The 135,000-nt window shown below is 42.5% G+C and overlaps 2 protein-coding genes across 8 annotated transcripts in view; one reads left to right on the forward strand and one right to left on the reverse strand.

Moving 5' to 3' along the window:
* Positions 1-13,789: 13,789 nt before the first annotated feature.
* pgr (progesterone receptor) lies at positions 13,790-84,143 on the forward strand. The gene is given in 9 exon segments (NM_001252363.1): positions 13,790-14,775; positions 15,040-15,149; positions 39,839-39,955; positions 45,219-45,451; positions 45,679-45,799; positions 65,986-66,130; positions 66,274-66,404; positions 68,243-68,400; positions 83,988-84,143. Coding segments are annotated over 9 exon segments (2,157 nt in total).
* Positions 84,144-92,452: 8,309 nt separating this feature from the next.
* arhgap42b (Rho GTPase activating protein 42b) overlaps positions 92,453-135,000 on the reverse strand; it is a 237,147-nt gene continuing 194,599 nt past the window's right edge. For 4 of the 7 annotated variants that reach the window (XM_045704172.1, XM_045704169.1, XM_045704170.1 and 1 more), the window contains 10 exons: positions 129,241-129,325; positions 128,711-128,769; positions 126,740-126,845; positions 126,008-126,167; positions 125,228-125,378; positions 123,001-123,648; positions 116,502-116,700; positions 101,133-101,198; positions 100,361-100,440; positions 92,453-95,592 (listed from right to left, as the gene is read on the reverse strand). In XM_045704172.1, the coding sequence (XP_045560128.1) occupies positions 95,504-95,592; positions 100,361-100,440; positions 101,133-101,198; positions 116,502-116,700; positions 123,001-123,648; positions 125,228-125,378; positions 126,008-126,167; positions 126,740-126,845; positions 128,711-128,769; positions 129,241-129,325 (1,643 nt within the window). In that variant the 3' untranslated portion in view covers positions 92,453-95,503. The remainder of the gene's footprint in view (positions 95,593-100,360; positions 100,441-101,132; positions 101,199-116,501; positions 116,701-123,000; positions 123,649-125,227; positions 125,379-126,007; positions 126,168-126,739; positions 126,846-128,710; positions 128,770-129,240; positions 129,326-135,000) is intronic. The other 3 variants (XM_045704171.1, XM_045704175.1, XM_045704173.1) reach the window with 1 other exon arrangement.

The following is a 135,000-nucleotide window of genomic DNA, read 5'->3' on the forward strand; positions in this document are numbered from 1 at the left end:
CACACACACACACCAGGGCTGGGCAGTCAATTCAGGAAGTAAACTTAAATTACTTAAAAAATATATACATTTTAAATGGCATCTATTTTCAATGACTTCTCAATAAACTAAGAAGTAGAAGCTATTTATTTCAAAAGTTGTAACTTTTTTTTCCCAATTTTAAATTAAAATCACTTCCGGAATTGACAACTGTCAATTCAAATTGACCCTGAAATACAACCAGCCAGCGGTGACTAGAGCGGTGACTATTTCCTCAGCTCTGTCAGGCAGCAGCAGAGACCGTTATCCTACAGTAAAGCCCTGGTCTAAAGTAGTGCTCTGAATAGAGTGCCATTTGGTATGCAACCAGTGTGGCTGGCTGACAGACAGACAGACTGACAGATCCATGGATGGGATGACTTTGACCTATGTCTGTCCGGGATGACCTTTAACCCCATGTCTGTCCGATGACTAGAGGCCACCCACTGGCGCCATTTCCTCAGCTTAGCATCTAAGCAAGCCGCCATTTCCTCAGCTTGGCATCTAAGCAAGCCGCCATTTCCTCAGCTTGGCATCTAAGCAAGCCGCCATTTCCTCAGCTTGGCATCTAAGCAAGCCGCCATTTCCTCAGCTTAGCATCTAAGCAAGCCGCCATTTCCTCAGCTTGGCATCTAAGCAAGCCGCCATTTCCTCAGCTTAGCATCTAAGCAAGCCGCCATTTCCTCAGCTTGGCATCTAAGCAAGCCGCCATTTCCTCAGCTTGGCATCTAAGCAAGCCGCCATTTCCTCAGCTTAGCATCTAAGCAAGCCGCCATTTCCTCAGCTTAGCATCTAAGCAAGCCGCCATTTCCTCAGCTTGGCATCTAAGCAAGCCGCCATTTCCTCAGCTTAGCATCTAAGCAAGCCGCCATTTCCTCAGCTTAGCATCTAAGCAAGCCGCCATTTCCTCAGCTTAGCATCTAAGCAAGCCGCCATTTCCTCAGCTTGGCATCTAAGCAAGCCGCCATTTCCTCAGCTTGGCATCTAAGCAAGCCGCCATTTCCTCAGCTTAGCATCTAAGCAAGCCGCCATTTCCTCAGCTTAGCATCTAAGCAAGCCGCCATTTCCTCAGCTTAGCATCTAAGCAAGCCGCCATTTCCTCAGCTTAGCATCTAAGCAAGCCGCCATTTCCTCAGCTTGGCATCTAAGCCTTGTCTGAGCCAGAACATTCCATGAGGCAGTAGCCTACCTCCTGTTTCTGTAGCATGAGGCAGTAGCCTACCTCCTGTTTCTGTAGCATGAGGCAGTAGCCTACCTCCTGTTTCTGTAGCATGAGGCAGTAGCCTACCTCCTGTTTCTGTAGCATGAGGCAGTAGCCTACCTCCTGTTTCTGTAGCATGAGGCAGTAGCCTACCTCCTGTTTCTGTAGCATGAGGCAGTAGCCTACCTCCTGTTTCTGTAGCATGAGGCAGTAGCCTACCTCCTGTTTCTGTAGCATGAGGCAGTAGCCTACCTCCTGTTTCTGTAGCATGAGGCAGTAGCCTACCTCCTGTTTCTGTAGCATGAGGCAGTAGCCTACCTCCTGTTTCTGTAGCATGAGGCAGTAGCCTATCTCCTGTTTCTGTAGCATGAGGCAGTAGCCTATCTCCTGTTTCTGTAGCATGAGGCAGTAGCCTACCTCCTGTTTCTGTAGCATGAGGCAGTAGCCTACCTCCTGTTTCTGTAGCATGAGGCAGTAGCCTATCTCCTGTTTCTGTAGCATGAGGCAGTAGCCTACCTCCTGTTTCTGTAGCATGAGGCAGTAGCCTATCTCCTGTTTCTGTAGCATGAGGCAGTAGCCTACCTCCTGTTTCTGTAGCATGAGGCAGTAGCCTATCTCCTGTTTCTGTAGCATGAGGCAGTAGCCTACCTCCTGTTTCTGTAGCATGAGGCAGTAGCCTATCTCCTGTTTCTGTAGCATGAGGCAGTAGCCTACCTCCTGTTTCTGTAGCATGAGGCAGTAGCCTATCTCCTGTTTCTGTAGCATGAGGCAGTAGCCTACCTCCTGTTTCTGTAGCATGAGGCAGTAGCCTATCTCCTGTTTCTGTAGCATGAGGCAGTAGCCTACCTCCTGTTTCTGTAGCATGAGGCAGTAGCCTATCTCCTGTTTCTGTAGCATGAGGCAGTAGCCTACCTCCTGTTTCTGTAGCATGAGGCAGTAGCCTACCTCCTGTTTCTGTAGCATGAGGCAGTAGCCTACCTCCTGTTTCTGTAGCATGAGGCAGTAGCCTATCTCCTGTTTCTGTAGCATGAGGCAGTAGCCTACCTCCTGTTTCTGTAGCATGAGGCAGTAGCCTACCTCCTGTTTCTGTAGCATGAGGCAGTAGCCTACCTCCTGTTTCTGTAGCATGAGGCAGTAGCCTACCTCCTGTTTCTGTAGCATGAGGCAGTAGCCTACCTCCTGTTTCTGTAGCATGAGGCAGTAGCCTACCTCCTGTTTCTGTAGCATGAGGCAGTAGCCTACCTCCTGTTTCTGTAGCATGAGGCAGTAGCCTACCTCCTGTTTCTGTAGCATGAGGCAGTAGCCTACCTCCTGTTTCTGTAGCATGAGGCAGTAGCCTACCTCCTGTTTCTGTAGCATGAGGCAGTAGCCTACCTCCTGTTTCTGTAGCATGAGGCAGTAGCCTACCTCCTGTTTCTGTAGCATGAGGCAGTAGCCTACCTCCTGTTTCTGTAGCATGAGGCAGTAGCCTATCTCCTGTTTCTGTAGCATGAGGCAGTAGCCTATCTCCTGTTTCTGTAGCATGAGGCAGTAGCCTATCTCCTGTTTCTGTAGCATGAGGCAGTAGCCTACCTCCTGTTTCTGTAGCATGAGGCAGTAGCCTACCTCCTGTTTCTGTAGCATGAGGCAGTAGCCTATCTCCTGTTTCTGTAGCATGAGGCAGTAGCCTACCTCCTGTTTCTGTAGCATGAGGCAGTAGTCTACCTCCTGTTTCTGTAGCATGAGGCAGTAGCCTATCTCCTGTTTCTGTAGCATGAGGCAGTAGCCTACCTCCTGTTTCTGTAGCATGAGGCAGTAGCCTACCTCCTGTTTCTGTAGCATGAGGCAGTAGCCTACCTCCTGTTTCTGTAGCATGAGGCAGTAGCCTATCTCCTGTTTCTGTAGCATGAGGCAGTAGCCTACCTCCTGTTTCTGTAGCATGAGGCAGTAGCCTACCTCCTGTTTCTGTAGCATGAGGCAGTAGCCTACCTCCTGTTTCTGTAGCATGAGGCAGTAGCCTACCTCCTGTTTCTGTAGCATGAGGCAGTAGCCTACCTCCTGTTTCTGTAGCATGAGGCAGTAGCCTACCTCCTGTTTCTGTAGCATGAGGCAGTAGCCTACCTCCTGTTTCTGTAGCATGAGGCAGTAGCCTACCTCCTGTTTCTGTAGCATGAGGCAGTAGCCTACCTCCTGTTTCTGTAGCATGAGGCAGTAGCCTACCTCCTGTTTCTGTAGCATGAGGCAGTAGCCTACCTCCTGTTTCTGTAGCATGAGGCAGTAGCCTACCTCCTGTTTCTGTAGCATGAGGCAGTAGCCTACCTCCTGTTTCTTTAGCATGAGGCAGTAGCCTACCTCCTGTTTCTGTAGCATGAGGCAGTAGCCTACCTCCTGTTTCTGTAGCATGAGGCAGTAGCCTACCTCCTGTTTCTGTAGCATGAGGCAGTAGCCTATCTCCTGTTTCTGTAGCATGAGGCAGTAGCCTACCTCCTGTTTCTGTAGCATGAGGCAGTAGCCTATCTCCTGTTTCTGTAGCATGAGGCAGTAGCCTACCTCCTGTTTCTGTAGCATGAGGCAGTAGCCTATCTCCTGTTTCTGTAGCATGAGGCAGTAGCCTATCTCCTGTTTCTGTAGCATGAGGCAGTAGCCTACCTCCTGTTTCTGTAGCATGAGGCAGTAGCCTATCTCCTGTTTCTGTAGCATGAGGCAGTAGCCTATCTCCTGTTTCTGTAGCATGAGGCAGTAGCCTATCTCCTGTTTCTGTAGCATGAGGCAGTAGCCTACCTCCTGTTTCTGTAGCATGAGGCAGCTTGATGTACTACCCCTGGAAAGGATGCTAGGTAGTGTTTAGTGCAGACAGAGAAAGTGTGGCTGGCTGGTGACAGAGGTAACGGACAGACAGACATGGGATAGACTAGAATACAGTAGAACACAGTAGAATACAGTAGAACACAGTAGAACACAGAAGAACACTTTAGAATACAGTAGAACACAATAAAATACAGTAGAATACAGTAGAATACAGTAGAATACAGTAGAACACAGTAGAACACAGAAGAACACATTAGAATACAGTAGAACACAATAAAATACAGTAGAATACTGTAGAATACAGTAGAATACAGTAGAACAGAATACTATATCACATCGGGATATAGTGCATTGGAACAAAGGGATGAGGTCATCAAGAAATCATGTGATCATGGTTTGACCTTTCAGATGTCCTTTTGGTTCTGAAGATGATTCATAAATAAAGCGTCAATACTCGATCAACCGTAATAAAGCATGAGTAGATCCATATCTAATTTCTCGCCGCAGCCCGTCTGGTGTTCAACCTTCCCAAGTTCTCTCACGTCACCCCGCTCCTCCGCTCTCTCCACTGGCTTCCAGTCGAAGCTCGCATCCGCTACAAGACCATGGTGCTTGCCTACGGAGCCGTGAGGGGAACGGCACCTCCGTACCTTCAGGCTCTGATCAGGCCCTACACCCAAAACAAGGGCACTGCGTTCATCCACCTCTACCTCTGAGGAAGCACAGTTCCCGCTCAGCCCAGTCAAAACTGTTCGCTGCTCTGGCACCCCAATGGTGGAACAAGCTCCCTCACGACGCCAGAACAGCGGAGTCAATCACCACCTTCCGGAGACACCTGAAACCCCACCTCTTTAAGGAATACCTGGGATAGGATAAAGTAATCCTTCTAACCCCCCCCCCCCCTTAAAAGATTTAGATGCACTATTGTAAAGTGGTTGTTCCACTGGATATCATAAGGTGAATGCACCAATTTGTAAGTTGCTCTGGATAAGAGCGTCTGCTAAATGACGTAAATGTAAGGTATTTTGTCTTCTATTTTAAAAGGAAGAACACACTTCCTCCCACAGACTCCCACAGAAAGCTCCAGTGATATTTATAGACTTCCCGGATTACACTGTTCTTACATACAGTCGGTGTGTTTTTATCAATTCAATATAACTTTATCTAAACCAAAGATATAGGATGTGTCCCAAATGGCACCCAATGGGTCCTGGTTAAAAGTAGTGCACTATACAGGGAAGGGGGTGCTATGGGCCCTGGTCAAAAGTAGTGCACTATACAGGGAAGAGGGTACTATGGGCCCTGGTCAAAAGTAGTGCACTATACAGGGAAGGGGGTGCTATGGGCCTTGGTAAAAAAAAGTAGTACACTTAACAGGGAAAAGGGTGCCATTTGGGAGTCATCCATGATATAACATGCGGAGCTTTATTGTGTGGGTTTGAACCTGGGACCACCTTTCTCCTTAAGACATGAATGGTTATCAAATGGAAGTCCGGTTACCAAGGAAACCAGATATAGTGCCAAAACATGCTACTAGACGAGAAGAAAATAACTTCTTTGGTCACCTCGACCGTTAAAAAGCTTGGGATTCACCTATCAGAGACAGATCTCTCTCTCTCTCTCTCTCTCTCTCTCAAAAAAAAAAAACATACTTTACTTAAGGGGGAAGAATAATACATCCCATAATGAGAACAATTCTGATCCAAGAACATTTTAATAAACAGTAAGTTGCCGTGACTATCCGTTCTGATTGTATTGGTGTAACATGACGCAGGAGATAGGCTCAAGGCTCGTTGGTACATCACAAACGCCACAGCCAGCAACAATATTCAAACTTAAACTATAAGCCTTTCTCCTAGTCATACAGTCCACTTCCATTATCTGCTGTCGTTGAAAAACACATTTTTTGTTTGTTTGTTGTTGTTGAAAAACCAAAAGACATAATAACAGCATGATAATGTTCAGGAAGATTTAAGCAAAGAGAGTGAGTTTCATAATGACTTGATTATGTCATGGTTAGGGCCCAGAGGTTTCCCTGGTCAGCTCCGGTCCATAGATCTACGGGTGTAGCAGGAGGCACACAGTACTACATAGAGCCATGACTACATGGAACTCTATTCCACATCAGGTAACTCATGCAGCAGCAGAATCAGATTTTTTTTAAACCGATAAAAATACACCTTATGGAACAATGGGGACTGTGAAGAGACACACACACACACAGACACATGATAAGACAAGCACTCTACACACACGTACACATGGACGTTGTACTGTATATATGTGATAGTAGTGTAGTGGCCTGAGGGAACACACTGAATGTGTGTTGTGAAAAGTGTTATGAAATGTAATGTCGTAATATTTTTTATTGTATATATGCTGCCTTAATGTTGCTGGACCCCAAGAAGAGTAGCTGCTGCCTTGGCAGGAACTAACAGGGAGCCATAATAATTAGTTCCTGCCAAGGCAGCAGCTACTCTTCCTGTGGTTTATGGATCCCCATTAGTTCCTGTCGAGGCAGCAGCAACTCTTCCTGGGGTTTATTATGGATCCCCATTAGTTCCTGCCGAGGCAGCAGCTACTCTTCCTGTGGTTTATGGATCCCCATTAGTTCCTGTCGAGGCAGCAGCTACTCTTCCTGGGGTCCAGCAAAAATTAAGGCAGTAATTTATACAATATATAATAACATTAATATATAATAAAATTAAAACACATTTTACAAAAATATTTCACAATACATTGTGTATTTAGCTTCACAACAAGGAAGTGTTTTACCAGTGTCACGTCCTGACCAGTAAAAGGAATTATTTGTTATTGTAGTTTGGTCAGGGCGTGGCAGGGGGTGTTTGTTTTGTGTGTTTCGGGGTTTTTTGGTTAATGTTCTACATTTTATATTTCTATGTGTTTATCTAGTTTTTCTATTTCTATGTTGGGGTTTTGGTAGGACCTCCAATTAGAGGGAGCTGGTTGTCGTTACCTCTAATTGGAGGCCATATTTAGTTGGGGTTTAGTTTTCTCTTGTGTTTTGTGGGTGGTTGTTTCCAGTATAGTCTGTGCACCTTACGGGACGGTTTTCATCGTTTGTTTTGTTTAAGTGTTTTTTTCCTTCAATAAATAAGAACATGATCAATATACCCGCTGCGTTTTGGTTCAACGACGCATATGACAACCATTTTCTTTTCAGACAGGGTTTTACTGTAGGACAAAACAATTTGACAGAGTTTTACTGACAAAGGGTAAAAAAAAAAAAAAAACGGATCAAAATGAATGTATATGACTGCTGTAAGTACAGAAATGGTTTGCTCAGTAGGAAATAAATATCCAACTAGTCAGTGACAACTGTGTGGAGTTTGGAGTTTTTTTGCTCTATATGTACTACAGAAAGTACTACACCTCTTGACTTAAAACATGTTTTGTCACTGATCTAAAACACAATATCCCATAATGTCAAAGTGGATATTTTGTTCACATTTTTTTTTTTTTTTACAAATGAATCAAGAATTACAAGCTGAAATGTCTTGAGTTCATAAGTATTCAATCTGTTTGTTATGGCAAGCCTAAATGAGTTCAGGAGTAGAAATGTGATTAACAAGTCAGACCATAAGTTGCATGGACTCACTCTCTGTAAAATAATATTGTTTAACATGATTTTTGATTGACTACCTCATCTCTGTTCCCCACACATACAATTATCTGTAAGGTCCCTCAGTCGAGCAGTGAATTTCAAACACAGATTCAACCACAAAGACCAGGGGAGTTTTCCAATGCCTCACAAAGAAGATCACATATTGGTAGATGGGTAAAAATAAAAAAGCAGACACTGAATGTCTCTTTGATCATGGTGAAGTTATGAATTAATCAGTTATTAATTATCCAGTTATTAATTAACCAGTTATTAATTAATCGATTATTAATTAATCCGTTATTAATTAATCGGGTATTAATTAATCAGGTATTAATTAATCAGTTATTAATTAATCAAGTATTAATTAATCAAGTATTAATTAATCAGTTATTAATTAATTGCTTATTAATTAATCGATTATTAATTAATCAGTTATTAATTAACCAGTTATTAATTAATCAATACACCCAGTCACTACAAAGATACAGGTGTTCTTCATAACTCAGTTGCCGGCGAGGAATGAAACCGGTCAGGGATTTCACCATGAGGCCAATGGTGACTTTAAAACAATTACAGAGTTTAATGGCTGTGATAGGAGAACACTGAGGATGGATCAACAACATTGTAGTTACTCCACAATACTAACCTAAATGACAGAGTGAAAACAAGGAAGCCTGTACAGAATAAAAATATTCCAAAACATGCATCCTGTTTGGAAATCAACTTTGGAGGTTTGTCAGACTGTGTAACGTTGACGCTGTGAGTCGAGAAACAGGTGCAGGTAAAATGTTTAACAAAACAACAAACATGAAACAAGACAGCGTAACAGTGGCGAGATAGCATGAAAACAGGAAACAATACCGACTGAGGAATGAACATAAGGGAGGGTTGTATAAAGGTAATGAGGAAGGTAATGGAGTCCAGGTGTGAATCATGATGATCTGCAGCTGTGTGTAATGAAGGATGCCAGGTGTGCTAAATGAAGGATGCCAGGTGTGCGTAATGAAGGATGCCAGGTAATGAAGGATGCTAGGTGTGGGTAATGATGATGCCAGGTGTGGGTAATGATGATGCCAGGTGTGTGTAATGAAGGATGCCAGGTGTGCAAAATGAAGGATGCCAGGTAGCGTAATGAAGGATGCCAGGTGTGTGTAATGAAGGATGCCAGGTGTGGGTAATGATGATGCCAGGTGCGCGTAATGAAGGATGCCAGGTGTGTGTAATGAAGGATGCCAGGTAATGAAGGATGCCAGGTGTGCGTAATGAAGGATGCCAGGTGTGTGTAATGAAGGATGCCAGGTGTGTGTAATGATGAATCCCAGGACCGGTGGTTAGTATTCTGGCGACGTTGCACGCCGGAGGGGAGGAGCAGGAGTAGACGTGACAGACTGCACTCTTAAAATTGTTTCAATCTTTGAAGCATCTGGCTTGTCCAGTGTTTCCTGCGCAGAGAAAATAAAGTGTTATATCTGCAAAAATGTACCTCAGCTTCGTCACAGACTGGTCTTCCCTGACTGCCTGACCCTGCTGAGACCCCTGTTACCTTGGTGTACATTTATACATAATATTATCCAAGAAGAGACTCAACGGTTCAATAATTGAAATCACCACTATTCACAGATTCCAGACCGTACCTTTAAGCTTAACTTCTCTAGGGCCGGCGGGACGAAATCGTCCCACCTACGTAACAGCCAGTGGAATCCTGTGGCGCGTTATTCAAATACCTTAGAAATGCTATTACTTCAATTTCTCAAACATATGACTATTTTACACCATTTTAAAGACAAGACTCTCGTTAATCTAACCACACTGTCCGATTTCAAAAAGGCTTTACAACGAAAGCAAAACATTAGATTATGTCAGCAGAGTACCCAGCCAGAAATAATCAGACACCCATTTTTCAAGCTAGCATATAATGTCACAAAAACCCAGAAGACAGCTAAATGCAGCACTAACCTTTGATGATCTTCATCAGATGACACACCTAGGACATTATGTTATACAATACATGCATGTTTTGCTCAATCAAGTTCATATTTATATCAAAAACCAGCTTTTTACATTAGCATGTGACGTTCAGAACTAGCATACTACCCGCAAACTTCCGGTGAATTTACAAAAAATTTACAAAATTACTCACGATAAACGTTCACAAAAAGCATAACAATTATTTTAAGAATTATAGATACAGAACTCCTCTATGCACTCGATATGTCCGATTTTAAAATAGCTTTTCGGTGAAAGCACATTTTGCAATATTCTCAGTAGATAGCCCGGCATCACAGGGCTAGCTATTTAGACACCCAGCAAGTTTAGCCTTCACCAAAGTCAGATTTACTATAAGAAAAATGTTATTACCTTTGGTGTTCTTCGTCAGAATGCACTCCCAGGACTTCTACTTCAATTACAAATGTTGGTTTGGTCCCAAATAATCCATAGTTATATCCAAACAGCGGCGTTTTGTTCGTGCGTTCAAGACACTAAAAGAAGGGTGACGAGCATGGCGCATTTCGTGACCAAAAAATTCTAAATATTCCATTACCGTACTTCGAAGCATGTCAACCGCTGTTTAAAATAAATTTTTATGCCATTTTTCTCGTAAAAAAGCGATAATATTCCGACTGGGAATCTGCATTTAGGTAAACAGACGAAAGAAAATAAAGCACGGGGTCGACTCGGGCACGCGCCTAAGCCCATTGTCCTCTGATCGGCCACTTGCCAAAAGCGTAAATGTGTTTCAGCCTGGGGCTGCCTCGATATCATTCAGCTTTTTCCCGGGCTCTGAGAGCCTATGGGAGCCGTAGGAAGTGTCACGTTACAGCAAAGATCCTCAGTCTTCAATAAAAAGAGCCAAGATGAACAACAACTTGTCAGACAGGCCACTTCCTGTACAGAATCTTCTCTGGTTTTTGCCTGCCATATGAGTTCTGTTATACTCACAGACACCATTCAAACAGTTTTAGAAACTTTAGGGTGTTTTCTATCCAAAGCCAATAATTATATACATATTCTAGTTACTGGGCAGGAGTAGTAACCAGATTAAATCGGGTCCGTTTTTTATCCGGCCGTGTCAATACTGCCCCCTACCCCCAACAGGTTAAGCTTCTGTCGTGTAGCTGCTGTAGGTCTACCCATCAACTCAACATGGAACTTTGTATCGTTCACTGATATTGTTAACGTACTGAAAAATTCACCTGAGCTCCGTAGACTGGTCTTCCCTGGCTGTCTGACACTGCTGACATGATACGCATAGTGTTGTGTACTGACTGTGCACCATAACAGTGAATCCTGTAGAGCTGTTTATTACAGTGTCAGTGTGAAAAGTAAGGAATTAGCTAAGGAAACTGACAGATCAATAACGTTAATTGCTGTACTGACTAATAAAATCTCACACTGAAAAAAAAACCATCTGAATATCTGTCTTCAATCATTTGGCTGCTGGTTTCATCGTTTGAGTCAGGTCTAGTGTGATTGGGTTAAAAAGAATAGCTAACGTTATTGAGCTAGCTAACTAATGCTAACCAACTTTTGGCTAGCTCTTTCTCTAACGGTACATCAACTGGTGAAAACTAGCCGTTCATTTACTTCTGTTGAAACGGGACAAAACAAAGGCTACAACACATTTCCATACAATCGACAGCTGTTAGATAATGCAGCGCTATAATAATAGCCACTGGCTGTGGTAGCTAGCTACTAATGTTAGCTAGCTAATTCATTCACCTCAGTTGAGAAGGGATGAAACATTAGCCAACGTTGCATGTCAGTTACACTACTAGCTCAGCACTGGGAATAAACATCAGTCAACTAAAGAGTAGCCAGTTTCTGCTCTGCTTGCTTTTACAACTCGGAGAAAGAGTGCAACACATACACACTGACAGCAGCTGCCTCCGTTCCTCTCCCGTGCCCAGTCCAGCTAGCCTTTCAGAAGCTTTGCCGTCACACATCCTGCTATGTGGTGTCCGCAGGGTCCTAAAGCATACCGATGCCTCTTTTTGTATCACAGTGAAATGATAAAACTGGTGGAGACCAAAAAAAAAAGACATTTCAGAATGTTTGGAGGGTCATGACTGTCCTGTCACCAGAGAAAGTTGCAAGCCTGTGACGCACTAAAGCTCTCTTCCCATCAGAGCCACAATCAGCATGGATACAAAGAGACTCAGACCCACCGGCTCACAGCCACACAGATAGAGCCATTGACATGGCAAAGGCAACAGGGGGTTTCACGCTATACAAAGGCAACAGCGGAATACATTTTTACAAAGCAATCTTCTCCAACCCTGAACAGTAGATGTTGCTTAAAAAGATATTTTAATATATCATCATAAAAAGTCACGATATCCTTTTTGAGATGTTTTATTTTTTTTGTACAGTAGGCTAGCGGAGAGTCATACAAGTTGATCTGAAAGACAAATTACTTAACTTTTTATTTGAATAATACTCATGCCTAAACCAATCTATGTGAATTCTGAATTGAAGCTGTGACATGGCTTTTGTAGTCTCTGTTCTCCCTGGTAATATTAAAACCTCAGATTAGATTATGTCTCTGTTCTCCCTGGTATTATTAAAACCTCAGATTAGATTATGTCTCTGTTCTCCCTGGTAATATTAAAACCTCAGATTAGATTATATCTCTGTTCACCCTGGTAATATTAAAACCTCAGATTAGATTATGTCTCTGTTCTCCCTGGTATTATTAAAACCTCAGATTAGATTATGTCTCTGTTCTCCCTGGTAATATTAAAACCTCAGATTAGATTATGTCTCTGTCCTCCCTGGTAATATTAAAACCTCAGATTAGATTATGTCTCTGTTCTCCCTGGTAATATTAAAACCTCAGATTAGATTATGTCTCTGTTCTCCCTGGTAATATTAAAACCTCAGATTAGATGATGTCTCTGTTCTCCCTGGTAATATTAAAACCTCAGATTAGATTATGTCTCTGTTCTCCCTGGTAATATTAAAACCTCAGATTAGATTATGTCTCTGTTCTCCCTGGTAATATTAAAACCTCAGATTAGATTATGTCTCTGTTCTCCCTGGTAATATTAAAACCTCAGATTATATTATGTCTCTGTTCTCCCTGGTAATATTAAAACCTCAGATTAGATGATGTCTCTGAGTGGAAAATGTGGAGGGTTTCCCCCCCCTCTTGCTCTCAGCCTGTCTCCTGGATACAGTATAGGCAAACACCAGCCCTCGTAAATTATCGTTACAGGAGCTGAACTTAAACAAAGAACATGGGTACTTACACAAGTCTAGTTTGCTGTTTTATACAAATACAAATTCACAAAAGACAGTTGATTAAAGTAATGTGTTAGGACTGTGATATTATTACAACTCAGCATAAAAAATTAATTTGATCCTATTTTTGTGATGTTTTTTTTTTTGTTTAACTTGAAGGGCAAGAGCTGTGCCTATTTATATTATATATAATAATAAATATATAATAAATATATAATAAGCATTTTCAGTTTTAACACAGAAATAGACGTGTGTTACTATGTGTTTTAATTATGAACCATGGATAGTCTGTGAAGTGCCACAAGGCATAATTTCGCCATTCAATAAACTCATGCTACCCTGTTATCCTTGGCTAAGCTCTCTTTCTCTCTCTCTCTCTCTCTCTCTCTCTCTCTCTCATGCTACCCTCTTTACCCTGGCCAACCACTCTCTGCTGCTTATTGAAATAGAAAATGGAGATATCATCATTATTGTACATCAACTGTAGCTGCTAACCATCCCGTTTAGTCTGGTCAAAAATGTGTTCGTAATGTCTTGTCAACTTCTATGCCCATTATCACGCCAGTCATTAACCTAATGAGTCCTACCGCAATTTTGTTCGGCGTGTTTTGGGACTTCAAACCCATTTTAAAACATTGATTGAGCCACAGACTTATGGGTTGTACCATTGGATTCCTCTCTATATATATACACAGCAAGTCAGTGGTAGCGCACATATGCTCATATCTGAAAGGATCGAACACGAAAGGCACAGCCGGTCACAACGCGGAAAAAGCATTTTGGGAAGTTTTTTCTTTTGCACCAAGAGACACCACCCGCTCTAGTCTCCTCACCCACTGACAGGGGCTCTGACTGATTGTCTTCGTGATTTCTGTAGCATTGACAACAGAATGGAAAATAAACACACAACAGACAGGATGGACACGGCGAACACGTTGAGCTCAGACGTCACAGACTCCAGTAAAAAAGTAAGTTATTTGATTGAGAAGTATGCAGATGTAGGATTTGGTCAACCTCGGAAATTCTCTAAGGAGCCACAGTCTCAAGTCTGCGTGTCCTCCTCGGTAGTGCGTAGTTTTGGAAACGTCGCCACTTTGTGCGCTGCGCCTTCTGGCTCAAGCAACAACAGTGCCATGTTCAAAGACTGTACTGCCAGAGATAACGCCTCACTTATCAATAAAGCTTATTATGACCGCTCTGACCCTGTGCGGTGGACAGAGGTGTGTGGTATAGATGGAGTAAAGGAGTCCATGTTACCGCGGCCGGCACCAACAGTAACTCATGACAGTTTGCAGAGAACCGCTACGAACATGATAACGACACGCAGTTCAACCACAGCCACCGGAGTTTGTAGGATCATCAAAGATGAAAAAGAGCCTTCACTAATCATGGAAACACCGTGTCCCGATTTTGAACAAACGGCCAACATCCCTACCCTCGAGACCTGTTATGACAGCGAGAGGAAACAACAACAATTGGGTTTTATGGATAATTCTGCAGCGTCTTTCCCGACCTCCGCGCCTGGACAACAACACCACCAACAATTACTATTGGACTGTTCTCCGAACTTTCTAGTCGACTTGAATCAGAACGACCAGATGTCGACGGTTCCCCAGATCCGTACAGACTCACGGGGTGTTCCGTTTCCTACTCATCCCGGTAAGGGCATGCTGAGTTTTGACGTAATGAGCAGTAACGGACAGGGTCCACAACAGCATTTGATGGTTTATAAGAGTGAAATGCCCAGATGGTCCATTCAGACCTCTCCTACTCATTCCCCGTTCTGGTGCCAGTCCAGCGGGGTCTCCGAGGATCAGTACCCACACCATGGCTACTCCTCTCCGGATGGAATTCACACCTCAGCCCTGCTCCAGAGGTCCCCGACCTATACAGGATATGGCGGGTAAGATTGACGCATTATTAAAAGTATCGCTGACCATAACTATTGTAAAACTCTCCGCGGTTTGACAGCTTTGAGTTAATTTAAATAAGTGTTTTCATATTCACGCATTCGCTTTTTATTTATTTTTGGCCAAAATGAATCTGATTTGATGAGCTTGTTTATTTATAATTCCTCCATTAACCAATTGCTGTGATATCAGTGTGTCAATTGTTGTCAAGTGTAAATAACCACTGGCTCATTTGTGTGTAATCCCTGGCTTTGCAGTGTTCCACCCCAGAGACTATGTATGATCTGTGGGGATGAAGCCTCAGGGTGTCACTACGGGGTCCTCACATGTGGAAGCTGCAAAGTGTTCTTTAAACGAGCGGTTGAAGGTAAGCAACACCATCTCAGAGGATTGTAACAGTATATGATTATGTTATGGAGATTTGACTTGGGCTATTAGAGAGCGACCACCGGTAGAATACTGCCATGGTACATGGGAGTAGCATATGGTTGAGAGGAAAGGCAAATGATGATGTTTCAGGAAGAAAAATAAAAACATGTGTGGTAAAAACAAAAATATATATATATTGAAGGTTATTGTGGCCTTTTGAGCCCTAATCCTCAGACATTGACACCAGACACTACAGAATTTTACACTTTTTTACTAAGCACCACTGTTGTCTTTTTAAACGAATGGCACAAACCTAAAGCAAAGCACAGACAGTATCACACAGTATCACATTAACCAGTGTTCACGATGTTCTTCTTTTCTGACTTGTTTTGGTCTCGTAATCTTAGAGATTTATTAGAGCCACTCAGTCGGAATATTGGTCATGTCTCTCAGTCTGAACATGGTCATTTCACCCAGTCTGACCAGGGCCATGTCTCTCAGTCTGACCAATGGTCATGTCTCTCAGTCTGAACATAGTTATGTAACTCTCAGTCCGACCAATGTCTTGTCTCTCAGTCTTGTCTCTCAGTCTTATAAAAGAACAGTTTGCAGTTCTCCCAGTTTCAGCTCGATGAGTTGAAAGAGGAGAACGGCAAGATGACAGCAATCTGTAAGTCATTCAGAGAGGACATCAGTTCTGTTTGTGAACCCATGATTACAAAGACAGATAAATCAAGACTTGTGGGAAAATCAAGGTGAAACAACATGGTTTGTGGATGGAATTGCATTATCTCCACGTGAGACCTGGATGGAGTCTGAGGACAAAGTGAGGGAAATGATCTCTGAGTAATTGAGGTTCAAGGACAAGGTTTCTGTTCTGGAAAGAGCCAAGAACTTGAGAGGAATGTACATCTTCCTCAACGAGGACCATCCTGAAGCTGTGCGCCAGAAGAGGAAAGAACTGATCCCAGCCATGAAAGCTTCCAGAGCGCGTGGGAACATTGCTTACATCCGCTATGACAGACTCATTGTCCACCCTCCCTCCCAGAAGCCTGAAATGGTTGAGAGAGCCAAGCCTATGGGTTTGTAACCTCAACCCCACAGCACACACACACACACACACACACACACACACACACACACACACACACACACACACACACACACACACACACACACACACACACACACAATTGATTAATGGACTGCTGAATGTATATTTTTTTCTCTTTCTTTGTTTGCTTTTTTCAGTATTATGTCAAAACTGATAAGCTACCCAGGAAAGGGCTGAAATTAGCCCATATTAATAGTGTAACGATGTGTTCTGAGAGTCGGGAAGGAAGTTCAGGGAGTGAGTGTTTTAATAAATATACACAACATTATACAAAAAAATAAAGGTAAAGGAGATAAAGGAGTTTATCCCCGTCTCTTTCAACCATACAGTTTTTCAATTCCTCATCAATCCATGGAGCCTTAACAGGTCTAACAGTCAGTTTCTTAACAGGTGCATGTTTAGCAATAATTGAAAGAAGCAATTTCATAAATTCATCAAGTGCAGCGTCTGGATGCTCCTCATTAATCACATCAGACCAACCAATATGTTTTAACATCATCCACATAAGAGTCACAGCAAAATCTTTTGTATGATCTAAGGATAGGACCAAAACGCAGCGGGTATAGTGATCATCTTCTTTATTTACTTCCTAAAGTGAACACTTAAACGAAAACAATAAACCACAACCAACAGTTCTGTAAGGTAACCCAACTATACAGATAGATAGATAATAACAACGACTATAACAGTTCTGTAAGGTAACCCAACTATACAGATAGATAGATAATAACAACGACTATAACAGTTCTGTAAGGTAACCCAACTATACAGAAAGCAACCACCCACAAAACCCAAGTGAAACGAACACAACTAAATATGACCTCCAATTAGAGACAACAACAACCAGCTGCCTCTAATTGGAGGTCATTGCCAAAAACCAACATAGAACTAGAAAACTAGAATAAACATAGAAATATAAAACATAGACCAAAACCCCCAAAAACATCAAAACACCCAAACCAAACACCCCCTGCCACGCCCTGACCATACTACGATGACAAATAACCCCTTTTACTGGTCAGGACGTGACAAGCATGGCAAGTTTGAATTTTGTAAGGTTAGTGTGGGAGAGGTGGGAAAATTATTGTTATCGATCAATAATGACAAGCCTCCAGGCATTGACAACTTAGATGGAAAGCAACTGAGGATGGTAGCTGACTCTATAGCCACTCCTATCTGTCATATATTTTATCTGAGCCTAGAGGAAAGTCTTTGTCCTCAGGTCTGGAGGGAAGCCAAAGTAATTCCACTACCCAAGAGTGGTAAACTGGCCTTTACTGGTTCTAACAGCAGACCTATCAGCTTGCTGCCAGCTCTTAGCAAACTGTTGGAAAAAATGGTGTTTGACCAAATACAATGCTATTTCTCTGTAAACAAATTAACAACAGACTTTCAGCATGCTTATAGAGAAGGGCACTCAACATGTACTGCACTGACACAAATGACTGATGATTGGTTGAAAGAAATCAATATTAAGAAGATTGTGGGAGCTGTACTGTTAGATTTCAGTGCAGCCTTTGATATTATTGACCATAACTTGTTGTTGAAAAAACATATGTGCTATGGCTTTTCAACCTCTACCATAATGTGGATTCAGAGCTACAGTTGAAGTCGGAAGTTTACATACACTTAGGTTGGAGTCATTAAAACTTGTTTTTCAAACACTCCACAAATTTCTTGTTAACAAACTATAGTTTTGGCAAGTCGGTTAGGACATCTACTTTGTGCAAGACACAAGTAATTTTTCCCACAATTGTTTACAGACAGATTATTTCACTTATAATTCACTGTATCAAAATTCCAGTTGGTCAGAAGTTTACATACACTAAGTTGACTGTACCTTTAAACAGCTTGGGAAATTCCAGAAAATTATGTCATGGCTTTAGAAGCTTCTGATAGGCTAATTGACATCATTTGAGTCAATTGGAGGTGTACCTGTGGATGTATTTCAAGGCCTACCTTCAAACTCATTGCTTCTTTACTTGACATCATGGGAAAATCAAAAGAAATCAGCCAAGACCTAAAAAAAAAATCTAGACCTCCACAAGTCTGGTTCATCCTTGGGAGCAATTTCTAAATGCCTGAAGGTACCACGTTCATCTGTACAAACAATAGTACGCAAGAATAAACAGCATGGGACCACGCAGCCGTCATACCGCACAGGAAGGAGCGTTCTGTCTCCTGGAGATGAATGTAATCAATCCCTGAACAACAGCAAAGGACCTTGTGAAGATGATGGAGGAAACAGGTACAAAAGTATCTATATCCACAGTAAAACGAGTCCTATATCGACATAACCTGAAAGGCCGCTCAGCAAGGAAGAAGCCACTGCTCCAAAACCGCCATAAAAAAGCCAGACTATGGTTTGCAACTGCACATGGGGACAAAGATCGTACTTTTTTGGAGAAATGTCCTCTGGTCTGATGAAACAAAAATAGAACTGTTAGTCCATAATGACCATCGTTATATTTGGAGGAAAAAGAGGGAGGCTTGCAAGCCGAAGAACACCATCCCAACTGTGAAGCACGGGGGTAGCAGCATCATGCTGTGGGCGTGCTTTGCTGCAGGAGGGACTGGTGCACTTCACAAAATAGATAGCATCATGAGGATGGAAAATTATGTGGAACAATCGAAGCAACATCTCAAGACATCAGAAGTTAAAGCTTGGTCGCAAATGGGTCTTCCACATGGACAATGACCCCAAGCATACTTCCAAAGTTGTGGCAAAATGGCTTAAGGACAACAAAGTCAAGGTATTTGAGTGGGCATCACAAAGCCCTGACCTCAATCCTATCGAAAATTTGTCGGCAGACTGAAAAATCATGTGCAAGAAAGGAGGCCTACAAACCTGACTCAGTTACACCAGCTCTGTCAGGAGGAATGGGACAACATTCACTTATTGTGGGAAGCTTGTGGAAGGCTACCCGAAATGTTTGATCCAAGTTAAACAATTTAAAGGCAATGCTACCAAGTACTAATAGAGTGTATATAAACTTCTGACCCACTGGGAATGTGATGAAAGAAATAAAAGCTGAAATAAATCATTCTCTACTATTATTCTGACATTTCACATTCTTAAAATAAAGTGGTGATCCTAACTGACCTACTAGGATTAAATGTCAGGAATTGTGAAAAACTGAGTTTAAATGTTTTTGGCTAAGGTGTATTTAAACTTCTGACTTCAACTGTATGTAGCTCTGTCCTTGAACTTTTCTTGTCTATTGATGTTCTGTATTATGTCGTTCTGTTTTCTGTTTCATGTTTTGTGTGGACCCCAGGAGGAGTAGCTGGTGCTTTTGCAACAGCTAATGGCGATGCTAATAAAATACCCCCCCCCCCCCCAAAATGTCAATCTCAGTCAAACCATGGTCATTTCACTGTCTGAACAAGGTCATGTCACTTAGTCTGACTATGGTCATGTCTGTCTCAGTTTGACCTTGGTCATGTCAATCAATCTGACCGTGGTCATTTCCCTCATTTTGACCATAGTCATGTCACTCTCAGTCTGATCATTGTCATGTCCCTCAGTCTGACTATGGTCATGTCACTTAGTCTAAACATGGTCATGTGACTCTGTCTAACCATGGTCATGTGACTCTGTCTAACCATGGTCTCTCTCTTTCTGCTCTTTTTTTGTGTTCTCTCTCGCTCTCAAAAACTCTTCTCAATCTTGAGAGTACAATACCCATCTCCACAATATTACATAGGCTGAGAGGCTTAGAGAACCCATCTCCATTAGACAATATTACATAGAGCCTAGTAGAACCCATCTCCATAAGACACTATTACAGAGAGCCTAGTAGAACCCATCTCCATTAGACAATATTACAGAGAGCCTAGTAGAACCCATCTCCATTAGAGTAAATTACATAGAGCCTAGTAGAACCCATCTCCATTAGACAATATTACAGAGAGGCTAGTAGAACCCATCTCCATTAGACACTATTACATAGAGCCTTAGAGAACCCATCTCCATTAGACAATATTACAGAGAGCCTTAGAGAACCCATCTCCATTAGACAATATTACAGAGAACCTAGTAGAACCCATCTCCATTAGACAATATTACAGAGAGCCTAGTAGAACCCATCTCCATTAGACAATATTACATAGAGCCTAGTAGAACCCATCTCCATTAGACAATATTACAGAGCCTAGTAGAACCCATCTCCATTAGACACTATTACATAGAACCTAGTAGAACCCATCTCCATTAGACAATATTACAGAGAGCCTAGTAGAACCCATCTACATTAGACAATATTACAGAGAGCCTAGTAGAACCCACCTCCATTAGACACTATTACAGAGAGCCTAGTAGAACCCATCTCCATTAAACAATATTACAGAGAACCTTAGAGAACCCATCTCCATTAGACAATATTACAGAGAGCCTAGTAGAACCCATCTCCATTAGACAATATTACAGAGAGCCTAGTAGAACCCATCTCCATTAGACAATATTACAGAGAGCCTAGTAGAACCCATCTCCATTAGAGTAAATTACATAGAGCCTAGTAGAACCCATCTCCATTAGACAATATTACAGAGAGGCTAGTAGAACCCATCTCCATTAGACACTATTACATAGAGCCTTAGAGAACCCATCTCCATTAGACAATATTACAGAGAGCCTAGTAGAACCCATCTCCATTAGACAATATTACAGAGAGCCTAGTAGAACCCATCTCCATTAGACAATATTACATAGAGCCTAGTAGAACCCATCTCCATTAGACAATATTACAGAGAGCCTAGTAGAACCCATCTCCATTAGACACTATTACATAGAACCTAGTAGAACCCATCTCCATTAGACAATATTACAGAGAGCCTAGTAGAACCCATCTACATTAGACAATATTACAGAGAGCCTAGTAGAACCCACCTCCATTAGACACTATTACAGAGAGCCTAGTAGAACCCATCTCCATTAAACAATATTACAGAGAGCCTAGTAGAACCCATCTCCATTAGACAATATTACATAGAGCCTAGTAGAACCCATCTCAATTAGACAATATTACATAGAGCCTAGTAGAACCCATCTCCATTAGACAATATTACATAAAGCCTAGTATAACCCATCTCCATTAGACAATATTACAGAGAGCCTAGTAGAACCCATCTCCATTAGACAATATTACAGAGAACATTAGAGAACCCATCTCCATTAGACAATATTACAGAGAACCTTAGAGAACCCATCTCCATTAGACAATATTACAGAGAGCCTAGTAGAACCCATCTCCATTAGACAATATTACAGAGAGCCTAGTAGAACCCATCTCCATTAGACAATATTACAGAGAGCCTTAGAGAACCCATCTCCATTAGACAATATTACAGAGAGCCTAGTAGAACCCATCTCCTTAAGACACTATTACATAGAGCCTTAGAGAACCCATCTCCATTAGACACTATTACAGAGAGCCTAGTAGAACCCATCTCCATTAGACAATATTACAGAGAACCTTAGAGAACCCATCTCCATTAGACAATATTACAGAGAACCTTAGAGAACCCATCTCCATTAGACAATATTACAGAGAACCTTAGAGAACCCATCTCCATTAGACAATATTACAGAGAACCTTAGAGAACCCATCTCCATTAGACAATATTACAGAGAGGCTTAGAGAACCCATCTCCATTAGACAATATTACAGAGAGGCTTAGAGAACCCATCTCCATTAGACAATATTACAGAGAGCCTAGTAGAACCCATCTCCATTAGACAATATTACAGAGAGCCTAGTAGAACCCATCTCCATTAGACAATATTACATAGAGCCTAGTAGAACCCATCTCCATTAAACAATATTACAGACAGCCTAGTAGAACCCATCACCATAAGACACTATTACATAGAGCCTTAGAGAACCCATCTCCATTAGACACTATTACAGAGAGCCTAGTAGAACCCATCTCCATTAGACACTATTACAGAGAGGCTTAGAGAACCCATCTCCATTAGACAATATTACATAGAGCCTAGTAGAACCCATCTCCATTAGACAATATTACAGAGAGCCTTAGAGAACCCATCTCCATTAGACAATATTACAGAGAGCCTTAGAGAACCCATCTCCATTAGACAATATTACATAGAGCCTAGTAGAACCCATCTCCATTAGAGTAAATTACAGATAGCCTTAGAGAACCCATCTCCATTAGACAATATTACAGAGAGCCTAGTAGAACCCATCTCCATTAGACAATATTACAGAGAGCCTAGTAGAACCCATCTCCATTAGACAATATTACAGAGAGGCTAGTAGAACCCATCTCCATTAGACAATATTACAGAGAGCCTAGTAGAACCCATCTCCATTAGACACTATTACAGAGAGCCTAGTAGAACCCATCTCCATTAGACAATATTACATAGAACCTTAGAGAACCCATCTCCATTAGACACTATTACAGAGAGCCTAGTAGAACCCATCTCCATTAGACAATATTACAGAGAGCCTTGGAGAACCCATCTCCATTAGACAATATTACAGAGAGCCTAGTAGAACCCATCTCCATTAGACAATATTACAGAGAGCCTAGTAGAACCCATCTCCATTAGACAATATTACAGAGAGCCTAGTAGAACCCATCTCCATTAGACAATATTACAGAGAGCCTAGTAGAACCCATCTCCATTAGACAATATTACATAGAGCCTAGTAGAACCCATCTCCATTAGACAATATTACAGAGAGCCTAGTAGAACCCATCTCCATTAGACACTATTACATAGAACCTAGTAGAACCCATCTCCATTAGACAATATTACAGAGAGCCTAGTAGAACCCATCTACATTAGACAATATTACAGAGAGCCTAGTAGAACCCACCTCCATTAGACACTATTACAGAGAGCCTAGTAGAACCCATCTCCATTAAACAATATTACAGAGAGCCTAGTAGAACCCATCTCCATTAGACAATATTACATAGAGCCTAGTAGAACCCATCTCAATTAGACAATATTACATAGAGCCTAGTAGAACCCATCTCCATTAGACAATATTACATAAAGCCTAGTATAACCCATCTCCATTAGACAATATTACAGAGAGCCTAGTAGAACCCATCTCCATTAGACAATATTACAGAGAGCCTTAGAGAACCCATCTCCATTAGACAATATTACAGAGAGCCTAGTAGAACCCATCTCCTTAAGACACTATTACATAGAGCCTTAGAGAACCCATCTCCATTAGACACTATTACAGAGAGCCTAGTAGAACCCATCTCCATTAGACACTATTACAGAGAGGCTTAGAGAACCCATCTCCATTAGACAATATTACATAGAGCCTAGTAGAACTCATCTCCATTAGACAATATTACAGAGAGCCTTAGAGAACCCATCTCCATTAGACAATATTACAGAGAGCCTTAGAGAACCCATCTCCATTAGACAATATTACATAGAGCCTAGTAGAACCCATCTCCATTAGAGTAAATTACAGAGAGCCTTAGAGAACCCATCTCCATTAGACAATATTACAGAGAGCCTAGTAGAACCCATCTCCATTAGACAATATTACAGAGAGCCTAGTAGAACCCATCTCCATTAGACAATATTACAGAGAGGCTAGTAGAACCCATCTCCATTAGACAATATTACAGAGAGCCTAGTAGAACCCATCTCCATTAGACACTATTACAGAGAGCCTAGTAGAACCCATCTCCATTAGACAATATTACATAGAACCTTAGAGAACCCATCTCCATTAGACACTATTACAGAGAGCCTAGTAGAACCCATCTCCATTAGACAATATTACAGAGAGCCTTGGAGAACTGATCTCCATTAGACAATATTACAGAGAGCCTAGTAGAACCCATCTCCATTAGACAATATTACAGAGAGCCTAGTAGAACCCATCTCCAATAGACAATATTACAGAGAGCCTAGTAGAACCCATCTCCATTAAACAATATTACAGAGAGCCTAGTAGAACCCATCTCCATTAGACAATATTACAGAGAGCCTTAGAGAACCCATCTCCATTAGACAATATTACAGAGAGGCTTAGAGAACCCATCTCCATTAGACAATATTACAGAGAGCGTAGTAGAACCCATCTCCATTAGACACTATTACATAGAACCTTAGAGAACCCATCTCCATTAGACAATATTACAGAGAGCCTAGTAGAACCCATCTCCATTAGACACTATTACATAGAACCTTAGAGAACCCATCTCCATTAGACAATATTACAGAGAACCTTAGAGAACCCATCTCCATTAGACAATATTACAGAGAGCCTAGTAGAACCCATCTCCATTAGACAATATTACAGAGAGCCTAGTAGAACCCATCTCCATTAGACAATATTACAGAGAGCCTAGTAGAACCCATCTCCATTAGACAATATTACAGAGAACCTTAGAGAACCCATCTCCATTAGACAATATTACAGAGAACCTTAGAGAACCCATCTCCATTAGACAATATTACAGAGAACCTTAGAGAACCCATCTCCATTAGACAATATTACAGAGAACCTTAGAGAACCCATCTCCATTAGACAATATTACAGAGAGGCTTAGAGAACCCATCTCCATTAGACAATATTACAGAGAGGCTTAGAGAACCCATCTCCATTAGACAATATTACAGAGAGCCTAGTAGAACCCATCTCCATTAGACAATATTACAGAGAGCCTAGTAGAACCCATCTCTATTAGACAATATTACATAGAGCCTAGTAGAACCCATCTCCATTAAACAATATTACAGACAGCCTAGTAGAACCCATCACCATAAGACACTATTACATAGAGCCTTAGAGAACCCATCTCCATTAGACACTATTACAGAGAGCCTAGTAGATCCCATCTCCATTAGACACTATTACAGAGAGGCTTAGAGAACCCATCTCCATTAGACAATATTACATAGAGCCTAGTAGAACCCATCTCCATTAGACAATATTACAGAGAGCCTTAGAGAACCCATCTCCATTAGACAATATTACAGAGAGCCTTAGAGAACCCATCTCCATTAGACAATATTACATAGAGCCTAGTAGAACCCATCTCCATTAGAGTAAATTACAGAGAGCCTTAGAGAACCCATCTCCATTAGACAATATTACAGAGAGCCTAGTAGAACCCATCTCCATTAGACAATATTACAGAGAGCCTAGTAGAACCCATCTCCATTAGACAATATTACAGAGAGGCTAGTAGAACCCATCTCCATTAGACAATATTACAGAGAGCCTAGTAGAACCCATCTCCATTAGACACTATTACAGAGAGCCTAGTAGAACCCATCTCCATTAGACAATATTACATAGAACCTTAGAGAACCCATCTCCATTAGACACTATTACAGAGAGCCTAGTAGAACCCATCTCCATTAGACAATATTACAGAGAGCCTTGGAGAACCCATCTCCATTAGACAATATTACAGAGAGCCTAGTAGAACCCATCTCCATTAGACAATATTACAGAGAGCCTAGTAGAACCCATCTCCATTAGACAATATTACAGAGAGCCTAGTAGAACCCATCTCCATTAGACAATATTACAGAGAGCCTAGTAGAACCCATCTCCATTAGACACTATTACATAGAACCTTAGAGAACCCATCTCCATTAGACAATATTACAGAGAGCCTAGTAGAACCCATCTCCATTAGACACTATTACATAGAACCTTAGAGAACCCATCTCCATTAGACAATATTACAGAGAACCTTAGAGAACCCATCTCCATTAGACAATATTACAGAGAGCCTAGTAGAACCCATCTCCATTAGACAATATTACAGAGAGCCTAGTAGAACCCATCTCCATTAGACAATATTACAGAGAGCCTAGTAGAACCCATCTCCATTAGACAATATTACAGAGAACCTTAGAGAACCCATCTCCATTAGACAATATTACAGAGAACCTTAGAGAACCCATCTCCATTAGACAATATTACAGAGAACCTTAGAGAACCCATCTCCATTAGACAATATTACAGAGAACCTTAGAGAACCCATCTCCATTAGACAATATTACAGAGAACCTTAGAGAACCCATCTCCATTAGACAATATTACAGAGAGGCTTAGAGAACACATCTCCATTAGACAATATTACAGAGAGCCTAGTAGAACCCATCTCCATTAGACACTATTACAGAGAGCCTAGTAGAACCCATCTCCATTAGACAATATTACAGAGAGCCTAGTAGAACCCATCTCCATTAGACAATATTACATAGAGCCTAGTAGAACCCATCTCCATTAAACAATATTACAGACAGCCTAGTAGAACCCATCTCCATTAGACAATATTACATAGAGCCTAGTGGAACCCATCTCCATTAGACAATATTACATAGAGCCTAGTAGAACCCATCTCCATTAGACAATATTACACAGAGCCTAGTAGAACCCATCTCCATTAGACAATATTACATAGAGCCTAGTAGAACCCATCTCCATTAAACAATATTACAGAGAGCCTAGTAGAACCCATCTCCATTAGACAATATTACAGAGAGCCTAGTAGAACCGATCTCCATTAGACAATATTACATAGAGCCTAGTAGAACACATCTCCATTAGACAATATTACATAGAGCCTAGTAGAACCCATCTCCATTAGACAATATTACAGAGAGCCTAGTAGAACCCATCTCCATTAGACAATATTACATAGAGCCTAGTAGAACCCATCTCCATTAGACAATATTACAGAGAGCCTAGTAGAACCCATCTCCATTAGACAATATTACAGAGAACCTTAGAGAACCCATCTCCATTAGACAATATTACAGAGAACCTCAGAGAACCCATCTCCATTAGACAATATTACAGAGAGCCTAGTAGAACCCATCTCCATTAGACAATATTACAGAGAGCCTTAGAGAACCCATCTCCATTTGACAATATTACAGAGAGCCTAGTAGAACCCATCTCCATAACACACTATTTCATAGAGCCTTAGAGAACCCATCTCCATTAGACACTATTACAGAGAGCCTAGTAGAACCCATCTCCATTAGACACTATTACAGAGAGGCTTAGAGAACCCATCTCCATTAGACAATATTACATAGAGCCTAGTAGAACCCATCTCCATTAGACAATATTACAGAGAGCCTTAGAGAACCCATCTCAATTAGACAATATTACAGAGAGCCTTAGAGAACCCATCTCCATTAGACAATATTACATAGAGCCTAGTAGAACCCATCTCCATTAGACAATATTACATAGAGCCTAGTAGAACCCATCTCCATTAGAGTAAATTACAGAGAGCCTTAGAGAACCCATCTCCATTAGACAATATTACAGAGAGCCTAGTAGGACCCATCTCCATTAGACAATATTACAGAGAGCCTAGTAGAACCCATCTCCATTAGACAATATTACAGAAAGGCTAGTAGAACCCATCTCCATTAGACAATATTACAGAGAGCCTAGTAGAACCCATCTCCATTAGACACTATTACAGAGAGCCTAGTAGAACCCATCTCCATTAGACAATATTACATAGAACCTTAGAGAACCCATCTCCATTAGACACTATTACAGAGAGCCTAGTAGAACCCATCTCCATTAGACAATATTACAGAGAGCCTTGGAGAACCCATCTCCATTAGACAATATTACAGAGAGCCTAGTAGAACCCATCTCCATTAGACAATATTACAGAGAGCCTAGTAGAACCCATCTCCATTAGACAATATTACAGAGAGCCTTGGAGAACCCATCTCCATTAGAGTAAATTACAGAGAGCCTTAGAGAACCCACCTCCATTATACAATATTACAGAGAACCTTAGAGAACCCATCTCCATTGGACAATATTACAGAGAACCTTAGAGAACCCATCTCCATTAGACAATATTACAGAGAGCCTAGTAGGACCCATCTCCATTAGACAAAATTACAGAGAGCCTAGTAGAACCCATCTCCATTAGACAATATTACAGAGAGGCTAGTAGAACCCATCTCCATTAGACAATATTACAGAGAGCCTAGTAGAACCCATCTGCATTAGACACTATTACAGAGAGCCTAGTAGAACCCATCTCCATTAGACAATATTACATAGAACCTTAGAGAACCCATCTCCATTAGACACTATTACAGAGAGCCTAGTAGAACCCATCTCCATTAGACAATATTACAGAGAGCCTTGGAGAACCCATCTCCATTAGACAATATTACAGAGAGCCTAGTAGAACCCATCTCCATTAGACAATATTACAGAGAGCCTAGTAGAACCCATCTCCATTAGACAATATTACAGAGAACCTTAGAGAACCCATCTCCATTAGACAATATTACAGAGAACCTTAGAGAACCCATCTCCATTAGACAATATTACAGAGAACCTTAGAGAACCCATCTCCATTAGACAATATTACAGAGAGGCTTAGAGAACACATCTCCATTAGACAATATTACAGAGAGCCTAGTAGAACCCATCTCCATTAGACACTATTACAGAGAGCCTAGTAGAACCCATCTCCATTAGACAATATTACAGAGAGCCTAGTAGAACCCATCTCCATTAGACAATATTACATAGAGCCTAGTAGAACCCATCTCCATTAAACAATATTACAGACAGCCTAGTAGAACCCATCTCCATTAGACAATATTACATAGAGCCTAGTGGAACCCATCTCCATTAGACAATATTACATAGAGCCTAGTAGAACCCATCTCCATTAGACAATATTACACAGAGCCTAGTAGAACCCATCTCCATTAGACAATATTACATAGAGCCTAGTAGAACCCATCTCCATTAAACAATATTACAGAGAGCCTAGTAGAACCCATCTCCATTAGACAATATTACAGAGAGCCTAGTAGAACCGATCTCCATTAGACAATATTACATAGAGCCTAGTAGAACACATCTCCATTAGACAATATTACATAGAGCCTAGTAGAACCCATCTCCATTAGACAATATTACAGAGAGCCTAGTAGAACCCATCTCCATTAGACAATATTACATAGAGCCTAGTAGAACCCATCTCCATTAGACAATATTACAGAGAGCCTAGTAGAACCCATCTCCATTAGACAATATTACAGAGAACCTTAGAGAACCCATCTCCATTAGACAATATTACAGAGAACCTCAGAGAACCCATCTCCATTAGACAATATTACAGAGAGCCTAGTAGAACCCATCTCCATTAGACAATATTACATAGAGCCTTAGAGAACCCATCTCCATTTGACAATATTACAGAGAGCCTAGTAGAACCCATCTCCATAACACACTATTTCATAGAGCCTTAGAGAACCCATCTCCATTAGACACTATTACAGAGAGCCTAGTAGAACCCATCTCCATTAGACACTATTACAGAGAGGCTTAGAGAACCCATCTCCATTAGACAATATTACATAGAGCCTAGTAGAACCCATCTCCATTAGACAATATTACAGAGAGCCTTAGAGAACCCATCTCAATTAGACAATATTACAGAGAGCCTTAGAGAACCCATCTCCATTAGACAATATTACATAGAGCCTAGTAGAACCCATCTCCATTAGACAATATTACATAGAGCCTAGTAGAACCCATCTCCATTAGAGTAAATTACAGAGAGCCTTAGAGAACCCATCTCCATTAGACAATATTACAGAGAGCCTAGTAGGACCCATCTCCATTAGACAATATTACAGAGAGCCTAGTAGAACCCATCTCCATTAGACAATATTACAGAAAGGCTAGTAGAACCCATCTCCATTAGACAATATTACAGAGAGCCTAGTAGAACCCATCTCCATTAGACACTATTACAGAGAGCCTAGTAGAACCCATCTCCATTAGACAATATTACATAGAACCTTAGAGAACCCATCTCCATTAGACACTATTACAGAGAGCCTAGTAGAACCCATCTCCATTAGACAATATTACAGAGAGCCTTGGAGAACCCATCTCCATTAGACAATATTACAGAGAGCCTAGTAGAACCCATCTCCATTAGACAATATTACAGAGAGCCTAGTAGAACCCATCTCCATTAGACAATATTACAGAGAGCCTTGGAGAACCCATCTCCATTAGAGTAAATTACAGAGAGCCTTAGAGAACCCACCTCCATTATACAATATTACAGAGAACCTTAGAGAACCCATCTCCATTGGACAATATTACAGAGAACCTTAGAGAACCCATCTCCATTAGACAATATTACAGAGAGCCTAGTAGGACCCATCTCCATTAGACAAAATTACAGAGAGCCTAGTAGAACCCATCTCCATTAGACAATATTACAGAGAGGCTAGTAGAACCCATCTCCATTAGACAATATTACAGAGAGCCTAGTAGAACCCATCTGCATTAGACACTATTACAGAGAGCCTAGTAGAACCCATCTCCATTAGACAATATTACATAGAACCTTAGAGAACCCATCTCCATTAGACACTATTACAGAGAGCCTAGTAGAACCCATCTCCATTAGACAATATTACAGAGAGCCTTGGAGAACCCATCTCCATTAGACAATATTACAGAGAGCCTAGTAGAACCCATCTCCATTAGACAATATTACAGAGAGCCTAGTAGAACCCATCTCCATTAGACAATATTACAGAGAGCCTTGGAGAACCCATCTCCATTAGAGTAAATTACAGAGAGCCTTAGAGAACCCACCTCCATTATACAATATTACAGAGAGCCTTGGAGAACCCATCTCCATTAGACAATATTACAGAGAACCTTAGAGAACCCATCTCCATTGGACAATATTACAGAGAACCTTAGAGAACCCATCTCCATTAGACAATATTACAGAGAACCTTAGAGAACCCATCTCCATTAGACAATATTACAGAGAGGCTTAGAGAACCCATCTCCATTAGACAATATTACAGAGAGCCTAGTAGAACCCATCTCCATTAGACACTATTACAGAGAGCCTAGTAGAACCCATCTCCATTAGACAATATTACAGAGAGCCTAGTAGAACCCATCTCCATTAAACAATATTACAGAGAGCCTAGTAGAACCCATCTCCATTAGACAATATTACATAGAGCCTAGTAGAACCCATCTCCATTAGACAATATTACATAGAGCCTAGTAGAACCCATCTCCATTAGACAATATTACATAGAGCCTAGTAGAACCCATCTCCATTAGACACTATTACACAGAGCCTAGTATAACCCATCTCCATTAGACAATATTACATAGAGCCTAGTAGAACCCATCTCCATTAAACAATATTACAGAGAGCCTAGTAGAACCCATCTCCATTAGACAATATTACATAGAGCCTAGTAGAACCCATCTCCATTAAACAATATTACAGAGAGCCTAGTAGAACCCATCTCCATTAGACAATATTACAGAGAGGCTTAGAGAACCCATCTCCATTAGACAATATTACAGAGAGCCTAGTAGAACCCATCTCAATTAGACAATATTACAGAGAGCCTTGGAGAACCCATCTCCATTAGACAATATTACAGAGAGCCTAGTAGAACCCATCTCCATTAGACAATATTACAGAGAGCCTTGGAGAACCCATCTCCATTAGACAATATTACAGAGAACCTAGTAGAACCCATCTCCATTAGACAATATTACAGAGAGCCTAGTAGAACCCATCTCCATTAGACAATATTACAGAGAGCCTAGTAGAACCCATCTCCATTAGACAATATTACAGAGAGCCTAGTAGAACCCATCTACATTAGACACTATTACATAGAGCCTTAGAGAACCCATCTCCATTAGACAATATTACAGAGAGCCTAGTAGAACCCATCTCCATTAGACAATATTACATAGAGCCTAGTAGAACCCATCTCCATTAGACAATATTACAGAGAGCCTAGTAGAACCCATCTCCATTAGACAATATTACAGAGAGCCGAGTAGAACCCATCTCCATTAGACAATATTACAGAGAGCCTAGTAGAACCCATCTCCATTAGACACTATTACAGAGAGCCTTGGAGAACCCATCTCCATTAGACAATATTACATAGAGCCTTAGACAACCCATCTCCATTAGACACTATTACAGAGAGCCTAGTAGAACCCATCTCCATTAGACAATATTACAGAGAGGCTTAGAGAACCCATCTCCATTAGACAATATTACAGAGAGCCTAGTAGAACCCATCTCCATTAGACACTATTACAGAGAGCCTAGTAGAACCCATCTCCATTAGACAATATTACAGAGAGCCTAGTAGAACCCATCTCCATTAGACAATATTACAGAGAGCCTAGTAGAACCCATCTCCATTAGACGATATTACAGAGAGCCTTGGAGAACCCACCTCCATTAGAGTAAATTACAGAGAGCCTTAGAGAACCCACCTCCATTATACAATATTACAGAGAGCCTTGTAGAACCCATCTCCATTAGACAATATTACATAGAGCCTTAGAGAACCCATCTCCATTAGACACTATTACAGAGAGCCTAGTAGAACCCATCTCCATTAGACAATATTACAGAGAGGCTTAGAGAACCCATCTCCATTAGACAATATTACAGAGAGCCTAGTAGAACCCATCTCCATTAGACACTATTACATAGAACCTTAGAGAACCCATCTCCATTAGACAATATAACAGGGAGCCTAGTAGAACCCATCTCCATTAGACACTATTACATAGAACCTTATAGAACCCATCTCCATTAGACAATATTACAGAGAACCTTAGAGAACCCATCTCCATTAGACAATATTACAGAGAACCTTAGAGAACCCATCTCCATTAGACAATATTACAGAGATCCTTAGAGAACCCATCTCCATTAGACAATATTACAGAGAACCTTAGAGAACCCATCTCCATTAGACAATATTACAGAGAGCCTAGTAGAACCCATCTCCATTAGACACTATTACATAGAACCTTAGAGAACCCATCTCCATTAGACAATATTACAGAGAACCTTAGAGAACCCATCTCCATTAGACAATATTACAGAGAGCCTAGTAGAACCCATCTCCATTAGACAATATTACAGAGAGCCTAGTAGAACCCATCTCCATTAGACAATATTACAGAGAGCCTAGTAGAACCCATCTCCATTAGACAATATTACAGAGAGCCTAGTAGAACCCATCTCCATTAGATAATATTACAGAGAACCTTAGAGAACCCATCTCCATTGGACAATATTACAGAGAACCTTAGAGAACCCATCTCCATTAGACAATATTACAGAGAACCTTAGAGTACCCATCTCCATTAGACAATATTACAGAGAACCTTAGAGAACCCATCTCCATTAGACAATATTACAGAGAGCCTAGTAGAACCCATCTCCATTAGACAATATTACAGAGAGGCTTAGAGAACCCATCTCCATTAGACAATATTACAGAGAGCCTAGTAGAACCCATCTCCATTAGGCAATATTACAGAGAGCCTAGTAGAACCCATCTCCATTAGACACTATTACAGAGAGCCTAGTAGAACCCATCTCCATTAGACAATATTACATAGAACCTTAGAGAACCCATCTCCATTAGACACTATTACAGAGAGCCTAGTAGAACCCATCTCCATTAGACAATATTACAGAGAGCCTTGGAGAACCCATCTCCATTAGACAATATTACAGAGAGCCTAGTAGAACCCATCTCCATTAGACAATATTACAGAGAGCCTAGTAGAACCCATCTCCATTAGACAATATTACAGAGAGCCTTGGAGAACCCATCTCCATTAGAGTAAATTACAGAGAGCCTTAGAGAACCCACCTCCATTATACAATATTACAGAGAGCCTTGGAGAACCCATCTCCATTAGAGTAAATTACAGAGAACCTTAGAGAACCCATCTCCATTAGACAATATTACAGAGAACCTTAGAGAACCCATCTCCATTAGACAATATTACAGAGAACCTTAGAGAACCCATCTCCATTAGACAATATTACAGAGAACCTTAGAGAACCCATCTCCATTAGACAATATTACAGAGAGGCTTAGAGAACCCATCTCCATTAGACAATATTACAGAGAGCCTAGTCGAACCCATCTCCATTAGACACTATTACAGAGAGCCTAGTAGAACCCATCTCCATTAGACAATATTACAGAGAGCCTAGTAGAACCCATCTCCATTAGACAATATTACAGAGAGCCTTGGAGAACCCATCTCCATTAGACAATATTACAGAGAGCCTAGTAGAACCCATCTCCATTAGACAATATTACAGAGAGCCTTGGAGAACCCATCTCCATTAGACAATATTACAGAGAACCTAGTAGAACCCATCTCCATGAAACAATATTACAGAGAGCCTAGTAGAACCCATCTCCATTAGACAATATTACATAGAGCCTAGTAGAACCCATCTCCATTAGACAATATTACATAGAGCCTAGTAGAACCCATCTCCATTAGACAATATTACATAGAGCCTAGTAGAACCCATCTCCATTAGACAATATTACAGAGAGCCTAGTAGAACTCATCTCCATTAGACAATATTACAGAGAGGCTTAGAGAACCCATCTCCATTAGATAATATTACAGAGAGCCTAGTAGAACCCATCTCCATTAGACAATATTACAGAGAGCCTTGGAGAACCCATCTCCATTAGACAATATTACAGAGAGCCTAGTAGAACCCATCTCCATTAGACAATATTACAGAGAGCCTTGGAGAACCCATCTCCATTAGACAATATTACAGAGAACCTAGTAGAACCCATCTCCATTAGACAATATTACAGAGAGCCTAGTAGAACCCATCTCCATTAGACAATATTACAGAGAGCCTAGTAGAACCCATCTCCATTAGACAATATTACAGAGAGCCTAGTAGAACCCATCTCATTAGACACTATTACATAGAGCCTTAGAGAACCCATCTCCATTAGACAATATTACAGAGAGCCTAGTAGAACCCATCTCCATTAGACAATATTACATAGAGCCTAGTAGAACCCATCTTCATTAGACAATATTACAGAGAGCCTAGTAGATCCCATCTCCATTAGACAATATTACAGAGAGCCGAGTAGAACCCATCTCCATTAGACAATATTACAGAGAGCCTAGTAGAACCCATCTCCATTAGACACTATTACAGAGAGCCTTGGAGAACCCATCTCCATTAGACAATATTACATAGAGCCTTAGAGAACCCATCTCCATTAGACACTATTACAGAGAGCCTAGTAGAACCCATCTCCATTAGACAATATTACAGAGAGGCTTAGAGAACCCATCTCCATTAGACAATATTACAGAGAGCCTAGTAGAACCCATCTCCATTAGACACTATTACAGAGAGCCTTGTAGAACCCATCTCCATTAGACAATATTACAGAGAGCCTAGTAGAACCCATCTCCATTAGACAATATTACAGAGAGCCTAGTAGAACCCATCTCCATTAGACAATAATACAGAGAGCCTAGTAGAACCCATCTCCATTAGACACTATTACATAGAACCTTAGAGAACCCATCTCCTTTAGACAATATAACAGAGAGCCTAGTAGAACCCATCTCCATTAGACACTATTACATAGAACCTTATAGAACCCATCTCCATTAGACAATATTACAGAGAACCTTAGAGAACCCATCTCCATTAGACAATATTACAGAGAACCTTAGAGAACCCATCTCCATTAGACAATATTACAGAGATCCTTAGAGAACCCATCTCCATTAGACAATATTACAGAGAGCCTAGTAGAACCCATCTCCATTAGACAATATTACAGAGAGCCTAGTAGAACCCATCTCCATTAGACAATATTACAGAGAGCCTTATAGAACCCATCTCCATTAGACAATATTACAGAGAACCTTAGAGAACCCATCTCCATTAGACAATATTACAGAGAACCTTAGAGAACCCATCTCCATTAGACAATATTACAGAGAGCCTAGTAGAACCCATCTCCATTAGACAATATTACAGAGATCCTTAGAGAACCCATCTCCATTAGACAATATTACAGAGAGCCTAGTAGAACCCATCTCCATTAGACAATATTACAGAGAGCCTAGTAGAACCCATCTCCATTAGACAATATTACAGAGAGGCTTAGAGAACCCATCTCCATTAGACAATATTACAGAGAACCTAGTAGAACCCATCTCCATTAGACAATATTACAGAGAGCCTAGTAGAACCCATCTCCATTAGACAATATTACAGAGAGCCTAGTAGAACCCATCTCCATTAGACAATATTACAGAGAGCCTAGTAGAACCCATCTCATTAGACACTATTACATAGAGCCTTAGAGAACCCATCTCCATTAGACAATATTACAGAGAGCCTAGTAGAACCCATCTCCATTAGACAATATTACATAGAGCCTAGTAGAACCCATCTTCATTAGACAATATTACAGAGAGCCTAGTAGATCCCATCTCCATTAGACAATATTACAGAGAGCCGAGTAGAACCCATCTCCATTAGACAATATTACAGAGAGCCTAGTAGAACCCATCTCCATTAGACACTATTACAGAGAGCCTTGGAGAACCCATCTCCATTAGACAATATTACATAGAGCCTTAGAGAACCCATCTCCATTAGACACTATTACAGAGAGCCTAGTAGAACCCATCTCCATTAGACAATATTACAGAGAGGCTTAGAGAACCCATCTCCATTAGACAATATTACAGAGAGCCTAGTAGAACCCATCTCCATTAGACACTATTACAGAGAGCCTTGTAGAACCCATCTCCATTAGACAATATTACAGAGAGCCTAGTAGAACCCATCTCCATTAGACAATATTACAGAGAGCCTAGTAGAACCCATCTCCATTAGACAATATTACAGAGAGCCTTGGAGAACCCATCTCCATTAGAGTAAATTACAGAGAGCCTTAGAGAACCCACCTCCATTATACAATATTACAGAGAGCCTTGGAGAACCCATCTCCATTAGACAATATTACATAGAGCCTTAGAGAACCCATCTCCATTAGACACTATTACAGAGAGCCTAGTAGAACCCATCTCCATTAGACAATATTACAGAGAGGCTTAGAGAACCCATCTCCATTAGAAAATATTACAGAGAGCCTAGTAGAACCCATCTCCATTAGACACTATTACATAGAACCTTATAGAACCCATCTCCATTAGACAATATTACAGAGAACCTTAGAGAACCCATCTCCATTAGACAATATTACAGAGAACCTTAGAGAACCCATCTCCATTAGACAATATTACAGAGATCCTTAGAGAACCCATCTCCATTAGACAATATTACAGAGAGCCTAGTAGAACCCATCTCCATTAGACAATATTACAGAGAGCCTAGTAGAACCCATCTCCATTAGACAATATTACAGAGAGCCTTAGAGAACCCATCTCCATTAGACAATATTACAGAGAACCTTAGAGAACCCATCTCCATTAGACAATATTACAGAGAACCTTAGAGAACCCATCTCCATTAGACAATATTACAGAGAGCCTAGTAGAACCCATCTCCATTAGACAATATTACAGAGATCCTTAGAGAACCCATCTCCATTAGACAATATTACAGAGAGCCTAGTAGAACCCATCTCCATTAGACAATATTACAGAGAGCCTAGTAGAACCCATCTCCATTAGACAATATTACAGAGAGGCTTAGAGAACCCATCTCCATTAGACAATATTACAGAGAGCCTAGTAGAACTCATCTCCATTAGACACTATTACAGAGAGCCTAGTAGAACCCATCTCCATTAGACAATATTACAGAGAGCCTAGTAGAACCCATCTCCATTAGACAATATTACAGAGATCCTTAGAGAACCCATCTCCATTAGACAATATTACAGAGAGCCTAGTAGAACCCATCTCCATTAGACAATATTACAGAGAGCCTAGTAGAACCCATCTCCATTAGACAATATTACAGAGAGGCTTAGAGAACCCATCTCCATTAGACAATATTACAGAGAGCCTAGTAGAACTCATCTCCATTAGACACTATTACAGAGAGCCTAGTAGAACCCATCTCCATTAGACAATATTACAGAGAGCCTAGTAGAACCCATCTCCATTAGACAATATTACAGAGAGCCTAGTAGAACCCATCTCCATTAGACAATTTTACATAGAGCCTAGTAGAACCCATCTCCATTAAACAATATTACAGAGAGCCTTAGAGAACCCATCTCCATTAAACAATATTACAGAGAGCCTTAGAGAACCCATCTCCATTAAACAATATTACAGAGAGCCTAGTAGAACCCATCTCCATTAGACAATATTACATAGAGCCTAGTAGAACCCATCTCCATTAGACAATATTACAGAGAGCCTTAGAGAACCCATCTCCATTAAACAATATTACAGAGAGCCTTAGAGAACCCATCTCCATTAGACAATATTACAGAGAGCCTTAGAGAACCCATCTCCATTAGACAATATTACAGAGAGCCTAGTAGAACCCATATCCATTATACAATATTACAGAGAGCCTAGTAGAACCCATCTCCATTAGACAATATTACAGAGAGCCTTAGAGAACCCATCTCCATTAGAGTAAATTACAGAGAGCCTTAGAGAACCCATCTCCATTAGACAATATTACAGAGAGCCTAGTAGAACCCATCTCCATTAAACACTATTACAGAGAACCTTAGAGAACCCATCTCCATTAGACAATATTACAGAGAGCCTAGTAGAACCCATCTCCATTAGACAATATTACAGAGAACCTTAGAGAACCCATCTCCATTAGACAATATTACAGAGAGCCTTAGAGAACCCATCTCCATAAGACAATATTACAGAGAGCCTAGTAGAACCCATCTCCATTAGACAATATTACAGAGAGGCTTAGAGAACCCATCTCCATTAGACACTATTACAGAGAGCCTTAGAGAACCCATCTCCATTAGACAATATTACAGAGAGCCTAGTAGAACCCATCTCCATTAGAGTAAATTACAGAGAGCCTTAGATAACCCATCTCCATTAGACAATATTACAGAGAGCCTAGTAGAACCCATCTCCATTAAACACTATTACAGAGAACCTTAGAGAACCCATCTCCATTAGACAATATTACAGAGAGCCTAGTAGAACCCATCTCCATTAGACAATATTACAGAGAACCTTAGAGAACCCATCTCCATTAGACAATATTACAGAGAGCCTTAGAGAACCCATCTCCATAAGACAATATTACAGAGAGCCTAGTAGAACCCATCTCCATTAGACAATATTACAGAGAGGCTTAGAGAACCCATCTCCATTAGACACTATTACATAGAGCCTTGGAGAACCCATCTCCATTAGACACTATTACAGAGAGCCTAGTAGAACCCATCTCCATTAGACAATATTACAGAGAGCCTAGTAGAACCCATCTCCATTAGACAATATTACAGAGAGCCTAGTAGAACCCATCTCCATTAGACAATATTACAGAGAGCCTAGTAGAACCCATCTCCATTAGACAATATTACAGAGAGCCTAGTAGAACCCATCTCCATTAGAGTAAATTACAGAGAGCCTTAGATAACCCACCTCTCTCTGAGATGATTGCCTTTGAAAAGTAATTCTAAAAACACACTTTAAACCACATTAGCTGTATTCTGTCCTTCTATTCAACAGGACATCATAACTATCTCTGTGCCGGTCGAAATGACTGCATTGTGGATAAGATACGGAGAAAGAATTGCCCTGCGTGTCGCCTGAGGAAGTGCTACCAGGCTGGGATGATGCTCGGAGGTACCTTTGTGGTCCTGTCTCTCTGTCTTCCTCTTCTACTAATTAATGAATGCCCTCCTTCCCAATTATCTAGAGAACATCACATTAAAAGGGGTTACAAATTAACACTCTCTCACCTTATGCAGGAGTCTTTGAAATCATAATTTCCAGTCAAGGAGAATGTTCAAAGGGCCTTTCAGATCACAAACAGAGACCAAACACTTCATGGAAATTAACAAAATCATCAAACCCTGTCAGTACTATCTGAAATGTTCTTTCCCTTAGGATATTACCTTTTGGATGTTTAATGAACTACAGATGTAGGATCTTAATTTGATCACCCTGTTGCAGGAGAACTTTCCTGCAATGCAAGACATTTACACATGTTTAATGAACTACAGATGTAGGATCTTAATTTGATCACCCTGTTGCAGGAGAACTTTCCTGCAATGCAAGACATTTACACATGTTTAATGAACTACAGATGTAGGATCTTAATTTGATCACCCTGTTGCAGGAGAACTTTCCTGCAATGCAGGACATTTACACATTTTAAACTTGTAGTGTATTTGTAGTTTAAAAAGGCTTCTGAAGTTTGTAATTTCCACTTTGACATTTTCAGGCTTGATTTTCCCTAACGGAAAATGTATTAAACCCTTTCAAAAATGTCCATTAATTATAAACTACATAATAATTCACATTTCCTGTTGCTGCAGGATTATCTACCTGCTGTAGCAATTTGGCTCAAATTAAGATCCTACATCTGTATGGGTAAACAGTTTATTCACAAACGAAAGTGCTCTTGTAATAGCCTTTGTCAGACCTTTTATTTGAAACATTTTATGTGTCATGGGTTATTGAGGAGGAGTAAGTGTGTTATATTACGGGTTGATAATCACTCAACCATTCAAGGCCGTACCGTTCAGCAAAAAAAATTACAACTTAGAGAAAAATAAATGCATTACAGTAATTATAAATGCATTACAGTATTTTTTTTTTTTATCGAGACAAACTAAACCTGAAAACAATATCATTTTTTTTTAAAATTATATCTTTTAACTTTGGCCTCAGACAGAATATCTGATATCAGCCGACACATCTGATCACAGCTTAATGAAGCATTTCATAGATGTTGAACCTCCACTCTAACCACTTGGCTACCCTGCCGCCCCTCCACTCTAACCACTAGGCTACCCTGCCACCCCTCCACTCTAACCACTAGGCTACCTGCCGCCCCTCCACTCTAACCACTAGGCTACCCTGCCACCCCTCCACTCTAACCACTTGGCTACCCTGCCGCCCCTCCACTCTAACCACTAGGCTACCCTGCCACCCCTCCACTCTAACCACTAGGCTAACTGCCGCCCCTCCACTCTAACCACTAGGCTACCCTGCCGCCCCTCCAGTCTAACCACTAGGCTACCCTGCCACCCCTCCACTCTAACCACTAGACTACCCTGCCACCCCTCCACTCTAACCACTAGACTACCCTGCTGCCCCTCCACTCTAACCACTAGGCTACCCTGCCGCCCCTACACTCTAACCACTAGGCTACCCTGCCGCCCCTCCACTCTAACCACTAGGCTAACTGCCGCCCCTCCACTCTAACCACTAGGCTACCTGCCGCCCCTCCACTCTAACCACTAGGCTACCTGCCGCCCCTCCACTCTAACCACTAGGCTACCTGCCGCCCCTCCACTCTAACCACAAGGCTACCTTGCCGCCCCTACACTCTAACCACTAGGCTACCTGCCGCCCCTCCACTCTAACCACTAGGCTACCCTGCCATCCCTCCACTCTAACCACTAGGCTACCTGCCGCCCCTCCACTCTAACCACTAGGCTACCCTGCCCCCCCCTCCACTCTAACCACTAGGCTACCCTGCCCCACCTCCACTCTAACCACTAGCCTACCCTGCCGCCCCTCCACTCTAACCACTAGGCTAACTGCCGCCCCTCCACTCTAACCACTAAGCTACCTGCTGCCCCTCCACTCTAACCACTAGGCTACCCTGCCCCCCCTCCACTCTAACCACTAGGCTACCTGCCGCCCCTCCACTCTAACCACTAGGCTACCCTGCCGACCCTCCACTCTAACCACTAAGCTACCTGCTGCCCCTCCACTCTAACCACTAGGTTACCCTGCCCCCCCCTCCACTCTAACCACTAGGCTACCTGCCGCCCCTCCACTCTAACCACTAGGCTACCTGCCGCCCCTCCACTCTAACCACTAGGCTACCTGCCGCCCCTCCACTCTAACCACAAGGCTACCCTGCCGCCCCTCCACTCTAACCACTAGGCTACCCTGCCCCCCCTCCACTCTAACCACTAGGCTACCCTGCCCCACCTCCACTCTAACCACTAGCCTACCCTGCCGCCCCTCCACTCTAACCACTAGGCTAACTGCTGCCCCTCCACTCTAACCACTAAGCTACCTGCTGCCCCTCCACTCTAACCACTAGGCTACCCTGCCCCCCCCTCCACTCTAACCACTAGGCTACCTGCCGCCCCTCCACTCTAACCACTAGGCTACCCTGCCGACCCTCCACTCTAACCACTAGGCTACCTGCCGCCCCTCCATTCTAACCACTAGGCTACCTGCCACCCCTCCACTCTAACCACTAGGCTACCTGCCGCCCCTCCACTCTAACCACTAGGCTACCTGCCGTCCCTCCACTCTAACCACTAGGCTACCTTCCGCCCCTCCACTCTAACCACTAGGCTACCCTGCCGTCCCTCCACTCTAACCACTAGGCTACCTGCCGCCCCTCCACTCTAACCACTAGGCACTAGGCTACCCTGCCGTCCCTCCACTCTAACCACTAGTCTGCCCTGCCGCCCCTCCACTCTAACCACTAGGCTAACTGCCGCCCCTCCACTCTAACCACTAAGCTACCTGCTGCCCCTCCACTCTAACCACTAGGCTACCCTGCCCCCCCTCCACTCTAACCACTAGGCTACCTGCCGCCCCTCCACTCTAACCACTAGGCTACCCTGCCGACCCTCCACTCTAACCACTAAGCTACCTGCTGCCCCTCCACTCTAACCACTAGGTTACCCTGCCCCCCCCTCCACTCTAACCACTAGGCTGCCTGCCGCCCCTCCACTCTAACCACTAGGCTGCCTGCCGCCCCTCCACTCTAACCACTAGGCTGCCTGCCGCCCCTCCACTCTAACCACAAGGCTACCCTGCCGCCCCTCCACTCTAACCACTAGGCTACCCTGCCCCCCCTCCACTCTAACCACTAGGCTACCCTGCCCCACCTCCACTCTAACCACTAGCCTACCCTGCCGCCCCTCCACTCTAACCACTAGGCTAACTGCTGCCCCTCCACTCTAACCACTAAGCTACCTGCTGCCCCTCCACTCTAACCACTAGGCTACCCTGCCCCCCCCCTCCACTCTAACCACTGGGCTACCTGCCGCCCCTCCACTCTAACCACTAGGCTACCCTGCCGACCCTCCACTCTAACCACTAGGCTACCTGCCGCCCCTCCATCCTAACCACTAGGCTACCTGCTGCCCCTCCACTCTAACCACTAGGCTACCTGCCGTCCCTCCACTCTAACCACTAGGCTACCTTCCGCCCCTCCACTCTAACCACTAGGCTACCCTGCCACCCCTCCACTCTAACCACTAGGCTACCCTGCCACCCCTCCACTCTAACCACTAGGCTACCTGCCGCCCCTCCACTCTAACCACTAGGCACTAGGCTGCCCTGCCGTCCCTCCACTCTAACCACTAGTCTACCCTGCTGCCCCTCCACTCTAACCACTAGGCTGCCTGCCGCCCCTCCACTCTAACCACTAGGCTACCCTGCTGTCCCTCCACTCTGGAGGGCGGCAGGTAGCCTAGTGGTTAGAGTGGAGGGGTGGAAGGGTAGCCTAGTGGTTACATTTTAGGGGCGGCAGGGTGAGACTAGTGGTTAGAGTGGAGGGGCGGCAGGTAGCCTAGTGGTTAAAGTGGAGGGGTGGCAGCGTAGCCTAGTGGTTAGAGTGGAGGGGTGGCAGGTAGCCTAGTGGTTAAAGTGGAGGGGTGGCAGCGTAGCCTAGTGGTTAGAGTGGAGGGGCGGCAGGGTAGCCTAGTGGTTAGAGTGGAGGGGCGGCAGCGTAGCCTAGTAGTTAGAGTGGAGGGGTGGCAGGGTAGCCTAGTGGTTAGAGTGTAGGAGCGGCAGGGTAGCCTAGTGGTTAGAGTGGAGGGGTGGCAGGGTAGCCTAGTGGTTAGAGGGGAGCGGTGGCAGCGTAGCCTAGTGGTTAGAGTGGAGGGGCGGCAGGGTAGCCTAGTGGTTAGAGTGGAGGGGTGGCAGGGTAGCCTAGTGGTTAGAGTGGAGGGTGGCAGGGTAGCCTAGTGGTTAGAGTGGAGGGACGGCAGCGTAGCCTAGTGGTTAGAGTGGAGGGACGGCAGGGTAGCCTAGTGGTTAGAGTGGAGTTGCGGCAGGGTAGCCTAGTGGTTAGAGTGGAGGGGCGGCAGGTAGCCTAGTGGTTAGAGTGGAGGGGTTGCAGGGTAGCCTAGTGGTTAGAGTGAAGGGGCGGCAGGGTAGCCTAGTGGTTAGAGTGGAGGGGTGGCAGGTAGCCTAGTGGTTAGAGTGTAGGGGCGGCAGGGTAGCCTAGTGGTTAGAGTGGAGGGGTGGCAGGGTAGCCTTGTGGTTAGAGTGGAGGGGTGGCAGGGTAGCATAGTGGTTAGAGTGGAGGGGTGGCAGGGTAGCCTAGTGTTTAGAGTGGAGGGGTGGCAGGGTAGCCTACTGGTTAGAGTGGAGGGGCGGCAGGTAGCCTAGTGGTTAGAGTGGAGGGGCTGCAGGGTAGCCTAGTGGTTAGAGTGGAGTGGCTGCAGGGTAGCCTAGTGGTTAGAGTGGAGGGGTGGCAGGTAGCCTAGTGGTTAGAGTGTAGGGGTGGCAGGTAGCCTAGTGGTTAGAGTGGAGGGGCGGCAGGTAGCCTAGTGGTTAGAGTGGAGGGGCTGCAGGGTAGCCTAGTGGTTAGAGTGGAGGGCAACATCTATGAAATGCTTCATTAAGATGTGATCAGATGTGTCGGCTGACATAAGATATTCTGTTCAAGTTCAAATCCCCGAGCTGACAAGGTACAACTCTGTCGTTCTGCCCCCTGAACAAGGCAGTTAAACCCACTGTTCCCCGGTAGGCCGTCATTGAAAATAGAATTTGTTCTTAACTGACTTGCCTAGGTAAATAAAGGTAAAAATACCAATGTCTACATACAGTATGTGAATGACAAGTGTTCCTTGTACTCTTCACATGTTTTAACTGACCCTTGTGGTAATAATTGTCATAGGGCGGAAGCTGAAGCGTTTCGGGGCCCTGAAGGCAGGTCTGGCACCAGCCTTGATGTTCCAGGGGCCCTTATCAGCCCTAGGGGATGGTCTGGCCCCAGCCTTGATGTTCCAGGGGCCCTTGTCAGCCCTGGGGGATGGTCAGGCCCTGGCCTCTCTACCCTGCATGCCTGGCCTCAACGAGCTGCAGCTCTCCCCTCAGATCATCAGCATTTTGGAGAGCATTGAGCCTGAGGTGGGTCGGAGTTTTTGATATTAATTAATCGGGGGGGGGGGGGAATCCTAACCTCCGCCTAAATCTAATTGTAACTTAGTCTCCTATTGACTTCAATGGGAAAATTTGACTGAAGGACAAGTTATGTTTCATATTCATCATAGGCACCTTTTGCTTTGTATTGTCCTGCTGCTGAGAATGGATTGACATTCAGGGATCAATCATGTATTCATCTCTCCATCTACCAGGTGGTGTACTCTGGCTATGACAACTCCCAGCCTGACATGCCACACCTCCTCCTCAACAGTCTCAACAGACTGTGTGATAGACAGCTGTTGTGGATCGTCCGGTGGTCCAAGTCCCTGCCAGGTAATAGCAGGAAGAATGTTAACTGTGTTATAAATGCTGTATGTATGGTTTATGAATGTCTTATAATGTGCTGAGAGACAGACTGTGATTCCATCCGGTGGTCAAGTAACAGCAGGAAGAATGTCAACTGGTTTGATAACCTATCTCAACATCTGCACACGTAACCCTTTCACACTTCATATACTGATGTAAATGGAAGGTTTTCACCCATGTGGATCCAAGTTAGGATTGGTCCATATGAGTTCCTTTACTGGAGTCAACCTGTACCACATTACAGTCAGCAGTAGTAGCCTGCAGTCTTCTTGGTCAGGTCTGCCAGACAGCAGAAGTCACCTGCAGTCGTCTTGGTCAGGTCTGCCAGACAGCAGTAGTATCCTGCAGTCGCCATGGTCAGGTCTGCCAGACAGCAGCAGTAGCCTGCAGTCGTCTTGGTCAGGTCTGCCAGACAGCAGTAGTATCCTGCAGTCGCTGTGGTCAGGTCTGCCAGACAGCAGTAGTATCCTGCAGTCGTCTTGGTCAGGTCTGCCAGACAGCAGTAGTATCCTGCAGTCGTCTTGGTCAGGTCTGCCAGACAGCAGTAGTATCCTGCAGTCGTCTTGGTCAGGTCTGCCAGACAGCAGTAGTATCCTGCAGTCGCCGTGGTCAGGTCTGCCAGACAGCAGCAGTAGCCTGCAGTCGCCGTGGTCAGGTCTGCCAGACAGCAGTAGTATCCTGCAGTCGCTGTGGTCAGGTCTGCCAGACAGCAGTAGTATCCTGCAGTCGCCGTGGTCAGGTCTGCCAGACAGCTGTACTAGCCTGCAGTCGTCTTGGCCAGGTCTGCCAGGTAACAGAATAACTGTATTCAGGGTTGACTTATGATATAAGTGTCACGTCCTGACCATAGAAAGCTTTTATTTTCTATGGTAGAGTAGGTCAGGGCGTGACAGAGGGTTTTGTCTAGTTTACATTTTCTATGTTGTGTGGTTCTAGTTTCTGTTTTTATATGTCGTTTTTTGGGGGGGATGATCTCCAATTAGAGGCAGCTGGTCATCGTTGTCTCTAATTGGGGATCATATTTAAGTTGTTGTTTTTCCCACTAGGTTTTGTGGGAGATTATTTTGAGTTAGTGTATGTTGCACCTCTTCATCACGGTTTGTTGTTTATTAGTTTATTGTATGTCTTGCATAGTTTCACAGTTATAATAAAATGTGGAACGATACACACGCTGCGCCTTGGTCCGCTCCTTCATACAACAAACGTGACAGAATCTCCCACCACCAACGGACCAAGCAGCGTGGTCAGGAGGACTGGACCTGGGAGGAAATCCTGGATGGAGCAGGACCCTGGACAAGGCCCGGGGAGTATCGCTGTCCAAAGGAGGAGATGGAAGCAGCGAGAGCAGAACGGCGATATTACGAGGCGTTATACCATCAAGGCAAGCACGAGAGGCAGCCCCCCCCAAAAAAAAATTGGGGGGGCACACGGGGAGATTGGTAGAGTCAGGGTTCAGACCTGAGCCAACTCCCCGTGCTTACCGTGGGTAGCATGTGACCAGTCGGGCACCGTGTTATGCGGTGATGCGCACTGTATCTCCAGTGCGCATTCACAGCCCGGTGTGCTTGTTGCCAGCGCCCCGCATTTGCCGGGCTAGAGTGAGCATTCAGCCAGGAAGGGTGGTGCCAGCTCAGCGCTCCTGGTCTCCAGTACGCTTTCTCGGTCCAGGATATCCTGCGCCAGCTCCGCGCACTGTGTCGCCAGTGCGTATTCACAGCCCAGTGCGTCCTGTGCCAGCTCCCCGCATTTGCCGGGCGAAAGTAAGCCTCCAGCCAGGACGGGTTGTGCCAGCTCTACGCTCGAGACCTCCGGGGCGCCTCCACGGCCCAGTATATCCTGTACCTGCCCCACGCACCCGGCCTCCAGTGAGTCTATCCAGCCTGGTATGCCCTGTGCCTGCTCCTCGCACTTGCCCTGAGGTGCGTGTTACCAGTCTTGCGCCACCTTTGCCATCCCCACGCATCAGGCCTCCAGTGTGCCTGCCCAGTCCGGTGTGTCCTGTTCCTGCTCTCTGCACTCGCCCTGAGGTAAGTGTTACCAGTCTGGCGCCACCTGGGCCAGCCCCACGCATCAGGCCTCCAGTGCGCCTTCCCAGTCCAGAGCTTCCGGCGACAGTTCCCAGTCCAGAGCTTCCGGCGACAGTTCCCAGTCCAGAGCTTCTGGCGACAGTTCCCAGTCCAGAGATTCCGGCGACAGTTCCCAGTCCAGAGCTTCTGGCGACAGTTCCCAGTACAGAGATTCCGGCGATAGTTCCCAGTCCAGAGCTTCCAGCGACGTTTTACAGTCCGGAACCTCCTGAGACGTTTTACAGTCCGGAACCTCCTTAGACGGCCTACAGTCCGGAACCTCCTGAGATGGCCTACAGTCCGGAACCTCTTGAGACGGCCGGAAATCCGAAACCTCCTGAGACGGCCTGCAGTCCGGAACCTCCTGAGACGGCCTGCAGTCCGGAACCTCCTGAGACGGCCTGCAGTCCAGAGTCTTCAGCGAAGGCCTGCAGTCCAGAGTCTTCAGCGACAGTCTGCAGTCCGGAGTCTTCAGCAGCGGTCTGCAGTCCGGAGTCTTCAGCAGCGGTCTGCAGTCCAGAGTCTCCAGCGGCGGTCTGCAGTCCAGAGTCTCCAGCGGCGGTCTGCAGTTCAGAGTCTCCAGCGGCGGTCTGCAGTCCAGAGTCTCCAGCGGCGGTCTGCAGCCCAGAGCCTCCAGCGATGATCCACGGTCCAGTGACACAAAAGCAGAAGGATCAGCTGGCGGAGCGGGGGCTATGCCCCGAACCGGAGCCGCCTCCTATGCTGGCGGATAAGCAGGATGAGAGGGTTCTTCGTCCCGCACCAGAACCGCCTCAGATGCAGGAGGATCCGCGGGATGTGAAGGTTCTTCGTCCTGCACCAGAGCCGCCACCGACATTAGTCACCCACCCTAACCCTCCCTATTTTTTTTTGTTGTTTCAGGTTTTTGCGTTCGGAGTCTGCACGTTTGGGGGGTGGGGGGTACTGTCACGTCCTGACCATAGAAAGCTTTTATTTTCTATGGTAGAGTAGGTCAGGGCGTGACAGGGGGTTTTGTCTAGTTTAAAAGTTCTATGTTGTGTGGTTCTAGTTTCTGTTTTTCTATGTTTTTTTGGGGGGGGGGGATGATCTCCAATTAGAGGCAGGTGGTCAGCGTTGTCTCTAATTGGGGATCTATTTAAGTTGTTGTTTTTCCCACTTGGTTTGTGGGAGATTATTTTGAGTTAGTGTATGTTGCACCTCTTCGTCATGGTTTGTTGTTTTTGTTTATTAGTTTATTGTGTGTCTTGCATAGTTTCACAGTTATAATAAAATGTGGAACGATACACACGCTGTGCCTTGGTCCGCTCCTTCAAACAACAAATGTGACAATAAGTCTATGTTTGCTTCCCAAATAACACACCATGCCCTATATAGTGCACAACTTTTGACCAGAGCCCCATGGCACCCTATTCCCTATATAGTGCACAACTTTTGACCAGAGCCATATGGCACCCTATTCAATATATATACACTGCTCAAAAAAATAAAGGGAACACTAAAATAACACATCCTAGATCTGAATGAATGAAATAATCTTATTAAATACTTTTTTCTTTACATAGTTGAATGTGCTGACAACAAAATCACACAAAAATAATCAATGGAAATCCAATTTATCAACCCATGGAGGTTTGGATTTGGAGTCGCACTCAAAATTAAAGTGGAAAACCACACTACAGGCTGATCCAACTTTGATGTAATGTCCTTAAAAGAAGTCAAAATGAGGCTCAGTAGTGTGTGTGGCCTCCACGTGCCTGTATGACCTCCCTACAACGCCTGGGCATGCTCCTGATGAGGTGGCGGATGGTCTCCTGAGGTATCTCCTCCCAGACCTGGACTAAAGCATCCGCCAACTCCTGGACAGTCTGTGGTGCAACATGGCGTTGGTGGATGGAGCGAGACATTATGTCCCAGATGTGCTCAATTGGATTCAGGTCTGGGGAACGGGCGGGCCAGTCCATAGCATCAATTCCTTCCTCTTGCAGGAACTGCTGACACACTCCAGCCACATGAGGTCTAGCATTGTCTTGCATTAGGAGGAACCCAGGGCCAACCGCACCAGCATATGGTCTCACAAGGGGTCTGAGGATCTCATCTCGGTACCTAATGGCAGTCAGGCTACCTCTGGCGAGCACATGGAGGGCTGTGCGGCCCCCCAAAGAAATGCCACCCCACACCATGACTGACCCACCGCCAAACCGGTCATGCTGGAGGATGTTGCAGGCAGCAGAACGTTCTCCATGGCGTCTCCAGACTCTGTCACGTCTGTCACATGTGCTCAGTGTGAACCTGCTTTCATCTGTGAAGAGCACAGGGCGCCAGTGGCGAATTTGCCAATCTTGGTGTTCTCTGGCAAATGCCAAACGTCCTGCACGGTGTTGGGCTGTAAGCACAACCCCCACCTGTGGACGTCGGGCCCTCATACCACCCTCATGGAGTCTGTTTCTGACCGTTTGAGCAGACACATGCACATTTGTGGCCTGCTGGAGGTCATTTTGCAGGGTTCTGGCAGTGCTTCTCCTGCTCCTCCTTGCACAAAGGCGGAGGTAGCGGTCCTGCTGCTGGGTTGTTGCCCTCCTACGGCCTCCTCCACGTCTCCTGATGTACTGGCCTGTCTCCTGGAAGCGACTCCATGCTCTGGACACTACGCTGACAGACACAGCAAACCTTCTTGCCACAGCTCGCATTGATGTGCCATCCTGGATGAGCTGCACTACCTGAGCCACTTGTGTGGGTTGTAGACTCCGTTTCATGCTACCACTAGAGTGAAAGCACCGCCAGCATTCAAAAGTGACCAAAACATCAGCCAGGAAGCATAGGAACTGAGAAGTGGTCTGTGGTCCCCATCTGCAGAACCACTCCTTTATTGGGGGTGTCTTGCTAATTGCCTATAATTTCCACCTGTTGTCTATTCCATTTGCACAACAGCATGTGAAATTTATTGTCAATCAGTGTTGCTTCCTAAGGGGACAGTTTGATTTCACAGAAGTGTGATTGTCTTGGAGTTACATTGTGTTGTTTTAGTGTTCCCTTTATTTTTTTGAGCAGTATAGTTCGCTACTTTTGACACGAGACCTATGGCACCCTATTCTCTATATATAGTACACTACTGTAGACCAGAGCCCTATGGCACCCTATGTCCTATATAGTGCACTACTGTTGACCAGAGCCCTATGGGCGAGGCCTCCTCAGGGCCAACACACTCACCATGGTCACCAGCGCTCTGCAGCGAAGATCTCACTCCCTAACACTGGCAGGCAGAGATACAGCCAGGGAGACCATGTGGAAAGTACGACCAATAATTTCTTCTCTTTTCAAAGTCACGAAACACCCTTTATAAGTACTGGTAACCTCCTTAACACACATTATCACTACTGGTAACCTCCTAAACACCCTTTATAACTACTGGTAACCTCCTTAACACACATTATCACTACTGGTAACCTCCTAAACACCCTTTATAACTACTGGTAATCTCCTAAACACCCTTTATCACTACTGGTAACCTACTAAACACCCTTTATAACTACTGGTAACCTCCTAAACACCCTTTATAACTACTGGTAACCTCCTAAACAACCTTTATAACTACTGGTAACCTCCAAAACACCCTTTATCACTACCTCCTAAACACCCTTTATCACTACTGGTAACCTCCTAAACAACCTTTATAACTACTGGTAACCTCCAAAACACCCTTTATCACTACCTCCTAAACACCCTTTATAACTACTGGCAACCTCCTAAACACCCTTTATCACTACTGGTAACCTCCTAAACACCCTTTATAACTACTGGTAACCTCCTAAACACCCTTTATAACTACTGGTAACCTCCTAAACACCCTTTATCACTACTGGTAACCTCCTAAACACCCTTTATAACTACTGGTAACCTCCTAAACACCCTTTATCACTACTGGTAACCTCCTAAACACCCTTTATCACTACTAGTAATCTCCTAAACACCCTTTATAACTACTGGTAACCTCCTAAACACCCTTTATAACTACTGGTAACCTCCTAAACACCCTTTATCAATACCCCCTAAACACACTTTATCACTACTGGTAACCTCCTAAACGCCCTTCATCACTACCTCCTAAACACCCTTTATAACTACTGGTAATCTCCTAAACACCGTTTATCACTACTGGTAACCTCCTAAACACCCTTTATCACTACTTCCTAAACACCCTTTATCACTACTGGTAACCTCCTAAACACCCTTTATAACTACTCGTAACCTCCTAAACACCCTTTATCACTACCTCCTAAACACCCTTTATAACTACTGGCTACCTCCTAAACACCCTTTATCACTACTGGTAACCTCCTAAACACCCTTTATAACTACTGGTAACCTCATAAACACACTTTATCACTACTGGTAACCTCCTAAACACCCTTTATCACTACTGGTAACCTCCTAAACACCCTTTATAACTACTGGTAAGCTCCTAAACATCCTTTATAACTACTGGTAACCTCCTAAACAACCTTTATAACTACTGGTAACCTCCTAAACACCCTTTATCACTACTGGTAACCTCCTAAACACCCTTTATAACTACTGGTAATCTCCTAAACACCCTTTATAACTACTGGTAATCTCCTACACACCCTTTATCACTACTGGTAACCTCCTAAACACCCTTTATCACTACTGGTAACCTCCTAAACACCCTTTATCACTACTAGTAACCTCCTAAACACCCTTTATAACTACTGGCAACCTCCTAAACACCCTTTATAACTACTGGCAACCTCCTAAACACCCTTTATCACTACTGGTAACCTCCTAAACACCCTTTATCACTACTGGTAACCTCCTAAACACCCTTTATCACTACTGGTAACCTCCTAAACACCCTTTATAACTACTGGTAACCTCCAAAACACCCTTTATCACTACCTCCTAAACACCCTTTATAACTACTGGCAACCTCCTAAACACCCTTTATCACTACTGGTAACCTCCTCAACACCCTTTATAACTACTGGTAACCTCATAAACACCCTTTATCACTACTGGTAACCTCCTAAACACCCTTTATCACTACTGGTAACCTTCTAAACACCCTTTATAACTACTGGTAAACTCCTAAACACCCTTTATAACTACTGGTAACCTCCTAAACACCCTTTATAACTACTGGTAACCTCCTAAACACCCTTTATAACTACTGGTAACCTCTTAAACACCCTTTATCACTACTGGTAACCTCCTAAACACCCTTTATCACTACCTCCTAAACACCCTTTATCACTACTGGTAACCTCCTAAACACCCTTTATAACTACTGGTAACCTCCTAAACACCCTTTATAACTACTGGTAACCTCCAAAACACCCTTTATCACTACCTCCTAAACACCCTTTATAACTACTGGCAACCTCCTAAACAACCTTTATCACTACTGGTAACCTCCTAAACACCCTTTATAACTACTGGTAACCTCATAAACACCCTTTATCACTACTGGTAACCTCCTAAACACCCTTTATCACTACTGGTAACCTTCTAAACACCCTTTATAACTACTGGTAACCTCCTAAACACCCTTTATAACTACTGGTAACCTCCTAAACACCCTTTATAACTACTGGTAACCTCCTAAACACCCTTTATAACTACTGGTAACCTCCTAAACACCCTTTATCACAACTGGTAACCTCCTAAACACCCTTTATCACTACCTCCTAAACACCCTTTATCACTACTGGTAACCTCCTAAACACCCTTTATCACTACTAGTAATCTCCTAAACTCCCTTTATAACTACTGGTAACCTCCTAAACACCCTTTATAACTACTGGTAACCTCCTAAACACCCTTTATCAATACCCCCTAAACACACTTTATCACTACTGGTAACCTCCTAAACGCCCTTCATCACTACCTCCTAAACACCCTTTATAACTACTGGTAATCTCCTAAACACCGTTTATCACTACTGGTAACCTCCTAAACACCCTTTATCACTACTTCCTAAACACCCTTTATCACTACTGGTAACCTCCTAAACACCCTTTATAACTACTCGTAACCTCCTAAACACCCTTTATGACTACCTCCTAAACACCCTTTATAACTACTGGCTACCTCCTAAACACCCTTTATCACTACTGGCAACCTCCTAAACACCCTTTATCACTACTGGTAACCTCATAAACACCCTTTATCACTACTGGTAACCTCCTAAACACCCTTTATAACTACTGGTAACCTCCTAAACACCCTTTATAACTACTGGTAATCTCCTAAACACCCTTTATCACTACTGGTAACCTCCTAAACAACCTTTATAACTACTGGTAACCTCCAAAACACCCTTTATCACTACCTCCTAAACACCCTTTATAACTACTGGCAACCTCCTAAACACCCTTTATCACTACTGGTAACCTCCTAAACACCCTTTATAACTACTGGTAACCTCCTAAACACCCTTTATAACTACTGGTAACCTCCTAAACACCCTTTATCACTACCTCCTAAACACCCTTTATCACTACTGGTAACCTCCTAAACACCCTTTATCACTACTAGTAATCTCCTAAACTCCCTTTATAACTACTGGTAACCTCCTAAACACCCTTTATAACTACTGGTAACCTCCTAAACACCCTTTATCAATACCCCCTAAACACACTTTATCACTACTGGTAACCTCCTAAACGCCCTTCATCACTACCTCCTAAACACCCTTTATAACTACTGGTAATCTCCTAAACACCGTTTATCACTACTGGTAACCTCCTAAACACCCTTTATCACTACTGGTAACCTCCTAAACACCCTTTATAACTACTCGTAACCTCCTAAACACCCTTTATGACTACCTCCTAAACACCCTTTATAACTACTGGCTACCTCCTAAACACCCTTTATCACTACTGGCAACCTCCTAAACACCCTTTATCACTACTGGTAACCTCATAAACACCCTTTATCACTACTGGTAACCTCCTAAACACCCTTTATAACTACTGGTAACCTCCTAAACACCCTTTATAACTACTGGTAATCTCCTAAACACCCTTTATCACTACTGGTAACCTCCTAAACAACCTTTATAACTACTGGTAACCTCCAAAACACCCTTTATCACTACCTCCTAAACACCCTTTATAACTACTGGCAACCTCCTAAACACCCTTTATCACTACTGGTAACCTCCTAAACACCCTTTATAACTACTGGTAACCTCCTAAACACCCTTTATAACTACTGGTAACCTCCTAAACACCCTTTATCACTACTGGTAACCTCCTAAACACCCTTTATAACTACTGGTAACCTCCTAAACACCCTTTATCACTACTGGTAACCTCCTAAACACCCTTTATCACTACTAGTAATCTCCTAAACACCCTTTATAACTACTGGTAACCTCCTAAACACCCTTTATAACTACTGGTAACCTCCTAAACACCCTTTATAACTACTGGCAACCTCCTAAACACCCTTTATCACTACTGGTAACCTCCTAAACACCCTTTATCACTACCGGTAACCTCCTAAACACCCTTTATAACTACTGGTAACCTCCAAAACACCCTTTATCACTACCTCCTAAACACCCTTTATAACTACTGGCAACCTCCTAAACACCCTTTATCACTACTGGTAACCTCCTAAACACCCTTTATCACTACTGGTAACCTTCTAAACACCCTTTATAACTACTGGTAACCTCCTAAACACCCTTTATAACTACTGGTAACCTCCTAAACACCCTTTATAACTACTGGTAACCTCCTAAACACCCTTTATAACTACTGGTAACCTCCTAAACACCCTTTATCACTACTGGTAACCTCCTAAACACCCTTTATCACTACCTCCTAAACACCCTTTATCACTACTGGTAACCTCCTAAACACCCTTTATCACTACTAGTAATCTCCTAAACACCCTTTATAACTACTGGTAACCTCCTAAACACCCTTTATAACTACTGGTAACCTCCTAAACACCCTTTATCAATACCCCCTAAACACACTTTATCACTACTGGTAACCTCCTAAACGCCCTTCATCACTACCTCCTAAACACCCTTTATAACTACTGGTAATCTCCTAAACACCGTTTATCACTCCTGGTAACCTCCTAAACACCCTTTATCACTACTTCCTAAACACCCTTTATCACTACTGGTAACCTCCTAAACACCCTTTATAACTACTGGTAACCTCCTAAACACCCTTTATCACTACTGGTAACCTCCTAAACACCCTTTATCACTACCTCCTAAACACCCTTTATCACTACTGGTAACCTCCTAAACACCCTTTATCACTACTGGTAACCTCCTAAACACCCTTTATCACTACTAGTAATCTCCTAAACACCCTTTATAACTACTGGTAACCTCCTAAACACCCTTTATAACTACTGGTAACCTCCTAAACACCCTTTATCAATACCCCCTAAACACACTTTATCACTACTGGTAACCTCCTAAACGCCCTTCATCACTACCTCCTAAACACCCTTTATAACTACTGGTAATCTCCTAAACACCGTTTATCACTCCTGGTAACCTCCTAAAAACCCTTTATCACTACTTCCTAAACACCCTTTATCACTACTGGTAACCTCCTAAACACCCTTTATAACTATTCGTAACCTCCTAAACACCCTTTATCACTACCTCCTAAACACCCTTTATAACTACTGGCTACCTCCTAAACACCCTTTATCACTACTGGCAACCTCCTAAACACCCTTTATCACTACTGGTAACCTCCTAAACACCCTTTATCACTGCTGGTAACCTCCTAAACACCCTTTATAACTACTGGTAACCTCCTAAACACCCTTTATCAATACCCCCTAAACACACTTTATCACTACTGGTTTATCCTCCTAAACACCCTTTATCACTACTGGTAACCTCCTAAACACCCTTTATAACTATTCGTAACCTCCTAAACACCCTTTATCACTACCTCCTAAACACCCTTTATAACTACTGGCTACCTCCTAAACACTCTTTATCACTACTGGCAACCTCCTAAACACCCTTTATCACTACTGGTAACCTCCTAAACACCCTTTATCACTGCTGGTAACCTCCTAAACACCCTTTATAACTACTGGTAACCTCCTAAACACCCTTTATCAATACCCCCTAAACACACTTTATCACTACTGGTTTATCCTCCTAAACACCCTTTATCACTACTGGTAACCTCCTAAACACCCTTTATCACTACCTCCTAAACACCCTTTATCACTACTGGCAACCTCCTAAACACCCTTTATCACTACTGGTAACCTCCTAAACACCCTTTATCACTACTGGTAACCTCCTAAACACCCTTTATCACTACTGGTAACCTCCTAAACACCCTTTATCACTACTGGTAACCTCCTAAACACCCTTTATCACTACTGGTAACCTCTTAAACACCCTTTATAACTACTGGTAACCTCCAAAACACCCTTTATCACTAACTCCTAAACACCCTTTATAACTACTGGCAACCTCCTAAACACCCTTTATCACTACTGGTAACCTCCTAAACACCCTTTATAACTACTGGTAACCTCATAAACAACCTTTATCACTACTGGTAACCTCCAAAACACCCTTTATCACTACTGGTAACCTTCTAAACACCCTTTATAACTACTGGTAAACTCCTAAACACCCTTTATAACTACTGGTAACCTCCTAAACACCCTTTATAACTACTGGTAACCTCCTAAACTCCCTTTATAACTACTGGTAACCTCCTAAACACCCTTTATCACTACTAGTAATCTCCTAAACACCCTTTATAACTACTGGTAACCTCCTAAACACCCTTTATAACTACTGGTAACCTCCTAAACACCCTTTATCAATACCCCCTAAACACACTTTATCACTACTGGTAACCTCCTAAACGCCCTTCATCACTACCTCCTAAACACCCTTTATAACTACTGGTAATCTCCTAAACACCGTTTATCACTACTGGTAACCTCCTAAACACCCTTTATCACTACTTCCTAAACACCCTTTATCACTACTGGTAACCTCCTAAACACCCTTTATAAGTACTGGTAACCTCCTAAACATCCTTTATCACTACCTCCTAAACACCCTTTATAACTACTGGTAACCTCCTAAACACCCTTTATAACTACTGGTAATCTCCTCAACACCCTTTATCACTACCTCCTAAACACCCTTTATCACTACTGGTAACCTCCTAAACACCTTTTATCACTACTTGTAACCTCCTAAACACCCTTTATAACTACTGGTAACCTCCTAAACACCCTTTATAACTACTGGTAACCTCCTAAACACCCTTCATCACTACCTCCTAAACACCCTTTATAACTACTGGCAACCTCCTAAACACCCTTTATAACTACTGGTAACCTCATAAACACACTTTATCACTACTGGTAACCTCCTAAACACCCTTTATCACTACTGGTAACCTCCTAAACACCCTTTATAACTACTGGTAAGCTCCTAAACATCCTTTATAACTACTGGTAACGTCCTAAACAACCTTTATAACTACTGGTAACCTCCTAAACACCCTTTATCACTACTGGTAACCTCCTAAACACCCTTTATAACTACTGGTAATCTCCTAAACACCCTTTATAACTACTGGTAATCTCCTACACACCCTTTATCACTACTGGTAACCTCCTAAACACCCTTTATCACTACCTCCTAAACACCCTTTATCACTACTGGTAACCTCCTAAACACCCTTTATAACTACTGGTAACCTCCTAAACACCCTTTATAACTACTGGTAACCTCCTAAACACCCTTTATCAATACCCCCTAAAGACACTTTATCACTACTGGTAACCTCCTAAACACCCTTTATAACTACCTCGTAAACACCCTTTATAACTACCTCCTAAACACCCTTTATCACTACTGGTAACCTCCTAAACACCCTTTATAACTACTGGCAACCTCCTAAACACCCTTTATAACTACTGGTAACCTCCTAAACACCCTTTATCACTACTAGTAACCTCCTAAACACCCTTTATCACTACTAGTAACCTCCTAAACACCCTTTATAACTACTGGTAACCTCCGTCAACACCCTTTATCACTACCTCCTAAACACCCTTTATCACTACTGGTAACCTCCTAAACACCCTTTATCACTACTGGTAACCTCCTAAACACCCTTTATAACTACTGGTATCCTCCTAAACACCCTTTATCACTACCTCCTAAACACCCTTTATAACTACTGGCAACCTCCTAAAAACCCTTTATCACTACTGGTAACCTCCTAAACACCCTTTATCACTACTGGTAACCTCCTAAACACCCTTTATAACTACTGGTAACCTCCTAAACACCCTTTATCACTACTGGTAACCTCCTAAACACCCTTTATCACTACTGGTAACCTCGTAAACACCCTTTATAACTACTGGTAACCTCCTAAACACCCTTTATCACTACTGGTAACCTCCTAAACACCCTTTATAACTACTGGTAACCTCCTAAACACCCTTTATCACTACTGGTAACCTCCTAAACACCCTTTATCACTACTGGTAACCTCCTAAACACCCTTTATAACTACTGGTAACCTCCTAAACACCCTTTATCACTACTGGTAACCTCCTAAACACCCTTTATCACTACTGGTAACCTCCTAAACACCCTTTATAACTACTGGTAACCTCCTAAACACCCTTTATAACTACTGGTAACCTCCTAAACACCCTTTATCACTACTGGTAACCTCCTAAACACCCTTTATAACTACTGGTAACCTCCTAAACACCCTTTATAACTACTGGTAACCTCATAAACACCCTTTATCACTACTGGTAACCTCCTAAACACCCTTTATCACTACTGGTAACCTTCTAAACACCCTTTATAACTACTGGTAACCTCCTAAACACACTTTATAACTACTGGTAACCTCCTAAACACCCTTTATCAATACCCCCTAAACACACTTTATCACTACTGGTAACCTCCTAAACGCTCTTCATCACTACCTACTAAACACCCTTTATAACTACTGGTAACCTCATAAACACACTTTATCACTACTGGTAACCTCCTAAACACCCTTTATCACTACTAGTAACCTCCTAAACACCCTTTATAACTACTGGTAATCTCCTAAACACCCTTTATAACTACCTCGTAAACACCCTTTATAACTACCTCCTAAACACCCTTTATCACTACTGGTAACCTCCTAAACACCCTTTATCACTACTAGTAACCTCCTAAACACCCTTTATCACTTCTAGTAACCTCCTAAACACCCTTTATAACTACTGGTAACCTCCTAAACACCCTTTATCAATACCCCCTAAACACACTTTATCACTACTGGTAACCTCCTAAACGCCCTTCATCACTACTTCCTAAACACCCTTTATAACTACTGGTAATCTCCTAACCACCGTTTATCACTACTGGTAACCTCATAAACACACTTTATCACTACTGGTAACCTCCTAAACACCCTTTATCACTACTGGTAACCTCATAAACACACTTTATCACTACTGGCAACCTCCTAAACACCCTTTATCACTACTGGTAACCTCCTAAACACCCTTTATAACTACTGGTAACCACCTAAACACCCTTTGTAACTACTGGTAACCTCCTAAACACCCTTTATCACTACTGTCAACCTCCTAAACAGCCTTTATCACTACTGGTAACCTCATAAACACCCTTTATAACTACTGGTAACCTCATAAACACCCTTTATCAATACTGGTAACCTCCTAAACACCCTTTATAACTACTGGTAACCTCCAAAACACCCTTTATAACTGCTGGTAACCTCCTAATCACCCTTTATCACTACTGGTAACCTCATAAACACCCTTTATCACTATCTCCTAAACACCCTTTATAACTACTCGTAACCTCCTAAACACCCTTTATAACTACTGGTAACCTCCTAAACACCCTTTGTAACTACTGGTAACCTCCTAAACACCCTTTATCACTACTGGTAACCTCATAAACACCCTTTATAACTACTGGTAACCTCCTAAACACCCTTTATCACTATCTCCTAAACACCCTTTATCACTACTGGTAACCTCCAGACCAGTCTTGTAGTCTGTGTCACATGGAGTACAAAGAGTGGAATGCTACCACCAAACAGGTCTGGATTTCAGGCTACCTGCTTTCTATGAAGTCATCAATATAAGTAGAAGAATGAAGACAAAGAAAGGGAAAGCCAGTTCCCATAAGGAGAGGTAATGATTTGACAGGGAGGGAAGGCCAGTTCCCATAAGGAGAGATAATGATTTGACAGGGAGCGAAGGCCAGTTCCCATAAGGAGAGGTAATGATTTGACAGGGAGCGAAGGCCAGTTCCCATAAGGAGAGGTATTGATTTGACAGGGAGGGAAGGCCAGTTCCCATAAGGAGAGGTAATGATTTGACATTTGTTATTATGAAACATGAAACACACACTATTAAATACAAGCCAGATCAAAAGCTGCAAAGCAATTATGGTTGACCAGAGATATATCTACCATTATGTTGACCAGAGATATATCTACCATTATGGTTGACCAGAGATATATCTACCATTATGGTTGACCAGTAGTGATATATCTACCATTATGGTTGACCAGAGATATATCTACCATTATGGTTGACCAGTGATATATCTACCATTATGGTTGACCAGTAGTGATATATCTACCATTATGGTTGACCAGAGATATATCTACCATTATGGTTGACCAGTAGTGATATATCTACCATTATGGTTGACCAGAGATATATCTACCATTATGGTTGACCAGAGATATATCTACCATTATGGTTGACCAGAGATATATCTACCATTATGGTTGACCAGAGATATATCTACCATTATGGTTGACCAGAGATATATCTACCATTATGGTTGACCAGAGATATATCTACCATTATGGTTGACCAAAGATATATCTACCATTATGGTTGACCAGAGATATATCTACCATTATTGTTGACCAGCGATATATCTACCATTATGGTGACCAGTATTGATATATCTACCATTATGGTTGACCAGAGATATATCTACCATTATGGTTGACCAGTAGTGATATATCTACCATTATGTTGACCAGAGATATATCTACCATTATGGTTGACCAGAGATATATCTACCATTATGTTTGACCAGAGATATATCTACCATTATGGTTGACCAGTAGTGATATATCTACCATTATGGTTGACCAGAGATATATCTACCATTATGGTTGACCAAAGATATATCTACCATTTTGGTTGACCAGAGATATATCTACCATTATGGTTGACCAGAGATATATCTACCATTATGTTGACCAGAGATATATCTACCATTATGGTTGACCAGAGATATATCTACCATTATGGTTGACCAGAGATATATCTACCATTATGGTTGACCAGTAGTGATATATCTACCATTATGGTTGACCAGAGATATATCTACCATTATGGTTGACCAGTAGTGATATATCTACCATTATGGTTGACCAGAGATATATCTACCATTATGTTGACCAGAGATATATCTACCATTTTGGTTGACCAGAGATATATCTACCATTATGGTTGACCAGTGATATATCTACCATTATGGTTGACCAGAGATATGTCTACCATTATGGTTGACCAGAGATATATCTACCATTATGGTTGACCAGTAGTGATATATCTACCATTATGTTGACCAGTAGTGATATAGCTACCATTATGGTTGACCAGAGATATATCTACCATTATGGTTGACTAGAGATGTATCTACCATTATGGTTGACCAGTAGTGTTATATCTACCATTATGGTTGACCAGTAGTGATATATCTACCATTATGGTTGACCAGTGATATATCTACCATTATGTTGACCAGTAGTGATATAGCTACCATTATGGTTGACTAGAGATATATCTACCATTATGGTTGACCAGTGATATATCTACCATTATGGTTGACCAGAGATATGTCTACCATTATGGTTGACCAGAGATATATCTACCATTATGGTTGACCAGTAGTGATATATCTACCATTATGTTGACCAGTAGTGATATAGCTACCATTATGGTTGACCAGAGATATATCTACCATTATGGTTGACTAGAGATGTATCTACCATTATGGTTGACCAGTAGTGTTATATCTACCATTATGGTTGACCAGTAGTGATATATCTACCATTATGGTTGACCAGTGATATATCTACCATTATGTTGACCAGTAGTGATATAGCTACCATTATGGTTGACTAGAGATATATCTACCATTATGGTTGACCAGAGATATATCTACCATTATGGTTGACCAGTAGTGATATATCTACCATTATGTTGACCAGCAGTGATATATCTACCATTATGGTTGACCAGTAGTGATATATCTACCATTATGGTTGACCAGAGATATATCTACCATTATGGTTGACCAGTAGTGATATATCTACCATTATGTTGACCAGTAGTGATATATCTACCATTATGGTTGACCAGAGATATATCTACCATTATGGTTGACCAGTAGTGATATATCTACCATTATGTTGACCAGTGATATATCTACCATTATGGTTGACCAGAGATATATCTACCATTATGGTTGACCAGTAGTGATATATCTACCATTATGTTGACCAGTAGTGATATATCTACCATTATGGTTGACCAGAGATATAGCTACCATTATGGTTGACCAGTAGTGATATATCTACCATTATGGTTGACCAGTATTGATATATCTTCCATTATGGTTGACCAGTAGTGATATATCTACCATTATGTTGACCAGTAGTGATATATCTACCATTATGGTTGACCAGTAGTGATATATCTACCATTATGGTTGACCAGTAGTGATATATCTACCATTATGTTGACCAGTATTGATATATCTACCATTATGGTTGACCAGTAGTGATATATCTACCATTATGTTGACCAGTATTGATATATCTACCATTATGTTGACCAGTATTGATATATCTACCATAATGTTGACCAGTATTGATATATCTACCATTATGTTGACCAGTATTGATATATCTACCATAATGTTGACCAGTAGTGATACATCTACCATTATGTTGACCAGTATTGATATATCTACTATTATGTTGACCAGTATTGATATATCTACCATAATGTTGACCAGTAGTGATACATCTACAACCGTGTACGACTGTTACTAGGGTGACTAAGTCACTAGGTTACTACATTCACACTCTGATACGCATCACTTGCTGTACTTCAAATGGAGCAGAACAACTTGTTCTTGATAATAACGTGATAAGTTGATAACGTTGTTATTTACATAATAAACCGTTTCAACTCAAAGGACAGTAGATAAGTATGAATAAAGATATTGAGCCATTTCAACTCAAATGACAGCACATACGTATGAATGACCTTAGATACTGTGTATATGAATAAAGGTAATGAACCATTTCAACTCAAAAGACAGTAGATGAGTCGGATGTGGCAGGGCTTGAAAACTTTTATGGACTCCAAAGGTAAACCCAGACGCGAGCTGCCCAGATGAGCTAAATGCCTTTTATGCTCGCTTTGAGGCAAGCAACACTGAAGCATGCATGGGAGCACCAGCTGTTCTGGATGACTGTGTGATAACGCTCTCGGTAGCCGATGTGAATAAAACCTTTAAACAGGTCAACATTCAAAAAGCCGCTGGGCCAGACGGATTACCAGGACGTGTACTCAAAGCATTCGCGGACCAACTGTCAAGTGTCTTGACATTTTCAACCTCTCCCTGACCGAGTCTGTAATACCTACATACCTACACCACCAGACCATCCCCCAGTGGCCAAACACGACTCCAACACCATCATTAAGTTTACCGACAACACAACAGTGGTAGGCCTGATCACCGACAACGATGAGATGGCGTATAGGGAGGTCAGAGAACTGGCAGTGTGGTGCCAGGACAACAACCTTTCCCTCAATATGAGCAAGACAAAGGAGCTGATCATGGACTACAGGAAAAGGTGGGCCGAACAGGCCCCCATTAATATCGACGGGGCTGTAGTGGAGCGGGTCGAGAGTTTCAAGTTCCTTGGTGTCCACATCACCAACGAACTATCATGGTCCAAACATACCAAGACAGGCGTGAAGAGGTCACGGCAAAACCTTTTCCCCCTCAGGAGACTGAAAATATTTGGCATGGGTCCCCAGATCCTCAAAAGGTTCTACAGCTGCACCATCGAGAGCATCCTGACCGGTTGCATCACCGCCTGGTATGGCAACTGCTCGGCATCTGACCATAAGGCGCTACAGAGGGTGTTGCGTACGGCCCAGTACAGGAGCCAAACTTCCTGCCATCCAGGACCTATATAATAGGCGGTGTCAGAGGAAGGCCCTTAAAATTGTCAGAGACTCCAGTCACCCAAGTTATAGACTGTTTTCTCTGCGATCGCACGGCAAGCGGTGCCAGAGCGCCAAGTCTAGGACCAAAAGGCTCCTCAACAGCTTCTACCCCTTTTGTACAGTGCTGCTACTCGTTGTTTATTATCTATGCATAATTACTTCACCTCTACCTACATGACTAAATTACCTCAACAATCCTGTACCCCTGCACACTGACTCGGTACCGGTACCCCCTGTATATAACCTCGTTATTGTTATTCTTATTGTGTTACATTTTATTATAATCTTTTACTTCAGTCTATTTTGGTAAATTCTTTCTCTTCTTGAACTGCAGTGTTGGGTAAGGGCTTGTAAATAAGCATTTCACAGTAAGGTCTACACTTGTTGTATTCAGTATTTCACGGTAAGGTCTACACTTGTTGTATTCAGCATTTCACGGTAAGGTCTACACTTGTTGTATTCGGCGCACGCGACAAATAAAGTTTGATTTGATGCGTATGAATAAAGGTAGTGAACAATTTCAACTGAAATGACAGTAGATATGTATGTATAAAGGTCATTCTTCCTTCTTTTTACATTGATGTTTTGGTCATTTAGCAGACACTCTTATCCGGAGTGACTTACAGTAAGTAAGGTAGGTAAAAACAACCACATATCACGGTCATTGCAAGTAAAAAAAAAAAAAAAATTGAAAACGACACGTTCTTTTCTCTGGTTTGTTGACAGGGTTCCGTAGCCTCCACATCAACGATCAGATGACACTCATCCAGTACTCCTGGATGAACCTGATGGTGTTCTCTCTGGGTTGGAGATCTTTCCAGAATGTCACCAGTGAATACTTATACTTCGCTCCTGATCTTATCCTTAGCCAGTAAGTTGTGTTAATGTTCTATATTAATCTGAATTGAATAATATATATATTTTTTTTTTCTTTCACTTATCCAACTATTTCGTTAAACAATTAAAAAACCCCACTATGATATATCTCTATATTAATATTGTATTGTCTCCCAGGGATCGTATGAGGAGATCTCCCATTTATGATCTGTGTCTGGCCATGCAGTTCATCCCTCAGGAGTTCACCAGCCTCCAAGTCACCAAAGAGGAGTTCCTCTGTATGAAAGCCATCATGATTCTCAACACTGGTAAACACAACACAGTACCACTTCCTCTTTAAAACATTAAATTGACTGATGACCCTACGCTACCTTTCCTGGCCCACAGTGTCACGGCTGTCGAAAGGAGAGGACCAAGGTGCAGCATGTGTGTAGTTCCACATTTTTATTTACGCTGTGAAACTCTGCAATACATCAAATAACTGAAATGACAAAACAACAAACCGTGACGCAGAGGAGAAACAAACACTACTCAAAAATAATCACCCACAAAACCCAGGAAGAAAAACCCCTACTTAAATATGATCTCCAATTAGAGACAACGAGGACCAGCTGCCTCTAATTGGAGATCATCCCAAACAAACCAACATAGAAATACAAAAACTAGAACCTAAGAACATAGAAATAGAAAACTTAGAAAAACACAAAACACCCCCTGTCACGCCCTGACCTACTCTACCATAGAAAATAACATCTTACTATGGTCAGGACGTGACACACAGACTTCTGTTAGGATCAAATAAGAACAAACAGAAGACATCTGAAGCAGTTGGTAAAGTCTTGGTTACACTATTATCTCTGTCCCAAATGGTGCACTGTCCCATATAACCCATACGGCTCTGGTCAGAAGTAGCGTACTATATAGGGAACAGGGTTTCATTTGGGACACATATATTGCCACCAGATGTAGAAATATACAATGTTTCATAATGTGTTGTTGAACTGGGAAAAAGTGAACTGGGACAAGGCAGGATTTATGAAGCAGCTGTTATTAAGTAACTGTTTTACATTGACCTTTACATGAACAGAGACTGAAGATATCGAAAAAACAAGTTCACGGTCAGGTCTCAAGAAACCCAAAGGAACATCCACTTTAGTTCTAAAAAGTGAAAACAGATTTTATGAGAGTAGTTGACATATCCACAAAGTTATTAAAGTAAAGTATAGTCAAGACTAAGATAAAGATGAAGTTAAACACATGGTACACAGACAGTGATGTTGTAAGCCTAAAAAAAAAAAAAAAATTGTCACTATTTATGTCACTGTCTCTCTCACTTTCTCCCTGGTACTTCAGGAGAACACATAGTAGGCTTTGTGGCTGCATATTTACACTGGATATTTCACACTGTATATTTACACTGCATAATTACACTGCATATTTACACTGTGTATTTACACTACATATTTAACACTGCATATTTACACTACATATTTAACACTACACTACATATTTGCTCACTCATGTGGAAAATAAAATTACCTCAAGACAAATTATGTAATTCTTAGTCTAATGGTCCATTTATATTGAAATGATGCGAGATGATTAAATGCCCAGTGCAGTCAAAAAATGTGATTTTCCTGTGTTTTATGTATAGTTTTACACTACGATGTTGGAATAATACTGTGAAATTGTGAAAAGGATGATAATGCTCTTGTAGTGTAGGAGCTGTTTGAAAAGACTTCCTGAAATTACAGCCTTTTGTTTTGATGGGATGAATTATTGTCCTTCCATGGTGACATCACCATGTGGTAAATTAGTTAAATGAATTACACCAATAAGAACGAGAGTTCCAAACCTCTCTGCCAATAACAACTAAAGTAGTTTTCCCCTCCCCACACAGGCAATCCCAGCAAAATTCTTGCTTGAGAAATTGCGCTTTGCTAAGAAATTATTTTTGTTTCTTTTTGTCTAAAATATAGTTTGCATCCCAAATGGCACCCTATTCCCTATATAGTGCACTACTTTGGATCGGATGCCTATGGACCCTGATTAAAAGTAGTGCTCTATACAGGAAATAGGGTGCCATTTGGATGAAGCCATATTGTTTCTGGGTTGATGACCCATTGTCCCTTGTCTCTCTTCGTAGTTCCATTGGAGGGTTTAAAGAGCCAGGCCCAGTTTGAGGAGATGAGACAGAACTACATTCGGGAGCTGACCAAGGCTATCCATCTGAAGGAGAGAGGCATGCTGGCCTCCTCTCAACGCTTCTATCATCTCACCAAGCTCATGGATGCCATGCATGAGGTACTGGACAGGACAGGAAGTCACTGCTCTATCATAAGCCCTGTTTATACCTGCTTCTAACATGCGTCCATGCGTCCATTGTCCTGATCACATTGTGATCTGATTTTGATTACATCTTCCTGACCATCTCCGGAGGTAGTCGAAGACGCACCTTGTACAGATATCCTTTAAGTGCAACTGAATCCGGTCAACCAAAGTGTATAAATTTGGCCAACATCACGGGCCCTGTACCTTTATATCAAGGTATAATGTGGAGGTTTAATGTTCCCCTTTACCTTTATATCAAGGTATAATGTGGATGTCTAATGTTCCCCTGTACCTTTATATCAAGGTATAATGTGGAGGTATAATGTTCCCCTGTACCTTTATATCAAGGTATAATGTGGAGGTTTAATGTTACCCTGTACCTTTATATCAAGGTATAATGTTCCCCTGTACCTTTATATCAATGTATAATGTGGTATAATGTTACCCTGTACCTTTATATCAAGGTATAATGTGGAGGTTTAATGTTCCCCTGTACCTTTATATCAAGGTTTAATGTTCCCCTGTACCTTTATATCAAGGTATAATGTGGTTTAATGTTCCCCTGTACCTTTATATCAAGGTATAATGGGGTATAATGTTCCCCTGTACCTTTATATCAAGGTATAATGTGGAGGTATAATGTTCCCCTGTACCTTTATATCAAGGTATAATGTGGTTTAATGTTCCCCTGTACCTTTATATCAAGGTATAATGTGGAGGTATAATGTTCCCCTGTACCATTATATCAAGGTATAATGTTCCCCTGTACCTTTATATCAAGGTATAATGTGGAGGTATAATGTTCCACTGTACCTTTTTAATCAAGGTATAATGTTCCCCTGTACCTTTATATCAAGGTATAATGTGGAGGTATAATGTTCCCCTGTACCTTTATATCAAGGAATAATGTGGAGGTATAATGTTCCCCTGTACCTTTATATCAAGGTCTAATGTTCCCCTGTACCTTTATATCAAGGTATAATGTGGTTTAATGTTCCCCTGTACCTTTATATCAAGGTATATTGTAGAGGTATAATGTTCCCCTGTACCTTTATATCAAGGTATAATGTTCCCCTGTACCTTTATATCAAGGTATAATGGGGTATAATGTTCCCCTGTACCTTTATATCAAGGTTTAATGTTCCCCTGTACCTTTATATCAAGGTATAATGGGGTATAATGTTCCCCTGTACCTTTTTAATCAAGGTATAATGTGGTATAATGTTCCCCTGTACCTTTATATCAAGGTATAATGTGGAGGTTTAATGTTCCCCTGTACCTTTATATCAAGGTATAATGTGGAGGTTTAATGTTCCCCTGTACCTTTATATCAAGCTATAATGTTCCCCTGTACCTTTGTATCAAGGTATAATGTGGTATAATGTTCCCCTGTACCTTTATATCAAGGTATAATGTTCCCCTGTACCTTTATATCAAGGTATAATGTGGAGGTATAATGTTCCCCTGTACCTTTATATCAAGGTATAATGTGGAGGTTTAATGTTACCCTGTACCTTTATATCAAGGTATAATGTTCCCCTGTACCTTTATATCAAGTTATAATGTGGTATAATGTTCCCCTGTACCTTTATATCAAGGTATAATGTGGAGGTTTAATGTTACCCTGTACCTTTATATCAAGGTATAATGTTCCCCTGTACCTTTATATCAAGGTATAATGTGGTTTAATGTTCCCCTGTACCTTTATATCAAGGTATAATGTTCCCCTGTACCTTTATATCAAGTTATAATGTGGTTTAATGTTCCCCTGTACCTTTATATCAAGGTATAATGTTCCCCTGTACCTTTATATCAAGGTATAATGTGGTATAATGTTCCCCTGTACCTTTATATCAAGGTATAATGTGGTTTAATGTTCCCCTGTACCTTTATATCAAGGTATAATGTTCCCCTGTACCTTTATATCAAGGTATAATGTAGTATAATGTTCCCCTGTACCTTTATATCAAGGTATAATGTGGTCCAATGTTCCCCTGTACCTTTATATCAAGGTATAATGTGGAGGTTTAATGTTCCCCTGTACCTTGATATCAAGGTATATTGTAGAGGTATAATGTTCCCCTGTACCTTTATATCAAGGTATAATGTTCTCCTGCACCTTTATATCAAGGTATAATGTGGTATAATGTTCCCCTGTACCTTTATATCAAGGTATAATGTGGAGGTATAATGTTCCCCTGTACCTTTATATCAAGGTATAATGTGGAGGTCTAATGTTCCCCTGTACCTTTATATCAAGGTAAAATGTTCCCCTGTACCTTTATATCAAGGTATAATGTGGTATAATGTTCCCCTGTACCTTTATATCAAGGTATAATGTTCCCCTGTACCTTTATATCAAGGTATAATGTGGTTTAATGTTCCCCTGTACCTTTATATCAAGGTATAATGTTCCCCTGTACCTTTATATCAAGGTATAATGTAGTATAATGTTCCCCTGTACCTTTATATCAAGGTATAATGTGGTCCAATGTTCCCCTGTACCTTTATATCAAGGTATAATGTGGAGGTTTAATGTTCCCCTGTACCTTGATATCAAGGTATATTGTAGAGGTATAATGTTCCCCTGTACCTTTATATCAAGGTATAATGTTCTCCTGCACCTTTATATCAAGGTATAATGTGGTATAATGTTCCCCTGTACCTTTATATCAAGGTATAATGTGGAGGTATAATGTTCCCCTGTACCTTTATATCAAGGTAAAATGTTCCCCTGTACCTTTATATCAAGGTATAATGTTCCCCTGTACCTTCTATCAAGGTATAATGTGGTATAATGTTCCCCTGTACCTTTATATCAAGGTATAATGTGGTTTAATGTTCCCCTGTACCTTTATATCAAGGTATAATGTGGAGGTATAATGTTCCCCTGTACCTTTATATCAAGGTATAATGTTCCCCTGTACCTTTATATCAAGGTATAATGTTCCCCTGTACCTTTATATCAAGGTATAATGTGGAGGTTTAATGTTCCCCTGTACCTTTATATCAAGGTTTAATGTTCCCCTGTACCTTTATATGAAGGTATAATGTGGTATAATGTTCCCCTGTACCTTTATATCAAGGTATAATGTTCCCCTGTACCTTTTTAATCAAGGTATAATGTGGTATAATGTTCCCCTGTACCTTTATATCAAGGTATAATGTGGAGGTATAATGTTCCCCTGTACCTTTATATCAAGGTATAATGTTCCCCTGTACCTTTATATCAAGGTATAATGTGGTATAATGTTCCCCTGTACCTTTATATCAAGGTATAATGTGGAGGTATAATGTTCCCCTGTACCTTTATATCAAGGTATAATGTTCCCCTGTACCTTTATATCAAGGTATAATGTGGTATAATGTTCCCCTGTACCTTTATATCAAGGTATAATGTGGAGGTATAATGTTCCCCTGTACCTTTATATCAAGGTATAATGTGGAGGTTTAATGTTACCCTGTACCTTTATATCAAGGTATAATGTTCCCCTGTACCTTTATATCAAGGTATAATGTGGAGGTCTAATGTTCCCCTGTACCTTTATATCAAGGTATAATGTTCCCCTGTACCTTTATATCAAGTTATAATGTGGTTTAATGTTCCCCTGTACCTTTATATCAAGGTATAATGTTCCCCTGTATCTTTATATCAAGGTATAATGTAGTATAATGTTCCCCTGTACCTTTATATCAAGGTATAATGTGGTCTAATGTTCCCCTGTACCTTTATATCAAGGTATAATGTGGAGGTTTAATGTTCCCCTGTACCTTTATATCAAGGTATAATGTGGAGGTATAATGTTCCCCTGTACCTTTATATCAAGGTTTAATGTTCCCCTGTACCTTTATATCAAGGTATAATGTGGTTTAATGTTCCCCTGTACCTTTATATCAAGGTATAATGTGGAGGTATAATGTTCCACTGTACCTTTATATCAAGGTATAATGTGGAGGTATATTGTTCCCCTGTACCTTTATATCAAGGTATAATGTTCCCCTGTACCTTCTATCAAGGTATAATGTGGTATAATGTTCCCCTGTACACTTTATATCAAGGTATAATGTGGTTTAATGTTCCCCTGTACCTTTATATCAAGGTATAATGTGGAGGTTTAATGTTCCCCTGTACCTTTATATCAAGGTATAATGGGGTATAATGTTCCTCTGTACCTTTTTAATCAAGGTATAATGTGGAGGTTTAATGTTCCCCTGTACCTTTATATCAAGGTATAATGTTCCCCTGTACCTTTATATCAAGGTATAATGTGGTATAATGTTCCCCTGTACCTTTATATCAAGGTATAATGTGGAGGTATAATGTTCCCCTGTACCTTTATATCAAGGTATAATGTGGAGGTTTAATGTTACCCTGTACCTTTATATCAAGGTATAATGTTCCCCTGTACCTTTAAATCAAGGTATAATGTGGAGGTATAATGTTCCCCTGTACCTTTATATCAAGGTTTAATGTGGAGGTATAATGTTCCCCTGTACCTTTATATCAAGGTATATTGTAGAGGTTTAATGTTACCCTGTACCTTTATATCAAGGTATAATGTTCCCCTGTACCTTTATATCAAGGTATAATGAGATCTAATGTTGCCCTGTACCTTTATATCAAGGTATAATGTGGAGGTTTAATGTTCCCCTGTACCTTTATATCAAGGTATAATGTTCCCCTGTACCTTTATTTCAAGGTATAATGTGGAGGTTTAATGTTACCCTGTACCTTTATATCAAGGTATAATGTGGTTTAATGTTCCCCTGTACCTTTATATCAAGGTATAATGTTCCCCTGTACCTTCTATCAAGGTATAATGTGGTATAATGTTCCCCTGTACCTTTATATCACGGTATAATGAGATCTAATGTTGCCCTGTACCTTTATATCAAGGTTTAATGTTCCCCTGTACCTTTATATCAAGGTATAATGTGGAGGTATAATGTTCCCCTGTACCTTTATATCAAGGTATAATGTGGAGGTTTAATGTTCCCCTGTACCTTTATATCAAGGTTTAATGTTAACCTGTACCTTTATATCAAGGTATAATGTGGAGGTATAATGTTCCCCTGTACCTTTATATCAAGGTATAATGGGGTATAATGTTCCCCTGTACCTTTATATCAAGGTATAATGCTCCCCTGTACCTTTATATCAAGGTATAATGTGGTATAATGTTCCCCTGTACATTTTTAATCAAGGTATAATGTGGAGGTATAATGTTCCCCTGTACCTTTATATCAAGGTATAATGTGGAGGTCTAATGTTCCCCTGTACCTTTATATCAAGGTATAATGTGGTATAATGTTCTCCTGTACCTTTATATCAAGGTATAATGTGGAGGTTTAATGTTCCCCTGTACCTTTATATCAAGGTATAATGTTCCCCTGTACCTTTATATCAAGGTATAATGTGGTTTAATGTTCCCCTGTACCTTTATATCAAGGTATAATGTTCCCCTGTACCTTTATATCAAGGTATAATGTGGAGGTATAATGTTCCCCTGTACCTTTATAACAAGGTATAATGTGGTATAATGTTCCCCTGTACCTTTAAATCAAGGTATAATGTGGAGGTTTAATGTTCCCCTGTACCTTTATATCAAGGTATAATGTTCCCCTGTACCATTATATCAAGGTATAATGTTCCCCTGTACCTTTATATCAAGGTATAATGTGGAGGTCTAATGTTCCCCTGTACCTTTATATCAAGGTATAATGTTCCCCTGTACCTTTATATCAAGGTATAATGTGGAGGTTTAATGTTCTCCTGTACCTTTATATCAAGGTATAATGTGGAGGTTTAATGTTCCCCTGTACCTTTATATCAAGGTTTAATGTTCCCCTGTACCTTTATATCAAGGTATAATGTGGTATAATGTTCTCCTGTTCCTTTATATCAAGGTATAATGTGGAGGTTTAATGTTCCCCTGTACCTTTATATCAAGGTTTAATGTTCCCCTGTACCTTTATATCAAGGTATAATGTGGTATAATGTTCTCCTGTACCTTTATATCAAGGTATAATGTGGAGGTTTAATGTTCCCCTGTACCTTTATATCAAGGTATAATGTGGTTTAATGTTCCCCTGTACCTTTATATCAAGGTATAATGTGGTCTAATGTTCCCCTGTACCTTTATATCAAGGTATAATGTTCCCCTGTACCTTTATATCAAGGTATAATGTGGTATAATGTTCCCCTGTACCTTCTATCAAGGTATAATGTGGTATAATGTTCCCCTGTACCTTTATATCAAGGTCTAATGTTCCCCTGTACCTTTATATCAAGGTATAATGTTCCCCTGTACCTTTATATCAAGGTATAATGTGGTCTAATGTTCCCCTGTACCTTTATATCAAGGTATGATGTGGTATAATGTTCTCTTGTACCTTTATATCAAGGTATAATGTGGAGGTTTAATGTTCCCCTGTACCTTTATATCAAGGTATAATGTGGTTTAATGTTCCCCTGTACCTTTATATCAAGGTATAATGTGGTCTAATGTTCCCCTGTACCTTTATATCAAGGTATAATGTTCCCCTGTACCTTTATATCAAGGTATAATGTGGTATAATGTTCCCCTGTACCTTCTATCAAGGTATAATGTGGTATAATGTTCCCCTGTACCTTTATATCAAGGTCTAATGTTCCCCTGTACCTTTATATCAAGGTATAATGTTCCCCTGTATCTTTATATCAAGGTATAATGTGGTTTAATGTTACCCTGTACCTTTATATCAAGGTATAATGTTCCCCTGTACCTTTCTATCAAGGTATGATGTGGTCTAATGTTCCCCTGTACCTTTGTATCAAGGTATAATGTGGTTTAATGTTCCCCTGTACCTTTATATCAAGGTATAATGTGGTTTAATGTTCCCCTGTACCTTTATATCAAGGTATAATGTGGTTTAATGTTCCCCTGTACCTTTATATCAAGGTATAATGTTCCCCTGTACCTTTATATCAAGGTATAATGTGGTTTAATGTTCCCCTGTACCTTTATATCAAGGTATAATGTTCCCCTGTACCTTTATATCAAGGTATAATGTGGAGGTTTAATGTTCTCCTGTACCTTTATATCAAGGTATAATGTGGAGGTTTAATGTTCCCCTGTACCTTTATATCAAGGTTTAATGTTCCCCTGTACCTTTATATCAAGGTATAATGTGGTATAATGTTCTCCTGTTCCTTTATATCAAGGTATAATGTGGAGGTTTAATGTTCCCCTGTACCTTTATATCAAGGTTTAATGTTCCCCTGTACCTTTATATCAAGGTATAATGTGGTATAATGTTCTCCTGTACCTTTATATCAAGGTATAATGTGGAGGTTTAATGTTCCCCTGTACCTTTATATCAAGGTATAATGTGGTTTAATGTTCCCCTGTACCTTTATATCAAGGTATAATGTGGTCTAATGTTCCCCTGTACCTTTATATCAAGGTATAATGTTCCCCTGTACCTTTATATCAAGGTATAATGTGGTATAATGTTCCCCTGTACCTTCTATCAAGGTATAATGTGGTATAATGTTCCCCTGTACCTTTATATCAAGGTCTAATGTTCCCCTGTACCTTTATATCAAGGTATAATGTTCCCCTGTACCTTTATATCAAGGTATAATGTGGTCTAATGTTCCCCTGTACCTTTATATCAAGGTATGATGTGGTATAATGTTCTCTTGTACCTTTATATCAAGGTATAATGTGGAGGTTTAATGTTCCCCTGTACCTTTATATCAAGGTATAATGTGGTTTAATGTTCCCCTGTACCTTTATATCAAGGTATAATGTGGTCTAATGTTCCCCTGTACCTTTATATCAAGGTCTAATGTTCCCCTGTACCTTTATATCAAGGTATAATGTTCCCCTGTATCTTTATATCAAGGTATAATGTGGTTTAATGTTACCCTGTACCTTTATATCAAGGTATAATGTTCCCCTGTACCTTTCTATCAAGGTATGATGTGGTCTAATGTTCCCCTGTACCTTTGTATCAAGGTATAATGTGGTTTAATGTTCCCCTGTACCTTTATATCAAGGTATAATGTGGAGGTATAATGTTCCCCTGAACCTTTATATCAAGGTATAATGTGGTTTAATGTTCCCCTGTACCTTTATATCAAGGTATAATGTTCCCCTGTACCTTTATATCAAGGTATAATGTTCCCCTGTACCTTTTTAATCAAGGTATAATGTGGAGGTATAATGTTCCCCTGTACCTTTATATCAAGGTATAATGTGGTATAATGTTCCCCTGTACCTTTATATCAAGGTATAATGTGGAGGTTTAATGTTCCCCTGTACCTTTATATCAAGGTATAATGTGGATGTCTAATGTTCCCCTCTACCTTTATATCAAGGTTTAATGTTCCCCTGTACCTTTATATCAAGGTATAATGCGGAGGTTTAATGTTCCCCTGTACCTTTATATCAAGGTTTAATGTTCCCCTGTACCTTTATATCAAGGTATAATGTGGTATAATGTTCTCCTGTACCTTTATATCAAGGTATAATGTGGAGGTATAATGTTCCCCTGTACCTTTATATCAAGGTATAATGTGGAGGTTTAATGTTCCCCTGTACCTTTATATCAAGGTATAATGTGGAGGTATAATGTTCCCCTGTACCTTTATATCAAGGTATAATGTTCCCCTGTACCTTTATATCAAGGTATAATGTGGATGTCTAATGTTCCCCTGTACCTTTATATCAAGGTTTAATGTTCCCCTGTACCTTTATATCAAGGTATAATGTGGAGGTTTAATGTTCCCCTGTACCTTTATATCAAGGTTTAATGTTCCCCTGTACCTTTATATCAAGGTATAATGTGGTTTAATGTTACCCTGTACCTTTATATCAAGGTATAATGTTCCCCTGTACCTTTATATCAAGGTATAATGAGATCTAATGTTGCCCTGTACCTTTATATCAAGGTATAATGTTCCCCTGTACCTTTATATCAAGGTATGATGTGGAGGTCTAATGTTCCCCTGTACCTTTATATCAAGGTATAATGTTCCCCTGTACCTTTATATCAAGGTATAATGTAGTATAATGTTCCCCTGTACCTTTATATCAAGGTTTAATGTTCCCCTGTACCTTTATGTCAAGGTATAATGTGGAGGTATAATGTTCCCCTGTACCTTTATATCAAGGTATAATGTTCCCCTGTACCTTTATATCAAGGTATAATGTGGTTTAATGTTCCCCTGTACCTTTATATCAAGGTATAATGTTACCCTGTACCTTTATATCAAGGTATAATGTTCCCCTGTACCTTTTTAATCAAGGTATAATGTGGAGGTATAATGTTCCCCTGTACCTTTATATCAAGGTATAATGTGGTATAATGTTCCCCTGTACCTTTATATCAAGGTATAATGTTCCCCTGTACAATTATATCAAGGTATAATGTGGTATAATGTTCCCCTGTACCTTTATATCAAGGTATAATGTGGAGGTATAATGTTCCCCTGTACCTTTGCATCAAGGTATAATGAGGTATAATGTTCCCCTGTACCTTTATATCAAGGTATAATGTTCCCCTGTACCTTTATATCAAGGTATAATGTGATTTAATGTTCCCCTGTACCTTTATATCAAGGTATAATGTGGAGGTTTAATGTTCCCCTGTACCTTTATATCAAGGTATAATGAGGTATAATGTTCCCCTGTACCTTTATATCAAGGTATAATGTGGAGGTTTAATGTTACCCTGTACCTTTATATCAAGGTATAATGTTCCCCTGTACCTTTAAATCAAGGTATAATGTGGAGGTATAATGTTCCCCTGTACCTTTATATCAAGGTATATTGTGGTATAATGTTCCCCTGTACCTTTATATCAAGGTATAATGTGGTCTAATGTTCCCCTGTACCTTTATATCAAGGTATAATGTGGAGGTCTAATGTTCCCCTGTACCTTTATATCAAGGTATAATGTGGAGGTTTAATGTTACCCTGTACCTTTATATCAAGGTATAATGTGGAGGTTTAATGTTCCCCTGTACCTTTATATCAAGGTATAATGTTCCCCTGTACCTTTATATCAAGGTATAATGTTCCCCTGTACCTTTATTTCAAGGTATAATGTGGAGGTTTAATGTTACCCTGTACCTTTATATCAAGGTATAATGTGGAGGTTTAATGTTCCCCTGTACCTTTATATCAAGGTATAATGTTCCCCTGTACCTTTTTAATCAAGGTATAATGTGGAGGTATAATGTTCCCCTGTACCTTTATATCAAGGTATAATGTGGTTTAATGTTCCCCTGTACCTTTATATCAAGGTATAATGTGGTTTAATGTTCCCCTGTACCTTTATATAAAGGTATAATGTTCCCCTGTACCTTTATATCAAGGTATAATGTTCCCCTGTACCTTTATATCAAGGTATAATGTGGAGGTTTAATGTTCCCCTGTACCTTTATATCAAGGTATAATGAGGTATAATGTTCCCCTGTACCTTTATATCAAGGTATAATGAGGTATAATGTTCCCCTGTACCTTTATATCAAGGTATAATGTGGAGGTTTAATGTTACCCTGTACCTTTATATCAAGGTATAATGAGGTATAATGTTCCCCTGTACCTTTATATCAAGGTATAATGTTCCCCTGTACCTTTATATCAAGGTATAATGTGGTCTAATGTTCCCCTGTACCTTTATATCAAGGTATAATGTGGAGGTTTAATGTTCCCCTGTACCTTTATATCAAGGTATAATGAGGTCTAATGTTCCCCTGTACCTTTATATCAAGGTATAATGTGGTTTAATGTTCCCCTGTACCTTTATATCAAGGTATAATGTTCCCCTGTACCTTTATATCAAGGTATAATGTTCCCCTGTACCTTTATATCAAGGTATAATGTGGAGTTTTAATGTTCCCCTGTACCTTTATATCAAGGTATAATGAGGTATAATGTTCCCCTGTACCTTTATATCAAGGTATAATGAGGTATAATGTTCCCCTGTACCTTTATATCAAGGTATAATGTGGAGGTTTAATGTTACCCTGTACCTTTATATCAAGGTATAATGTTCCCCTGTACCTTTAAATCAAGGTATAATGTTGAGGTATAATGTTCCCCTGTACCTTTATATCAAGGTATAATGTTCCCCTGTACCTTTATATCAAGGTATAATGTGGTATAATGTTCCCCTGTACCTTCATATCAAGGAATAATGTTCCCCTGTACCTTTATTTCAAGGTATAATGTGGAGGTTTAATGTTACCCTGTACCTTTATATCAAGGTATAATGTTCCCCTGTACCTTTAAATCAAGGTATAATGTGGAGGTATAATGTTCCCCTGTACCTTTATATCAAGGTATAATGTTCCCCTGTACCTTTTAAATCAAGGTATAATGTGGAGGTTTAATGTTCCCCTGTACCTTTATATCAATGTATAATGTTCCCCTGTACCTTTATATCAAGGTATAATGTGGTTTAATGTTCCCCTGTACCTTTATATCAAGGTATAATGTGGAGGTTTAATGTTCCCCTGTACCTTTATATCAAGGTATAATGTGGTATAATGTTCCCCTGTACCTTTATATCAAGGTATAATGTGGTTTAATGTTCCCCTGTACCTTTATATCAAGGTATAATGTTCCCCTGTACCTTTATATCAAGGTATAATGTTCCCCTGTACCTTTTTAATCAAGGTATAATGGGGTATAATGTTCCCCTGTACCTTTATATCAAGGTATAATGTTCCCCTGTACCTTTATATCAAGGTATAATGTGGTATAATGTTCCCCTGTACCTTTATATCAAGGTATAATGTGGTATAATGTTCCCCTGTACCTTTATATCAAGGTATAATGTGGTCTAATGTTCCCCTGTACCTTTATATCAAGGTATAATGAGGTATAATGTTCCCCTGTACCTTTATATCAAGGTATAATGTTCCCCTGTACCTTTATATCAAGGTATAATGTAGTATAATGTTCCCCTGAACCTTTATATCAAGGTATAATGTGGTCTAATGTTCCCCTGTACCTTTATATTAAGGTATAATGTTCCCCTGTACCTTTATATCAAGGTATAATGTGGTTTAATGTTCCCCTGTACCTTTATATCAAGGTATAATGTGGAGGTATAATGTTCCCCTGTACCTTTATATCAAGGTATAATGTGGAGGTTTAATGTTACCCTGTACCTTTATATCAAGGTATAATGTTCCCCTGTACCTTTAAATCAAGGTATAATGTGGAGGTATAATGTTCCCCTGTACCTTTATATCAAGGTATAATGTGGAGGTATAATGTTCCCCTGTACCTTTAAATCAAGGTATAATGTGGAGGTATAATGTTCCCCTGTACCTTTATATCAAGGTATAATGTTCCCCTGTACCTTTAAATCAAGGTATAATGTGGAGGTATAATGTTCCCCTGTACCTTTATATCAAGGAATAATGTTCCCCTGTACCTTTAAATCAAGGTATAATGTGGAGGTATAATGTTCCCCTGTACCTTTATATCAAGGTATAATGTTCCCCTGTACCTTTATATCAAGGTATAATGTGGTATAATGTTCCCCTGTACCTTTATATCAAGGAATAATGTTCCCCTGTACCTTTATTTCAAGGTATGATGTGGAGGTATAATGTTCCCCTGTACCTTTATATCAAGGTATAATGTGGAGGTTTAATGTTACCCTGTACCTTTATATCAAGGTATAATGTTCCCCTGTACCTTTAAATCAAGGTATAATGTTCCCCTGTACCTTTATATCAAGGTATAATGTTCCCCTGTACCTTTATATCAAGGTATATTGTGGTATAATGTTCCCCTGTACCTTTATATCAAGGTATAATGTTCCCCTGTACCTTTATATCAAGGTATAATGTAGTATAATGTTCCCCTGTACCTTTATATCAAGGTATAATGTGGTCTAATGTTCCCCTGTACCTTTATATCAAGGTATGATGTGGAGGTATAATGTTCCCCTGTACCTTTATATCAAGGTATAATGTTCCCCTGTACCTTTATATCAAGGTATAATGTGGTTTAATGTTCCCCTGTACCTTTATATCAAGGTATAATGTAGTATAATGTTCCCCTGTACCTTTATATCAAGGTATAATGTGGTCTAATGTTCCCCTGTACCTTTATATCAAGGTATAATGTTCTCCTGTACCTTTATATCAAGCTATAATGTGGAGGTATAATGTTCCCCTGTACCTTTATATCAAGGTATAATGTTCCCCTGTACCTTTATATCAAGGTATAATGTGGAGGTTTAATGTTCCCCTGTACCTTTATATCAAGGTATAATGTGGAGGTATAATGTTCGCCTGTACCTTTATATCAAGGTATAATGTTCCCCTGTACCTTTATTTCAAGGTATAATGTGGAGGTTTAATGTTACCCTGTACCTTTATATCAAGGTATAATGTTCCCCTGTACCTTTATATCAAGGTATAATGTTGCCCTGTACCTTTTTAATCAAGGTATAATGTGGAGGTATAATGTTCCCCTGTACCTTTATATCAAGGTATAATGTGGTTTAATGTTCCCCTGTACCTTTATATCAAGGTATAATGTGGTTTAATGTTCCCCTGTACCTTTATATCAAGGTATAATGTTCCCCTGTACCTTTATATCAAGGTATAATGTTGCCCTGTACCTTTTTAATCAAGGTATAATGTGGAGGTATAATGTTCCCCTGTACCTTTATATCAAGGTATAATGTGGTTTAATGTTCCCCTGTACCTTTATATCAAGGTTTAATGTGGAGGTTTAATGTTCCCCTGTACCTTTATATCAAGGTATAATGAGGTATAATGTTCCCCTGTACCTTTATATCAAGGTATAATGAGGTATAATGTTCCCCTGTACCTTTATATCAAGGTATAATGAGGTATAATGTTCCCCTGTACCTTTATAACAAGGTATAATGTTCCCCTGTACCTTTATATCAAGGTATAATGTTCCCCTGTACCTTTATATCAAGGTATAATGTGGAGGTTTAATGTTCCCCTGTACCTTTATATCAAGGTATAATGAGGTATAATGTTCCCCTGTACCTTTATATCAAGGTATAATGAGGTATAATGTTCCCCTGTACCTTTATATCAAGGTATAATGTGGAGGTTTAATGTTACCCTGTACCTTTATATCAAGGTATAATGTTCCCCTGTACCTTTAAATCAAGGTATAATGTGGAGGTATAATGTTCCCCTGTACCTTTATATCAAGGTATAATGTGGAGGTATAATGTTCCCCTGTACCTTTATATCAAGGTATAATGTGGTATAATGTTCCCCTGTACCTTTATATCAAGGAATAATGTTCCCCTGTACCTTTATATCAAGGTATAATGTGGAGGTCTAATGTTACCCTGTACCTTTATATCAAGGTATAATGTTCCCCTGTACCTTTAAATCAAGGTATAATGTGGTATAATGTTCCCCTGTACCTTTATATCAAGGAATAATGTTCCCCTGTACCTTTATTTCAAGGTATAATGTGGAGGTTTAATGTTACCCTGTACCTTTATATCAAGGTATAATGTTCCCCTGTACCTTTAAATCAAGGTATAATGTGGAGGTATAATGTTCCCCTGTACCTTTATATCAAGGTTTAATGTTCCCCTGTACCTTTATATCAAGGTATAATGTGGAGGTCTAATGTTCCCCTGTACCTTTATATCAAGGTATAATGTTCCCCTGTACCTTTATATCAAGGTATAATGTGGTATAATGTTCCCCTGTACCTTTATATCAAGGTATAATGTTCTCCTGTACCTTTATATCAAGGTATAATGTGGAGGTATAATGTTCCCCTGTACCTTTATATCAAGGTTTAATGTTCCCCTGTACCTTTATATCAAGTATAATGTGGAGGTATAATGTTCCCCTGTACCTTTATATCAAGGTATAATGTTCTCCTGTACCTTTATATCAAGGTATAATGTAATATAATGAACCAATATGATATAGGCTTCAATATGAAGGTTTCTTTAGGTTAGTTTTAGATGTCCACTTTTCACTTTATAAAGCCATCTGCTTTACATGCACTTTTTATCGATTGCCGCTTTTATCCATTTTCATATTTTGACCATATGTCTTGCTATAGGCTATCTAATTGAGGTTACGATAGCGAAGTATCAATGATCAATGATTTGGAGGAAACTAAACCACGGTCATTCTCCCAGCATGCCGCTTTTTATTTCCTTTTGGTACTGTTGAGGCCTGTACTATGATAATACAACATGCTCCATGCGTTAAGAACCACGGTGTTCAAACCTGTTTGGATAATTCACTGCGCCATTCGGAGATACACTTTGTAGTCTACTCTGTAACTTAACCTGTTTGTTTTTCTACTGTGTGCATTAGGGCCTCAGTGGCATTTGTATTTAGACTCTGCATTAATTATCTGAATATTTATTTGTCCAGCTGTGGACAGGTCCAGGTTATCGGGATAGTAACCTATTACACCCAACTCGTAAATCGTTGGATAAAAGTTTCAGGTATTAGGACCATGATTTGTTGAGGACAAAATGCTGACATGTTTGCCCCTCCTCCATCTTCCCCCCCCCACCACCAGATTGTGAAGAAAGTGAACCTATACTGTCTTAGTACCTACATCCAGGCTGACGCTATGAAGGTTGAGTTCCCTGAAATGATGTCAGAGGTCATCTCTTCCCAGCTCCCCAAGGTCCTGGCCGGCATGGTCAAGACCCTCCTCTTCCACGCCAAGTGACCAATCACAGGAGACAACCAAACCTGCACCGCGCAAAGCACCATGGAAAAATAGAATATACCCAAAGAGCAAGAAGAGTTGAATAAATATTTGATCAACATCATCAAATATCAATCAAATATCGACCCAAATGTTATGTTGATTTGACAATAGGTCTTTGTCCGGTGGGTGTATCATATCTTTGAAACTAAGAAAATTAACCAAATTCAAAGTGAAGGTTTTGGGGAGGTATTATTTGGACCAAGTTAAATGTGAACGTTTTGGGAAGGTATTATTTGGACCAAGTAAAATGTCAAGATTTTTGGGAGGTATTATTTGGACCAAGTTAAACGTGAACGTTTTGGGGAAGCATTATTTGGACCAAGTTAAACGTGAAGGTTTTGGGGGGGTATTATTTTTGACCAAGTTAAAACGTGAAGGTTTTGGGGAGGTATTATTTGGACCATGTTAAATGTGAATGTTTTGGGGAGGCATTATTTTTGACCAAGTTAAACGTGAAGGTTTTGGGGAGGCATTATTTGGACCAAGTTAAAACGTGAAGGTTTTGGGGAGGTATTATTTGGACCATGTTAAACGTGAAGGTTTTGGGGAGGTGCTATTTGGACCAAGTTAAATGTGAAAGTTCTGGCTAGGTATTATTTGGACCAAATTCAACGTGAAGGTTTTGGGGAGGTATTATTTGGACCAAGTTAAATGTGAAGGTTTTGGGGAGGCATTATTTGGACCAAATTCAACAAGATTGTTTTGGGGAGGCATTATTTGGACCAAGTTAAATGTGACGGTTTTGGGGAGGCATTATTTTGACCAAATTCAACATGAAGGTTTTGGAGAGGCATTATTTGGACCAAGTTAAACGTGAAGGTTTTGGGGAGGCATTATTTGGACCAAGTTAAACGTGAAGGTTTTGGGGAGGGATTATTTGGACCAAGTTAAATGTCAAGATTGGGGAGGTATTATTTGAACCAACTTAAACGTGAAGATTTTGGGGAGGAATTATTTTGACCAAGTTAAACATGAAGGTTTTGGGGAGGCATTATTTGGACCAAGTTAAATGTGAAAGTTCTGGCTATGTATTATTTGGACCAAATTCAACAAGAAGGTTTTGGGGAGGCATTATTTGTACCAAGTTAAACATGAAGGTTTTGGGGAGGCATTATTTGGACCGAGTTAAATTTCAAGATTTTGGGGAGGTGATATTTGGACCGAGTTAAATTTCAAGATTTTGGGGAGGTGATATTTGGACCAAGTTAAATGTGAAAGTTCTGGCTAGGTATTATTTGGACCAAATTCAACAAGAAGGTTTTGGGGAGGTATTATTTGGACCAAGTTAAACATGAAGGTTTTGGGGAGGTATTATTTGGACCAAGTTAAATGTGAAAGTTCTGGCTAGGTATTATTTGGACCAAATTCAACAAGAAGGTTTTGGGGAGGTATTATTTGGACCAAGTTAAACGTGAAGATTTTGGGGAGGAATTATTTTGACCAAGTTAAACATAAAGGTTTTTGGGAGACATTATTTGGACCGAGTTAAATGTGAAAGTTCTGGCTATGTATTATTTGGACCAAATTCAACAAGAAGGTTTTGGGGAGGTATTATTTGGACCAAGTTAAACATGAAGGTTTTGGGGAGGTATTATTTGGACCAAGTTAAATGTGAAAGTTCTGGCTAGGTATTATTTGGACCAAATTCAACAAGAAGGTTTTGGGGAGGTATTATTTGGACCAAATTAAACAAGAAGGTTTTGGGGAGGTATTATTTGGACCAAGTTAAATGTGAAGGTTTTGGGGAGGCATTATTTGGACCAAATTCAACAAGAAGGTTTTGGGGAGGCATTATTTGGACCAAGTTAAATGTGAAGGTTTTGGGGAGGCATTATTTGGACCAAGTTCAAATCTGAAGCTTTTGGGGAGGTATTATTTGGACCAAGTTAAACGTGAAAGTCTTTGGTAGGTATTATTTGGACCAAGTTAAACGTGAATGTTTTGGGGAGGCATTATTTTGACCAAGTTAAAGGTGAAGGTTTTGGGGAGGTATTATTTCGACCAACATAAACGTGAAGGCTTTGGGGAGGCATTATTTTGACAAAGTTAAACGTGAAGGTTTTGGGGAGGTAATATTTGGACCAAGTTAAATGTCAAGATTTTTGGTAGGTATTATTTGGACCAAGTTAAATGTGAAATGCTTTTGGAGGTATTATTTGGACCAAGTTAAATGTGAAGGTCTTTGGGAGGTATTATTTGGACCAAGTTAAAGGTGAAGGTTTTGGGGAGGTATTATTTCGACCAACATAAACGTGAAGGCTTTGGGGAGGCATTATTTTGACCAAGTTAAACGTGAATGTTTTGGGGAGGTAATATTTGGACCAAGTTAAATGTTAAGACTTTTGGTAGGTATTATTTGGACCAAGTTAAACGTGAATTTCTTTTGGAGGTATTATTTGGACCAAGTTAAATGTGAAAGTTCTGGCTATGTATTATTTGGACCAAATTCAACAAGAAGGTTTTGGGGAGGCATTATTTGGACCAAGTTAAACATGAAGGTTTTGGGGAGGTATTATTTGGACCGAGTTAAATTTCAAGATTTTGGGGAGGTGATATTTGGACCAAGTTAAATGTGAAAGTTCTGGCTAGGTATTATTTGGACCAAATTCAACAAGAAGGTTTTGGGGAGGTGCTATTTGGACCAAGTTAAATGTCAAGATTTTGGGGAGGTATTATTTGGACCAAGTTAAATGTGAAGGTTTTGGGGAGGTGCTATTTGGACCAAGTTAAATGTCAAGATTGGGGAGGTATTATTTAAACCAAGTTAAACGTGAAGATTTGGGGAGGCATTATTTGGACCAAGTTAAACGTGAAGGTTTTGGGGAGCCATTATTTGGACCAAGTTAAACATGAAGGTTTTGGGGAGACATTATTTGGACCAAGTTAAATGTCAAGATTTTGGGGAGGTATTATTTGGACCAAGTTAAATCGTTAAGGTTTTGGGGAGGTGGTATTCAGACCATGTTAAAACATGAAGGTTTTGGGGAGGTATTATTTGGACCAAGTTAAAGATGAAGGTTTTGGGGAGGTATTATTTGGACCAAGTGAAAACATGAAGATTTTGGGGAGGCATTATTTGGACCAAGTTAAATCGTTAAGGTTTTGGGGAGGTGGTATTCAGACCATGTTAAAACATGAAGGTTTTGGGGAGGTATTATTTGGACCAAGTTAAAGATGAAGGTTTTGGGGAGGTATTATTTGGACCAAGTGAAAACATGAAGATTTTGGGGAGGCATTATTTGGACCAAGTTAAAGATGAAGGTTTTGGGGAGGTAATATTTGGACCAAGTTAAATGTCAAGATTTTTGGTAGGTATTATTTGCAACCAAGTTAAATGTGAATTTCTTTTGGAGGTATTATTTGGACCAAGTTAAATGTGAAGGTCTTTGGGAGGTATTATTTGGACCAAGTTAAAGGTGAAGGTTTTGGGGAGGTATTATTTCGACCAACATAAACGTGAAGGCTTTGGGGAGGCATTATTTGGACCAAGTTAAAGATGAAGGTTTTGGGGAGGTATTATTTGGACCAAGTTACACGTGAAGGTTTTGGGGAGGCATTATTTTGACCAAATTCAACATGAAGGTTTTGGGGAGGAATTATTTGGACCAAGTTAAAATGTGAAGCTTTTGGGGAGGTATTATTTGGACCAAGTTAAACGTGAAGGTTTTGGGGAGGCATTATTTTGACCAAATTCAATATGAAGGTTTTGGGGAGGTATTATTTTGACCAAGTTCAATGTCAAGATGTTGGGGAGATATTTTTTGGACCAAGTTAAATGTCAAGATTTTTGGGAGGTATTATTTTGACCAAGTTAAACGTGAAGGTTTTGGGGAAGCATTATTTAGACCAAGTTAAAACGTGAAGGTTTTGGGGAGGTATTATTTCGACCAACAGAAAGTTGAAGGCTTTGGGAAGGCATTATTTTGACCAAGTTAAACAAAAGGTTTTGGGGAGGCATTATTTTGACCAAATTCAACAAAAAGTTTTGGGGAGGCATTATTTGGACCAAGTTAAACGTGAAGGTTTTGGGGAGGCATTATTTGGACCAAGTTAAAATGTGAAGCTTTTGGGGAGGTATTATTTGGACCAAGTTAAATCGTTAAGGTTTTGGGGAGGTGGTATTCAGACCATGTTAAAACATGAAGGTTTTGGGGAGGTATTATTTGGACCAAGTGAAAACATGAAGATTTTGGGGAGGCATTATTTGGACCAAGTTAAAATGTGAAGCTTTTGGGGAGGTATTATTTGGACCAAGTTAAACGTGAAGGTTTTGTGCAGGTATTATTTTGACCAAGTTAAAATGTGAAGCTTTTGGGGAGGTATTATTTGGACCAAGTTAAACGTGATGGTTTTGTGCAGGTATTGTTTTGACCAAGTTAAATGTCAAGATTTTGGGGAGGTGTTATTTGGACCAAGTTAAATGTCAAGATTTTGGGGAGGTATTATTTGGGGTTTTATTTATTTTTGTGGCAGAATGATTTCTTCTCCAAGGTCTGTCTGCCCTGGCTGAAGTACAATAGTAACAACGGTCAGATCTGTTCCATCCTCCTCTTAGAACTGTGGTCAAAATATTGCTACGGTTCCTCCCTTTCCTTCAATTCACTCTTATCCTTTGAGGTGGTGGAAACTTATATATAGAAGTTGTATTAGCATTTTTTAATTTGCGAGAATTACTGTTTTGCTAGACTTGTAAGAGAGCTAGGTTACGTCCCAAATGGCACCCTATTCCCAACAGTGCACTGCTTTTGACCAGAGCGCCATGGGCCCTGGTTGAAAGTAGTGCACTATGTAGGGAACAGGGTGATGTTTGAGACGCAACCCTTAAAAATGGTATGCCAAGTTTTGCTTTTTTGTGTTTGTTTTCAGTTACGTACATGTCACACTCCCTGCCTCATGGCTGGACAGGCGTTTATATAGCTCAAGTTCTGAAAGTTACATTTTCGTACAAAATACACAATGCCATTCTATTTCATGTACCATTAAATAATGCATAACCACTCTATGTTTTTTTTTTTTTTTATCTCATTGAGTTAAAATATATTTTACAAGAGAGACCTGTAAAGGGAGTACAAGGGGAATGATGTATATTCAATGCCATTGCTATTCGCAGAAATGTGGAAAGATAAATGTTCCACTGCTCTGCGATAAGGAAATACCATCTGGAGCTCCTCCCTGATCCACAAGATAAAGACATAGAGAGAGAGAGAGGAGAGAGAGAAAGAGAAAGAGGAGAAATAAAGAGAGAGATGAGAGAGATACAGAGAGAGAGAGAGGGAGGAGAGGAGAAAGAGAGAGACAGAAAGAGAGAGGAACGGAGAGAGAGGAGAGAGAGAGAGAGAGAGGAAAAAGAGAGAGATGAGAGAGAAAGAGAGAGAGAAAGAGGAGAAATAAAGAGAGAGAGAGGATAAAGAGAGAGATGAGAGATAAAGAGAGAAAGAGGAGAGGAGAAATAAGACAGAGGGAGGAGAGCGATAGAGGGAGGAAAAAGAGAGAGAGGGAGGAGAGGAGAAAGAGAGACAGAAAGAGAGAGGAACGGAGAGAGAGGAGAGAGAGAGAGAGAAAGGGGAAAGGAGAGATAAAGAAAGAGGGAGGAGAGAAGAAATTGTAACTGGAGGATTTATAGTAAACTATGTCTAGTGAGATCTATCTCTCTTCGACATCAGATCAAAAGTATCTATCCTGGACCTAGTTTGAGTAGTGTAGTGTATAGAGGCCCTAACTTCATGGCCAGGTCTCCTTGCTTTCCTTGACCTTAAACCTCCATTAATTTATTATGACATCCACGGTACTGAGTCAGCTGATGACGTGCTATCAAACACATTGATACGGTTGGCACTGAAATCAAACCATCATAGTTTTAATGACGTATTACAGTTGGGGTCAAATATATTGGCACTCTTGCATGATTCACTATTTCTTCGAGAATAAGTTGAAATTTTAGAAACGTAAAATTCATTTGAATTTGGTTGGAGGCAATGATTGTCATTTAGTGTGCAAATGATCTAACCTGTGGTGCGTTGTGGGTAACTACAGGGTAAAAAGGAGCTCTTCAACCAGTTTTAAAAAACAGGAAACGGAACATTCTCCTAGGGTGCCAATATATCAGACCGAATCTGTTTATGTTTAGGGAATCAACCGCAGCCAGCCAACGTAAAGGTAGAATTATTAAAGTATGCATCCCAATTGGCACCCCATTCCCTTTATAGGGCACTACACTATGGGTTGTGGTCAAAAGTAGTGCACTATGTAGGGAATTTTCAGGTCGTGTTGTGTACAGTATACAGTACAATGACAGAAATGTTTTTTTTTTTTTTTGTATTGGTGATTTTCTTCTGAAGTTATATTATACTGTAGATGTTAAATTAATACAATACATTTCCACTCATTCCATGTCCTTTATTTTATTTTGTTCTTAATTATACAATGAGTGGGTCTAATCCTGAATGGTGATTGGTTAAAACGGCATTCCAGCTGGTGTCTATTCCACAACTTACCACCGGCTAAATCTATGACGTTAAAAATGCCTATTTACTCTGGTCCATCTGACTGCGCAATCCACTGTCTCATCAGCCCAGCCAGGCAATTTATTAACTTGATCTCCACTATAAAAAGCATCTAGACGTTATCTCACATTTCTTTCAAACTAACATTTAGTTTTCAGCAGCAGAGATTTTTATAAACCTGCTGTCTGTCTCTCCGACATTTGCAACATTGTTTCAATATTCAAATTTGATCTCCAGCTGTCCCATAGTAATGAACATGTCGGCAGTCGGGACGAGACAGACAGACAGACAGACAGACAGACAGCAGACAGGCAGCTTTTCTCAGCGAATCGAAATCATGAATCAGCATCATTTTTATGGATATATATACAAAGAACTATCAATAGAAAAACGGGTCAAACGAAACGAAGTGCAGCTAGTTTGCAGTCTTTCCAGCTTCAGTTTGAATTTATTGTGTTCAGCTGTGTTGTTGGCTGTGTTGTTAGCTGTGTTATTGGCTAGCTCCTCTGAACAACAATGTCCTGATGAGAGAGCACATTTTCTATGCCAGGCGAACTCGTGCATCATTAGCTCATTGTTTTTTGGATGTATCCTAATAAATATCACTAGAAAACAACGTAAAAACATGCAAATGCAGCTACTTTGCAGTTATTCTGGCTGCACTGTTTGACGGGACTGTAAGTTAGCGGTAGTTGACTAGCTAGAAAGCAAGGGATAAGAGCGTTGCCAGCCAGTGTGGGACATTTAGAACGAACGACTGGTTCTCATCCATAGATGCAGAACAAAAAAGACTGAACGACTGGGCCACCGAACTGATAGAACGAATGACCAGACGGCTTGGGTAGCAACCCTAGATTTGTGTCGGGACTATATCTTATATCTATATAAATTAATCAAAATAAAGTTTTTATTAAAATATGTCAATCATTATTTGAATATGTTGGTAACTTGTTATATAAAACTGATAATGCCCTCAAAGCCCGTGTTTGGAGGATATATTGGCTCGGTTTTGCGGGCCCTTTCGGGCCAAACAACACCCATGACTATATATTTTCTAAACACCGGCTTCGAGGGCATTATCATTTAAACAGTTGGCCTGACTAGAGGACTAGACAGTGGGGTTATGAAAAGGTAACCATTAGCCTGACTAGAGGACTAGACAGTGGGGTTATGAAAAGGTAACCATTAGCCTGACTAGAGGACTAGACAGTGGGGTTATGAAAAGGTAACCATTAGCCTGACTAGAGGACTAGACAGTGGGGTTATGAAAAGGTAACCATTAGCCTGACTAGAGGACTAGACAGTGGGGTTATGAAAAGGTAACCATTAGCCTGACTAGAGGACTAGACAGTGGGGTTATGAAAAGGTAACGTGAGTGTTCACTAGAGAGTACAGAGAAGTGCTCCGATCATTTCCTTGTCCTAACGTTAGGGAGTATCATTCCAGAACCATTGTTCAAGGTCACTGAACATCCTGATGCCTTTAAATGGAAAGGAACACCAAGACCTTGCCAACTAACCACTAGAAGCCCAAATACCTCGGTGATGAGTTTCTTCTCTTCTCTTCTTCCCTCTTTTCTGTTCACTTTGACAAAGTCTTGTGTTGAAGTTGAAGCAATCTCCTCTTCTCTGTTTTGCACTTTTCAAAAAAACAGTTTTACTGTAGTAGATATTAGGTAAACAACGTGCCAATTGAAAATCTTTTACTTTCATGATCCCTATATTTATTTCGCAGTTTGACTGAAGAGAAATAATAAAAACATTCTGTTGTACACAAGTTACATATTTATTACTTGAGTCGTCTTTAGTTTTTTTTTGTGACAGTACAAAATTAAATATCAAACACCATCTTTAATAAAAAATAGAATCGGAGGTTACGTCCCAAATGGCACCTTCTTCCCTTCATAGTGCACCTCTTTTGACCAGGGTACATAGGGCTCCTGTCTAAAGTAGTACACTATATAGGGCATAGGGTCCATAGGGCTCTGGTCTAATGTAATGCACTATATAGGGCATAGGGTCCATAGGGCTCTGGTCTAAAGTAGTGCACTATATAGGGCATAGGGCTCTGGCCTAAAGTAGTGCACTATATATAGGCTAAAGGGTGCAATTTGGGACGTTGGCCTCATATTATACATGTTTAGTCTGAGTTGATATAATTCACCGTTGACATTGCTAGTACACCAGTGTACTAGACTAGAGAGTAATATATCGGACATTAGACAAACATTCAGTATTCTAATTCATCATTTAGACGTAACGATACATTAAAACGAGTTAACTACGGCCCGGGATTCAAACCGATCGACGATATGGGTCGTATGCACCACTTAAAGGTAATTTCCCGTGTTCTCTACGAAACAACAGGAACTTCGGCTTTAAAATGTGCATAGCTGGATCGGATCGCATCCTGGCCCTTTAAGTGATCATTTCTTTCCATACACAGTGAAGATTTAAAGAAGGGTAAATACTTGAATAGTACCAAATAGAGGAAGAGCTCCTGGATGTGTGACATGCAGGTACCATATAGTTAAACAAAAGTGCACTTGAGTGATTTACTAGTTAAGAAAAACACTTGAGTGATTTACTAGTTAAGAAAATACATTCCCAAATGGAGCCCTATGAGTCCTGGTCAAAAGTATCACACCACATACTTAGTTGCAGGTACATTTTACATTTTTTTTTGTCATTTTAGCAGACGCTCTTATCCAGAGCAACTTACAGTAGTGAATGCATACATTTCATACCTTTTTTTTGTACTGGCACCCCAGTGGGAATCGAACCCACAACCCTGGCGTTGCACACACCATGCTGGCGTTGCAAACACCATGCTCTACCAACTGAGCCACAAGGATTGAATCCCTGAGCCAACTAGGTAAAAAACACCTGTCGATGTCCCCTTGAAGCAAGGCGCTCTGGGTAAGAGCGTCTGATAAATGACTAAACTGAGAATGTGGGATGCATTCCAACAACCACAGCTGATAGGAGCTGACAGCTAAGGTGCACTGACTATTTCACATTAAATAAACTGTCTATTGCCATAAACATTGAAATGTACAAAATCTAAATTTTGTTTAAAGATTCAGAAAGATGTGTTGGTTTGATCAAAGAAGAGAATCCTACCTGTCATCTAAACGAGACTGACGTAATACTGGAAGTGAATTAGTACCACAACACTGAAGACAGGCAAACAGCAGGTCTATGGGTAACACACCTGTATATCTTTACACCTGTGGGTATTTATTAGTAGGATTTAGTCCAATCACGCTATGCACCTTTTTAAAGGTGATGTTCTAGCTTTCGCTGAGACGGCGCTCACAGTAAACCTGTCAGCTCGGTCAGATAATTCACTTTTATTTGGTGCATAGCCGACAAAATCGCAATTGAATCCTGGACGTTTATTATTATTATATTATTACTATTATATTATACTGAACAAAAATATAAACGTAACATGCAGTTCATATGAGGAAATCAATGAATTGAAATGAATTCATTAGGCAGTAATCTATGTGCTTTCACCCATGGAATTAGCTGTTAGGGGTTCAAAGGTTAAAGGGGGGTGGGATGACCTGAAATATGCTGCTTTTACAAACTGTTATGCTGTTTTCAAATGAAACACGATACCTTGCTCTTGTTAGAGAGGGACGAAGGGACGGATTGTTTCATACTCTCACCAGGGTCTTAAGTCTTGTTCTTTAGGTAAAAAACGTTTTCTTTTCGAACTCTGATATATTTGTGTGCCCGTAATACTAACTGGGGGTATAAGCATTGGACTGGGAATAGAGATATGCATCTGTTGGTCACAGATACCTTAAAAAATGGGCCTCTCGATGGGCCTCAGGTACTCGTCTCTGTATTTCTGTGCATTAAAATTGCCATCGATAAAATACAATTGTGTTCGTTGTACATAACTTATACCTGCCCATACCATAACCCCACTGCCACCAGGGGGCACTTTGTTCACAATGCTGACATCAGAAAACGCCATACACGTGGTCTGCGGTTGTGAGGCCGGTTGGACGTACTGACAAATTCTCTAAAGCAACGTTGGAGGCTTATGGTAGAGAAATTAACATTCAATTCTCTGGCAACAGCTCTGGTGGACATTCCTTCAGTCAGCATGCCATTTGCATGCTCCCTCAAACATTTTGACATCTGTGGCATTGTGTTGTGTGACAATACTGCACATTTTAGAGTGGCCTTTTAATGTCCCCCAGCACAAGGTGCACCTGTGTAATGATGCTGTTTAATCAGCATTCTTGATATGCCACACCTGTCAGGTGGATGGATTATCTTGGCAAAGGAGAAATGCTAAGGGATGTAAACACATTTGTACACAGAATTTAACAGAAAAACACATTTATGGGCGTATGAAACATTTCAAGGTTTCTTTTTTATTTCAGCTCATGAAACTTGGGACCAACACTTTACATGTTGAGTTTATATTTTTTGTTCAGTGTATATTATCAATCGTGTATGTTTTTACTGCATATCCCATCTGGAACATACAGTATTTCAACACTAACCTATAAGAATTGGACCAGCAGCATGACACGACCAGAAGTATTCATCTCGACAAGGGTGTAGATTTGGTAGGTAGGTAGGTATATCATTCAGGTGATAAAAACACACATCTACTCCTTCTACTGCATGTGAACTATGCTCAACGTTCCCATATCTACATTTCTGATCAATAGGGGAAAACTTGGCCTTCACAACAATCAATCAATCGCGTTACAGATTATCGTTACCATGGATACCATGAAATGATCAAGGTTCGGGTTGTTCAGGTCTTGGATCAGTCAGTTTGTTGTTAGAGATAAACCACATAGTTCTCAGGGATCAGGCCAGTCTTTCCCTGGAACGTTGCTTGGATCCAGCCAGGTTCAATAGATGGATACACTGAGGACGGAGAGACAAAGAGAGGACGTCTGTCAGTCAAAGAGAGGAGAGGGGTTCAATGAAACGTGGAGAGCAAACCACACTAGGCCTGAATAATTAGCATTAATGACAGATAAAACCACACTAGGCATGAATAATTAGCATTAATGACAGATAAAACCACACTAGGCATGAATAATTAGCATTAATGACAGATAAAACCACACTAGGCATGAATAATTAGCATTAATGACAGATAAAACCACACTAGGCATGAATAATTAGCATTAATGACAGATAAAACCACACTAGGCTAGAATAATTAGCATTAATGACAGATAAAACCACACTAGGCCTGAATAATTAGCATTAATGACAGATCAACCCACACTAGGCCTGAATAATTAGCATTAATGACAGATAGAATAATTAGCATTAACGATCAAGAGAGCCTCCAGGTCAGTCTGTTATTTTTTAATTACCCACACTCCCCTCCCCTCTTTTCTCCTCTCCTCTCCTCCCTCTCCCCTCAGGTTCACCCCTCTCCTCCATCTCCTCTCCTCTCCTCTTCCCTCAGCCTCTCTCCTCTCTTCCCTCCCCCCCTTCCCTCAGCCTCACCCCTCTCCTCCATGTCCTCCCCTCTCCTCCCCCATCCCCTCAGCCTCTCTCCTCTTCCTTCAGCCTCTCTCTTTTCTCTTCCCTCCCCCCCTTCCCTCAGCCTCTCTCCTCTCCTCCCCTCCCCTCTACCCTCAGCCTCACCCCTCTCTCCACCCCCCCTCTTCCCCCTCGTATTTTATAGGGCATAGGGTGCCATTTGGAACGGGTCCTCTAAAACAGTAATATAACTGCTGCAGAGGATGCGTATGTTAACCTTATCTCTGCTGGCGTCTGCTAGTGTATGCTGGCTCTGTCAGCTGAACGGATGAGATCCAGCTAAGCTGCTCCACAGATTTCCATCACTACGAGGTTACTGTGACCTGCTGTAAGGCTGCTGTCCTGGGACTGAGCCAAACACATGGCAAGAGGCAAAAAAAACATCCCTCTGCTGCAAGGCTGGCTATCTGGGTGTTTAGAGAGAGGACAGGTAATAACATCCCTCTGCTGCAAGGCTGGCTATCTGGGCGTTTAGAGAGAGGACAGGTAATAACATCCCTCTGCTGCAAGGCTGGCTATCTGGGGGTTTAGAGAGTAATAACATCCCTCTGCTGCAAGGCTGGCTATCTGGGTGTTTAGAGAGAGGATAGGTAATAACATCCCTCTGCTGCAAGGCTGGCTATCTGGGTGTTTAGAGAGTAATAACATCCCTCTGCTGCAAGGCTGGCTATCTGGGTGTTTAGAGAGAGGACAGGTAATAACATCCCTCTGCTGCAAGGCTGGCTATCTGGGCGTTTAGAGAGTAATAACATCCCTCTGCTGCAAGGCTGGCTATCTGGGTGTTTAGAGAGTAATAACATCCCTCTGCTGCAAGGCTGGCTATCTGGGTGTTTAGAGAGAGGATAGGTAATAACATCCCTCTGCTGCAAGGCTGGCTATCTGGGTGTTTAGAGAGAGGAGAGGTAATAACATCCCTCTGCTGCAAGGCTGGCTATCTGGGTGTTTAGAGAGAGGATAGGTAATAACATCCCTCTGCTGCAAGGCTGGCTATCTGGGTGTTTAGAGAGTAATAACATCCCTCTGCTGCAAGGCTGGCTATCTGGGTGTTTAGAGAGAGGATAGGTAATAACATCCCTCTGCTGCAAGGCTGGCTATCTGGGCATTTAGAGAGTAATAACATCCCTCTGCTGCAAGGCTGGCTATCTGGGTGTTTAGAGAGAGGAGAGGTAATAACATCCCTCTGCTGCAAGGCTGGCTATCTGGGCGTTTAGAGAGAGGACAGGTAATAACATCCCTCTGCTGCAAGGCTGGCTATCTGGGCGTTTAGAACACCCCTCTGCTGCAAGGCTGGCTATCTGGGTGTTTAGAGAGAGGATAGGTAATAACATCCCTCTGCTGCAAGGCTGGCTATCTGGGTGTTTAGAGAGAGGACAGGTAATAACATCCCTCTGCTGCAAGGCTGGCTATCTGGGCGTTTAGAGAGTAATAACATCCCTCTGCTGCAAGGCTGGCTATCTGGGTGTTCAGAGAGAGGATAGGTAATAACATCCCTCTGCTGCAAGGCTGGCTATCTGGGCGTTTAGAGAGTAATAACATCCCTCTGCTGCAAGGCTGGCTATCTGGGTGTTTAGAGAGAGGATAGGTAATAACATCCCTCTGCTGCAAGGCTGGCTATCTGGGTGTTTAGAGAGTAATAACATCCCTCTGCTGCAAAGCTGGCTATCTGGGCGTTTAGAGAGAGGAGAGGTAATAACATCCCTCTGCTGCAAGGCTGGCTATCTGGGCGTTTAGAGAGAGGATAGGTAATAACATCCCTCTGCTGCAAGGCTGGCTATCTGGGTGTTTAGAGAGAGGATAGGTAATAACATCCCTCTGCTGCAAGGCTGGCTATCTGGGTGTTTAGAGAGAGGATAGGTAATAACATCCCTCTGCTGCAATGCTGGCTATCTCGGTGTTTAGAGAGAGGATAGGTAATAACATCCCTCTGCTGCAAGGCTGGCTATCTGGGTGTTTAGAGAGAGGATAGGTAATAACATCCCTCTGGGGCAAGGCTGGCTATCTGGGCGTTTAGAGAGAGGATAGGTAATAACATCCCTCTGCTGCAAGGCTGGCTATCTGGGTGTTTAGAGAGTAATAACATCCCTCTGCTGCAAGGCTGGCTATCTGGGTGTTTAGAGAGTAATAACATCCCTCTGCTGCAAAGCTGGCTATCTGGGCGTTTAGAGAGAGGATAGGTAATAACATCCCTCTGCTGCAAGGCTGGCTATCTGGGTGTTTAGAGAGAGGATAGGTAATAACATCCCTCTGCTGCAAGGCTGGCTATCTGGGTGTTTAAAGAGAGGATAGGTAATAACATCCCTCTGCTGCAAGGCTGGCTATCTGGGTGATTAGAGAGAGGAGAGGTAATAACATCCCTCTGCTGCAAGGCTGGCTATCTGGGCGTTTAGAGAGAGGATAGGTAATAACATCCCTCTGCTGCAAGGCTGGCTATCTGGGCGTTTAGAGAGTAATAACATCCCTCTGCTGCAAGGCTGGCTATCTGGGTGTTTAGAGAGAGGATAGGTAATAACATCCCTCTGCTGCAAGGCTGGCTATCTGGGTGTTTAGAGAGAGGATAGGTAATAACATCCCTCTGCGGCAAGGCTGGCTATCTGGGCGTTTAGAGAGAGGATAGGTAATAACATCCCTCTGCTGCAAGGCTGGCTATCTGGGTGTTTAGAGAGTAATAACATCCCTCTGCTGCAAGGCTGGCTATCTGGGTGTTTAGAGAGTAATAACATCCCTCTGCTGCAAAGCTGGCTATCTGGGCGTTTAGAGAGAGGATAGGTAATAACATCCCTCTGCTGCAAGGCTGGCTATCTGGGTGTTTAGAGAGAGGATAGGTAATAACATCCCTCTGCTGCAAGGCTGGCTATCTGGGTGTTTAAAGAGAGGATAGGTAATAACATCCCTCTGCTGCAAGGCTGGCTATCTGGGTGATTAGAGAGAGGAGAGGTAATAACATCCCTCTGCTGCAAGGCTGGCTATCTGGGCGTTTAGAGAGAGGATAGGTAATAACATCCCTCTGCTGCAAGGCTGGCTATCTGGGCGTTTAGAGAGTAATAACATCCCTCTGCTGCAAGGCTGGCTATCTGGGTGTTTAGAGAGAGGATAGGTAATAACATCCCTCTGCTGCAAGGCTGGCTATCTGGGCGTTTAGAGAGAGGATAGGTAATAACATCCCTCTGCTGCAAGGCTGGCTATCTGGGTGTTTAGAGAGTAATAACATCCCTCTGCTGCAAGGCTGGCTATCTGGGTGTTTAGAGAGTAATAACATCCCTCTGCTGCAAGGCTGGCTATCTGGGCGTTTAGAGAGAGGACAGGTAATAACATCCCTCTGCTGCAAGGCTGGCTATCTGGGTGTTTAGAGAGAGGAGAGGTAATGCAATCCCTCTGCTGCAAGGCTGGCTATCTGGGCGTTTAGAGAGAGGAGAGGTAATAACATCCCTCTGCTGCAAGGCTGGCTATCTGGGCGTTTAGAGAGTAATAACATCCCTCTGCTGCAAGGCTGGCTATCTGGGTGTTTAGAGAGAGGACAGGTAATAACATCCCTCTGCTGCAAGGCTGGCTATCTGGGTGTTTAGAGAGAGGACAGGTAATAACATCCCTCTGCTGCAAGGCTGGCTATCTGGGCGTTTAGAGAGTAATAACATCCCTCTGCTGCAAGGCTGGCTATCTGGGTGTTTAGAGAGAGGACAGGTAATAACATCCCTCTGCTGCAAGGCTGGCTATCTGGGCGTTTAGAGAGTAATAACATCCCTCTGCTGCAAGGCTGGCTATCTGGGTGTTTAGAGAGAGGACAGGTAATAACATCCCTCTGCTGCAAGGCTGGCTATCTGGGCGATTAGAGAGAGGATAGCGTCAAGCTAAAAGCAAGGTCGTTATGCTTCCACTGTCTGTACACACACAACGCTGGGAAACTGCCAAGTTATAACTGAGGCCTACCAAGTTGGGGTGGACCCTGTCTGTATGCAGGTACAGACAGACTAGAGATGCTTCCTTCTATAGACCAGACTTGGGTACATTACATAGCTGAGGCATATCTGCTGTATACAGGAACAGATGGACCCATTCTGTTTAACAGTAGACACAGTCCATTAGCTGTCTCTCTGTGTGTGTGTGTGTGTGTGTGTGTTAACTTGAGTGAGTGTCTTACCGTTTGAGAAGAGAGCCCCTTGTGGGAAGCTGAGCTCATGGCTGTGTTCTGCCTCACAGGAGTACATGGCCTTGGCATCTCTGGAACCAACACAGGAGACATTACAAAGTCAACAGACATACTGTACATCTATGGCATTGGTGTCTCTATGGATATGGACGAACAGAGGGATAAAGACAGACAGATACATCTCTATAAAGATGGATGGAGGGATAAAGACAGACACATGACACAGTTAAATATCTCTGCAGCGACACACGATAAATGAAACACACAGGAGACATACGACGACAGGTGAATAACAGGTGAATAACAGGTAAATAACAGGTGAATAACAGGTGAATAACAGGTGAATAGCAGGTGAATAGCAGGTGAATAACAGGTGAATAACAGGTGTATAACAGGTGTATAACAGGTAAATAACAGGTGAATAACAGGTGAATAACAGGTGAATAACAGGTGAATAACAGGTGAATAGCAGGTGAATAAGCAGGTGAATAACAGGTGAATAACAGGTGTATAACAGGTGTATAACAGGTAAATAACAGGTGAATAACAGGTGAATAACAGGTGAATAGCAGGTGAATAACAGGTGAATAACAGGTAAATAACAGGTAAATAACACAATGAACAGATTGAAGAATGAGGAATCAGAATTAATGCACAATTGAACGTGTTTTAAATGTAGGTTACACCACCAATTGGAGGAGAGAGTAGCCTGTATATTGTGTAGGTCAGACATATTGGGATAAAATAGATATTGGCATTCTACCTTCCAACAGGTGTGGTCTGCGCCGCTGAAGGGCAGTTTTCAAACAGCATGGCTCTTGCAGCAACCCTGAAACACAGACAGGAAAAATTCATTCCCATTTGCTTATTATCTCTCAAATCCATATACCAATGGCCTGAAATCTCATACTAATTACTTGCAAGGGTGTGAATTATTTTATGTTCAAAAGATCGTCTTGAGTCACTCTGACCCTGCACACAGGGGTGAGTGCACTTTCATTCAGAGCGGCCAGTGTTCCTCATTTTTAAAGTGTGAAGTCACAGCATGTCTTATTGTTAAGTGTGAAGTCACAGCATTACACAATAAGACACACAATAGGGGAGGCTTCCTTCCCTTCCGTTACCAGAAGCAGGCAAGCAGGCAGGCGGCCACCCTTCCCCTCCCCTTCCTCTGCCTTCCCCTCCAAGGTGCAGAACCAGCTCTCGACCCACTGAAGACGAGGAGAGGAGACCCTTATCCTACAGGACAACTGAAGACGAGGAGAGGAGGCCCTTATCCTACAGGACAACTGAAGACGAGGAGAGGAGGCCCTTATCCTACAGGACAACTGAAGACGAGGAGAGGAGGCCCTTATCCTACAGGACAACTGAAGACGAGGAGAGGAGGCCCTTATCCTACAGGACAACTGAAGACGAGGAGAGGAGGCCCTTATCCTACAGGACAACTGAAGACGAGGAGAGGAGGCCCTTATCCTACAGGACAACTGAAGACGAGGAGAGGAGACCCTTATCCTACAGGACAACTGAAGACGAGGAGAGGAGGCCCTTATCCTACAGGACAACTGAAGACGAGGAGAGGAGACCCTTATCCTACAGGACAACTGAAGACACAGGAGAGGAGGCCCTTATCCTACAGGACAACTGAAGACGAGGAGAGGTGGCCCTTATCCTACAGGACAACTGAAGACGAGGAGAGGAGGCCCTTATCCTACAGGACAACTGAAGACGCAGGAGAGGAGGCCCTTATCCTACAGGACAACTGAAGACGAGGAGAGGAGGCCCTTATCCTACAGGACAACTGAAGACGAGGAGAGGAGGCCCTTATCCTACAGGACAACTGAAGACGAGGAGAGGAGGCCCTTATCCTACAGGACAACTGAAGACGAGGAGAGGAGGCCCTTATCCTACAGGACAACTGAAGACGAGGAGAGGAGACCCTTATCCTACAGGACAACTGAAGACGAGGAGAGGGGGCCCTTATCCTACAGGACAACTGAAGACGAGGAGAGGAGGCCCTTATCCTACAGGACAACTGAAGACGAGGAGAGGAGACCCTTATCCTACAGGACAACTGAAGACGAGGAGAGGGGGCCCTTAGGAGGTGCCTGAGGAAGGCCCACAGCATCATCAGGGATGCCAACCAGCCCAGCCACGAGCTGTTCTCTTCCTTACCATGGGGCAGACGGTATCGAAGCATGAGGTTTTACATCAACAGGCTCAGACACTGTTTCAATGTACAAGCCATCAGACTGCTGAACACTTCCCCGTGTCCCTCCCCGTGTCCCTCCCCGTGTCCCTCCCCGTGTCTCTCCCCTGTGTCCCTCCCCGTGTCCCTCCCGTGTCCCTCCCCGTGTCCCTCCCCGTGTCTCTCCCCTGTGTCCCTCCCGTGTCCCTCCCCGTGTCCCTCCCCGTGTCCCTCCCCGTGTCCCTCCCCGTGTCCCTCCCCGTGTCCCTCCCCCGTGTCCCTCCCCGTGTCCCTCCCCGTGTCCCTCCCCTGTGTCCCTCCCCGTGTCCCTCCCCTGTGTCCCTCCCGTGTCTCTCCCCGTGTCCCTCCCCGTGTCCCTCCCCGTGTCCCTCCCCGTGTCCCTCCCCTGTGTCCCTCCCCGTGTCCCTCCCCGTGTCTCTCCCCGTGTCCCTCCCCGTGTCCCTCCCCTGTGTCCCTCCCCGTGTCCCTCCCCTGTGTCCCTCCCCGTGTCTCTCCCCGTGTCCCTCCCCGTGTCCCTCCCTGTGTCCCTCCCCGTGTCCCTCCCCGTGTCCCTCCCTGTGTCCCTCCCCGTGTCCCTCCCTGTGTCCCTCCCCGTGTCCCTCCCCTGTGTCTCTCCCCGTGTCCCTCCCCGTGTCCCTCCCCGTGTCCTTACCCGTGTCCCTCCCCGTGTCCCTCCCCGTGTCCCTCCCCGTGTCTCTCCCCGTGTCCCTCCCCGTGTCCCTCCCCGTGTCCCTCCCTGTGTCCCTCCCCGTGTCCCTCCCCGTGTCCCTCCCCGTGTCCCTCCCCGTGAGAGAGAGTGAAAGAGGGAGAAGAAAGAGAGAGAGGGGGAGAGTGGAGAGCTGCTGGGTCACATCAACCCAGAACGCAGAATGGCTGACTCTCCAACCGATAGGAAAAACACATAAATCTCACAACACACACACACACACACACACACACACACACACACACACACACACACACACACACACACACACACACACACACACACACACACACACACACACACACACACACACACACAGCAGGAGGAGGAAGGTTCACAGTAAGATCTGTCCTGCAGAAAAAAACGGTGTTTTAAGGGCTGTTTACTGTGTGTGTGTGGATTGTAGTAGTGTGTGTGTGTGTGTGTGTGTAGTGTGTGTGTATTGTAGTAGTGTGTGTGTGTGTGTATTGTAGTAGTGTGTGTGTGTGTATTGTAGTAGTGTGTGTGTGTGTATTGTAGTAGTGTGTGTGTGTGTGTATTGTAGTAGTGTGTGTGTGTGTGTGTATTGTAGTAGTGTGTGTGTGTGTGTGTGTATTGTAGTAGTGTGTGTGTGTGTATTGTAGTAGTGTGTGTGTGTGTGTGTGTGTGTGTGTATTGTAGTAGTGTGTGTGTGTGTGTATTGTAGTAGTGTGTGTGTGTGTGTGTGTATTGTAGTAGTGTGTGTGTGTGTGTGTGTAGTAGTGTGTGTGTGTGTATTGTAGTAGTGTGTGTGTGTGTGTGTGTGTGTGTGTGTGTGTGTATTGTAGTAGTGTGTGTGTGTATTGTAGTAGTGTGTGTGTGTGTTGTGTATTGTAGTAGTGTGTGTGTGTGTGTATTGTAGCAGTGTGTGTGTGTGTGTATTGTAGCAGTGTGTGTGTGTGTGTATTGTAGCAGTGTGTGTGTGTGTGTATTGTAGCAGTGTGTGTGTGTGTGTGTATTGTAGCAGTGTGTGTGTGTGTGTATTGTAGTAGTGTGTGTGTGTGTGTGTGTATTGTAGTAGTGTGTGTGTGTGTGTATTGTAGTAGTGTGTGTGTGTGTGTATTGTAGCAGTGTGTGTGTGTGTGTGTATTGTAGCAGTGTGTGTGTGTGTGTATTGTAGCAGTGTGTGTGTGTGTGTGTATTGTAGCAGTGTGTGTGTGTGTGTGTATTGTAGCAGTGTGTGTGTGTGTGTATTGTAGCAGTGTGTGTGTGTGTGTATTGTAGTAGTGTGTGTGTGTGTGTTTGTAGCAGTGTGTGTGTGTGTGTATTGTAGTAGTGTGTGTGTGTGTGTGTAGTAGTGTGTGTGTGTGTGTGTATTGTAGTAGTGTGTGTGTGTGTGTATTGTAGCAGTGTGTGTGTGTGTGTGATTGTAGCAGTGTGTGTGTGTGTGTGTATTGTAGCAGTGTGTGTGTGTGTGTGTGTATTGTAGTAGTGTGTGTGTGTGTGTGTATTGTAGCAGTGTGTGTGTGTGTGTATTGTAGCAGTGTGTGTGTGTGTGTATTGTAGTAGTGTGTGTGTGTGTGTATTGTAGCAGTGTGTGTGTGTGTGTTTATTGTAGCAGTGTGTGTGTGTGTGTGTGTATTGTAGTAGTGTGTGTGTGTGTATTGTAGCAGTGTGTGTGTGTGTATGTGTAGCAGTGTGTGTGTGTGTGTATTGTAGTAGTGTGTGTGTGTGTGTATTGTAGCAGTGTGTGTGTGTGTGTGGTATTGTAGCAGTGTGTGTGTGTGTGTGTATTGTAGTAGTGTGTGTGTGTGTGTGTATTGTAGCAGTGTGTGTGTGTGTGTATTGTAGCAGTGTGTGTGTGTGTGTGTATTGTAGCAGTGTGTGTGTGTGTGTTATTGTAGCAGTGTGTGTGTGTGTGTGTGTGTAGCAGTGTGTGTGTGTGTGTATTGTAGCAGTGTGTGTGTGTGTGTATTGTAGCAGTGTGTGTGTGTGTGTGTGTAGCAGTGTGTGTGTGTGTGTGTATTGTAGCAGTGTGTGTGTGTGTGTGTATTGTAGCAGTGTGTGTGTGTGTGTGTATTGTAGCAGTGTGTGTGTGTGTGTATTGTAGCAGTGTGTGTGTGTGTGTGTGTGTAGCAGTGTGTGTGTGTGTGTGTATTGTAGCAGTGTGTGTGTGTGTGTATTGTAGCAGTGTGTGTGTGTGTGTGTATTGTAGCAGTGTGTGTGTGTGTGTGTGTTGTAGCAGTGTGTGTGTGTGTGTGTATTGTAGCAGTGTGTGTGTGTGTGTATTGTAGCAGTGTGTGTGTGTGTGTGTATTGTAGCAGTGTGTGTGTGTGTGTGTTGTAGCAGTGTGTGTGTGTGTGTGTGTATTGTAGCAGTGTGTGTGTGTGTGTGTTTGTAGCAGTGTGTGTGTGTGTGTGTATTGTAGCAGTGTGTGTGTGTGTGTATTGTAGCAGTGTGTGTGTGTGTATTGTAGCAGTGTGTGTGTGTGTGTGTATTGTAGCAGTGTGTGTGTGTGTGTATTGTAGCAGTGTGTGTGTGTGTGTTATTGTAGCAGTGTGTGTGTGTGTGTATTGTAGCAGTGTGTGTGTGTGTGTATTGTAGCAGTGTGTGTGTGTGTGTGTGTATTGTAGCAGTGTGTGTGTGTGTGTGTATTGTAGCAGTGTGTGTGTGTGTGTATTGTAGCAGTGTGTGTGTGTGTGTATTGTAGCAGTGTGTGTGTGTGTGTGTATTGTAGCAGTGTGTGTGTGTGTGTGTGTATTGTAGCAGTGTGTGTGTGTGTGTGATTGTAGCAGTGTGTGTGTGTGTGTATTGTAGCAGTGTGTGTGTGTGTGTGTGTTAGCAGTGTGTGTGTGTGTGTGTATTGCTAGCAGTGTGTGTGTGTGTGTGTATTGTAGCAGTGTGTGTGTGTGTGTATTGTAGCAGTGTGTGTGTGTGTGTGTATTGTAGCAGTGTGTGTGTGTGTGTATTGTAGCAGTGTGTGTGTGTGTGTGTAGTGTGTGTGTATGTGTAGTGTGTGTGTGTGTGTGTATTGTAGCAGTGTGTGTGTGTGTGTATTGTAGCAGTGTGTGTGTGTGTGTTATTGTAGCAGTGTGTGTGTGTGTGTATTGTAGCAGTGTGTGTGTGTGTGTGTATTGTAGCAGTGTGTGTGTGTGTGTATTGTAGCAGTGTGTGTGTGTGTGTGTGTAGCAGTGTGTGTGTGTGTGTGTATTGTAGCAGTGTGTGTGTGTGTGTATTGTAGCAGTGTGTGTGTGTGTGTATTGTAGCAGTGTGTGTGTGTGTGTGTATTGTAGCAGTGTGTGTGTGTGTGTGTGTTGCAGTGTGTGTGTGTGTGTGTATTGTAGCAGTGTGTGTGTGTGTGTGTATTGTAGCAGTGTGTGTGTGTGTGTTATTGTAGCAGTGTGTGTGTGTGTGTATTGTAGCAGTGTGTGTGTGTGTGTGTATTGTAGCAGTGTGTGTGTGTGTGTGTGTAGCAGTGTGTGTGTGTGTGTGTATTGTAGCAGTGTGTGTGTGTGTGTATTGTAGCAGTGTGTGTGTGTGTGTATTGTAGCAGTGTGTGTGTGTGTGTATTGTAGCAGTGTGTGTGTGTGTGTATTGTAGCAGTGTGTGTGTGTGTGTGTAGTGTGTGTGTGTGTATGCAGTGTGTGTGTGTGTGTGTATTGTAGCAGTGTGTGTGTGTGTGTATTGTAGCAGTGTGTGTGTGTGTGTGTATTGTAGCAGTGTGTGTGTGTGTGTGTGTTAGCAGTGTGTGTGTGTGTGTGTATTGTAGCAGTGTGTGTGTGTGTGTATTGTAGCAGTGTGTGTGTGTGTGTGTGTTGTAGCAGTGTGTGTGTGTGTGTGTATTGTAGCAGTGTGTGTGTGTGTGTTTGTAGCAGTGTGTGTGTGTGTGTGTATTGTAGCAGTGTGTGTGTGTGTGTATTGTAGCAGTGTGTGTGTGTGTGTGTATTGTAGCAGTGTGTGTGTGTGTGTATTGTAGCAGTGTGTGTGTGTGTGTATTGTAGCAGTGTGTGTGTGTGTGTGTATTGTAGCAGTGTGTGTGTGTGTGTGTGTGTAGCAGTGTGTGTGTGTGTGTATTGTAGCAGTGTGTGTGTGTGTGTATTGTAGCAGTGTGTGTGTGTGTGTATTGTAGCAGTGTGTGTGTGTGTGTGTATTGTAGCAGTGTGTGTGTGTGTGTGTATTGTAGCAGTGTGTGTGTGTGTGTATTGTAGCAGTGTGTGTGTGTGTGTGTATTGTAGCAGTGTGTGTGTGTGTGTGTATTGTAGCAGTGTGTGTGTGTGTGTGTATTGTAGCAGTGTGTGTGTGTGTGTATTGTAGCAGTGTGTGTGTGTGTGTATTGTAGCAGTGTGTGTGTGTGTGTGTATTGTAGCAGTGTGTGTGTGTGTGTGTATTGTAGCAGTGTGTGTGTGTGTGTGTATTGTAGCAGTGTGTGTGTGTGTGTATTGTAGCAGTGTGTGTGTGTGTGTATTGTAGCAGTGTGTGTGTGTGTGTGTATTGTAGCAGTGTGTGTGTGTGTGTTATTGTAGCAGTGTGTGTGTGTGTGTGTATTGTAGCAGTGTGTGTGTGTGTGTGTATTGTAGCAGTGTGTGTGTGTGTGTATTGTAGCAGTGTGTGTGTGTGTGTGTTTGTAGCAGTGTGTGTGTGTGTGTGTGTAGCAGTGTGTGTGTGTGTGTGTATTGTAGCAGTGTGTGTGTGTGTGTGTATTGTAGCAGTGTGTGTGTGTGTGTGTATTGTAGCAGTGTGTGTGTGTGTGTATTGTAGCAGTGTGTGTGTGTGTGTGTATTGTAGCAGTGTGTGTGTGTGTGTATTGTAGCAGTGTGTGTGTGTGTGTATTGTAGCAGTGTGTGTGTGTGTGTGTATTGTAGCAGTGTGTGTGTGTGTGTGTATTGTAGCAGTGTGTGTGTGTGTGTGTATTGTAGCAGTGTGTGTGTGTGTGTGTATTGTAGCAGTGTGTGTGTGTGTGTGTATTGTAGCAGTGTGTGTGTGTGTGTGTATTGTAGCAGTGTGTGTGTGTGTGTATTGTAGCAGTGTGTGTGTGTGTGTGTATTGTAGCAGTGTGTGTGTGTGTGTGTATTGTAGCAGTGTGTGTGTGTGTGTGTATTGTAGCAGTGTGTGTGTGTGTGTGTATTGTAGCAGTGTGTGTGTGTGTGTATTGTAGCAGTGTGTGTGTGTGTGTATTGTAGCAGTGTGTGTGTGTGTGTGTATTGTAGCAGTGTGTGTGTGTGTGTGTGTGTAGCAGTGTGTGTGTGTGTGTGTATTGTAGCAGTGTGTGTGTGTGTGTGTGTGTAGCAGTGTGTGTGTGTGTGTATTGTAGCAGTGTGTGTGTGTGTGTGTATTGTAGCAGTGTGTGTGTGTGTGTGTATTGTAGCAGTGTGTGTGTGTGTGTATTGTAGCAGTGTGTGTGTGTGTGTGTATTGTAGCAGTGTGTGTGTGTGTGTATTGTAGCAGTGTGTGTGTGTGTGTATTGTAGCAGTGTGTGTGTGTGTGTGTATTGTAGCAGTGTGTGTGTGTGTGTGTATTGTAGCAGTGTGTGTGTGTGTGTGTTTGTAGCAGTGTGTGTGTGTGTGTATTGTAGCAGTGTGTGTGTGTGTGTGTATTGTAGCAGTGTGTGTGTGTGTGTGTTATTGTAGCAGTGTGTGTGTGTGTGTGTATTGTAGCAGTGTGTGTGTGTGTGTATTGTAGCAGTGTGTGTGTGTGTGTGTATTGTAGCAGTGTGTGTGTGTGTGTGTATTGTAGCAGTGTGTGTGTGTGTGTGTATTGTAGGAGTGTGTGTGTGTGTGTATTGTAGCAGTGTGTGTGTGTGTGTGTATTGTAGCAGTGTGTGTGTGTGTGTATTGTAGCAGTGTGTGTGTGTGTGTGTGATTGTAGCAGTGTGTGTGTGTGTGTATTGTAGCAGTGTGTGTGTGTGTGTATTGTAGCAGTGTGTGTGTGTGTGTGTGTATTGTAGCAGTGTGTGTGTGTGTGTGTATTGTAGCAGTGTGTGTGTGTGTGTGTATTGTAGCAGTGTGTGTGTGTGTGTGTATTGTAGCAGTGTGTGTGTGTGTGTGTATTGTAGCAGTGTGTGTGTGTGTGTGTGTTGTAGCAGTGTGTGTGTGTGTGTATTGTAGCAGTGTGTGTGTGTGTGTATTGTAGCAGTGTGTGTGTGTGTGTGTGTGTGTAGCAGTGTGTGTGTGTGTGTGTATTGTAGCAGTGTGTGTGTGTGTGTATTGTAGCAGTGTGTGTGTGTGTGTGTTTGTAGCAGTGTGTGTGTGTGTGTGTGTATTGTAGCAGTGTGTGTGTGTGTGTTATTGTAGCAGTGTGTGTGTGTGTGTATTGTAGCAGTGTGTGTGTGTGTGTGATTGTAGCAGTGTGTGTGTGTGTGTGTATTGTAGCAGTGTGTGTGTGTGTGTGTATTGTAGCAGTGTGTGTGTGTGTGTGTATTGTAGCAGTGTGTGTGTGTGTGTATTATTGTAGCAGTGTGTGTGTGTGTGTGTATTGTAGCAGTGTGTGTGTGTGTGTATTGTAGCAGTGTGTGTGTGTGTGTATTGTAGCAGTGTGTGTGTGTGTGTGTATTGTAGCAGTGTGTGTGTGTGTGTATTGTAGCAGTGTGTGTGTGTGTGTGTATTGTAGCAGTGTGTGTGTGTGTGTATTGTAGCAGTGTGTGTGTGTGTGTATTGTAGCAGTGTGTGTGTGTGTGTGTATTGTAGCAGTGTGTGTGTGTGTGTATTGTAGCAGTGTGTGTGTGTGTGTATTGTAGCAGTGTGTGTGTGTGTGTATTGTAGCAGTGTGTGTGTGTGTGTGTATTGTAGCAGTGTGTGTGTGTGTGTATTGTAGCAGTGTGTGTGTGTGTGTGTGTAGCAGTGTGTGTGTGTGTGTATTGTAGCAGTGTGTGTGTGTGTGTGTATTGTAGCAGTGTGTGTGTGTGTGGTATTGTAGCAGTGTGTGTGTGTGTGTATTGTAGCAGTGTGTGTGTGTGTGTGTGTAGCAGTGTGTGTGTGTGTGTATTGTAGCAGTGTGTGTGTGTGTGTGTATTGTAGCAGTGTGTGTGTGTGTGTATTGTAGCAGTGTGTGTGTGTGTGTATTGTAGCAGTGTGTGTGTGTGTGTGTGTAGCAGTGTGTGTGTGTGTGTGTATTGTAGCAGTGTGTGTGTGTGTGTATTGTAGCATAGTGTGTGTGTGTATTGTAGCAGTGTGTGTGTGTGTGTGTATTGTAGCAGTGTGTGTGTGTGTGTGTTATTGTAGCAGTGTGTGTGTGTGTGTATTGTAGCAGTGTGTGTGTGTGTGTATTGTAGCAGTGTGTGTGTGTGTGTATTGTAGCAGTGTGTGTGTGTGTGTGTATTGTAGCAGTGTGTGTGTGTGTGTTATTGTAGCAGTGTGTGTGTGTGTGTGTATTGTAGCAGTGTGTGTGTGTGTGTGTTGTAGCAGTGTGTGTGTGTGTGTGTATTGTAGCAGTGTGTGTGTGTGTGTGTATTGTAGCAGTGTGTGTGTGTGTGTGTGTGTAGCAGTGTGTGTGTGTGTGTATTGTAGCAGTGTGTGTGTGTGTGTGTATTGTAGCAGTGTGTGTGTGTGTGTGTATTGTAGCAGTGTGTGTGTGTGTGTGATTGTAGCAGTGTGTGTGTGTGTGTGTATTGTAGCAGTGTGTGTGTGTGTGTGTGTAGCAGTGTGTGTGTGTGTGTATTGTAGCAGTGTGTGTGTGTGTGTATTGTAGCAGTGTGTGTGTGTGTGTATTGTAGCAGTGTGTGTGTGTGTGTATTGTAGCAGTGTGTGTGTGTGTGTGTATTGTAGCAGTGTGTGTGTGTGTGTGTATTGTAGCAGTGTGTGTGTGTGTGTGTATTGTAGCAGTGTGTGTGTGTGTATTGTAGCAGTGTGTGTGTGTGTGTGTATTGTAGCAGTGTGTGTGTGTGTGTATTGTAGCAGTGTGTGTGTGTGTGTGTTGTAGCAGTGTGTGTGTGTGTGTGTATTGTAGCAGTGTGTGTGTGTGTGTATTGTAGCAGTGTGTGTGTGTGTGTATTGTAGCAGTGTGTGTGTGTGTGTATTGTAGCAGTGTGTGTGTGTGTGTGTATTGTAGCAGTGTGTGTGTGTGTGTATTGTAGCAGTGTGTGTGTGTGTGTGTATTGTAGCAGTGTGTGTGTGTGTGTATTGTAGCAGTGTGTGTGTGTGTGTATTGTAGCAGTGTGTGTGTGTGTGTATTGTAGCAGTGTGTGTGTGTGTGTGTTAGCAGTGTGTGTGTGTGTGTGTATTGTAGCAGTGTGTGTGTGTGTGTTATTGTAGCAGTGTGTGTGTGTGTGTATTGTAGCAGTGTGTGTGTGTGTGTATTGTAGCAGTGTGTGTGTGTGTGTATTGTAGCAGTGTGTGTGTGTGTGTGTATTGTAGCAGTGTGTGTGTGTGTGTGTTGTAGCAGTGTGTGTGTGTGTGTATTGTAGCAGTGTGTGTGTGTGTGTATTGTAGCAGTGTGTGTGTGTGTGTGTATTGTAGCAGTGTGTGTGTGTGTGTTATTGTAGCAGTGTGTGTGTGTGTGTGTATTGTAGCAGTGTGTGTGTGTGTGTATTGTAGCAGTGTGTGTGTGTGTGTGTATTGTAGCAGTGTGTGTGTGTGTGTATTGTAGCAGTGTGTGTGTGTGTGTGTGTTGTAGCAGTGTGTGTGTGTGTGTGTATTGTAGCAGTGTGTGTGTGTGTGTATTGTAGCAGTGTGTGTGTGTGTGTGTGTGTAGCAGTGTGTGTGTGTGTGTGTATTGTAGCAGTGTGTGTGTGTGTGTATTGTAGCAGTGTGTGTGTGTGTGTATTGTAGCAGTGTGTGTGTGTGTATTGTAGCAGTGTGTGTGTGTGTGTATTGTAGCAGTGTGTGTGTGTGTGTTATTGTAGCAGTGTGTGTGTGTGTGTATTGTAGCAGTGTGTGTGTGTGTGTATTGTAGCAGTGTGTGTGTGTGTGTGTATTGTAGCAGTGTGTGTGTGTGTGTATTGTAGCAGTGTGTGTGTGTGTGTGTATTGTAGCAGTGTGTGTGTGTGTGTATTGTAGCAGTGTGTGTGTGTGTGTATTGTAGCAGTGTGTGTGTGTGTGTATTGTAGCAGTGTGTGTGTGTGTGTGTATTGTAGCAGTGTGTGTGTGTGTGTATTGTAGCAGTGTGTGTGTGTGTGTGTATTGTAGCAGTGTGTGTGTGTGTGTATTGTAGCAGTGTGTGTGTGTGTGTATTGTAGCAGTGTGTGTGTGTGTGTGTATTGTAGCAGTGTGTGTGTGTGTGTATTGTAGCAGTGTGTGTGTGTGTGTATTGTAGCAGTGTGTGTGTGTGTGTGTATTGTAGCAGTGTGTGTGTGTGTGTATTGTAGCAGTGTGTGTGTGTGTGTGTATTGTAGCAGTGTGTGTGTGTGTGTATTGTAGCAGTGTGTGTGTGTGTGTATTGTAGCAGTGTGTGTGTGTGTGTGTGTTGTATCTGTGTGTGTGTGTGTGTGTATTGTAGCAGTGTGTGTGTGTGTGTGTATTGTAGCAGTGTGTGTGTGTGTGTATTGTAGCAGTGTGTGTGTGTGTGTGTATTGTAGCAGTGTGTGTGTGTGTGTGTGTATTGTAGCAGTGTGTGTGTGTGTGTATTGTAGCAGTGTGTGTGTGTGTGTGTATTGTAGCAGTGTGTGTGTGTGTGTGTATTGTAGCAGTGTGTGTGTGTGTGTATTGTAGCAGTGTGTGTGTGTGTGTGTGTAGCAGTGTGTGTGTGTGTGTGATTGTAGCAGTGTGTGTGTGTGTGTGTATTGTAGCAGTGTGTGTGTGTGTGTGATTGTAGCAGTGTGTGTGTGTGTGTATTGTAGCAGTGTGTGTGTGTGTGTGTGTGTGTGTGTGTGTGTGTGTGTGTGTGTGTGTATTGTAGCAGTGTGTGTGTGTGTGTATTGCTTAGCAGTGTGTGTGTGTGTGTTATTGTAGCAGTGTGTGTGTGTGTGTGTATTGTAGCAGTGTGTGTGTGTGTGTATTGTAGCAGTGTGTGTGTGTGTGTGTTATTGTAGCAGTGTGTGTGTGTGTGTTATTGTAGCAGTGTGTGTGTGTGTGTGTATTGTAGCAGTGTGTGTGTGTGTGTGTTGTTAGCAGTGTGTGTGTGTGTGTATTGTAGCAGTGTGTGTGTGTGTGTGTATTGTAGCAGTGTGTGTGTGTGTGTATTGTAGCAGTGTGTGTGTGTGTGTATTGTAGCAGTGTGTGTGTGTGTGTGTATTGTAGCAGTGTGTGTGTGTGTGTATTGTAGCAGTGTGTGTGTGTGTGTGTATTGTAGCAGTGTGTGTGTGTGTGTGTATTGTAGCAGTGTGTGTGTGTGTGTGTGTGTAGCAGTGTGTGTGTGTGTGTGTATTGTAGCAGTGTGTGTGTGTGTGTATTGTAGCAGTGTGTGTGTGTGTGTATTGTAGCAGTGTGTGTGTGTGTGTGTATTGTAGCAGTGTGTGTGTGTGTGTATTGTAGCAGTGTGTGTGTGTGTGTGTATTGTAGCAGTGTGTGTGTGTGTGTGTATTGTAGCAGTGTGTGTGTGTGTGTGTATTGTAGCAGTGTGTGTGTGTGTGTGTATTGTAGCAGTGTGTGTGTGTGTGTGTATTGTAGCAGTGTGTGTGTGTGTGTATTGTAGCAGTGTGTGTGTGTGTGTATTGTAGCAGTGTGTGTGTGTGTGTATTGTAGCAGTGTGTGTGTGTGTGTGTTGTAGCAGTGTGTGTGTGTGTGTGTATTGTAGCAGTGTGTGTGTGTGTGTATTGTAGCAGTGTGTGTGTGTGTGTTATTGTAGCAGTGTGTGTGTGTGTGTATTGTAGCAGTGTGTGTGTGTGTGTGTATTGTAGCAGTGTGTGTGTGTGTGTGTATTGTAGCAGTGTGTGTGTGTGTGTATTGTAGCAGTGTGTGTGTGTGTGTGTATTGTAGCAGTGTGTGTGTGTGTGTGATTGTAGCAGTGTGTGTGTGTGTGTATTGTAGCAGTGTGTGTGTGTGTGTGTGTAGCAGTGTGTGTGTGTGTGTGTATTGTAGCAGTGTGTGTGTGTGTGTATTGTAGCAGTGTGTGTGTGTGTGTGTATTGTAGCAGTGTGTGTGTGTGTGTATTGTAGCAGTGTGTGTGTGTGTGTGTATTGTAGCAGTGTGTGTGTGTGTGTATTGTAGCAGTGTGTGTGTGTGTGTATTGTAGCAGTGTGTGTGTGTGTGTGTATTGTAGCAGTGTGTGTGTGTGTGTGTATTGTAGCAGTGTGTGTGTGTGTGTGTTTGTAGCAGTGTGTGTGTGTGTGTATTGTAGCAGTGTGTGTGTGTGTGTATTGTAGCAGTGTGTGTGTGTGTGTATTGTAGCAGTGTGTGTGTGTGTGTGTATTGTAGCAGTGTGTGTGTGTGTGTATTGTAGCAGTGTGTGTGTGTGTGTGTATTGTAGCAGTGTGTGTGTGTGTGTGTATTGTAGCAGTGTGTGTGTGTGTGTTATTGTAGCAGTGTGTGTGTGTGTGTGTATTGTAGCAGTGTGTGTGTGTGTGTGTGTGTAGCAGTGTGTGTGTGTGTGTGTATTGTAGCAGTGTGTGTGTGTGTGTATTGTAGCAGTGTGTGTGTGTGTGTGTTGTAGCAGTGTGTGTGTGTGTGTATTGTAGCAGTGTGTGTGTGTGTGTGTATTGTAGCAGTGTGTGTGTGTGTGTATTGTAGCAGTGTGTGTGTGTGTGTATTGTAGCAGTGTGTGTGTGTGTGTGTATTGTAGCAGTGTGTGTGTGTGTGTATTGTAGCAGTGTGTGTGTGTGTGTATTGTAGCAGTGTGTGTGTGTGTGTGTATTGTAGCAGTGTGTGTGTGTGTGTGTATTGTAGCAGTGTGTGTGTGTGTGTGTATTGTAGCAGTGTGTGTGTGTGTGTATTGTAGCAGTGTGTGTGTGTGTGTATTGTAGCAGTGTGTGTGTGTGTGTGTATTGTAGCAGTGTGTGTGTGTGTGTGTGTAGCAGTGTGTGTGTGTGTGTATTGTAGCAGTGTGTGTGTGTGTGTGTATTGTAGCAGTGTGTGTGTGTGTGTGTATTGTAGCAGTGTGTGTGTGTGTGTATTGTAGCAGTGTGTGTGTGTGTGTATTGTAGCAGTGTGTGTGTGTGTGTGTAGCAGTGTGTGTGTGTGTGTGTGTTGTAGCAGTGTGTGTGTGTGTGTATTGTAGCAGTGTGTGTGTGTGTGTGTGTGTAGCAGTGTGTGTGTGTGTGTGTATTGTAGCAGTGTGTGTGTGTGTGTGTATTGTAGCAGTGTGTGTGTGTGTGTGTATTGTAGCAGTGTGTGTGTGTGTGTATTGTAGCAGTGTGTGTGTGTGTGTATTGTAGCAGTGTGTGTGTGTGTGTGTGTATTGTAGCAGTGTGTGTGTGTGTGTATTGTAGCAGTGTGTGTGTGTGTGTATTGTAGCAGTGTGTGTGTGTGTGTATTGTAGCAGTGTGTGTGTGTGTGTATTGTAGCAGTGTGTGTGTGTGTGTGTATTGTAGCAGTGTGTGTGTGTGTGTGTTGTCGGTGTGTGTGTGTGTGTGTAGCAGTGTGTGTGTGTGTGTATTGTAGCAGTGTGTGTGTGTGTGTGTGTATTGTAGCAGTGTGTGTGTGTGTATTGTAGCAGTGTGTGTGTGTGTGTGTTGTAGCAGTGTGTGTGTGTGTGTTATTGTAGCAGTGTGTGTGTGTGTGTGTTAGCAGTGTGTGTGTGTGTGTGTTGTAGCAGTGTGTGTGTGTGTGTGTATTGTAGCAGTGTGTGTGTGTGTGTATTGTAGCAGTGTGTGTGTGTGTGTATTGTAGCAGTGTGTGTGTGTGTGTGTATGTTAGCAGTGTGTGTGTGTGTGTGTTGTAGCAGTGTGTGTGTGTGTGTATTGTAGCAGTGTGTGTGTGTGTGTGTGTATTGTAGTAGTGTGTGTGTGTGTAGCAGTGTGTGTGTGTGTTGTAGTAGTGTGTGTGTGTGTATTGTAGCAGTGTGTGTGTGTGTTTGTAGTGTGTGTGTGTGTGTAGTGTGTGTGTGTATTGTAGCAGTGTGTGTGTGTATTGTAGCAGTGTGTGTGTGTATTGTAGCAGTGTGTGTGTGTATTGTAGTAGTGTGTGTGTGTGTATTGTAGCAGTGTGTGTGTGTGTGTATTGTAGCAGTGTGTGTGTGTGTGTATTGTAGCAGTGTGTGTGTGTGTGTGTATTGTAGCAGTGTGTGTGTGTGTGTATTGTAGCAGTGTGTGTGTGTGTGTGTATTGTAGCAGTGTGTGTGTGTGTGTATTGTAGCAGTGTGTGTGTGTGTGTGTATTGTAGCAGTGTGTGTGTGTGTGTGTATTGTAGCAGTGTGTGTGTGTGTGTGTATTGTAGCAGTGTGTGTGTGTCCATTACACTGAGCCTGGTCTCTGGTATCCGTTTCTGGAGGACTCCATCTTGTCCGGCCTGTCCAATCTCCGACGGGTGACTAGTTTAGGAGGGAGGTCTGGGTGGTCTGCAGACTTTACACTCTCCTTCTGATCCTTCTGCTGGTCTTTCTGCTCCAGCGTCCCGGCAGACAGACTCTGGACTGAACCTGCCAGACTCCTACGGCCTTGGGGATGAGATAAGCAACTCAGTAAGCTGAGTCCAAAATGGATCCCAATTCCCTACGGTGCACTACTACTCTACTAGAGGTCCTGTCTACTACACTACTACAGGTCCTGTCTACTACACTACTAGAAGTCCTGTCTACTACACTACTAGAGGTCCTGTCTACTACACTACTAGAGGTTCTGTCTACTACACTACTAGAGGTCCTGTCTACTACACAACTAGAGGTCCTGGCTACTACACTACTAGAAGTCCTGTCTACTACACTACTAGAGGTCCTGTCTACTACACTACTAGAGGTTCTGTCTACTACACTACTAGAGGTCCTGTCTACTACACAACTAGAGGTCCTGTCTACTACACTACTACAGGTCCTGTCTACTACACTACTAGAGGTCCTGTCTACTACACTACTAGAGGTCCTGTCTACTACACTACTATATATCCTGTCTACTACACTACTAGAGGTCCTGTCTACTACACTACTACAGGTCCTGTCTATTTCACTACTACAGGTCCTGTCTACTACACTACTAGAGGTCCTGTCTACTACACTACTACCGGTCCTGTCTACTACACTACTACCGGTCCTGTCTACTACACTACTATATATCCTGTCTACTACACTACTACCGGTCCTGTCTACTACACTACTAGAGGTCCTGTCTACTACACTACTAGAGGTCCTGTCTACTACACTACTAGAGGTCCTGTCTACTACACTACTAGATGTCCTGTCTACTACACTACTAGAGGTCCTGTCTACAACACTACTACAGGTCCTGTCTACTACACTACTAGAGGTCCTGTCTACTACACTACTATATATCCTGTCTACTACACTACTAGAGGTCCTGTCTACTACACTACTAGAGGTCCTGTCTACTGCACTACTAGAGGTCCTGTCTACTACACTACTAGATGTCCTGTCTACTACACTACTAGAGGTCCTGTCTACTACACTACTACAGGTCCTGTCTACTACACTACTAGAGGTCCTGTCTACTACACTGCTAGAGGTCCTGTCTACTACACTACTACAGGTCCTGTCTACTACACTACTAGAGGTCCTGTCTACTACACTACTAGAGGTCCTGTCTACTACACTACTATAGGCCCTGTCTACTACACTACTAGAGGTCCTGTCTACTAGACTACTATGGGTCCTGTCTACTACACTACTAGAGGTCCTGTCTACTACACTACTATGGGTCCTGTCTACTACACTACTAGAGGTCCTGTCTACTACACTACTAGAGGTCCTGTCTAATACACTACTAGAGGTCCTGTCTACTACACTACTAGAGGTCCTGTCTACTACACTACTAGAGGTCCTGTCTACTACTAGAGGTCCTGTCTACTACACTACTACAGGTCCTGTCTACTAGACTACTAGAGGTCCCGTCTACTACACTACTAGAGGTCCTGTCTACTACACTACTACAGGCCCAAGGCTTTTAACTGCCCTAATAGGGTGCCATTTGGGACCCAACCAAGCACCTCATTATTTACTAGACAGTCAAAGAAAGCTTTATCATATTGATCACGATGAGTATTCAATGGGAACACGACGGTCATCTTTATCTGTGGAGGAGTACAGTAATATGTAGCCCTCTGTCTCTGTTTTCACTCTGTTGTGGACAAGATAGATGTTGAACACACTAATTGAAGAGAAAATATGAATACTTTTCCTTTGCTTTGGAATTTCATGGGTTTTTTTTAATAGGAAAGAAAAACCGAATCTTAGTGACTGCAAGCATGAATCCCCACGCGTCAAAGGAACGTGAAGAGAATGGAATGTTAAAAAGGCGGTTTAAAAAAAAAAATATATTATTATTGCTAATGGTAATAGCATATGAGGCTTGCGATTTGACAATATTACTGCAGGCAAAACACTTGAATGAATAATGGAAAACAAAACTGTGAAAGAAGTCAAAACTTCTGTATCTCAGTGGAGAAATGTATAACTTCTACAGAGATATGTCCCACTTCCAGGGTCATAGAGGGGCCACACTTGCGAACATTCAAAAAAAGATTAAGCCAATTAAAGTCGTTGACGTAGTTGCATATGATCAAAGGCTACATGTTAGCTGTTCCCATTACATAACCTGGCACATTTATCCCTATGCTAACCTCACCAGGTGGCATTGATTATTTCCTGTAACAAATCAAAGATCAAAGATCTTGAACTTTTAATCCACAAACCATTTGTTAAAATAGGTCAACTTGGCCACCAGAGGAATATATTTTGTTCCTCTTGACTTGGTCTGCCTCAAGCCAATATTGCATGACCATCGCATCCTTGACTAGGCTACTTACTAATTTTACATTTCACATATATGACAAAATCCCACGTTTTTGTTATCCATTTCACAATTCACATAAATCCATGTGCTTTTACAGAGAAACTATAGAGGTCTATACAACATTTACTTCAATGCAGGTGCTTCTACACCTGCATTGATTCCTGTTGGGGGTTTTAGGCTGGGTTTCTGTACAGCACTTTGAGATATCAGCTGATGTAAGAAGGGCTTTATGAATACATTTGATTTGATTTAATTTTAGTCTAGATCGTAAAAATTAAAGTTGAAGAGCCTTATGTACTTATCAGCTAGCTGTCATGTACCCTAACCCTCTTGACTTTCCTGGTGTTAGCTAGCTATCATGTACCCTAACCATCTTGACTGTCCTGGTGTTAGCTAGCTATCATGTACAGTAACTCTCTTGACTGTCCTGGTGTTAGCTAGCTATCATGTACCCTAACCCTCTTGACTGTCCTGGTATCAGCTAGCTATCATGTACAGTAACCATCTTGACTTTCCTAGTTGAAGCTCTTGACTCAAAGTGCACTTGAACCATGCCCCCTGGCGTCATGCCCCCATGCCCCCTGGCATCAAGCCCCCATGCCCCCTGGCATCATGCCCCCATGCCCCCTGGCGTCATGCCCCCATGCCCCCTGGCGTCATGCCCCCATGCCCCCTGGCATCAAGCCCCCATGCCTCCTGGCGTCATGCCCCCATGCCCCCTGCGGTCATGCCCCCATGCATCATGTCCCCATGCATCATGCCCCCATGCCCCCTGGCATCATGCCCCCATGCCCCCTGGCGTCATGCCCCCATGCCCCCTGGCGTCATGCCCCCATGCCTCCTGGCGTCATGCCCCCATGCCCCCTGCGGTCATGCCCCCATGCCCCCTGCGGTCATGCCCCCATGCCCCCTGGCATCAAGCCCCCATGCCCCCTGGTGTCAAGCTTTTTCTGTTAAGGAAAAAACTGTTGACTGACAGTCCTGGTTCCCTGTAACCTGGCTCCCTGTAACCTGGCTCCCTGTAACCTGGCTCCCTGTAACCTGGCTCCCTGTAACCTGGCTCCCTGTAACCTGGCTCCCTGTAACCTGGTTCCCTGTAACCTGGCTCCCTGTAACCTGGCTCCCTGTAACCTGGCTCCCTGTAACCTGGCTCCCTGTAACCTGGTTCCCTGTATTCTGGTTCCCTGTAACCTGGTTCCCTGTAACCTGGCTCCTTGTAACCTGGTTCCCTGTAACCTGGTTCCCTGTAACCTGGCTCCCTGTAACCTGGCTCCCTGTAACCTGGCTCCCTGTAACCTGGTTCCCTGTAACCTGGTTCCCTGTAACCTGGCTCCTTGTAACCTGGCTCCCTGTAACCTGGTTCCCTGTAACCTGGCTCCCTGTAACCTGGCTCCCTGTAACCTGGTTCCCTGTAACCTGGCTCCCTGTAACCTGGTTCCCTGTAACCTGGCTCCCTGTAACCTGGTTCCCTGTAACCTGGCTCCCTGTAACCTGGCTCCCTGTAACCTGGTTCCCTGTAACCTGGTTCCCTGTAACCTGGTTCCCTGTAACCTGGCTCCCTGTAACCTGGCTCCCTGTAACCTGGCTCCCTGTAACCTGGCTCCTTGTAACCTGGTTCCCTGTAACCTGGTTCCCTGTAACCTGGCTCCCTGTAACCTGGTTCCCTGTAACCTGGCTCCCTGTAACCTGGCTTCCCTGTAACCTGGCTCCCTGTAACCTGGCTCCTTGTAACCTCGATGCTCTATTCTAATAATACATATGTGACAAAAGTGGATGATTATAATAAAGCCACATAGAAAGTTTATTTTTTATTTTTTTATATCCGTTATTTTACCAGGTACGTTGACTGAGAACACGTTCTCATTTACAGCAACGACCTGGGGAATAGTTACAGGGGAGAGGAGGGGGGGATGAATGAGCCAATTGTAACCTGGGGATGATTAGGTGACCATGACGGTATGAGGGCCAGATTGGGAATTTAGCCAGGACACCGGGGGGTTAACACCCCTACTCTTACGATAAGTACCATGGGATCTTTAATGACCTCAGAGAGTCACTAACAAGTTATACATGTGAGTGTCGCCTACCAAAAATGAACTGGTGTATTCGGTCTAACAGTTCCATTACACTATGCTGTTATTAGGTATGTTAGGCCAACGTAGAATGCGAATCAGTAAAGACGCAATCAGCAGTAGAAACAATACCAGAGCAACCTCAGGGTTGTTAATCATTCAGTTAACCCTATCGGTCCCGACACCCTAGCAAAACTTGGCTTTTCATTTATCTGACTTTCATTTATCTCCATATCCAGCCCTTATATTTAACCTCATAATGAAGTGTTCACACATTTGACATAAACAGTTGCATTCATCAGTTTTATTGACTAACATTCAACAACAACAAAAAAAACAAGGTCTGGCAAAGCAAAAACATGATAAAAATGAATTTACATGAATACTTTAAGTACAGAAATGGTTTGCTCAGTGGGAAATGAATATCCATCTAGTCAGTGACAACTGTGCGGAGTTCGGAGTTTGTGAAAGCAGCTATGTGAGCTTATTACAGTATTATCGACACTGATCTTCTAAGTACAAGTACGTCTTTCCTTCTAACGACTCGTGTGCGTCATAGAGCAAAACGTGCGCGCGTTTGTGAGAGTCTCAGCTTTTCATAGATCGCTTTTAATAGTTTGTAGCTCAAATCATTCTGACTATACAGGAGTTTTTGGTAATAAAAAGAAAAAAGCCCCAGCCCCGAAGCCCTTCAGAATCTGTTCTTGTCTCACAAACACCGCTCCAGCTCAGCCCCTGTTAAACTCATGCAGAAGACTCAAGACCAATCCAATGAAACAATGTTTATAAAGACGTCTTAAATAACACCAGCCCAACGGTGGGACTCGTTGGATTAACGTTTTACTAACTTGGAATAGCACATCCTGTCTTTGTTAAGGACACTTCCATGAACAAGTGTTGGATCACGTCCAACTACGTTTACGATTTTAAATGGCTGATACAGAATTTTGAACCAGATATAATCACGGTTAGCATAGGAGGAGCCAGGTTACAGGGAGCCAGGTTACAAGGAGCCAGGTTACAGGGAGCCAGGTTACAGGGAACCAGGTTACAGGGAACCAGGTTACAGGGAGCCAGGTTACAGGGAGCCAGGTTACAAGGAGCCAGGTTACAGGGAGCCAGGTTACAGGGAACCAGGTTACAAGGAGTCAGGTTACAGGGAGCCAGGTTACAAGGAGTCAGGTTACAGGGAGCCAGGTTACAGGGAGCCAGGTTACAGGGAACCAGGTTACAGGGAACCAGGTTACAGGGAGCCAGGTTACAGGGAGCCAGGTTACAGGGAACCAGGTTACAGGGAACCAGGTTACAGGGAGCCAGGTTACAGGGAACCAGGTTACAGGGAGCCAGGTTACAAGGAGCCAGGTTACAGGGAGCCAGGTTACAAGGAGCCAGGTTACAGGGAGCCAGGTTACAGGGAGCCAGGTTACAGGGAACCAGGTTACAAGGAGCCAGGTTACAGGGAGCCAGGTTACAGGGAGCCAGGTTACAGGGAGCCAGGTTACAAGGAGTCAGGTTACAGGGAACCAGGTTACAGGGAGCCAGGTTACAGGGAGCCAGGTTACAAGGAACCAGGTTACAGGGAGCCAGGTTACAGGGAACCAGGTTACAAGGAGCCAGGTTACAGGGAGCCAGGTTACAGGGAGCCAGGTTACAGGGAACCAGGTTACAAGGAGCCAGGTTACAGGGAACCAGGTTACAAGGAGCCAGGTTACAGGGAGCCAGGTTACAGGGAGCCAGGTTACAGGGAGCCAGGTTACAGTATTTAATCAGAACAGCTAACATGTAGTCTTCGATCACGTGCAACTTCGCCAACGATTTTAATTTGCTGATACTTGAACTTAAACTCAAACGTAAACTTTTCTAATGTTTTGCAAGTATGGCTCCAACAGAGATTTGATTTGCAGAGATATGTTGGACTCTTACCTTCAGAGATATACAGTGACCTCAGAGATGGGGCGGCTGAGCGGTTCAGCTGGGTCTGTTGGGATACAGGCATCGGCCTGAGATCCGTCTGGGAGTGGGGGGCTTTCTTCGGGCCGATGGACCCCCTGGGTGTAGCTGTGGTACTGGTTGAGGACAGACTCAGAGCATCTCCCTCCGACTCCCCGTCTGTCCTCCCTGTCTCCACGTCTTCCCTGGAGCTAGACTCTGGGCTGCTAAGGCAGGATGGGACGCTTCCTTTCCCTGGCCCGTTGGAAGAGAGCTGGGAGGGGGAGCGACGGAGACCCAGGGTTGGTCCCTGACCCATCTCCTGCCCCATGCTGGTCCCCTGACCAATCTCCTGCTTCAGGCTGGTCCCCTGACCAATCCCCTGCTCCAGGCTCGTCCCCTGACCAATCCCCTGCTCCAGGCTGGTCCCCTGCCCCATCCCCAGCCACTGGCTTGTCCCCTGCCCCATCCCCAGCCACAGGCCAGGGGGATGGGAAGCCTTGTCTTTGGGCTGGTGGTGGGAAGAAGTGCCAGTGGTCTTGGACGAGCTGTTCTGCTCAGAGGAGTGGGAGGAGAGGGACTCCATGCTTCCCAAGGGGGTGCTGCCTGGACTGCTGCTGAACGTGTCACCTGTACAAGGACCAGAGAGCAAGAACAAACAGCATCATTAAAACCTGCTGAACGTGGACCAGGAACTCACAGAGTCATTAAAACCTGCTGAACGTGGACCAGGAACTCACAGAGTCATTATAACCTGCTGAACGTGGACCAGGAACTCACAGTCATTAAAACCTGCTGAACGTGGACCAGGAACTCACAGAGTCATTATAACCTGCTGAACGTGGACCAGGAACTCACAGAGTCATTAAAACCTGCTGAACGTGGACCAGGAACTCACAGAGTCATTAAAACCTGCTGAACGTGGACCAGGAACTCACAGAGTCATTAAAACCTGCTGAACGTGGACCAGGAACTCACAGAGTCATTAAAACCTGCTGAACGACCGATTACTGAGACAAAACACAGTGACTGCATCTCAAATGGCATCTTATTCAATACGTAGTGCACTACTTTTGACCAGGGACCTATGCCACCCTGTTCCCTATATAGTGCACTACTTTTGACCAGGGACCTATGGGCCATTTGGGATGGAGACAGTATTATTACTACTGTGGCTAAATGTAGTAGCACTACCACTACAGTAGCAAAGAGAATAGCGTTAGTGGCTACATCCTAGGATGCATGTTTTGTATTCTCTGATGGTGCCCTGGTAGATGAAGAGATAATATATTAATGAACAGCTTATTGGGAATATGTCATGAACGCTGCAGCAGGGCCAGATTAGCTAACAGAGCGATATGACTCCCTATTCCAGGAGAATATGTCATGAACGCTGCAGCAGGGCCAGATTAGCTAGCAGAGCGATATGACTCCCTATTCCAGGGGAATATGTCATGAACGCTGCAGCAGGGCCAGATAGCTAACAGAGCCATATGACTCCCTATTCCAGGGGAATATGTCATGAACGCTGCAGCAGGGCCAGATTAGCTAGCAGAGTGTCACGTCCTGACCAGCAGAGGGAGCAATTGTATTAGTTTTGGTCAGGACGTGGCAGGTTTTTGTGTGTTAAGTGTTGTGTTGGTGATTAGGACTCCCAATTGAAGGCAGGTGTGTTGAGTTGCCTTTGATTGGGAGTCCTATATAGTAGTGTGTGTTTTTCTTTGGGGTTGTGGGTAGTTGTTTTTGCACTGCGTTTGTATAGCCTGCAAAACTGTTGCTGTCTTGTTTATTGTTTTTTCCTGTGGATGCCTTACTTGAGTTGATTAAAACTATGAGTATCCACATTCCCGCCTCCCCTTGGTCCATTCTTGAAGACTGCTGTTACACAGAGCGATATGACTCCCTATTTCATGAACGCTGCAGCAGGGCCAGATTAGCTAGCAGAGCCATATGACTCCCTATTCCAGGGGAAAATGTCATGAACGCTGCAGCAGGGCCAGATTAGCGAGCAGAGTGATATGACTCCCTAAACCAGGGTTATTCAAATATGACCCTATGAGATCCGAACTGCAGCTAGTTTGTGTCCCAGGTCTAAATCAGTCTCTGATTAGAAGGTCCAGATCTGAATGTGAAGGGTTTACAGGTCTATAGGGAATATGGTATCATTTGAGATGCAACAATTACATGCAATGCTAGGGATAGTCAGCGGTGTAGGACTCACTGTCAGCGTCTGCGAGACACAGTGTTGGGGTGTAGATGCTGCGAGGCTTCCTAGGGCCTGTGGACAGGCAGATGGCCCTGCTCCTGCGTGAGCTTGGTCGGGATTGGGGCTGGGGAAGAGGTACGTTGGGGTCTGGAGCCTGGTGGAAGATCTGGAGAGGGGAGAGAGAAAAATAGTTTTTATTAACTGAGCTTTAAAGTGGTATATAACTAGCTAGGGTCTGAGGGTTTCCCTGCTTAGATCACATGGTCAGACATATACCTAAATACCTAAAAACTCCTAGTATAGGCCCAAGACATGACATATACCTAAATACCTAAAAACTCCTAGTATAGGCCCAAGACATGACATATACCTAAATACCTAAAAACTCCTACCATAGGCCCAAGACATGACATATACCTAAATACCTAAAAACTCCTACTATAGGCCCAAGACATGACATATACCTAAATACCTAAAAACTCCTACCATAGGCCCAAGACATGACATATACCTAAATACCTAAAAACTCCTACTATAGGCCCAAGATATGACATATACCTAAATACCTAAAAACTCCTACTATAGGCCCAAGATATGACATATACCTAAATACCTAAAAACTCCTATTATAGGCCCAATATATGACATATACCTAAATACCTAAAAACTCCTACTATAGGCCCAAGACATGACATATATACGTACACCCAGGACCAGGAGCGCTACCAACAAACTAAATATTTTTACAGGCTCAATATTTCAGTCTGATGTCAAAGAAACCAGAAACTCTCTTGCCTTGTCAAAGTTCTCGATGAGAATCTCCACCACGATGTTCTGGAATTTGATGTTCATCATGGCGGCCACCGTCTCCTCCTGTGACCTCATCAACGTGGGCCCGAAGATCACGCCCAGGTTGGACACCGTCATCAGGTTGAACTGGCTGTGGGTGGACACTCTGTAGGGCAGGACACAGACGGATCAGACAGGATGGTAAAGGTTCCAATATCACACTACATGATTGGTACCCCCCCCCTGCGTGAACATCGAACACAATCTTTTCATTTGAGTCACAGATTCTCTTATCCAGAGAGACATAGTTAGAGTGGATTCATCTTAAGGTAGCAGGACCTTCAGATTGTGAGACCGATGGGTGAAGTGTGACATCCCCCTACACATCAATAGATTGACGATGTGATTTTAGACTGATCTGCTAGGAGAGACCTACGTGACGAGGTGTTTGATCAGTAGCTTTGACGATATGAAGGCTTTGACGATGTGATTTTAGACTGGTCAGTTAGGAGAGACCTACGTGACGAGGTGTTTGATCAGTAGCTTTGACGATGTGATTTTAGACTGGTCAGTTAGGAGAGACCTACGTGACGAGGTGTTTGATCAGTAGCTTTGACGATATGAAGGCTTTGACGATGGGATTTTAGACTGGTCAGTTAGGAGAGACCTACGTGACGAGGTGTTTGATCAGTAGCTTTGACGATGTGATTTTAGACTGGTCAGTTAGGAGAGACCTACGTGACGAGGTGTTTGATCAGCAGCTCCATCATCTCCTTGTTCCTTTCAGGCAGCTTGTGGACCAAGGCATGGACGGCCCTAACCCTGTAGTTCTGGTCATCACACTCTGGGTAGGGGGAGAGGGGGGAGAAGGGGGAGAAGGGGGAGAAGGGGGAGAGGGGGAGAGGGGGAGAGGGGGAGGAGGGGAGAGGGGGAGGAGGGGGAGAAGGGGGAGGAGGGGGAGCAGAGGGAGAGGGGGAGAAAGGGGAGAGGGGGAGATGGGGGAGAGGGGGAGGAGGGGGAGAAGGGGGAGGATGGGGAGAGGGGGAGGAGGGGAGAGGGGGAGGAGGGGGAGAAGGGGAGGAGGGGGAGAGGGGGAGGAGGGGGAGCAGAGGGAGAGGGGGAGAGGGGGGAGGAGGGGGAGAAAGGAGAGAAGGGGGAGATGGGGGAGAGGGGGGAGGAGGGGGAGATCGGGGAGGAGGGGGAGATGGAGGAGAAGGGGGAGAGGGTGGAGAGGGGGGAGGAGGAGGAGAGAGTCATGATAAACACACTGACTCAACACAGTTGACAGCCTCATGGCTGCTTGTTTTGATCACATGTCCATGTTTTTCCATGTAACATGCAAAACAATCTATCGTCCAAATATTTTGGAAATTCAATTGTAGACTATTTCTAAATTGATTGAAATGTTATTTTTTTTTGTATTTTGCAATTTAGTACAAAACAAAAACAGAAAAAAGCAGGGTTAAGGTAAGGGTTAGGGTCAGGGTTAAGGTAAGGGTTAGGGTCAGGGTTAAGGTAAGGGTTAGGGTCAGGGTTAAGGTTAGGGTTAGGGTTAAGGTAAGGGTTAGGGTTAGGGTTAAGGTAAGGGTTAGGGTCAGGGTTAGGGTCAGGGTTAAGGTTAGGGTTAGGGTCAGGGTTAAGGTTAGGGTTAGGGTCAGGGTTAAGGTAAGGGTCAGGGTTAAGGTAAGGGTTAGGGTCAGGGTTAAGGTAAGGGTTAGGGTCAGGGTTAAGGTAAGGGTTAGGGTCAGGGTTAAGGTTAGGGTTAGGGTTAAGGTTAGGGTTAGGGTCAGGGTTAAGGTAAGGGTTAGGGTCAGGGTTAGGGTCAGGGTTAAGGTTAGGGTTAGGGTCAGGGTTAAGGTAAGGGTTAGGGTCAGGGTTAAGGTTAGGGTCAGGGTTAAGGTAAGGGTTTGGGTCAGGGTTAAGGTAAGGGTTAGGGTCAGGGTTAAGGTCAGGGTTAGGGTCAGGGTTAAGGTTAGGGTCAGGGTTAAGGTAAGGGTCAGGGTCAGGGTTAAGGTCAGGGTTAGGGTCAGGGTTAAGGTAAGGGTTAGGGTTAAGGTAAGGGTTAGGGTCAGGGTTAAGGTAAGGGTCAGGGTTAAGGTTAGGGTCAGGGTTAAGGTTAGGGTCAGGGTTAAGGTTAGGGTCAGGGTTAAGGTTAGGGTCAGGGTTAAGGTTAGGGTCAGGGTTAAGGTAAGGGTCAGGGTCAGGGTTAAGGTAAGGGTTAGGGTCAGGGTTAAGGTAAGGGTTAGGGTCAGGGTTAAGGTCAGGGTTAGGGTCAGGGTTAAGGTTAGGGTCAGGGTCAGGGTTAAGGTCAGGGTCAGGGTCAGGGTTAAGGTCAGGGTTAGGGTTAGGGTCAGGGTTAGGGTCAGGGTTAGGGTCAGGGTTAGGGTCAGGGTTAAGGTCAGGGTTAGGGTTAGGGTTAGGGTTAGTCTTAGGGTCAGGGTCAGGGTTAGGGTCAGGGTCAGGGCAGTTTGCTGATAATCTCTCCCTGTTTTATTACTTACTGACGGCCATGATGAAGTCTTAGGGTTAGTCTTAGGGTCAGGGTCAGGGTTAGGGTTAGGGTCAGGGCAGTGTGCTGATAATCTCTCCCTGTTTTATTACTTACTGACGGCCATGATGAAGTCTTAGGGTTAGTCTTAGGGTCAGGGTCAGGGTTAGGGTCAGGGTCAGGGCAGTTTGCTGATAATCTCGCCCTGTTTTATTACTTACTGACAGCCATGATGAAGTCTTTGTGGAGCTTAAAAGTCATCAGAGGCTCAGAGAGACACCTGGTGGATGAAAAGAGAACATGAAGAGAAGGAGGGAGAAAGAAGAGAGACAGCGAACTATCCACCCTTTTCCCAGCATGCAACTTTCTCACATGGATTTAACTATGGTGAAAACTCCCTCCAGATAACGCTTACACCAATAACATGCTTTACAATCTTTGACAGGGAGTATGCAAGTGCGTCCACACACACACATGCACGCACGCACGCGCACGCGCACACACACACACACACACACACACACACACACACACACACACACACACACACACACACACACACACACACACACACACACACACACACACACACTGGTTGAGCAACAGTGGGAGTGTTTCAGGAAGGCATTAAGCACTGTCTGTCATGATGATTCCTACCCAGGGAGGAGCAGGGAACAACTGGTAGGGCAACATGACCTCAGCTAATTCACTAGGCCCATGCATATCTCTCTGTGTGTGTGTGTGTGTGTACCTGAGGTAATTCTTCAGGCCGCTGGTGATGGTCTTGTTGTCCCAGGTGTCTGGGTCCAGGTTCATATCAACAGGAGCCTTGGTTGCTACGGGATACAAAACAACAACACAACCATTTACACAACTACACTGTACCTGCCTGACCTGACCTGTACCTGCCTGACCTGACCTGTACCTGCCTGACCTGTACCTGCCTGACCTGACTACCTGCCTGACCTGACCTGTACCTGCCTGACCTGACCTGTACCTGCCTGACCTGTACCTGCCTGACCTGTACCTGCCTGACCTGTACCTGCCTGACCTGACCTGTACCTGCCTGACCTGACCTGTACCTGCCTGACCTGACCTGTACCTGCCTGACCTGACCTGTACCTGCCTGACCTGACTACCTGCCTGACCTGACCTGTACCTGCCTGACCTGTACCTGCCTGACCTGTACCTGCCTGACCTGACCTGTACCTGCCTGACCTGTACCTGCCTGACCTGACCTGTACCTGCCTGACCTGACCTGTACCTGCCTGACCTGTACCTGCCTGACCTGACCTGTACCTGCCTGACCTGACCTGTTCCAGAACACAGCTCAGTAGTGGACTTATAATATACAGTGTGACTTTACCGATGAAGGCTTATGAAGGCTTTGTAAAGCATCTATGTAGGTCTATGGGTTATGAAGGCCTTGTAAAGCATCTACGTAGGTCTATGGGTTATGAAGGCTTTGTAAAGCATCTATGTAGGTCTATGGGTTATGAAGGCTTTGTAAAGCATCTATGTAGGTCTATGGGTTATGAAGGCTTTGTAAAGCATCTACGTAGGTCTATGGGTTATGAAGGCTTTGTAAAGCATCTATGTAGGTCTATGGGTTATGAAGGCCTTGTAAAGCATCTACGTAGGTCTATGGGTTATGAAGGCTTTGTAAAGCATCTATGTAGGTCTATGGGTTATGAAGGCCTTGTAAAGCATCTATGTAGGTCTATGGGTTATGAAGGCTTTGTAAAGCATCTATGTAGGTCTATGGGTTATGAAGGCCTTGTAAAGCATCTATGTAGGTCTATGGGTTATGAAGGCTTTGTAAAGCATCTATGTAGGTCTATGGGTTATGAAGGCTTTGTAAAGCATCTACGTAGGTCTATGGGTTATGAAGGCCTTGTAAAGCATCTACGTAGGTCTATGGGTTATGAAGGCTTTGTAAAGCATCTATGTAGGTCTATGGGTTATGAAGGCTTTGTTTGGCCTTACAAGTTATCCTTTTTTCAGTTTTATATATATTAACTACACAACAATACATTGTTTGACACAGCTGACTCTCTCACTTTGACTTCAGTGAAAACTAGAGGTCCCTCTGAGGTAGATGATAGACAGCATAGCATAATCCAAACGGAGCTATACAGACCAACTGATGTCACTAAGGTTACAGAAGTAACAAATATGGAGAGAGAAAGAAGGAGAGAGAGAGAAAGAAGGAAAGAGAGAGAAAGAAGGAGAGAGAGAGAGAAAGAAGGAGAGAGAAAGGAGAGAGAGCACTATGACCTCTGCTGACGCATCAAACATGCAAAAGGTCAATATAGGAGGAAGGTGGAATCCTATTACGAGCGTCTGAGCCACATGTCGTACGCGGCGGGGCCGACACTCGTCGTATGCGGCGGGGCCGACGCTCGTCCTATGCGGCGGGGCCGCCGCTCGTCGTATGCGGCGGGGCCGACGCTCGTCGTATGCGGCGGGGCCGACACTCGTCCTATGCGGCGGGGCCGACGCTCGTCGTATGTGGCGGGGCCGACGCTCGTCCTATGTGGCGGGGCCGACGCTCGTCTTATTTTTCCGGATGACAGTGTCATCTCGCTCTCCGTGGAGTAAAACCAAATTAACCAGTCAACATTCACAAAGCCGCCGGACCAGACGGAATTTACATTTACATTTAAGTCATTTAGCAGACGCTCTTATCCAGAGCGACTTACAAATTGGTGCATTCACCTTATAATATCCAGTGGAACAACCACTTTACAATAGTGCATCTAAATCTTTTAGGGGGGGGGTTAGAAGGATTACTTTATCCTATCCCAGGTATTCCTTAAAGAGGTGGGGTTTCAGGTGTCTCCGGAAGGTGGTGATTGACTCCGCTGTCCTGGCGTCGTGAGGGAGCTTGTTCCACCTGGAATGCCAGGGCAAGTTCTCAAAACATACGCAGATCAGCTGGCAAAGTGTCTTCACAGACATTTTCAATCTCTCCTTGTCCCAGTCTGTAATCCCAACATGATTCAAACACCAATGTCCCTGTTCCCAAGAACTCCAAGGTAACCTCCCTAAATGACTATCGCCCTGTAAAACTCACATCTGTAACCAACCAAGACCTCCATATTGTGTCAGAGGAAGCCACCCAAGCCATAGACTATTCACTCTGTTACCATCCGGCAAATGATACCAGAACATCAGCTATCGGACCAACAGGCTCCGAGACAGCTTCTACCCAGAGACAGCTGATAAACAGTTAATGAAATGATAACCCAGACCTATATATACAAACTATATACACACTCACTAGATTATATATACACACTATATACACACTCACTAGATTATATATACACACTATATACACACTCACTAGATTATATATACACACTATATACACACTCACTAGATTATATATACACACTATATACACACTCACTATATTATATATACACACTATATACACACTATATACACACTCACTAGATTATATATACACACTATATACACACTCACTATATAAACACTATATACACACTATATACACACTCACTAGACTATATATACACACTATATACACACTCACTATATTATATATACACACTATATACACACTATATACACACTCACTAGATTATATATACACACTATATACACACTATATACACACTATATACACACTATATACACACTCACTAGATTATATATACACACTATATACACACTCACTAGACTATATATACACACTCACTAGACTATATATACACACTATATACACACTCTATACACACTATATAAACACTATATACACACTATATACACACTCACTAGATTATATATACACACTATATACACACTATATACACACTCACTAGACTATATATACACACTATATACACACTCACTAGATTATATATACACACTATATACACACTATATACACACTATATACTAATATATACACACTATATATACACTCACTAGATTATATATACACACTATATACACACTATATACACACTCACTAGATTATATATACACACTATATACACACTCACTAGACTATATATACACACTATATACACACTATATACACACTATATACACACTCACTAGACTATATATACACACTATAAACACACTCACTAGATTATATATCTACACACTATATACACACTATATACACACTATATACCACTATATACAAACTATATACACACTATATACACACTATATACACACTCACTAGATTATATATACACACTATATACACACTATATACACACTCACTAGATTATATATACACACTATATACACACTCACTAGACTATATATACACTATATACACACTCACTAGACTATATATACACACTATATACACACTATATACACACTATATACACACTCACTAGACTATATATACACACTATATACACACTATATACACACTCACTAGACTATATATACACACTATATACACACTCACTAGACTATATATACACACTATATACACACTATATACACACTATATACACACTCACTAGACTATATATACACACTATATACACACTCACATATATACACACTATATACACACTATATACACACTATATACAAACTATATACACACTATATATACACTCACTAGATTATATATACACACTATATACACACTATATACACACTCACTAGATTATATATACACACTATATACACACTCACTAGACTATATATACACACTATATACACACTATATACACACTATATACACACTCACTAGACTATATATACACACTATATACACACTCACTAGATTATATATCTACACACTATATACACACTATATACACACTATATACACACTATATACAAACTATATACACACTATATACACACTCACTAGATTATATATACACACAATATACACACTATATACACACTCACTAGATTATATATACACACTATATACACACTCACTAGACTATATATACACTATATACACACTCACTAGACTATATATACACACTATATACACACTATATACACACTATATACACACTCACTAGACTATATATACACACTATATACACACTATATACACACTATATACACACTCACTAGACTATATATACACACTATATACACACTATATACACACTATATACACACTATATACACACTATATACACACTCACTAGACTATATATACACACTATATACACACTCACTAGACTATATATATATATATATACGCTATATACCGTGACGTGTGCTCCATCTCCGGCCTCTAGGTCACCAGGCTGCTCGTTATGGTGCACACCTGTCACCATCGTTACGCGCACAATGACACTCACCTGGACTCCATCACCTCCCTGATCACCTGCCCTTTACTTGTCACTCTGTAAGGGGTGCTGGTGGCAGGGAAGTCAGACGCAGGAGAGCAGAACTGGGTAATAACCGCAGCAGTTTAATTATCAAAACCAACGGCGTCCAGAATAACAAAACCCGTCGCGCACCAGTCAAAATGTGCACAAGCACTTACAACAAACAATTTCACACACAGACATGAGGGGGGGACAGAGGGTTAAATACACGACAAGTAATGCGGGAAATGTAAACCAGGTGTGTGGGAAAACAAGACAAAATAAATGGAAAATGAAAGGTGGATCGGCGATGGCTAGAAGACCGGTGACGTCGACCGCCGAACGCCGCCGCCCGAACAAGGAGAGGGACCGACTTCCCTTTGGTTCCCTTCCCTGACGTCATTGTATCTGTTTCTGTTCCATGTCAGTGAGCTGTTGGTGTTTACGTGTTTCATGTATTAATATGTATTAATATGTATTAATATGTATTAATATGCATTAATGTGTATTAATATGTATTAATATGTATTAATATGCATTAATGTGTATTAATATGCATTAATATGTATTACTATGTATTAATATGCATTAATGTGTATTAATATGCATTAATATGTATTAATATGTATTAATATGTATTAATATGCATTAATATGTATTAATATGCATTAATATGCATTACTATGTATTAATATGCATTAATATGTATTAACATGTATTAATATGTATTAATATGCATTAATATGCATTACTATGTATTAATATGCATTAATATGTATTAATATGTATTAACATGTATTAATATGCATTAACATGTATTAATATGCATTAACATGCATTAACATGTATTAATATGTATTAATATGTATTCACTCCCTGAACTTGCTTCCCGACTCTCATCGCACATCGTTACATATACACACACACTCACTAGACTATATATACACACTATACACACACACTCACAAGACTATATACACACACACTCACTAGACTATATACACACTATACACACACACTCACTAGACTATATAGACACTATACACACACACTCACTAGACTATATACACACTATACACACACACTCACTAGACTATATAGACACTATACACACACACTCACTATACTATATATAGACACTATACACACACACTCACTAGACTATATATACA

The sequence above is a fragment of the Salmo salar genome, chromosome ssa20, assembly GCF_905237065.1.
Source record: "Salmo salar chromosome ssa20, Ssal_v3.1, whole genome shotgun sequence".
NCBI lineage: Eukaryota > Metazoa > Chordata > Actinopteri > Salmoniformes > Salmonidae > Salmo > Salmo salar.